General features: G+C 46.4%; 1 protein-coding gene and 1 pseudogene across 4 annotated transcripts in view; both read right to left on the bottom strand.

Annotated features, from left to right (window-relative positions):
- Positions 1–43,138, bottom strand: part of zfhx3b (zinc finger homeobox 3b) — a 594,034-nt gene extending 550,896 nt beyond the window's left edge. For 2 of the 4 annotated variants that reach the window (XM_072517942.1, XM_072517940.1), the window contains exon 1: positions 42,809–43,138. The gene's annotated coding sequence lies outside the window, so the exon portion shown is untranslated. Of the gene's footprint in view, positions 1–907; positions 1,076–39,993; positions 40,334–42,808 lie in introns of those variants that run through there. The other 2 variants (XM_072517941.1, XM_072517943.1) reach the window with 2 other exon arrangements.
- A 16,607-nt stretch (positions 43,139–59,745) lies between these two features.
- On the bottom strand, positions 59,746–134,154 carry LOC140384796 (toll-interacting protein-like; annotated as a pseudogene).
- Between the last annotated feature and the right edge of the window lie 10,025 nt (positions 134,155–144,179).

Here is a 144,179-nt window from a genome sequence, read left to right as displayed (position 1 = left end):
CAGGGCCTTCTCTGTGCTCCCTGACAGATACTAATGGCTGCTCTCCTCAGAGCCTGTAACCAAACTGCCTGCTCTGCATTCCTGACATTAATGAAGACTTGAACTGAGGCCTGTACCTCTGCTATGTAAACAAATCCTGTAATGTTACTTTAACACAATACTGTCCTGAAGTAAACAACTTTTGTAATGGTTGTACAACAGGGGCACATTCATATAATAAAGTACAAGAGATTAATATAACATATGCCCATCAAAACCATCCCACATCACAGCACATCAAGCAGGTTTTCAGGATAATTTTGCCATGAGCTGCTTTAGTAATATTCTTTCCATATGTTTCAAAACTGGATTACTGCTCAGCAATGCATTGCTTGAAAATAGTTGTATAATTTAAAACCTGTTGCTCTGCAATAATTAGTTAAGACATTTTGAGAATGTCTCTTGCTTTAATGACACAAGTGGGCAACCATTTTCTTCAGGAAATATTTTTCAACACAGCAATGTAAAAGCAGGAATACTGTTTCATCCCCAAATTTGCTGCATTGTAAATAGAATATCTTTCCTTTTTGGCCAGTGATAGGGGTATAAATACATGAAAGAACACGTATTACAAGCAGCAGAATTATCCTGTTTATTGATTTTAGCTCTGGGGTATTACAGAGAGCACTTGATTTATCTAGAGATTTTCCCAAAGCTTATTCCCGACTTTTAAACCTAAACGAGACTTTAAAGGCTTATCCACAGAAAAATCTATTAAATACAGCAACATTTGAACCTTTAGTATGAGCACTGAAAGATAGCATCTTCTTTTGTGATCTAACAGCACATTAACATGACTACTCCCACTTTCACTGAACAGAACCACTGCATACATTTACACACACACACACACGAAAATCAAACTTACCCCATTTTCTCATCCCATTAATTACACAGTTTGCCACCAGAGAAGATATTGTTTGCAACAGGCTGTGTCTGCTAAATTGGCACAGTGTGCCAGTGCCACTTCCATGCAGAATAAAAACTCATCAGTGCTGTAGATCAAATCTCTCCCTTCACTACTGCAATCTTATCTCTGCAAAGCAGTAAAAGATAGTAACCTTAGAACTCATTATAAACAGGAAAGATAGCCAGTATTTACCGGTAATATTTTTGACCTGAATTTCACTTAATACTCTGAAATGTTCATTACGGCAAACAACAGTAAGCATAAAGAGTTTCTCTTCTCCACTTCCTCACTTTCATTCCCAAGATCCCATTGATATCTGAAATGATGTTGCAGCAAATCAAGCACAGGTACTACTGATAGAGCATCAACCACATCCAGAATTGGAGTGGTAATGATTGGCACTCAGACAGATCTTCAGATGCCCATGTTGCTGTTGGTTGTGCATGTGCACATAGTTTAAATAAAGGGAGTATTTATTTGAAACTGTTCCATGCATTTGTCATATCGAAATTCTACGGGTTTGAATGTTATCCTGGCTGGCCTCACCATCCTCCACTCCTGATTAACTTCAGCTTAACCTTCCAGTTTCTCAATACCTCAAGTTTAACATTCTGACCAAACTTCTAATCATCACTTCCAAAATCATCTCCTTTAGCTCACTGAAAAATGTTGTCCGATTAACCTTCTGACAGGCACTCAGGGATACTTCCTTACTAAATATGTATATGAATCTGTTATTTTATTAAATAAAAGAAATGCCATGGATAATTATTCCATAAATATATCATTGATCATATTGGTTAGTTTCAAACGTTTCCATATTATCCTGCCAATTTTCAGTCAATCCAACTAAAAAGCATACTCGAGTGTGAAGGGAATGTTCCCCCTGTTTCACCTCTAACTCTTCTGACTTGGCAGAGGTTGCTGGACACACAACAGGGAAGGCTGCCTATAACTGGCTATTACTACTGAGATTTGAATTTGGATCTCTACAAGTGGAGCTCACACTTTCCAACATGTAATTCTTTGGGCTACCCCTTCTCTTGATTCCAAACCTTTATTGCTGATGGACACAATGCCAAACTGCTCAAATGTCTCTTGAGACAATGGCCTCAATATTACTTCCCCACGTTGGATGGAAGATTGTCAGGGAAGTTGGCAGCGTTAAATATGGGAACTATGATATTGGCATACTTGAGTGTCTCACCATGGAGAGGTGGGGCAGTTGAATTCACTGCTGAGGTGCAGGTTTCCAAGGTATTGGTAAATCGGGCAGAGAGAGGCAGAAATTGCCAGGCGCACAAAGTGTACCTTTCTCAGGAGTATATGTAGACCAGCAGGAACAGGAGAGCTCCCAGGGCCTCTGAGGGAAACCTTTGGATTCCCCTGCACCAATCGCCGCCCTTCATCCTCCAACCCTGATTGCAGACCTGTTCCTCCACTCATCCAACGTGCCTCATTCCTTCCTTAGCACAGGCTCTGTTCCCTCACTCCACACAAATGCAGGGTCTTGCCCTCCTCCCGGGCTATAAAGTGTTTGAGGTCCCAGTGTTACGAACCACATTGATTTTAAGTGCAAGGCTATCCCACAATCCAGACATCAGTGAACATCCGGGCATTAATAAATGTTCTGCCCAATGTATTTCACAGTTAACAGTGGAAGCTTATAAACAGGCAGAAAGCTATACTTTTGTTGGGTTATTTGCTACATAATATATACTATTAAAAGCAAGGAAGGTACCGTTGATGGTCAGTAACCGCCTGCCTAATTATGGCTTTTATTATCAATCAACACAATGAACAGGAAACATCACACCTTTGCCTTCTGTGCATTAACTGTCGGATTCATCTCATCTTGCCACACCAGAAATACCCAGTGAGTTCAATAATTTTGCTAATTGCACACAGGGCGCAAAACTGCCAATTTGGAAAGATGACACTTTACAGCATCAGATTTTCAATATTAATATATCTCAAGGAATGTTTATTCTCCTTCCCAGCATTTGAAAAGGTCACTTCAACAGGCGACAAAACGGTTACATAAAAGCATGTGACTCAAAGTAAAAGCTTCTTGAAAACTACACCGCAGAATTGCATCCCTCAATATCTTACTATGGGCAATAGAAACACAATTACAAATCAACATGCTTACGCATTTATTAAAATTGCAGCAAAAGTGTCAAGAATAGACCAACAGCAAAAGATCCATCTTGCTTTGCAACACTGTCTCTGTTCTGTGCGGAGACTCTTCTTGCTGCTTTTCAAATGTTCCAAATGACAGAAGTCTTGCAGGAATAAGTAGACTCTGAAGATTTCCCAAGTTTACAAGATTTCTTTGCACTCACACAGAAGGACCAGTAGGTGATTTAAAAGGGCCTGTGGGTATTACTTTGAAAAGTGGAAGGTGAGCTGCTGATTTAAAGGCCTGATGTTGCCATAATTCTCCCCTAAAAGTGTTGAAAGGCCTATTGATGTCAGAAGTTTAACTTAGGAAGGACTGTTCCAATCCAAAAAGCCTGATGGCAAAACAGTTTCAAACCAGAAAATTGAGATTGTTCTGAATAGGGAACCCTGCTGTAATTTCAGTAAATGTTTCAAAAACCGAGGGAGGGGCAGCATGGCGGTGCAGTGGTTAGCACTGTAGCCTCACGTCGCCGAGGTCCCAGGTTCGCTCCAGGCTCTGGGTCACTGTCCATGTGGAGTTTGCACATTCTCCCCATGTTTGCATGGGTTTCATCCCCACAACCCAAAGATGTGCAGGCTAGGTAGATTTACATCTTTACATCTTGGGCCACACATTCTTTTCTCCAATTAAAGGCAGTGGTGATGGTGGTCGGGGGGTTCATCGTGGACATAAATGGCCGAGTGCTACAATTTTACAAAGATTAGTGGTCGGTCAGAAGACTGGACAGAATTTTAAAAGAATGGCTTTTTAAAAAAATAGGATATGAGGGAAAGCTAGATATAAATATAAAAATAAACACAAAGAGTTTCTACAAGTATTTAAAAGGGGAAATAAATTTAAAGTGAGTGTTGGTCCTCTAGAGTCCAGAGATTAAGTCTGGGAATTAATGATGGAAAATAAGGAAATAGTGGAAGTGTTAGGACTGATTTTTTCAATTTAGATGATACAAATACATAGTCAAAAATTAATTTAATAATAATCTTTATTAGTGTCACAACTAGGCTTACATTAACACTGCAATGATGGGGCAGCACGGTGGCTCAGTGGGTTAGCCCTGTTGCCTCACGGCGCCGAGGTCCCAGGTTCAATCCCGGCTCTGGGTCACTGTCCGTGTGGCGTTTGCACATTCTCCCCTTGTTTGCATGGGTTTTGCCCCCACAACCCAAAGATGTACAGGCTAGGTAGATTGGCCACGCTAAATTGCCCCTTAATGGAAAAAATGAATTGGGTACTCTGAATTTATTTTAAAAATACACTGCAATGGTTACTGTTTAAATCAAAAGGAAAAGAGGGACTTCAAACAATTACAATGACCAGGGCAAGGATACTGTAAAAACTATTAGAAATAAAGGCTGACAAGTACCCAGGACCATGTTGGACTCCATCCAAGGATCCTAAAAGAAGTGGTTGCTGAGATAGTATGGTTGTTGAGATAGTAGATGCATGGGTTTTAATTTTCTAAAATTCCATAGTTTCTGCAAAGATCCCATCATGTTGGAAAGTAGCAAACGTATCTCTCATCAATTCAGGAAAGGAAGCAAACAGAAAGTAGGAAACTACAAACCAATTAACCCAACATCTGTCATAGGGAAAATGCTAGAATCTATTATTAAGGAGATAATGGCAGGGGACTTAGAAAATCTTAAAGCAATCAGACAGAGTCAACATTATTTTGTGAAAGGGAAATTGTGTTTAATCAGTTTATTAGCGTTCTTTGAGGATGCGAATTCGGGGGAGGCGGCATGGGGGCACAGTGATTAGCACTGCTGCCTCGCAGCGCCAGACACCTCGGTTTGATTCCGACCTTGGGTGGCGGTCTGTGTGGAGTTTCGACGTTCTCTCCGTGTCTGCATGTGTTTCCTCCCAGTGCTTTGGTTTCCTCCCAGTCCAAAGATGTACAGGTTAGGTGGATTGGCCATGCTAAATTGCCCCTTGGTGGGGTTATGGGGATAGGGTGGGGGATTGGGCCTAGGTGGGGTGCTCTTTCAGGGGGTCAGTGCAGACTCGATGGACCGAATGGGCTCCTTCTCCACTGTAGGGATTCTATGTGATAAGCAACAGAATCTTATTAGAACGTATAGGTGCGGAGCACTTAGATTTCTAAAATGTATTTAATAAGATGCAACATCAAAGGTTACTACACAAAATAAGAGCACATATTAGCATGGATAGAGGACTGGTTAGCTTGAAATTTCATGGATGAGATTACCTCTGGGATCCCACCCGCCCCTGACAAAATTGAATGGTGGGATGGGTAGGGCTTCGGAAACCCTTGCCCCAATTAAGACCCTTAAGTGACCACTTAATGGTATTTTCCCACCCAGCATCAATTTTTAGGCTGACAGGCTAAGGACAGCTGAGGGTGTGAAATAGAAACTTTTCCAAACTTTAATCTTGTGCAGGAAGGTAGGGCGGGCAGCGACTCCATCTGAAGCCGTTTTCTGACTCGGATGTCCTCCCCTTAAGTACCAGACACCTTCGGATCTGCCCCCACCGGCCTAGCCCCCGATAACCCAGCCACCCCACTTGTGACCCCCCCAGGAGTTCCCTCCCCTCCCTGGAACCTCTGCCACTTAACTGGCCTCCATGTCCCGACACATTGCTGCTGGCCATTGCAGCGCCTTGCCTGAATGTGCTGGAGAACTGTCAGCCAATCTGACTGGCCGGCAGCTCTCCAAGACAGGACTTCCTGTTGCCAATCAATGCTTATTAGAGTGTAAAATGGCAGCTAGCCTGTCAGAGTCAGCAGGGATGTGTTCCATGCTGGTTCTCCAGATGGCAGGGGATCCGAAAAATTCAGGTCTTTGGGTCAGTTGGTATAACTTAGACTTGCCTGCTCCGGATGACTGTGTTTCTATAGTCTATGGACTCCAATGACCTAAGCAGTTTGCCATCTCACTGAGGTACATGTGGGAGCTATAAGCCCAGCACAGAAATCTGAACATAACCAACTGTCTTGTCACCAAGTTGTTCAATTTCCATTAATGAAGATTGTTGGGTATTTCTGTTCAATATTTCCATACCATTTCATTTTTAAAGTATGGGTTTTTCACCAGAGCCTTAAAATACAACAGAAATTACCATATTCAGATTAGTAGTCTCTCTAAAATATGCACTCAAGTGTTAGATGATTGGCATTGCTTTCGACTTCAAAGTCAGTACCATGAACTGAAGATCTTATTCATTTCTTTGTGACTGGAGTAGTCCCTTGCAATTTGCTCAATCTAATTTACCTCCACTCAGGTACTTACACACTTTGAATGTAGAGATAAGCTTTATGGTGATATTGGATTAAAATCACATCTATTGCAGGTAAGCAATATGCAATATTATGACCTTGTGCCAAGAGCTCCACTATTTGTTGATGGCCGTTTACCAATTTAGCAGAAACCTGGAAATCATAAATGATCAAGTCTAGTTTGAAAAGAAAAAGTTAAACTTTAGACTCGGTCAATGCCGGTCACATTATAAAGCACATTATAACACATACATCTGAGTACAAGTCATCCTATCAAATGGTTATCAATAGCAGAGATATGATCAGCTAATATTCTGCTTCTTATGTAGTTACCTCATAGACTAACAACTGAACAGAGCACAGAATTATTCAGTGTAGATCAGCATATTTGTGCTTTCCTTTTCCATACTACTTCAATAATTCTAGTCCAGGAATGATAACATCGCCCGTGACATACACAAAATAAACTGTATTTATACCCAGGAACAAACGGCAACCATAGCTGCTGCAGATATGGTGTTATAGTTGAGCCAGGACGTCTGATTTATGACATCACGGAATCCACCCAAGACTCTGAATAACTTGTAGAAGTGTTTTTGACACAAACAGAGCAAGCAGAAGGATGTTATTTCAGCAATAACACTTCGCAAATCTTTTCACCTCTCCACCTCGACGACATTCCTTAAAACGTACTAATTTGACCAAGCTTTTAACTACCCATTGTAAAATCTACTCCTTTGGATCAGGTTCCGTCTGATCAGTCCTGTGAAGTGCCTCAAGGCATTTTCCTACATTCAATGTGCTATATATGTTGCTGTATTACAGTGCTCCTCAGCCACTCCACATATAGCAATACGTCGCTTGTCTGCTCCTCTGTTATCCTGTGATACACTGTAGTCTACCCATTCCCATGACACCTTCTAATGCAATGCGATGCTCCATTCCTAGAATACAGAGAAAGTAAAACTGTCTGAGGAAGGACAGCCATTCAACCCATAATCCATGCATCCGGAATAATGCTAATATTCCTTACCACAGCATCCAACTGATTCTTTATTTAAGGGTTTACTCCTCCAATACATCCAAGACTGTGTTTGTGTGGAAAATAACATCCTGATAGCAGTCATAAATTTGTAGTTTGTCTTACAAACTTGTGATCCCTGTTCTACCCTTGGGGTATAACTTAAAGGAATTGTTTGCATTTAACTTTATTGGACACAGTTATAAGATCACTGAGTACATTTTAAACTTCTGCACAGGAACCCAACCAATGAAGAGCAACTGCTTGCCACTTGTTTCAGATGTAAAGAGGCCCAAGCCATTTTGAGTCCTGGACCTCATTTAAATGAAACCGGCAAATAGGTGAACAGCAAATGATTGGCGTGATGCAACTCAACCGTTTCGGGCCTGAGGATATTTATGTATTTTACGCTGCCACAGCACACTGGTATGTCTACAAGTCCTAGAGTGCGTGAGGAGCCTGGACCAACTGTGCCCTTTATTTTCTTAATGGAGCCAGGAGGGACATTCCTGCTCCTTCTGGCTCTTCAAAAACATGCTAAAACTGTACTGGGGCTGTTTTTGGTGTGTTGACCTGGCAATCCAATATCAGGACACATGGGCAGAGTATGTGCGGTACATAGCCACCATCATGTCTCTTCAAATTGCATTTAGCATCCTAACTATATCACAGGACACAGATATTCACAGTCCAGAGACCTGTCACCCAATGTCAGTCAGGCAGTCATTGTTATTTTTAATGCCTTAATGCTCCTTCTTTGACTTGACCAAGATAATTTCACTTATAATTCTTGCATGTTATCCCGGCCGTGGTTCACTGTCTATTTGAAGTTTACACATTGTCCAAGTGTCTGTGTGGGTCTCACCCCCACAACCCAAATAGACTGGCAGCGTAGGTGAGTTGGCCATGCTAAATTGTCCCTTAATTGGGAAAAAAAGAATTGGGTACTCTAAATTTATTTATTTTTAAATTCCTGCATGTTTGCTTTTATTTGACTCATTTTCTCTAATTGTATTAACCATTGAAGACAACCCTTAAAACCTAAATGGGAAGATCCATTTCAAAATGACAGCAGCCGAAGCCTCAGCTTTACTGGGGCTGTAACCTAATGTCCCTATTTTAAGGCCACTTTATTGACATCAATGTTGACCAGTTCAAAATCATCCCATATCTCAAACACTTGCTTTCAAGACCATAACCTTTCTTCATAACCTTGACCTCGAATGAAAAGGTCAATCTAATGCACGCCCCCTCATGCTTGGATGTCTCACTTGTGCCTCTGAAATGGGTACAGTAGGAAAGGTATGGACTGACTGATGCACTGTACAGTTTAATCAGGACTTTCTCCTGACTTGTGCTCTACTAGCTGTCCCTCTATTCTACTGATCTTATTGATGGCCAGCATTAGTTGAAAAACCCCGAGTTCTGAGTCCACCGAAGTCAACAGTATTTCATCTGTTCTTACTAAATCTTTGCAATCAGAACTTCAACAAAACCGTTTGCAATTTAGTCAAGTATGGATTGCACATAACAAAAAATATGCAGAAATGTTGCATTTGTGCCCAGACATTAAATATCAGTGATATCATTTACTATGTGTGACCATTGTTGCAGGCAAATTGTCTACGAAACAACAGTGACTATATTTTAAAAGTGACCTTTTTTTTGTGAACTATTTGGGGTGCCACAGGAAGTAGAAGGTGCTAAATTAATGCAAGTCTCTTCTAAATTGGGAAAGCCAATCACAGATGGGGTGATCGCTTTACTGAGTACCTCTTGCGCTGTCTGCAAATTCAATCCTGAGCTAAATGTGGCTTGCCACTTTGTCCCCCTCTCATCCCACTTTAGCTTCTTTGTCATTGGAATCGTGCAGTGGCCTGAAGAACAGTATCTCATTTTTCTTCTCAATGTCCTACAATCCTCTTGTGTGCTCAGTATCAGCGTATAGCTATATCATCGTCAAAACTTTAAATTTCACACCTGCCTCTCCTGTACCTCCATTCCCTCACATTGGCTTCAGGTTGACACTTCCTTCACTGTCTACAAACCCTGTTTCTTTTAATGCCTTAATTCCACAATGTCCCAGATATAGGTTGAGAGGTGGTAGATTTAGAACTGAGAGGAGGAGGAACTACTTCGCGCAGAGGGTGGTGAATTTGTGGAACTCGCTGCCCCATAATGTGGTGGAATCTGAGTCATTAAATGGTTTCAAGAAGGAGATAGATATATTTCTGATTTTTAAAAATGGATTAAAAGGATATGGGCAAAAGGTGGGGAGGTGAATTTGAGACCAGGAAGAGATCAGCCATGATCCGTTTGAATGGCAGAGCACACTCAAAGGCTGAATTGCCTACTTCTGCTCCTAATTCCTCTGTTAATGCTCTTGCTTTGACTTAACCAAGGTCATTTCACTTGTAATTCCCGCATGTTGTTTTTATTACACTTTTGTTCTCCAATTGTATTGATCATTTCCTCCTGGAAGACAACCCTTAAAACCTAACACTTTGACCACCGGCCCCAGTATGATCTTACGTGGTTAGGTATCAGTGTTTGCATTATGATGTTTTGCTACAATTTGGCGCTATATGCATACAGGTATCATGTCTGTCTGCATCTTATTTCTGAGTCAAGTGTCCGTATCTGAGATGCAGACTTGCCTGTTCTTTCTGTAGATGCTGACTGACCTGTGGCATTTTTCCGGCATTTTCTGTATTTGTACATATTTCTTTTCCTTTGCTTGTCATCTGAACCTTGACTTCCTGATTGGTTGCAGCCTTGCAACATGCTCCTAAAAATCCCCTTTCATTCTCTGTGTTGTGTTTCACCCAGGCAACCTTGATACACTGCTTGACATTTACAATATCAGAACCTGGTTGCAACAGTGGCGATAAAGCTATGGATGTGTCACACATACATCACAAGATGATGGGGTGCTCTGTCGCCTACTATTGCACATATTCTGGGAAAGCAGCACAGTCACCAGTTCTAAATAGGTAAAACTTCCACTTCCACGAATGAATGATAGGCTTCGTAAGCTGACCATTCCAAATAAGGGGAAAGAAGATATTCAAAAGAAAATTTGTAGGATTTTTCAAAGCACTTCACTGCTGATCAATTATTTTAATTACTGTTGCAATGCAGGAGACGCAACAATCGATTTGTGCATAGCAAACTCCCAAAAGCAGCAACTGAATAAATGGCCAGGCCATCGGTTTTAGGGGGATAATATTTGTCCAAGACCCCAGGAAAATTTCCCTGCTCACTTTTGAATAGTGCTGCCACCTCTAATAGTCGAGAATTGCATCAGCACAAAGCCCCTGCCTGGAATACCTGCTCAAGACGCCAGGGTCGAGCTGGAACCAACAACCTTTTGACTGAGACATGAGTGCGACCACTGAGCTATGATTAATATATTACAACTGTTCTGCAGAATAGGTTCTGAGACACTCAGACAGGCATAATTTCTGTGCAGGACTTTACCAAAATTTCCTAAAGGAAAGGTGCCAGAGTTTGTAGTTCTGCCGATGTCTTAACACCAAAAGTAGTTAAAATATTATTTGTTTTTATTCTAAATCTATCTACACTCTTTAAACTATTCGTAATGATTCATTTTAAATTAAAAGGATAAGTGCTGATTACCTAACTTTAAACATGATTACTTTAATATTTAAGTCCTGATTTGAAGTTACATTTTCTTGGATCCACATCTAAGTCAAAACTTCAGTTTTGAACTTACTGGTGTCGGATATTTAAAAAGAAAAGCAGGGAAAAGATTTACAATAAAAATGATTCTATAGCTGCAGGCACAGAATACAATGTAGAGAATACCGTTTCAACTTGTTCCTCACATCAGCAATTTGTACTGGAAGTAGGCAAGGCTCCAAACACCTTGATGTGGGAGGGGGTGGGGCAGGAAAAGAAATCAAATCTGACAGAGTAGAAGACACTCAGAATATGATGAGGCTCGAAAGATGTCTCACAAGAGAAATTACTGGAAGTAGGAGGCATTTATGATAGAAATACCTAACCGAAAGCAAAACGATTGCAAGGCAGACAGGTAAACCAAGCTGAATTTTCATCTCGTTGAAGAGATGGATTTCAGAGCACTAAGGGAAACAGTTTGGTTTTTTGGGGAGGAAATCTGATTTTTCTCTGCATTCACAATCCCCTACCATTTTCCTCTGGCACTATTATGGGTTGATAATGCCGAAAGTGCAAAGCACACACCTGCCCCCACCGAGTCAGGTTTCTAACTTTAAGTGGGGGACACATAATTCGGATTTCCTCCCACACAACATTCTTATTTGTTTGCGGTGTGGGGTTTTGGAAGTCCCATTTATAAAAAGCACACCAGTTTTGAGAATTTGTGAAGAATCTACACTCGAAATAAAATGAACACTTAAAAGAAAAAAAAACACCAGGCACACTGTTTTGAAACTGAAATATGTGGGCCGGCACGGTGGCGCAACGGTTAGCACTGCTGCAACAGGACGCTGAGGACCCAGGTTCAATCCCAGGTCACTGTCCATGTGGAGTTTGCACATTCTCGCCATGTCTGCATGGTCTCACCCCCACAACTCAAAGATTTGCAGAGCCCCTTAGTTGGGAAAAAAAATTTGAGTAATCTAAAAAAAATGTTTAATTGAAATGCGCAACCGCTATACTTTCCTCCCCAGAGAGCAGTCTATTGTTTGGATAGCTGTGGCCATTCTCAATGCTTGGCTGAGTTTCAAGTGCTAATGGGCGTCAGCACTGTAGCATCTGAGAATGAATGACAGTTTCAAGAAATTATAACAAGTTGCCCTTTGTGTGTGGTTTCTGGTTTGGTGACAAGCTAATAGGATTACAAGTATTATAAGGTGTTTTTCACGTGGCAGAATGTATTTTTCTCAGCACCAATGATATGAAGACTTTTATTAGATGACAAGAGGTTTAGTTTCTTCCCCAAGGAATGTAAAATATTTTCCGTTGAAATTGCATAGAATCGGAGGATTCCACATAGTAGATACTAGGCAAGTAGTAATGGAGACTACATGGGATATAGAGATGCCAGCGGGGATCTGAAAGGGCATGAAGGATAGATGAGGGTCATTGAAATGGCATGAGAGGGTGGGGTGGTGAGGGAGGGGGAGGGTGAGGGGACCTTTAGACACTGTTGGGAGCTGAGATACTGTGCTGGAGGACTGAGGCAAGCCTTCTAACTGGTCCATCTCCGCAGCCACACTCCTTCCACAGTCCAGCACGACTTGCAAATTGCACTGCAAACAACAATCTCGGTGTGAAAAGAGCAAAATGGTGTGTGTAGTCACTGATGGGTCAAGTGTTCAGGTCGGGTTTTCCCCATCCCAGGTGAAGGTTTGTCCCGTAATGTTTGGAAATAACACAAAGCAGTTCATATGCAATGAATTACTTTGAGGTTCAATGAATGTTGTCAGCACTGAGAAAAAAATCCAACATAGTCTCTATCTGCCTCTCTTCCATATACCTTACATTACAATAAACTGAAGATATTGCATTAACTAATTACATCTTTGGCAATGTTATCTGGCTTCTTCCAATGTATCAAAAATCTTTTTATTCAGCAGTACATGTCAGGATGATGAGGCACTTCCTATAGGTTGCTCTATAGACCTCAGACTCTAAAACATAAAGCTGCCAGGCCAAATAAAATAAGCATTAAAACGTTGATTGTAGATTATAGTTCTATGGCTCACTATAAACTCAGTTTAGTTGGTGCAATTGGACATATTCCTCGAGAGCTCAACAGTTCTAACTAAAAGACACACAAATATGTAATTACTGCTCTTTCTTGCTTACATATGGTAGTAGCTCATATGGCATTTCTTAAAACATATCAGAATTAATTTTAAATTGACGGCACATAAGAGATATCAACGTGACTGCTGGGAAGGTAGCAGTGGTTAACACTGTTGCTTTACGGCGCCCGGGATCCGGGTTCAATTCTGGCCTTGGGTTACTGTGTGGAGTTTGCACGTTCTCCCCTTATCTGCGTGGATTTCCTCCGGGTGCTTTGGCTTCCACCCACAGTCCAAAGATGTGCAGGTTAGCTGGGATTACGGAGATATGGCAGGGGAGTTGACCGAGGTAAGGTGCACTTTCAGAGGGTTGGTGCAGACTCCTTCTGCACTGTAGGGATTCTATGTTCTGGAAAGGACAGACAATGTAATGAACAGGCCATCAAGTGCCCGACCAACCATCATGGGAAAGGATTCATGACATGGCTCACTGTGGAGGGGTTGGTAATGATTGTTCACTAAAGATCTACAAGTTGCCCACCCAGTTAAACAGTTGTGTAGAGACAAAATGATCATACCTCCCAGCATAATCTGATAATCTGCAAGGGTGGGTACATATGGCTGTATAAAATATAGAATCATAGAATCCCTAGAGTGAAGGAGGCCATTTGGTCCATTGAGTCGATACCAACCCTCCAAAAGAGTGCCCAACCTAGGCCCACTCCCCTGCCCTGTGACCGCAACCCTACCTAATCTTTTTTGGACTCTAAGGGGAAATGTAGTAATGCCAATCCAACTAACTTGCGCATCTTTGGACTGTGGGGGGAAACCGGAGCACCCGGAGGAAACCCAGACACAGGGAGAACGTGCAGTCACCCGAGGCCGGAACTGAACCCGGGTCCCTGGCGCTGTGAGGCAGCAGTGCTAACTACTGTGCCACCTTGCCGCCCTCATAAAAATATCATAAAATGTCATTAAAATATGGAATATATGATATACGTATTGGTAGCGCACACTCATATTTGAATCACAAGGTTTCGGATTCAAGTCCCACTTCAGGGCTTCAACGCAAACATTAAGGCTGACACTCCAAAGCAGTACTGCGGGAACACTGCACGTTCAGATCTTTCAGAGAGGCCCTCAACCAAGGCCCCATCTGCCAGCTCAGGTGAATTTAGAGATCCCATCGCAGTATTGTGAAGAGCAGGGGAGTTATTCCTGGTGCTCAGGCCAATATTTACCCCTCAATCAACAACACAATAGGGGCAGCACGGTGCCGCAGTGGTTAGCATTGCTGCCTCGCGGCGCCGAGGTCCCAGGATCGATCCTGGCTCTGGGTCACTGTTGTTGTGGAGTTTGCACATTCTCCCTGTTTCTGCGCTGGTTTCACCCCCACAACCCAAAGATGTGTAGGGCAGGTGGATTGGCCAGGCTAAGTTGCCCCTTAATTGGAAAAAATGAATTGGGTACTCTAACTTAAAAATAAAAATCTACAACGCAATAAACAGATGACCTGGTCATTATCATACTGCTGTTTGAGAGAGTTTGCTGAGTGCTAATTAGCTGCCGAGCTTCCTTCAATGGTGGTGACGATTCAAAAAGTGTTTACTGGCTGTAAAGTGCTTGGAGATGTCCGGTGGTCATGAAAAGCGCTATATAAATACAAGTCTTTTTTTTTTTTAATCAGGTTAGTTACATCAATGATATGCTTCTTTGAAGTACTGAATATAATTAAGAATAAGGGGCAGCACGGTGGCGCACTTGTTAGCATTGCTGCCTCACGGCACCAAGGTCCCAGGTTCGATCCCGGCTCTGGGTCACTGTCCGTGTGGAGTTTGCACATTCTCCCCGTGTTTGCGTGGGTTTCACCCCCACAACCCAAAGATGTGCAGGCGAGGTGGATTGGCCATGCTAGATTGCCCCTTAATTGGAAAAAATAAATTGGATACTCTAAATTTTTTTTTTAAAGAATAAGGTTGTTACAGATCAGGCCCTGTGATGATATTAAACAGTCCATTTCTATAGAATCATAGAATGTACAGTGCAGAAGGAGGCCATTCGGCCCATCGAGTCTGCACCGGCCCTTACAAGGAGCACCCTACTCAAGCCCACATCGCTACCCTATCCCTGTAACCCAGTAACCCCCACTTAACCTTTTTGGACACTTTAGCATGACCAATCCACCTAACCCGCACATCTTTGGACTGTGGAAGTAAACCAGAGCACCCGGAGGAACCCCACGCAGACACGGGGAAAACGTGCAGACTGAGGTTGCTATGAACTGAAACTTGTACTGTTATACATGCTGTAAATGGGAAATCATATCACAGCTTGAAAATCAAAAATGTCCATTCGCAGAATGCTACGTTGCCATGTCCCACTAGCACAATTCCTAGTTGACTCATCAGATCTCCAGGTGAAACCAGAAAAATATGAGCCAAGGGCATGCCGATTTATTTAATGGAATATTTCCACATGACAGCAAGACTTTCAAAAATCGGCTCGCTCTTTGTGAAGCAGTGTCTTAATGCCCAGGTATTTATCTTCCTGAAAACATCTCCTTTTAATAGTCATAGAATTTGAATTTGTCTGCTCCACACTCTGTCAGTCTGCATATATTAACTTTCCACTTAAGAAGCTCCAGCCACTGAACCCTTTGCTGTTGAATTAATTTCTGAACAAAGCCATAGACATAAACAAAAGAGAACCCATCAAGGGCCACCATCCTTTATTAAATATGCCAATAGACCTGACCAATTATGCATGTTGGTCATCAATGCAAAAGGAATACTGAGATTTCCATCGAGATACGGCTGGTTTTAGCCTCTCCTTTAAAAGGAAAACAGTAAAATAGAGCAATTTCTTTTCATTTTACAAAGGACACTCCTCCAAATCTAAACATCTCTTCCTACAAATAATCGTGGATAATTCAACGCTGATTCTTGACAAATTAAACTGGTTAACACTGCATTTTCAGCCAACGTATGGCATGCCCTGAGGACAACCCTTTTCCTGATCACATTCATTAGGTGCTGAATTCAGTAATAATTCTGAGTGACTTCATGCAATTGTGTGCTTACCTTTTTAACATGGCTGTTAATTGCAGAATTTGTAAGTATCTATTAGTTGTATTGTGCAGGTAGTTTTTCTCTCTCTGTGGTAAACCTAATGCAAATTGTTCAGTATAGATTTTAGATGACCTACTGCACAGTATAAAACACTGTTATAAAGTGAGATAAATTGCACTTGTTACTGATCACTGGAGGGTTTGATGAAATTCTATAGCTACACAGAGTATATGTGTTTTCCCAAGAAATAAATTGTGCTGCATTCACATTATATATTTGCAATTACAGTGGGCTCTGCCCATAGCCAGTCTACTTAACTGCTTCTAAAAATTCTATTGGGCTGAAATATTTGTAACCTTGTAGACTAGTGGACTTGAATTGACAGTGTGGACATTGAGATCATTTTAAATTATGGTTTTGTTCTGATCAATGTAACCACTGAAGTTATTTACAAAAAAAGGAAAAATGGCCCCATGTAGATTTATATAGGGTCTCCAGTAATAAAGGAGTTAGAAGTAATGTATATTTTTGAACAGTGACTTAGTGATGGGGGAGGGATCTACGGCAGTAAGCGCATACAGTTACAGTATAACCAGAATATGTAACCCCATCCTCAATATTCCAAAATACTACTTCCATTAGCAACCCAAATATAGTTCAGTCGTTTCCATTTTATCCACTTTGGAGTCTGCATAATGCTAGCAGTAAACTGAAGAGCTGGACAGCGATTGTTTGCCATTGTTTTCCAAACATCAAAACTAAACGGGAACTTCTAAATTAAACATTTTGGACTTTCAAAGGAGGCCTGTAGACTTTAATAAATAATGCTGACAATTTGATATCTAGCAGCTCAAGTTAAAGCATTTTTCTTTAAAATAATTTACTGTTGTCATAAAAATACACATAAGGTTGCGATAAGGTGGGCAACATATCTAGTTCTAACTGACTAGAAGAAAACCAGAGAGAAAATTAACAGCAACAGAGGGCAAAAAGGGGAATAAATGAAGCCAGTAAATGTCAAGGCCAAAATCTAACCAATATGTGACAAATGCACATAGTGTTGGTAAACTTACTCTGGCCATTTAAAGTAATATGGGTCATTTTAATCGCCATAGATTCAAAAGCCTACTTGAGAAAAATATAATGATTAATCACTGCTTTGAGAACAATGGCGTGAACCAGTGACCAAAACAGTGAAAAAAAAGGATGCACTGATCTTGGGCTGTGCTACCCAGATATGCATAACGCATTTCACAAACATACTGCACGGGTTCTCAAACCCACAAAGCTGGGTACAAGTTGAGAAATGTTTAGTTCATAACTTGCAAGATGTCTATTTTCAGTAGATGATGTGGGCTGCATTTTAGCACTATAAAAAGAGAATTTCAATCAAACGGTGTTGGGAGTTCGAGTCAGTGGGATTAATGCGATCTTAACTGGTTTAATTTAACCAACGTCACAAAATGGCTGGCTAAAGCAACACAACATATTTTGCGGGTTTGAGTTTTCTCCCCCTAAATGTAGCAAAAGCAGACCTTCGGTCTCTTTGACTGATTACGTGTCGTAAGCAATCGTTCTTTTCTTCATAATCAACGGCTTCCTAATAGAATTAAATGGAATCTTTAACTCAATTATGTAGATGATAAAATTTATAGGGTAGCAATATAAGCAAATGACGCCACTCTGAAATGCAGTCGCGATTACAATTTAATACAACCATTGATTAACAACCATTTCATGGTTTATTATATAAGCCAATAGCACCTGGAATGAACAGCCAGTTACCTTAAGAAACTGCTGTGTTTCAGTACCGAAGAGGACTGACTCAAATTTTACAAATTCTGATGTATTTATAAACAATCCTCGAGTTACAGCAAGGACATAATCTTGATGCCTGAAGAAGCAGAGAATGTACTTTAGGAGTTATTCGATCAATAGGTGTTGCCTTTGAATTAATTAAGGCATTTGTTCTAGCCCTGCAAACCTGCACAAAATCATGTTTAAAGTTCATGGCAACACTCTCATTAATAGCAGGATACACATTCTCTATACACATCAAATTTAGAATTTCCCCCAAGTTATTTAATTTCAGTTGGTAACATGTTATGCAGCAAGTCCAGTCTTCTTTTTTTGAGACCATTAATAATAAGAATCGTCCTCAGCGTTGTTGGCATAGCCAGGCAAATGCAGTACAAAAATCTGTTGAGAAGGATGGGAATTTAAAAAATTCTTTCAACATTCAAAAATCGAATTAAAAATTACACTATATTTTGTTTCTATCTAAAATAGCTGGTGCAGGTTTCAAACTTCAAGTAATCTCAGTGATGAAGAACACAAGCATGGAAAGTGAAAAGGCCAGCAGGAATTGCCAGTCTGTTCTTTCCACAGAGCACAAACAGTAAATCAGCAAAACCTTCATCTGATCTTACATTGCATGCCAGTTGCCTTCCTTGATTCGATACGTCATGATCCTAGTAGCTCAAAAACCATTGTTTCCCCAAGTGTTTAGACTATATGTACTTACGCACATAGCCCTCCATTTTATTCCTAAACAGATACTCACCCAGTGCTGTCTTAAATCTGTCAATTGGCATAGTAACTGTTTAGCTGTGAATCTGTTCCACATATCTGTGACATCGGGGAGAACATAAGTTCTTTAAGACTGCCAGCCCTGCTTGAGGTTTGTTCATGCTAAATGCATGCTCTCTAGCTCAGTGCTAATGGTTCAACTTGTACAATCTATGTGTATCAACATATTTCATTTTTCTGAGCATTAAAAACTGAATCTTGTTGATTCACTTTTTCTCTAATGAAAATGCATTCAGTCAACCTCTGTTCAGATCCTGAAGCTCCAACTCCTGTGGAAGTTACATGGGCAAATATAATGCCATCCAGATTTGCTGAGGCGTCACAAGGCAGACAGATGCAAAGAAGATTTCGGAATGTAAAAATACTAGAATGGGTCAGGCCCATTGGTTCATCTGTTTCTAGATCTTTCTGCTTGTAACTACAATGGAAGAGGGAACGCGAAAACATCATTGTTCCATCCCAATTAGCATAGCCATCTTGTCAGTACCACCACCTCTCAACAAACCTAACTGACTTCCATACTATAAAGCGCCTGCATCATTTAATAATGGCTGTTCCAAATCGTAACAGTCGTTAAAAAGAGCAGCAAGAGGTGGTGGTGGAGACACCAAGTGCTACTTTGAAATTCACAAAGTCTCCTTCGACAATACATTTCAAACCCATGACCTCTACCACCGAGAAAGACAAAAACAGCATGCAGACACCACCACCTGCAGATTCCCCAGCAAGTCACTCACCATCCTGACTTGGAAATACATCACCGTTCCTTCACTACTGGGTCAAAAACCTAAAACTCCCTCCCTAACAGCACTCTGGGTGTACGTACACCACATGGACTGCAGCGGTTCAAGAAACCAGCTCCTTCTTGTGGTGGTATGCATAGATGGATGGCATGTGGTCTCCAGCCAGCAGGTGGCAGTACAAACACCCCATGCGGTCCCTAGACCAAGGTCATGTGACCTGTGACTCCCATCTAAGGGAAGACATCCTGCCATCTGCAGAAGAAGCTTGAGAGGGTAATGAGACATACAGCACGGTAGCACAATGGTTAGCACTGTGACTTCACAGCGCCAGGGCCCCAGGTTCAATTCCCGGCTGGGTCACTGTCTGTGCAGAGTCTGCACATTCTCCCCGTGTCTGTGTGGGTTTCCTCCGGGTGCTCCGGTTTCCTCCCACTAGTCCCGAAAGATGTGCTGTTAGGTAATTTGGACATTCTGAATTCTCCCTCTGTGTACCCGAACAGGCACCGGAATGTGGCGGCAAGGGGCTTTTCACAGTAACTTCATTGCAATGTACGCCTACTTGTGACAATAAAGATTGTCACAAGTAGTCACCAATGCAAGGAGCAAGTTCCAGAGGAGTAGTTAGCAGACTCCATGATAACGTGCTCAGTATCAGATTGCTATCTTACCACACGAGACTCAATAAAAGATTCTGGGGCGGGATTCTCCGACCCCCCCCCCGCCGGGTCGGAGAATCGCCGGGGGCTGGTGTGAATCCTGCCCCCGCCGTGTCCCGAAGTCTCCGCCACCAGAATCGCGCCGTGCCGGTCGGCGGTGGCGGGAATCGCGCCGGTTGGCGGGCCCACCCCCGCCGATTCTCCGGCCCGCGATGGGCCGAAGTCCCGCTGCAGGAATGCGTGTCCCGCCAGCGTGGATTAAACCACCTTTTGAACGGCGGGACAAGGCGGTGCGGGCAGGCTCCAGGGTCCTGGGGGGGGGGGGGCGCGGGGCGATCTGGCCCCAGGGGGTGCCCCCACGGTGGCCTGGCCCGCTATCGGGGCCCACCGATCCGCGGGCGGGCCTGTGCCATGGGGGCACTCTTTTTCTTTCGCCTTCGACATGGTCTTCACTATGGCGGAGGCGGAAGAGACCCCCTCCCCTGCGCATGGATGACGTCAGCAGCCGCTGACGCTCCCACGCATGCGTCGCCCGCCGAAGACCTTTCGGCCCTGGCTGGCGTGGCACCAAAGGCCTTTCCCGCCAGCCGGCGGAGCGCAAACCACTCCGGCGCGGGCCTAGCCCCTCAAGGTGTGGGTTGGCCCCTAAAGGTGCGGAGACTTCCGCACCTTTGGGGCGGCCCGACGCCGGAGTGGTTCCCGCCACTCCATTACGCTGGAACCCCCCGCCCCGCCGGGTAGGGGAGAATCACGCCCCTGATTTGGACAAATCGAAGCGTTTGGTGGATTCCTTTGTAAGTTACAAAGGACCAAACACAACACTTCCCAAGGACAATTTTCCACGAAAATAAAAAAGCGTGACGAAACATATTTGTTGCTTTGCCCACTCTACATTGCAAACTAAGATTCCATTGGCCACCATTGTGCCATTGATGCTCCAGAAATAGAGGGGCAGCAATTAAAACACTCACAAAGTAGATGCTATCATTTTATGTGGTGAGCAGTGTGCAAGTTCAAGAAGTTCCATCCTGGCAAAAGTTTGAACATACACTCTTGAGCTAGAAAGCATTAAAAAATAATAATAGATTCCAACAATCCACCTTGAGGGTCCCTAGTTCCATTACTTCGCCCAGCTGCAGATTCCACAGCAGACACACAGGCCACTGAACTGCCAGTCACTGAACGATGGGACGGTTAAAGTTTGCCTCTTGTCAGTTTTAATAAATACACAATGAAATACAAGGCCTTCCCAGCAAACACAGTCAATATTTGGCAAACATAATCCTTGCAACAGCGCTGGACCCTGCTGTGGTGAAGTTCTAAGTAAGGTAAAGTCTTCTCACAACACAAAGGCAAGAACTAGATCCAGTGTCACTTGGTTTTAAGACACTTATGAATCCACCGAATCTTTGACTAACTTTTGTTCCAAATGTTTTTTTGTCGGATATTTGTGACCACAAGTGATTTCAATTGAGAACTGAATATGATTGCCTTTATTGGAAAAAATACACAAGCTGGGGTACCAGAAACTTAGCCCAGAAAACCAATAACCACTTTCATGGTACGTTCATTTTGTGATTCTTACAATAACTGGTAAAGGTGCCTTTAATCACCAGCCTGATGTCCCTTGCAGTCTACAGACAGAAGTAGGCAATCCAACAGTTGGTGCAATTCAGTTTATGCTATTCAATACTAAGATTCCCTTTAGAAGTTTCCTCTTTAATATTCACATGTTCCTTCTTCCAGAATTGTGATGTTAGAGTGGCTAATCCCATTATATACGTCATGCTTATCATTTCTGGTACAAAACATATCCAGATTGGCAATGTATGTGAAATATGTATTTCATTATTTAGTAAGTTAATGCTGGGCGATACTATCAGGAAAATATAGTACAGGTCTCCAGGGATTATACCGAAGCTGTACAATGCATTGGTCAGGCTCCACTTAGAGCACTGTGTTCAATTCTGCTCACTTTGTCACAGTAAATATATATCTGCATTACAAAGGCTGATTCCAAGGGTAAAGGGGATGAGCTACAAGGAAAGATTAGAGTAACGCGAGCAATATTGTTTATAGAGAAGGTATTTGTAATTAAAAGGAGCAGGGACATAACTAAGGAATATAAAATATTAACTAGAAATGATTAGTTGAAAAGGTAATATTAGTTTAAATAAAGCAGTAAAGTAGGTCTAAAGAATATAAAGCCAAATTAGTGAAAGGTATGCTAAGTTTAAAACAAGAACATTTAGTGGACTTGCAAAATGCAGCTGGATATGATAATGAGTCCGTCGAGGTACTGTAAAGAGCTTTGGGAGGGCGAATGGTTTTCTCCTTCTTCTTGATATTCATTATTTACAGGCCAGGACTTCCTCCACCTTCAAGTTCATTTCCTTCCTCTCATCATTTGGTCATATGCCGTTTGACTTCATGCTGGTGTGGGTAAAATTTCTTAGAGGTTTTCCCAGTGTCTCTTGGAAACCAGCTGCAATCCCTGTCACCACAGTAAGTTAAGTCGATCCTATATGATTCTGATAAGGAATTTGCAGGCTTGCAATTTCTATGGAAATACCACACTTGGAAAAAACCCCAGCAATTCCGTTACATCACAATGGACGTTATGGCTAACCTGTAGAAGAATCACAAACCTATCTACATCATAGCGCAGTCTCTTGTATTTGCACAAGGCTCTGCCCTTTATTTTCCTGTTTCTCCTAGTCTCCTCTTGGTCTTCCACCTCCGCTTTCACTTCCCCCCCCCCCAAACACACACCACCCAAACGCCATTGCACTGTCTGCCCGCATAAGTGTTAATCCATGCCCGAGAGTAACTTCAGGAAGACGTTTGTTCTGCTGCACCATTCCATTCTGGGGGAAGACCTGGCCTATTCTCAGCACCCCACACAGTGAAGCATCTGTAGCTGTGATGGCAGAGAGACCAATTGAGTCTGCAGCCTCCACGGATTGTGCTCCAAATAAATTCTACACAACTCTCTGGCTGCATGCTTATAATCTTGGCAACAGGGCAGTAACCCTTTAGTGAATACTACTCCCAACCCCACACCATACCACTACCACCCTCCCTAGCCCACAAACGAAAAGCTGAAGTTAAACAGTAACATAGTAGAAACCATCTGCTTTCAGTTCAGTTTGGTTCAATCTGACCATTTTACAATGACAATCAGTTTTGTCTTAACTTCCTTTACGCCACACCAAAATACACTGGTTAGAGACAGAAATCAGTGCATTGTTGGCTTTTAATACGAAGGGTAACTTAGGAGCCATTCATGTTTTCGAAAGAAGAGCAGCTATTTTAAATTAAAATGTCAGCATTATGCTCCACTTTCTCAGCTTGTGACTGAAGTAGAAGCATTTCAAATGTACTTAGTCAAATAGAAAGCTGCATGTTTTTTTTATATTTTAAAAAAATTGGTAACCATCCAACATAATTTGCTTTCAACAAATAACAGAAGTTGCTGACCAGGCAGCTAAATCAGATGTGGAAATGCAGCACAAATAATGCTCTGGGCTGTCCTGAAATATCAAGGACCAACGCAGGTCAAACTAAACACTTTGCTAAAGTTAGATATGTTTTAGGTTTATGAATCTGGATTTTGGCTCTTTAATTCCTCAGTTGCCTGAAGCTGCTAAACACGAAACTTAGCCTATTTTACTCTGCAGCTTGAGTCGATAGAATCTGCTGAAGGCAGCCAGTAGGCACTCGTGAGACTGACATTTGCACTTTGTGAACTCCTTCCCTTAACCCTTCCTTTCAGAAAACTGCTTTGACTTCCAATGAAAAACTACTTCTCATTATGTTAAATAGATGCTAACCCTGTCCTCCAGAGAGGGGAAAAAAAGGCCGCTGCAGATGTTTAAAGCCCTCTCAGCCCATCCTCAGTAGAACAATTACATCAATTTGCATTCCAGTTGAAGCTGGATTAGTAGTGGAATGCCTTTTCCACTGTGCGGGTGAAAAAAAAGGAGGTGGGGAGGGGGTGAAAGAGATTTTCTTTCTCTACTTCATTCCTAAATCTAAGACGCTACACTTTCATGAAACAATTGCCTATTGGAAACAATTTTCCAGTGCACTAAATACTTATCAAAGTTAAAAGGAGAAAACATTTCTAAAAAGCTAAGTGGACGTCAGGATCATGGTGCATTACCAAAGGAGCGACTCCTGTTGCTTTGATCCTTTCTGTTGCTACAGAAACAGACTCCGCTCCTTTTTTTAGTTAATCAAAACCAAATTATTTAGGAATGCGGCAAGACAGGTTGGAGTCTTGGACTTCTTTTGTCTTCACAGATTTTGAAAAAGAAAAGTACGGAAGAAAAGAATAAAAATGAAACAAATATTGTCTCCCGGACATGAAATGATAATGAGGAAAGAGGAATTGAAAACATACTTCTTACATTTAACCATCTGACTGTCCAAATATATATCTAGAAACAAAGGGAGTGAACAATTACGCATCTCTATTTAAACAGTGCCCTATTGCATGGCCTTCAATCTAAAGGCCACATTTGAATATCATTAAGTCAAACTCCTACTAAACTCATGTCTATTTCTGATAACTCAGCTGCTTCTGATAGTTCAATGTAGCCAAATCCTATGATAGTTGCACTGGCCTCCAAGTAGAAATAAATTAGGCTTTTATATATATGTGTATTTACACACACACATACAAAAAATAATAAAAATAGGTAAAGAAAGACAAATTGTCTAAAATAACGTGTAGTTCATTGCATATACATAACGACAAAATATAAAAGAATTGCAGCACTCACTTGTTTATTTTACGCTCTTATACACCTGAGCGCTACAAAAGCTCCCCCATGTTGGAGACAGAAGTGGGCGTTGGGGTGGTAATGGGGTTCCAGTCTACGATTCGATACACCCAGTCAACCTCTAATCTGACCCTCGGGAGACATGCAAGGAATAAAGGTCCTATCTTAGGAAATCCTGCTGGTTAGCAGCATCACTTTGAGCTAAGATCTGCTGACATGTTGCAAAATGTGCAAAGCCCCTTGTGCTCTTCATCGGGGTAGGTTTTCCTTTGGACAAGACAACATCTGCAGTAGTAGCCTAAATATTAGTCCATTGTTAGGCTAAATTCTACACAGAGTTTCTTTGGTCCATGATATTGACATGACCGAGTCGCACGGGTATGTACACCACCCACCAAGTACGTGGTACACACTTGTGCGACTCGGCCAATGTTGTCTACCTCATACGCTGCAGGAAAGGATGTCCCGAAGCGTGGTACATTGGCGAGACCATGCCGACGCTGCGACAACGAATGAACGGACATCGTGCGACAATCACCAGGCAGGAATGTTCCCTTCCAGTCGGGGAACACTTCAGCAGTCAAGGGCATTCAGCTACTGATCTAGGGTAAAGCGTTCTCCAAGGTGGCCTTCAGGACGCGCGACAACGCAGAATCGCTGAGCAGAAACTTATAGCCAAGTTCCGCACATATGAGTGCGGCTTCAACCGGGACCTGGGATTTATGTCGCATTACATTCATCCCCCACCATCTGGCCTGGGCTTGCAAAATCCTACCAACTGCCCTGGTTTGAGACAATTCACACCTCTTTAACCTGGGGTTACCCCTATCTCTGGATCTGGAAACACTTAATTAACTGCAAATGCTCGCATTCGAAGCATTGTCTTGCATCTTTGAATTTGTCGATATATATGCTTCTGGAACATACCTCTTCATTCACCTGAGGAAGGAGCAGTGCTCCGAAAGCTAGTGTTTGAAACAAACCTGTTGGACTTTAACCTGGTGTTGTATGACTTTTTACTGTAAACATTGTTACAGTCAAATGAACACAACTCACTGGGGTAAAACACCAATGGAAGTGGTCATACTGATGTGTGACTCTTTTAGGTATGCACTAATAGGTTGTCCCAATCACAAGGTTTTCTTTAAATTTCCAATTTATTACCAAGGACTGAAAGTACTTGGCAGGAAGATGCCCTCTGTTCACCTATCGAGGCACTGCAGTACATGCAATCTATCAAGTAACTTTCACATGACAAAGTATCAGCTTGAAAACGTGCCTCAGGACTTATAATACAAATGTAAATGTCTCATTTTGGCAGTTCTCGGTTGTTTCTTTATTTCTGTGTAAAATATAGTCCTGCAGCAGGGTTGGGAACAGCAGCCATTGCACTATGGCGGAAAGGGTAGTGAATGAGTTAACAGACAAGACTGTAAGCAGACAACCTGACTAGGTATAAAATGGGCAGTTTGACACAACATGGGAAAATGGTGCCGGAGCACAACCAAAGTGGCGTGCGCAAGAAAGGGAGCCTAGAACCACAGTCACATGGAATTAGAGTAAGAAGGAGCTTCATTTGTGCACCAAAAGTGGGAGGAAATGTGTAAATAAGACCCACGGTGATAGGCCATCCAAAGGGCTAACACTGTTCCTGCATGTTTGTAGTAGATGATTATTTTAAAATTCAAATCATTTCATACATTAAAAACATTTCACATGCAGTGTGCACTAAATGTAGATGAATACAACAAAGATCTAGCAAAGTAATGAAATCTTACATTCTGTTACCTCCACGAAGCTCCCCTCCTAAGTGGAGCACAACAGGTAAAAACAAAAGGGCATTTCTTCCTCATTTGCAGGCTGTTCTCCACCATTTATCCAGCTCTAGTGTGAAGGGCAAAGATTAACTGGCCTGTGAGGCCCACTGACACTACAATTGGCTGTCTCAATTCAGAAACATACTAGATAGAGAAGGTTTTCCTTAAACATGGAATCACTTTTCCATCACCTGCACCACTTGCAGCTTTGATGCTGGTAAACAAAATGGGATTATGCAGAACTGAAACAAAAGAACACTTGAGGTTAAGGATTGACACGAGAAACAGGATAGAATTTTGGTTTACCTTGATGAAACTGTTAGTTGACTGATCTACCAGAGGGGAGAAGCAGAAGTTGCCTCAAGGTATAGCAAGTGGCATCCCACTTGCAATTTTCACTTTCTTTCCACTGACAAGTCGTACAGAGAAGGTAAATATTATGCCAAGCAAATTGTAAATAGATAATCCTCTTTTATAGCCTCCATGTCAGAAGTCAGGGGACTCTGCAGCACTTATCCACAAAATACGAAAATAAGGTAACGGATAGACTCACCTATTACTCAATTATTACTGAACACCATGAAAAGGTCCTAAATAGTTAAGTATATACACGAGTAACCAGTTGCACGTAAGGTGTGCAAGAAATCGGAAATGGTTAGGTCCGTCCATATACATGCAAAGTAATGAAGGATTCAGATTTGTGAAAATCATGCCCTTCCCGCCCATATACTGAATATATGCAAGCCTCCGGTTCCCCTTCTTTTCCAACATGCAAAATGGCACTTCAGCTGGATATATTGCTCACAATGTTCTGTTATAGTGACAATGGATGGGAGGTGATTTTGGTACGAACATGATGGCTGGATGATGGTGTAGGCACAAGAGAGCAATGCCTGTGGAAGAGGAAACATACAAGATTTGTAGAGGTGCTGAAGTCAATTCTAAAAGCATGCCATTTGTCAGACGCAAGTGCATTTTACTAATTGCACTTTGGAACAACAAGCCACAGAACACTGTTTCAGGAAGTCAAGCCACTATCACTTGGAAAGTTCACTATGCTTCAGCTTGTAAGCTCTGGGTTGTACAGGCAAATATTTTAAAAATATTTTTTTAATGTTAATTTATTCAGAATTTGCTCCAAGCAGCAGCACTCCGCAAATGCATCCAACACATTGTGCCTTTCAATTAAAAACATAAGGTGGCACAAACTTAAAAGTCGAAGAACAATGATATGAAGGAAGATTTTTGAAAGATAGCAAAATGTATAAAAGAACCAACACAAATAACATATGTATGTTGTGGAGACTTCTTCAGAGCTAGCAGATCAAATCTGGATTGCTTGCAGGTGATCGGCAGTAAACTAGAAAGCATTTAAGTTTAAGTGGTGTATGCTGCATTATGCTCAAATGTATAGCCAACATCAATGGTGGCAGCTTTAAGCAAAACACTGATTTCTCTCTTACCAAGACTTCCCATAGTACAGCTACATATCTGGCACCACCACCAATGTAATTAATGACAAATAAACTACTTGTTTACTTTTAAAAGAAAATCTGCACTGGGAACATTTGTTGCTCAAATCTGGACTGCGCTTTCACAATGTACAAGTAATGAGACACCAGCTGGAGAAATTCTCCGTCTGACCACAGTGCCAACTCAAAGACAGAAGAAAAAGCAGCCCGCAATTGCACTTAAAAGTGCAAACTTTATAAACTTGGACTCTTTTACTCAGATTACAACCCAATTCTCAAAAAACAAAAGGGGAAAGAAATTACATCAACCTTTGAGCAGAAACCTCGGCACAGTTGAACCAGGAAGGTGCCCCTGCTTCACAGAACTGGCGACTTTGTAGCTCAAAACTATCTCAGAGACAGGTCTGTGGAAATCCTGAAGAACGCCAGGGGCTCCTTCCTTCAGAAAGGAAAATCTAAACACCACACACTTTTATTCTTAAACACGAGTCCTGGCACTTTTTCATCCATGTGTGCACAGTTACCCAAACATTAAACTTCTGATCGTTTCAGAATCCCACCCCCACCCTTTAAAAAAAAGTGCAGAGTCTCACGCTCACAAAGGTTTAAAAAAGCACTTTTAAAAATATATATATATATGTTTCCCAAAATGCTTTGAGGCTCGGGGCCAATCAGATAAAATGACAAAACGTAAAACATGGGCGACTGAAAAGTGTCAGTAAAACATAAAAGTTTCCAGCCTATCAAAACACAGCTTCAAACTCCATATTGGAATCAGCCAGTGCAGAGGTTAACATTCTAAAATATGAACAAAATGTATCCAGGAGTGTGGGAGGAACGAGCCCTTCTCGTATCTGAGGTACAAATATGCTCAGCTCACTAACTTGGCAGCATAACAATAGCCCAATGTAATTAAACCAGCTATCAGTTGTTAACATTTGCATATAAATGCATGCACAAATCACTGTAAAACAAGCCACAGCAAGTCAGTCTATTAGCATACGCAAATGCACCCCGCACAGCCCTGTAGGTAGGTCACAGCATCGCTCAGTTTGAGTGAGTGAGCTGACAAGCTTCATGCAGGGTCAAAGCTCCATCTGTCAGGAACTTGAAATACAAATATTAATGTTCTACCTGGAAACTGGTGCAGGCCACGGCTGGCTCCTTACAGGGCATAAAACATACTTCCTTTCCTCTCTCCTGTCAAGTGACATCACACTTGCAATTAAAAAAAAAGAGAATCTTGAGGCAGATATGGTAAACTGTAACACCCACTCCTCCTCACATTGGGTGTCTGCAAACATCATTGGTTGCAGCTTAAAAAGAGAGACGCAGATTCTGCATTACCACCCAATAACACCATGGCTTTGAAAGGGAATGCAGGCGATTCTTAAGGAGTTTTCATCTCTTATCGCTGATTTCAGGCCATATTGGATTTTTTCCAAAAATGAGCTACTTTGGTTGTTTTGTGGATGACCCCACTCCGAAAGGAGGTGAAATTAATCTTTAGGAAATGACAAAACAAAATGCTGAAAGACTGCCCTCAAAATACTGCAACAAAATTGGCAATGCATAATGTACAGTGGTAAACAAGGATTCTAAATACATTTAGGAAAGTACATTCTTCTCTGAAAAGCTAAGGAAAAGAGGAACGAAAAATCAGCAGTTGTATAGAATATGCCGTTCTCCTCTCCATAATTCCCCCAAGTTTCAAATATTGTGTGGAAGTCAGTAAGAGAATGTGAAGTAGCTTCGCAGAGTGCAGAGTCCTTTAGATTCTTGAACAACTCACAACTTTCTACATACTGACAGAGGCAGCCTTCCTGCCCACCTTACGGACAACTCACTGGTGGGGACATAAAATGGAGGGATGGAATAAATAATCAGTACACACTTAAACATTTCTATATTTTCACATGTGGGAATACAAATCTTGACGGTGGTGTTTCTTGTACCTATTGAGCTTTTCATCCATTCTGTAACTGTCGTACAACTTTCCTCTTTCCTGCTGGTCATGGATCTTTCCCTCATAAGTTAAATTTGCTTTTCTCCTTTATAATCGGTTGCTTTCTGCTTTATTCAATTGTCAAGCTTCTCTCCATATTCCACTTTCTCCCAAATTCACTGTCTAGAAAGGAAATGCCATTACACCCTCAAAACAAAACTACCCAAATCAAATTCCTCCAATAAATTTACATCCACTTGTCACTTCCTTGCTTCTCAATACGCTGTCAAACAAACAGAAATAAAAACAAATTGTGAACGTACCCACAGGCACAGGACCAGATTTTGAATAGACTGAGTTGGGAAATTTTGAGCCACCTTAATAAAAAGTATTCCGAAATTAGCAATTTTCTCTGGCCACAGGGTAGGCAAGTGCCAAGGTGGGCTGGGTGGAAGGCCCCTCCCGGTTCTCTACCGCTTCAAGCCGGTTGTTTTTGAGGTTAGGCCATTGAGCCCTCACGCACAGCTCCTCATACCGTCCCTGCCAACTCAATTACAACGTATGCTCTGCATCCACCTCCCAATGGCCTCTCATACCCTCCATGCAACCACTATGATCATTCACCCAGTCTCCTGAGCTGCAATATGAAGTTGAAAATAATAAATGTCTAAGAATCTAATACAACTCCCATTCATAAAGTCCATTCAAATTAATCTATTATAAAAACAAACAAACTTCTATTCAGCACCCATATTAAAGAAAGATAATCCTTTCATAGATTCTTCAAACTGAAAACTGTGAACTCAGAACCCCCTGCTGAGACAATTATTGTTTGTGAAATTTAGCCAAGCATTTATGACATATTGCTAGCCCTTTGGTAAATACCAACAAAGGCCTCTATTGAAACTGCATGATCAGAGGCCAATTTTTCGGAGCATAAGTCAGTCAATCAAAATAGTCCAGCATTTTTTTAAAAAAAGTCTCAGATAGCAGTGGCTTTTTTTTAAAGTTTATAGAGCGGAGCATTTAAAAATCTTCAGATCATGAGCCCTTAAATTGAATGTACCTATCCTTGAAGAGTATTTACATCTACTCCATCAATTTGTAATTCCCATACGGCGAGTTAAGGCCCTTGCAACAGGAAAAAGGGATCTGTTTGAATTTAGCAGTAAGCTCAAATGGACCTGAATGTGAGTGTCCATCCTGTGAATCACTCTCTGCTTCATTTCCCCTACCATCAAAAATTGGATCTGCAGGGGGCGGGGGGGGGGGGCATGTGGCACAGTGGTTAGCACTGGGACTACGGTGCTGAGGATCCGGGTTCGACTCCCGGCCCTGGGTCACTGTTTGCACATTCTCCCTGTGTCTGCATGGGTTTCACCCCCACAACCCAAAGATGTGCAGGTTAGGTGGATAGGCCATGCTAAATTGCCCGTTAATTTGAAAAATAATAATTGGGTACTCTAAATTTAAAAAGAAAAATTGGATCTGTCAGAAATGATGAGGCAGGATTTCCTTATCTGTGTCCTGCCCACCGTTTTTAAAGGACGCAGTGTCTTTCCGACTTCACAAAAATCTGGCCCATTGTTTCAATTTACTCACAAAAAACACAACAACTCCATTGTGTTATTTGTACATTATCTGGGTGATTAATTGTTGTCAGGTGGTGGACATTAACTGGAGCTTCACCTGTGCTTGATACATATATATAATATAATAATCTTTATTAGTGTCATAAGTCGTCTTACATTAACACTGCAATGAAGTTACTGTGAAAATCCCCTAATCACGACACTCCGGCGCCTGTTTGGGTACTCGGAGGGAGAATTCAGAATGTCCAATTCACCTAACACGCACGTCTTTCGGGACTTAAGGGAGGAAACCGGAGACCCCGGGGGAAACCCACGCAGACATGGGGAGAACGTGCAAACTCCTCACAGGCAGTGACCCACGTCTGGAATTGAACCCGGGTCTCTGACGCTGTGAGGCAGAAGCACTAACCACTGTGCCGCCGTGCTGCCCTATAATATACTCGCCTTTTCTATAAAAAAGCAGACTATAACTGTGGTAGTTACACCTGGAGGTACAAATGTGTGTCACTGTAAATAAAAGCTTAAAGAATTGCAAAAGGATCAGAGGTCCCCTACCATTACCCTTCATGATCTAGCTATGTGGAAAAGAACACACTCATCCTCTGACTATCCTGGCACTGAGTTTGCTTCTTTCCCACTCTCACACATTTTCCATTCTCACCCAGTCAACAGTCACCATGCACAAGAAAGCATGTTACAAATCAGGATAACACACATGCAGAGGAGTCCACTGCTAATGCAAGTGATGCAAACTTCCAGGAACCACTGCACAGCTAGAGCCACAGTGCATGCACAAAAGAACAGTCTGCTGAGTACATGGAGGGGGGGAAGAATGAAAAAGTGGAGGAAAATTCTACTACTGAGCGAATGGTCGAAAATCACAGACTCTGCTGGGAGCAAGACAAATAGTTCCTGAAAAGTTTATGGGCCTACAAATTCCAACATAACACCAACAATGGAAATTAATTTAAAAATATGTTTTAATCCACTAGTCACCCCATGTCATAAAATGCGCAGGTACACAATACTATAACTGGCTGAGCTATACCTTCCTCATGTCACAATTGATCATGACACTGAACATTAATCTGAAAGCTACATACCATTTTACCTTAACCGTGTGAGACACAAGTTACTGATCAAGTACAATTGGACTTTTCAAATGCAAAACTGCAGTTATCAGCTGTGCACCCATCTCTGGGTTTCTAACCGATCCAAAATGTGTACTTCTGGGTTATTTTTTTTAAACGAGGAGAAAGGTGAGCCGGGGGTTTCCATCTGATCAAGAGGCACGGGGGGGAAGGGGGAGGGGGACAAAAGGTGAGGAGGGGGCTGGGAGAGCAAAAGCCGAGTATGACGTCTGGGGGAGAAAAAGGAGAGGCGGCTAGGGGGGAAAAGGCGAGGAGGGTGCTGGGGGAGCAAAAGGTGAGGAGGCTAGGGGAGAAAAGGCGAGAAATGGGCTGGGGAAACAGAAAGTGAGGAGGGGGCTGGGGGAGCAAAAGTTGAGGAGGCTGGGGGAGCAAAAAGGAGAGGAGGGGCTATGGGAGCAAAAGGCGAGGAGGTGGCTGGAGGAGCAAACAGCGAGGTGGGCTGAGGGAGGAAAAGGCGAGGATGGGGGCTGAGGGAGGAAAAGGCGAGGAAGGGGCTGGAGGCGCAAAAGGCGAGGAGGTGGCTGGGGAGCAAAAGGCGAGGTGGAGAGCTAGAGGAGCAAGCAGTGAGGTGGAGGGCGAGGGAGGACAAGGCGAGGTGGAGGGCTGGAGGAGCAAACAGTGAGGTGGGGGCTGGAGGAGCAAACAGCGAGGTGGAGGGCTGAGGGAGGAAAATGTGAGGTGGAGGGCTGAGGGAGGAAAATGCGAGGTGGAGGGTTGGAGGAGGAAAAGGCGAGGTGGAGGGCTGAGGAAGGAAAAGGCAACGGTGAGGACTGAGGGAAGAAAATGCGAGATGGAGGGCTGAGGGAAGAAAAGGCGAGGTGGAGGGCTGAGGGAAGAAAAGGCAAGGTGGAGGGCTGAGGGAGGAAAAGGCGAGGTGGAGGGCTGAGGGAGGAAAAGGTGAGGCGGAGGGCTGAGGGAAGAACAGGCGAGGTGGAGGGCTGAGGGAAGAAACGGTGAGGTGGAGGGCTGAGGGAAGAAAAGGCAAGGTGGCGGGCTGAGGGAGGAAAAGGCAACGTAGAGGGCTGAGGGAGGAAAAGGCAACGTGGAGGGCTGAGGGAAGAAAAGGCGAGGTGGAGGGCTGAGGGAGGAAAAGGCGAGGTGGAGGGCTGAGGGAGGAAAAGGTGAGGCGGTGGGCTGAGGGAAGAACAGGCGAGGTGGAGGGCTGAGGGAAGAAACGGTGAGGTGGAGGGCTGAGGGAAGAAAAGGCAAGGTGGCGGGCTGAGGGAGGAAAAGGCAACGTAGAGGGCTGAGGGAGGAAAAGGCAACGTGGAGGGCTGAGGGAAGAAAAGGCGAGGTGGAGGGCTGAGGGAGGAAAAGGCGAGGTGGAGGGCTGAGGGAGGAAAAGGTGAGGCGGTGGGCTGAGGGAAGAACAGGCGAGGTGGAGGGCTGAGGGAAGAAACGATGAGGTGGAGGGCTGAGGGAAGAAAAGGCAACGTAGAGGGCTGAGGGAGGAAAAGGCAAGGTGGAGGGCTGAGGGAGGAAAAGGTGAGGTGGAGGGCTGCGGGAGGAAAAGGTGAGGTGGAGGGCTGAGGGAGGAAAAGGTGAGGTGGAGGGCTGAGGGAGGAAAAGGTGAGGCGGTGGGCTGAGGGACGAACAGGCGAGGTGGAGGGCTGAGGGAAGAAACGGTGAGGTGGAGGGCTGAGGGAAGAAAAGGCAACGTAGAGGGCTGAGGGAGGAAATGGGATGGTGGAGGGCTGAGGGAGGAAAAGGTGAGGTGGAGGGCTGAGGGAGGAAAAGGTGAGGCGGAGGGCTGAGGGAAGAACAGGCGAGGTGGAGGGCTCAGGGAAGAAACAGTGAGGTGGAGGGCTGAGGGAAGAAAAGACAACGTAGAGGGCTGAGGGAGGAAAAGGCAAGGTGGAGGGCTGGGGAGGAAAAGGTGAGGTGGAGGGCTGAGGGAGGAAAAGGTGAGGTGGAGGGCTGAGGGAGAAAAAGGTGAGGTGGAGGGCTGGAGGTGGAAACAGAGAGGTGTAGGACTGGAGGAAGAAAAGGCGAGGTAGAGGCCGAGGGAGGAAACTGCGAGGTGGAGGGCTGGGGAGGAAAAGGTGAGGTGGAGGGCTGAGGGAGAAAACAGCAAATTGGAGGGCTGGGGGAGCAAACAGTGAGGTGGAGGGCTGAAGGAGCATACAGCGACATGGAGGGCTGGAGGAAGAAAAGGTTAGATGGGGGGCTGAGGGCGGAAAACGTGAGGTGGAGGGCTGAGGGAGGAAAACGCGAGGTGGAGGGCTGGGGGAGCAAACAGCGATGTGAAGGGCTGGAGGAGCAAAGAGCAAGGTGGAGGGCTGAGGGAGGAAAACGTGAGGTGGAGGGCTGGGGATGAAAAGGCGAGGTGGAGAGCTGGACGAGCAAACAATGAGGTGGAGAGCTGGAGGAGCAAAGAGCAAGGTGGAGGGCTGAGTGAGGAAAAGGTGAGGTGGAGGGCTGAGGGAGTAAAAGGCGAGATGGAGGGCTTAGGGAGGAAAAGGTGAGGTGGAGTGCTGGGGAGGAAAAGGCGAGGTGGAGGGCTGGGGAGGAAAAGGCGAGTTGGAGGGCTGGGGGAGCAAATGCGAGGTGGAAGACAAAAGGTGGAGGGATAAAAATGGACAAACACTTTCCAAGGGGTAACTCATCACTTCTGATTTCCATTAAACTGAAATACACTTAGAAACGCAGAGCAAAAGACTATATCTTAATTGGCCAAGCAGGATAATCGACAGCAAGCCAAAATTTCTGGTTTATGGGTACCCAAGGGGACAATGTCATGATAGATACTTCCCTAATTATCTACATGTCAATTCCATCTCAAACCCAGATAGTACACCCAATATGTTTTATATAGTCAACGCCAAGATAGACAGGCCCTGATGATAGCTTATTTTAATATTGTTCATTGCAGGAATATTAAAACGGTTTTAATATTGGTGCTTCATTAACTGAGATTTCAGGAGTCTGGCATCAAGACTTTCATCCTGATATTTATGATACTAAATCCAACTTCTTTATCCTGATTAGAGACTCTAGGTCCAGTTTTTAAGGGTCAATAAATCTTCTGGCCAGAATAGGTGAGCTCAATTCCTGGAATCTCAATTAAAAGTACCAATATGAAAACAACTTTGCAGACGAGCTAAAATTCAATATTAATAAGTCATAACATTGTATCCAGGGATTAAGAATACAAATTGAAAGTGCCACTGTTAAAACAACACCAGTGGTATGTAACAATGGATTTCAATTCTCAATATGTCAGTGTTAATTTGTAAGAGTGTGGGGAATAACACAGTGACATATGCCAGTCCACTTCAAGTACTCATCATATTTTATGCATTAGCATTTTATTAGTTCTTTTATAAACAGAAGAAAGACAAAAGATCATATCTATGCTGCATGTTTCATTTTTGTTTCTTCACCTTCATTTACTAAAGCTACCTTATGAGCCTCCCTACCTTTTCACCTCTGAATCCCCTCTGTGGCCCAGATCTTCAAATATCAATGTGACGGGTAGAATACGAGTGGGTGCCATGCCACCAATACCAGACACAAGAAAATGACAAAGAGCAGCCTGGGACAATCATCTATCTTTCTGTCGCTTTTGGGAGAGGCTGCCTCTGCTCAGTACCTCTCTAAAATAGCACAGCTGAGATACGGAATTCACCAAGCAGAGAAACAGAGCTGATGAATGCATTTTCTGCAATGTGTTGCACCATGATTACATGTGTCATTCCTATTTTGGGTCGTTTTTTTTTAATAAAGGGAGAAAAACTTGTCTATAATAGCTTTTATTTGAAAGCTTTTAATATATCGATGCACCACAGTTTAATGACTGTATTTGAATCCAGGAGAAGTGAGAATGCGGCTAAGGAAGCATAATCATGACCGGAGAGGGGAAAAAAGAACTGGAGCCTATAACAATGCTGCAAACTGGCCACGTGAACATTAGAGCCACTTTAAATGCTGAAAAAGGTATCTAAGTGTTGTCAGAGACCAGTCAGAAACTACATAGGTCCTTTGAGACTATGGTAAATACTTCTGTACCAAGGTCAAAAAGCAAGAACGGGTTTTAGTGTTTATTCAGGAAACACGGAGTCTTGAGAAAGTCGGTTGTTCCATTATCTATAAGTGCTTCACAGCATCCAGAATTAAACTGGTACAAAAGTAATTTGTGCAAATATTAAACAAATAGCAGTGCATAGCGTTTTGGACACTACAATGTAAATTTGGTACACAGAGAGTTAAAGAGGAATCTTTTAACTCAGTATTTTTTTTAACGTCTCATTCCTACAAAACAATTAGACCAGCTACAATTAACTTTATAGAATCATTGTTATATCTGATACACTATGGCATACACGCTCCCAAAGTGTTGGTCAAGTTACTTCCCCTTTCCCTATATGGCAGTTACATACTGAAATGCAAATCGAGCTGAAACAAACCTTGTTTGAACTAGCCTCTGTTCTCAGCCAGTACCTGGTTTGTTTTAGGTGTACACGTACAGTTCAAAACCTGTTCAACTTAGCTTCTCCCCCCATACTAGCTCAGTTACACTAAAGATCATTCTTCCAGCAGAATGCCTGCTCTGAATCTAAGCAGATGTAAGCTTTACGTGAACTACGGCCGCTTCAGCCTCTGCTTGTTCCCACCCATTCTTGGCCTACATTACTCATTCTTTCCCAGCACATTTCAAACAAAAATGGACTGCGGACAAGGCTTTAATAATTTCAGCTCTTTATCTTCTACTGTTTAGTTTCTGTTCAGCTCTTTAGGAAATGACATAGAAAGGAGGCAATGAGTGACTTCACTCATCAACAAAGGATTAGTACTACACTGCTTACCTTCTTCCCAGTTGCATACTATGTATCGTTAAGTTGAACTATTCCTATTGACTCAGTTTGTCAATATATTCATTAATTTTCACATACTCATACCGTCTTACACAGATAAGAGAATGAAAAAAATACTTTTTCTATTTACAATAATGAGTACATTGTGTTGTGGAGGATTTAGATTTGATAAATGGAAGGGAAGACTAAATCGAGAACATAATTCCATGTCCCCTACAGCAACGACCATAGCTACAATACCAAACACAATTATTGTACCCAGCTTCGAAGCTTATGCAAATTTACACAAACATACATAATGTGCCAGCAAGCATTTCATTCAAAGCCTTGTGTTAAACAATGTTCAAGCGAAGGTTAATCTGAATCATTCTGCCTTGCTGCTCAATTCGGCTTGCCGTGCAAAGCCTGACATCTACAGTTCTGTCTGGCATCGTCAAGGGCTGCATCATTTCCCACACTGCTATGGAGCAAGCTTTCGCTTTGCAGCACAGGTACCTGAACACACTCACGGCCCTTTATTCCTGGCCTCGGCAATTCATTTTAGGCCTTGACTCAATCAATCTACCACCAACACAGGACAACCTGCTTCTTTGACTCATCTAAGTAAGATGAAACTCCATTTGTTCAAGCTGAGCACCAGACGGCCAAGAAAGTACAAATAATTAGGAATTCTGATCAATGGAAGTACCCTATCTATTTACTATAATATTAATGCTCGATACATAAAAGATGGAGTTTGATTTCCATTTACTCCAAGTTTAGATAGCACGGAATTTAAGTACTAAATTTTATTAGTAGGGTGAAATCAAAATACATTTTTGTAGCACTGTTCAACAGCTATGAAAAAATTAATAGGAATAGGCTTTTTGTTCTAATATTCTCTAAGCAAATTTAAAACTCCAACTTGCTGCATTTCTGAATGCAAGCCGGAAATATTAAAAGCACCGCCAATTTAAAATACTTAAAATTAGCAAATGCAAAAATATCACATTTGCAGACCCATAAATGCCCCGGGACACATTTTAAATGATTTTATTACAATACTGAACATTTACTATAAGCAGTGTGCATATAAGTTCCAATAGCACATCTAAATATAGCCTGGGTTTTGCCCAAAAAAATTAAACCAAGCTGTTTCCGCAAGGATTTAATATTAACTGTTGCCGCACAAATACACACAATACAAAACATTCCATCAATGAGCCACTTTGGACTGTTTTCACTTGGTGCCCTTCTCTTTTTTGGTGGGAGAAGGCATCAAGCAAAGAGTGACTGGCTCAGTTCTGTCAAATGACAAATAGCCTCTGAAGGCATTAAAGGCTTGCATAGGTTTCTGACACCACTGTGCTTTCAAAATACCAAACATTAAGGAGCCCCTCCCCACACACATAGACAAGCCTTGCCAATTTAGAATTACAAGCAATTTATTGGTAAACACTATTGTTCTTAATGCCTGTAGATAAGCTTTTTTTTAACTATTGTGCTTGGAATAGACGAAAGCCTGGCTTATATTAGTTTTTAATTTCTGAGGGGCCCCAATTATCATTTAAAGGCATACGTTAGAGGGATAAAATGGTTACATCTCGCTATCGACACCACAGGTCAATTGATGAAAAAAGGCAAAACATCTCCCTTCTTTTTGTAGTGGCTGCTCCACTGAGGTCGTCCACATCTTTTCAAGTGAACTATCTTACTGTAGATGAGTTTAGTGGTTTAAAGGCACCAGCTCTGGTGCATTTAAAAAGAGTCCTGAAGATGAATTAACATACAATACATACACTGAATGGCCACTGATCTAATCGGCCAGTGCATACCCTAACACTAAATTCCAGTCTTGGGAGACACCTAAATGACAAATGGAAACTATCAAGCTTAGAGGGAAGAAAAGATCCTGGTCAGTTACAATTCGTCAATCATTTGTGTGTATTAAAATGAATATAATTTATAAAAGCAAGTGTCAACACAACTGCAAAACACCATGCCCCAATGAAGCAGTATTAACAGCAACTTGTAGTCTTTAATTTTTAATGTCATTTACTTTCAGGTTACACAATGAAATAAAAGCTGAAAATGGACTGTATATTTCGTTTGGATGGAAATGCATAATTTAAGTTTGCGGTCCTTTTGTATTGTTTATGAAGAATATTACCTGTATACATTTCTATCCCATTTCTTATCATGTAAATGGATATACTGTACGGATCACTTACATTGGCTTGGAGATGCTTGTGATCAAACTGCACTTAAGAAGCATTTGAGTCCAATTTCTAAATGTGGTAGCTCCAATTAAAAACGCGTCAAACAAAATTTCTACCGTGCTGTAGTGTCTGGGCCGGCGACTCTCAATCTGGGACCTTCACTTGTAAGTGTTACAGGGTTAGAGGCACACGCACCAACTGTGCTGATTTAAAAATAGGTCTGGCTAGGCAATCTGCAACAGACCTGAATGTGGACGTGTCAAGAAGCAGCACCACACACACACAAAATGTCCCGCAATTAGAGTACAGCATTATTATAGTTTGAGAAATATAAATAAATAATTGCTGATCACGACCCTGACACCTCCCCTTTGTGCTCTCTCCCCCCCCCCCCCCCCCCCCGCACCACTCCTCCTCCTCCAAGCTCCCCTCCCCTGTAGTTAACTGGAATAACTGGTCCGATGTGCGGTGCCTTTGCACAGTCAAAATGCAGTGAAATCGGATCCTCGGCGGTGACCATGTTTCTGCCAGAACTTCCGAGCGATGTGTCTCTGCAGGCAAACACCTGGCGGGAGGCTGGCTGGGCGACAGGCGGCGTGGATCAGCTCCTGACCCTGCTCGGCGCATCCTCTCTCTTCCCCTCCGCCGCCATGCACGCACCTCCCGTCCGCCGTACGAACTCGGGCTGACCCGGGCGGGAGGGGGCGGGGAGGGAGTGCAGCCTGGGGAAGCGGGGGGGGGGGGGGGGGGGGAGGAGATCCTGCCCCAATCTCCAACCTAATCATTCAAATATAACATTTGGTTGCCACAAGAATTCGAATTCGGCATCTACATCATCTATATTCGCGTCGAAAATTTGAAATATATATATTTTTTTCTTTTTTCCAAAACAAAATACCCAATTGCAAGGGAATCTCGTCGGATCTGTGTACTGAATAAACTTTGCGATCTCCATTGATTTTTGTGTGTGTGTGTACAAAAGTCATAAAAATCGCCTTCGATCTGATATCAGATGCCCCGAAATGGTGTGTTGGCGGCACAAATGATCTCAATGACTGACTGATGTGTCCTCGTTCCCTATTGAGCCTCGATTATCCGTTCATCTCATCTCGCATCTCCCCTCCACTTCACTTCTGCTCTCCTGTTACTCCACTTGATTTTTTTTTTTACTTCTCTCTCTCTCTCTACCTTTCTCCGTCTCAAGTCTCTTCAGCGAGTCCACCTCATTTTTTGTTGTTGTTATTGTTGCCCCCGATCGACCCCTTCCTTCCCTGCCGTCTGGCTCTCCTGATCAAATCTCCCAGTCTCCCTGATGAGAGTCGATCCCATCCCCTTTTCTTTTTAATTTCTCTGCCTTGTCTCGTCCCAATCTGGCTTCTTCTCACTCCCCCCCCCCCCCCCCTCACACTCCTGGATCTGCCAACAACACAGCATCTCTCCCTCCTCGCCGATCCGCTCTCCCCCTGCATTCTCCCTTGTTTTCATCTTCTCCGTCCCCTCTATCGCCCTTTGCCCTTTTTCCTTCCTCCCTCCCTGCCTTTCATCTTGCCGTTTTCACTCTCTGCCCCGTCCGTTCTCTCCTCTCTTATCTTCCAGCCCTCGACCCCCTTCCTCTGACCCCCCAATCTCTCTATCTATCTCTTCCCCTTCCTCCTCTCCACCCCCCCCCCCTTCCTTTCGCTCTGACCCGCTTATCTCTCCCCTTGCCCTTTCTGTCACTCTCATTCTGAACGATTTCCCCTTTCCTTCGCTCTTTCTTTCATTCGCTACATCTCTCTCTCTCTCTCTCTCTCCCTGTCTACCTCCGGGATTTCTCCTCCGATCTGAGTGCCGCTCGCTGACTCTCCGGCTCTTTTTAAACACATTCTCCAAAACCGATCGATCACATGTGACTCTGAGTATCCGAAAATAAAGTCAACACGGGATCAAGGCTTTCCTACATTCAGCTTGCCCCCCCACCACCACCCCTCCCCTCCTTCCCCTCCCCTCAACATCCCAGGAACTGAGAAAAGAATGAAAACAAAATCCTGAAAAAGAAATGTTTTAAAATACAAGAGAGAGAGAGAGAGAAAACTCTCTAACCCCGCCGTCTTCCGATCCCGGGACTCGAGGAGGAGGAGGGAGAGAGAGAGAGAGAAAATCAAAATGAAGAACTTGGAAATCCAACCTCTTTTAGTCAACTGCATCCCAACTAACACATCCAGGGACAGAGAGAGACCAAACAGGACGGAGAAAGAAAGCCCCGAGCCCGGCCACAGAAGCAAAGCGAAATCCCCCTCGCTCCCTTTCCCTCGGAGAAAGACGGACCCTCACGCCGAGCTCCAAGCTTCATCTCCCGGCTACGACCCCAAGGCAGCTGCCGGCACTTCCAGCCCTCAGTCCCGCGCTCGCATCGTGGCGTCTCCGGCAGCCCCAGCTCTCATCCTCTCTATCACCACTAAATAGATAGCCATTTACTTCAACAGGGACCGCTTGCAACCCTTAAAACATTGCATTAAAAAAATGACCATAAGGGGGGTCGAGACTCTGTTGACGGCTGGTCAAGATCAGGTTGGTGCGGATGTAAACATAACAGGTAAAAAAATAATAATAATAAACTTCAGTATTCAAAGTTCTGCTCGGATGCGGTTGTATTTATCATGACCATTTGCAAATGATAATATTTTTTTTAAAGTACAAGTGGGGAGGGGGGGGGGGGTTGAAGCTTCAGGCTGGCGGAGGAAGAGAAAGAGAGGGGCGCTGGCGATTGACTATAATTAACACATCCACAAAGAAGCAAAGTGGCAAGAGAGAGCGAGAGAGAGAGAGAGAAAAAGTTGAAACTTACGATTTTCCACCGTCTGCTGTTTGTAAAAAGAGAATGGTGTAATCCAGATCAGCTCGTAAAGATCCCATACAAAGAATCCTCAGGGCCCGGCGACACTCGCATTAGGACAGGCAGGACATTCCAGGAGCAAAAATTTCAGCGATCGCGGTGGAAAAGAGGGCGAAACTCGCAATGAAAAAAGTCGATGGATCTTTATTCTGCTAATTAGTTTCCGTGCAAAAATGGCTGTGATTAATTCAGTGCGCATGTGCTTCATTACGAAGGCACGACGGGAAGGGCTAATTAGCAACCTCGGATCAATATTCAAGTGACGCTTTTCGGAGTCAGCCACAAAGTCAAGAATATAGAGAGATATATTTATAAAATGAAAAATACTGACTGCCACACAAATGCAAGCGGGAGGAGGAGGAGGGGGGGCAGAGGAAATAAAGAATCTACTGTATATGTATAATAATAAGGCGATCTGCTTAAAACTCCAACCCCTCTGCATAGATTTATTAATTCCAGCCCTGATTAACAGGGGTCCCTGCTAGCTCTTCCCAAGACGTCGTGGGTTTTTTTTCACTCTCTCTCTCTCTTTTACCCCCTCCAACTATTAAGCGATCGTTTTATGGACAGATTGTCTTTAATTTCTCAATCCTCCCTTTACACACATACATAAAACACAAGCATTAGCTGCAAGACAATATCACCATGCGAGCATTCCTGGAAGATTATGATTTTTATTTTGGGGGGGGGGGGGGGATTTTGCCACAATGTTGCACACGCGAAGTGCTGATTTTCTCAGATCGTTAAGCTTCTAAGATTTTTTTTCTTTTTTAGGCAGAAAAACCTTACCAGCCAACATTTTGGGATTAATTCATTTTTCTGACAGTGGGCAGATTTCCCCCCAGGATCAAGCCTTTTAAACTGTCTTTTAAAAATTTTAAATAAAACACACACTTTACATTACTTTTCAATTGACGAATAAACTCAATTCTCTTAAATTTCTCAGAACTTTACGTTTGAATGCATAGAGCTGGGAAACACACTTTTGAGAAACTTGCGCTCGGAAAGGTAAATTCCTTTCCCTGTTTCGCGATTTCAAATACAGTATTTCATTTCACAAAGAATTACATTAAGAGACGAAGTGCAGTATTTCCGCCTTTTTCTAAATGCATTAATACTAATTTATCATCACGTTTAAAAATGCCAATTTCCCTATTTTTGCTGTTGGATATTATTGAGAATCCACATTTCTTAGGCACCGGTGTTGGTTTTTTTTTGTTCATTCACCTTTCCCATGTATTGCAGACAGCATCTACATTGTCAAAATAAATAAGGTTATAAAACGGTTCAAGTGCAATTTAAACTGAAATGGTAGAATATTTTAGATTACATCTGCTTCTCCCAACTTTCCCGCTGTCCGCATTGTCTTGAGAGAGTTGATGATTTGAGGAGGGGGGAGAGAAGAAAGGAGAACCTCATTGTCAGGACCACATTTCAGAAATAAACATATCAGACAAATTTACTGGTAGCAGAGTCAGGGAAATCTGGGAAAACACACACTTGCTTGTGCGGGTTATCGTCAGAGTTTCCTAGTGCTACAATCGCTCGAATTGGAATTGAAAGTGTTTCAGTCACTGTATTGAGCGGATGTAACGGAATTTGCTGTGATCGATCGGCGATCTTTCGAACTGTTTTCAGGCTTGTTTGGGAGTTAATAAAATGAAATAAACCAACTACACAAATAAAACCCAAGAGTTTGAACACAGTGTCGAATGCCACAGGAATAGCCAATATCAACAATTATCAACACTGCTCTATAATTATTTAACCGCTGGATCAATAGCAACTATATCTGCATTAAATATATAGTTTTCTACGTGTCCTCAAATTAAAAAAACGAGACAGGAAGCAAGCTACTGCGGCGCAAACCCTGGTGAATATACTTTGCATTTCATTTTTTTTGTTGCTATTTCTCCATCTTTTTCTCCCAAATCTGCCCTGCTAAGTTCCTGATAAATCTTTTTTCGGCGCTTACATCATTTTTTAAAAAAACAGCAACATCTACTGTTGTACATGTTCATCTCGATCCCTTAAGAGAAAACGCGTCGAGGAGGAATATTTCCTTATGTGCCCTATTTACAATGCATTATTATCCGCGGAAATATCCCGAGCTTGTCCTAATCAAGCTCTATCGAGAGTAGGAAAATCAGCCTGAAATACATGTCAAAATTACCAATTGTTATCTTCCTGCAAGCTTCCTATTCCTGTTTCTATATATGTAATATATTTCAATGTATGTATAATATGCCTTGATGAATAAAACATGGATTGCTAAGGCAGAGATTGTGTACAACAATTAGATATTTGGAGAATTGTAGTTGCTCTTAAAGCGACATGGTGCTGGTGCCTGGGCAGTCCAGTGCTGGGATTTCATGATACCGCGGTGCTTGTTTGGGGTAGATCAGCGGGGTCTGGGGTCTCTCTCTCTCTCTCTCTACCTCTCCCTGTGTTTTCTTTCTGGATGAAATGATAGTGGAATTGAATGAATGAATGAAGGATGGGTTGACGGTAGTTGTGTCTGGCTGGGTTTTTTTTTGCAGGTGCAATGGCAGCGCCCTCTGATGTTCAACACTGACCGCCCTAAGCACTTCTCATCTCTCCTTCCCAACCTCCTCCACACCCCCAGCTGTAAATACGTACATGCAGCAAACAACAAATCTAACATCTTCTCATAAATGCGCCCGACTAGCCGAGCTATTACACGGGCTTAGATTGAAACGGGGGAGTGGGGTGGGTAGAGAGAGAAGATACATTTGATTACCGAAAGGGAATATCAAAAATGGAAAAACAAATCTGTGTCGAAATAATTTGCAATATATTTCCCGTTAAAATAATAGTTAACGCCTTCCCTTGTTCAGTGTGACCTTTGTGTACCTTTCTACCTGCTGAAAGGTTCAGATTAACAAATGTTACCGTAACTTTCTTTTTAAAAATCGTTTCCAATTAAGACATGCGTTTTTAATCATTTTCAGACAATTCACGTTGCGACTTAAAAACTATGTTCGACTTTATGAAACTAAAGTTCAAATTCTTGCCCCGTGCGGATTCTTCACCCACCGCAATACTGATTCAGAGCCACGTAGTTTTGCGCGTCCAAGGGAGGGGTGCTTAATTAATAATGGATCATGATTTTATTAATTAGTATCGCCTCAGGTTCAGTGTGAAAGTGCATGTTTTGGATCAAGTTAACGAATATTTCAGCGCAAACGGGGCAATTGCGTTATCTTCGCGCCAAGGATTAAGCAGTTTGCTCAAGTTTAAATGTCATCTAACAGTTTCAGGGATTGGACTTTGATGTTTTGAATTAGTTACATCGAATACCAACGCTGAAAATTACCGTTTACATTTTGCACAGCGAGGTGCGGGAGCCAAGTGTTACACTAAAGGGTATTTGTAAATTGCAGGTGCTCGGTTATTGTATGTGTGTGTTTGTGTATATATGTGTATATATACAAAGCTGAGCACAGTAATAAATATTGGTGAAATCATCTCAAAAGAAAAGTCGACTGAGCTCTTTTTTTCAAACTGATTGTTTTAGGCTTTGATGTCTGCTAAACAATTTTGGCAATAAGATTACAATGGAAATAAATCGGCGGTGTAGAGCGCTGATTCCCATTAACAACATGATGTATGAAGCACATTTTAGCATTTCTGTCAAAAACGACTCTTCATTCCACAAATGAAAAAGGATACATCTCATAAAACGTTTACCTCGAAATAATTAATGCAAATCAAGTTCAACAATTTTATCATGGAAAAAGGCACGCGCATCTGCTGGCTTTTGCCCAAAAAGAAAGGTGCTAGACGAAAATAAAACTTTGATGGATGACAAAGTACTGTGTTTATTTCTCACTTTGAACGCGGGCAATGTACTTTAACTAATGCATAGAAGTCGTCTTTATTGCAAGGCACAGCTTCTATATGCTGATTCCATAGACTGTGTGCATATTTTAAGGTTCAAGAAACAATTGCATACCGGGGTCTAATTACAAGCAAATATCTTAAATGGTTCCAACAAAAACTAATGTACGAATACATGCAAAACTGTATCATCCTATTCGGTTTAAAATGATACTCGTTCAATCGCTGGCCAGTAAAACGCGTGTCCAGTCCTGGTTTATATATCCTTTTAATATGAATTGACTGAATTCTTTCAAAGGGGTTGACCTGCGTTGTAACGCTTTTTTATTAATAGTGGACAGTGGAACTCCGACAGATATAACGGAGATTGGATTCGCTACAGGTCCCGAAGGTTGCTCTGAGTTTCCTTAGTGATGCAAATACATCGCAGTTTAATGCCCTGCATGATAACCTTCCATAACACGGTACTTGCAGTGTGGCTTTTTGGGGGGTTTGTTTTTGGAATGGGCGAATGTTGGAAAGCAAAACCAACTGTCTTATGGGTGATAGGGAATAGCTGTTCAGTCGAAAGGATTAGACACTTAAAAAAAAGGATAGGTGTTTGGCTCAGATTCCACTCTCATGGCCACAGGCAGAGGCAACGCTTTTTCCACAAGAAACAGCCAGCCGTGCACACGGGCGCAGACTGATACACACACACACTGAGAGACCTTAACAGAGCCATGTGATACATGTCTAAAATCCCTGCATCCAATTCACAGATAGATTTATCCACAAGCATCGTGTACACACGTACGTATATGGTATACTGTATCATGCATTCACACGTGTGTACAGAGTGCATATAAGTTACCAGAGAGCTGCATAATTCATTTTTAATGAAGGCAATATATATCCCAACAACCTTTTTTAGTAGTCTTATTGGGTCTTTTTAATATAGCTGATGTTACCTACAGCAATACCAAAACAAAAATCCCCTATTTTCTTGCTGTCAATGGGATACAATGAGGAGATCCTTCGACTGTGCCTTGCTGAAACTGTTCCCTCCACACAGTATGCTATGGTTGGGCAGGTTATCAGCCGCAAGTTCCCAATCGAGGACAGCGTAAAACTTTTATCTGGACACAACGCATCTCGTTCAGGCTTGACAACCCAGTGATGCAAGGTTTTACGTACAATTTGTTACATTGCTGATTTTAATATTGTCTCCATCAATTGTTAACATTGTTGCAACGTTATTTCTCGATATATAACATTATCAAATTAGTTTGAAACACTTGCATTGTTTCCAATTATGGAAGCTTCGCTATTTGGTCACCGGGTTGAATAGCTGGAAGAAAATGACATAAATAGGAATTTCCTATCATTCACATTTTAACATTGAGCAGTCGTCATTTTATTTGACGCAGCGTACATTTACTTATCCAAACGTATAGTTTCGATGCATTATGTTTTTCAAACAGCCAAACTAATTCTCTCACATATATACATAATCTTATACGCAGAATACACCATTCACCACATTTATTGATCAAATATAATTAGGCATATTTGCATATATTTAGTATCAAACAGGGATGCTATGCATTAAGTGCAAAATTCATAAATCGACAGTGCATTTAATATAACAATATATTCGTTTTCCTTTTGCATTTCTAAGTAATATCAGGCTGCACTGATCTGTTATCCAATGGCTTAGTCTTATTTATTCAAATCAGATGTACACATCCAACCTGTTTCTTCCAATCCGCAATATAAGTGGAACTACAAGATAATTTCGAACTAAGCCAGTGCAACTTGAGTTCTGATTGCAAAATATTTGTCTAAAGATAACTGGCAACGGTTTTACATATTGCAGTTTTGCAAAGCACTGACTGGAGTTTGCTGACCTGTTGCCCTAAAGGTCTATGGCGTCGGTGGTTTCACTGCAGCGACTGAGAGGCTCAGAGTAGGGAATTTCCCTTCGCATCGACCTTGCAGCCAACCACCACCTCACCTGAACGCATCACGTGGTCTCGCAGGGCCGGGGGAGGGGGGGAGGGCCTGTGACGTCTTCCACTGACAGGTGACGTGCTTTCGATTGGAAAGGTTGTCAAAAGGTACAGTTTGCAAAGGTTTGTGGGGATTGTAGTCCAGCGCCTTGCTTTCGTCCGAGCTGACCTCACAGCACTTGGTCCCAAACAAACTACAGAGGACAAGGCACCTCAGCGCTTGGCCGGAGAGAGAGAGATGGGCATGTTTCCATCATCAGTACCTCATCTCCATCTGGAACCAAGTCGCACTTTGTTTTGGTTACTTGCTCCTGTGCGCTGGCCGTTCGCTCACTGCTCGTTCATTGCCTCCTTCTCTCTGCAGTTCTCATTTTATCACCTGCACGTACATTTTGTCGTTTGCGGCACCGCGGTTTGGCAGCCAGCACACCACCGAGCCACAGTCAAGTTCAATTAAACTACTTCGATTGACACATTCAAAGCATCCTATCGATGAAAATACGACTTGTTAAGCACTGAATATTTAACACCGAGAATAAATTATTGATACGGCTCATCAAAAATACAGATCTAAATGTCAGGAAGTAACGGGACAATTCGGTGCGTGGAACTCTGAAAAGGCATAAAAAAAAATATATATAAGCAAATCATTGTCAAGTTTGATCCCGGCTCGCCATTTCTAGGCGATTTTGAAAACAGCTTCAAGCGGAATTTCCAGCGTCCGTTATCTAATTGCACCTCGCAGCGTCCCAATGCACTGGAAGATTTCGAAACTAAAGTACGAGTAATTCTTCCAGTTGATTAACCATCAATGGTACCATCCTGCTTGTGTGCACCGCCATGTCACGTTTTACGAAACATACTATGCCCCTGACCCTTCAACCGAAATGCTGAACCTGATTTATGGAACAGTCAACATGTTAGAGAGCAGTTTTTCCAATGACTTGCTAATTGACATCAACACGCAACAGCCACCGGTGACTGACATGTAAAGACTTTGAAAACAAAGGGTATTGCAGACTGACATCACAAAGGACAAGGCACCTGATTCCCGCTTAGAAATATCTTCAGTTATTATGCGACTCCCCATCAACCTTGATATATATTTGCACAGTAAAAAAAAAGCAAGCGAAATACTTACAATTTCTAGGGTTATAACAATTGTAATCCATAGGTGTGATTGAACAAAGAATGATTATTTTCATGCTTTTATTCCTCAGGTTACAGAAGTGACTCTGCTCCCAGTTTGATCTTGACTATGGTCTCCTTAATCTGGACAGGAGCTGCATTTGTGTAACAATAAAAACAACGCATCCTGCTGGAGTCTGGGAAGGGTCTCGTTTCCCTCTTTCCTCTTAATTCAAAGTCACTTATTTTGATCATTCAAAAATATTTCAGGCACCGAATTCAGCCCCGGCTACATTTTTCTATTGACTGATTTGAATTACTGGATAATTCAACTCTTCTCAATCCAAATGATCAAGGCAGAACGCTGTTGCCATTTCTAATTAAGATTTGTCCTTTTTTTGTTGGAATTTGTTACATCAAAACGGCAAGACGAACAGTGAAGGAATAGTATCCAGCTCATGGGGTTACAATTGTTCCTGTGTTGAATTAAATTCATAGCTGACCTGTCCATATTGAGGAATGCCCCCACAACCACATGACCCTGATTGCGTTCTGCAGTGGCTTATCATGTCATATAACCCATTTTGTGCTTTATATGTCACACTCCTCTGCTAAAACTTACATCATAATATGACAGCTCGGCCCGAGGCAGAAAGTTTTGCGGGTGAGGATTTGCATATATGACCTAAATTGACTCAAGGGTGGCGCGAAAGGAGAATATCATTGGTCGCAGGTGACAACTTTTGGATGAAATGTTAAAGTGAGGCCCCATCCACCTACTAAGATGAATATAGACAGCCCTATGATACTATTTGCAGAAGAGCAAACGTGCTCCCCTGGCCAACATTCATCCCTCAACCAGCCGAATGAAAAATGGTCGCTTATCTCATTGTGGTGTGTGGGACCTTGCTGAGGGCAAACTGGGTTAAGATTTGTCTGACAAACAACACTTCAAAGGTATGTCCACTACCTTGGAAGAACACAGGGACATCGCAAGGACATGAATACACGTTCTCCTTCAGTTTCATTCATTGTCGCATTTTTGAAAGAAAGAATTTGCATTTATGGTGACCTCATGACCTCAAAGCACCCTAAATATTTCGCAGCCAGTGGTCAAAACCAGGAAAATGCTGGAAACTCTCAGACCGGGTCTGTGGGGAGGACAGGCAATTTAATGTTTCAGGGGTGTGGCTCCATTATCAAGACTGGAGGAGCAGGTTTAAAAAAGGGGGCAGGAACAAGGGAGAAATGGGGGCGCTACTGTTTGAAGTGTCGGAACTTATGCGTGAGGGCGATGCGAAGGCAGCATTTCTGAGGGGATTCTTCCGATTTCAGACGTCGGAGGCAATTTCCGCCGCTGCTGTTTCGCTGGAGTTTTCACCAATCTTACACCGAAGTTGCAATGGAAGACTTGGAATCTCGCCGCAGAAATTACTTGTAGAGAAAGATCCAATTAAGAAATCCAGTTGCATTTAAAAAAATACTTTGAAAGACGTACAACATTTATTTGAATAGGTATTTGCGTTATTAAACATTACTTAAAATCGGTCTTAACTTCATCAAAACCTCTCGGCAAATCGTTCACTTATTTAGATGCCCGTAGCACGACAGCGTCAACTAGATCAAACTGCATTACCCTGCCACCTGCGAAATTGTTGTGATGAAAAAAAGACAAATTAATTCCCACCATCTAAACACAAATGCTACACACATTTGTATGGAGTTGCAACATTATACAGAGCGTAAATGTGTGCTTTAACAAACGTTTTACTTAAGAGTCAACTTATTACTTAAAGGTAAACTTATCTGCTAAAGGCGCTGCTATGTCTCTCACCGATCACGGTGACCTGTCAGCATTGTTTTGAATCAAGAATTAAATTACCTGCTAAAGATTGAATTTATGGGAAAGATCAAAATTTCAGATGCGCTTTCAGATAAGCGCTTTGTTCTGTAGGTTATAACTTAACGGTTTCAGTCATTCTTAATTTACATATTTTTATATGGGGCATTAAATAATAATAATATTAAATAATGATAGCATGCTTAAAAACGTACTTTTACATAAAACAAGCTTAATTTTAAGCCCGGACATTTTTTTAAATTTTTGCTAAACTACAGTGAATACCATAAATGTTGGCCTTTCCAACAAGACAACGAGTCTCCAGTTTCGAGGCATCCTTAGTAGCATTTTCCCACAGGAAAGCAGCTGCTGCTAGTCTGGTCTGGAAAGGGTCTATTAATATAATGGTATGCAGTTATATGTGTTAACAATTGGACTTACACATCAAGATGAAAAACAATTTCAGTGATCGTACATTTGCTCACTGGCTTTGAAATTGTTTTTTTTCCGCCATGATGGAGAAATCAGATTTTTAGCATGCGATTCCACAGACCATTATAGTATTAGAAACCTTTCACTCAAGACTCGGCAGGATCCTCAGAGACAGTGAGCTGCCTTTCATTTTTGCCAATATGGTTCAGTGAGGAGGGGGGGGGGATCTTTTAAGGAGACCAATATCAGCTGTAGGCCCCCCAACAGTACAATTCTCCAGAGATTCCTTTTTTAGGTGAAAGCAGCAGGGATACACTCCCACTGAATCGGTCTCTGGAAAGAGTCAACAAGAATCTGGAATAACTTGGCAGGGATTCCGTGATGATCACTGAGTGTTTGTTTAAACCCTCCAGTTTTCTTCGTTCAGAATAATGTTTGAGGTTACAGCCTGTATTCTGGAACACAGAGGACGAGAAGGCTGTCAGCTTTCCAGAGCCTTATTTGGAATACAAATTAGGTCATATTCCAATCCGGTGCTGCACTTAAATAGGATCTCACTCCAGGACATCTTTCATACTTTCCCTGCCTAACTAGGGTTACAAAAGCATCAAAATCACAATGGAAAAGTAAAACAGCAAAACATATTTAATTTACACCTTGCATCATAATCATCTGATTCAAAACTAAGTCCAAACACTCCCAATAATTTGATCCCAGTTTATCCCACTCTCTGCAGTGGATCATACTGTTCTGCCACTTGTTATCAACAGGTGAATCGCCACAGTTCACCCGCTTTTTAACTTGTACACGGTGCTATTTTCCGTTTTCAATTCTTCCTTCCAAAAATGTGTCGCTCACATTTTGCTAATCTTCCTCGGTTAGACTGGCACACTTGCCACACAGTAAGCATGCCCACTTCTTGGTTCCGGTTCTGAGAGGCATTACGGTGGTTTGAAAGGACCCACTCCATCTCGTCTCTGCGCAATGAATCAATCAAAACTTGCAGTTTGAAATAGACTGGAATGTCTTACGGGACTAGAATCAGGACTTCTGGCCAGGGTTCTGGTCCCGTTGCTAAGCGCGTCAACACAACTCACAATTGAAGCCCATTAAATCAACAACGACTTACACTTAGATAGCGCCGTTAACATTGAAAAACATCCCACGTCAAATTGCAGGGGAAAATCAGAAGATAACCTGCAAATCATAGCTCAGTGAGCTGTCAATAACCCTGAGACTAATACACAGTAGAAATGTGAACACACTGGTACTTGACGACCTAGAGTTCAGAGTTTATCAATTTAACATGTTTGGCAACTTATCTACATTTCTTCCCTTTTCACTTTCCTGTTTCCTTATAGCACACATTTAAAAATATATATTTCATTGTGTTTGTTTTTATTTCAGACTCGTGTCAGTTTTTAAAAATAAATTTAGAGTACCCAATTCATTTTTTCCAATTAAGCTGCAATTTAGCCTGGCCAATCCACCTGCCCTGCATATCTTTGGGTTGTGGGGCGGAACCCACGCAAACACGGGGAGAATGTGCAAACTTCACACGAACAGTGACCCAGAGCCGGAATCGAACCTGGGACCTTGGTGCCATGAGGCAGCAGTGCTAACCACTACGCCACCGTGCTGCCCGTTTTCTTGTGTCAGCTTTAGCTCAGAGGTGGGACTCACCTCTCCATCGGAGGGTAGGCTAAGGGTTCAAATCTCACTCCAGAGACTTGAACACCTCACCTAAGTTGCCAGTTCAGAGCAGTGCTGATAGAATGCTGCATTGTTGGAGATGCTTTCTTTCAGAAAAGATGCTTAACAGTAGCCTCATCTGAACCTTTTAAGTGGATGTAAAAGGAGATGTAAAAGGGCTATTCGGAGAACACAAGGGAGGTACTTCTGGTGTCAGTGCCAACATTATTCCTGAAACCACTACCACTACCCTTCAAGAACATTTATCTTCTTGTTATTAGTGGGGTTAAACTGTGCATGAATTAACTGTCCCATTTCCTGCAATAGTGACCACGATTCAAAGTTATTTCATTGGTTGCAAAGTATTTTGAGATGCCTTGAGGCTTTTTGAAAGGTGCTTTGGAAATATAAGTAGTTTCTTTTGATTCTCACTGGTAAAGCGAAACTGAGGTTGGGGAGGGGAATATGAGCAAGGTATTAAGACCATAAGACATAGGAGCAGAATTAGGCCACTCGGCCCATCGAGTCCACCATTCAATCATGATTTCTCATCCCCATTCTCCTGTCTTCTCCCCATAACACCATAACATGGGGCGGCACAGTGGGTAACACTGCTGCCTCACAGCTCCAGAGATCGGGTTCAATTCCGGCCTCGGGTGACTGTCTATGTCGAATTTGCACTTTCTCCCCGTGTCTACGTGGGATTCCTCCGGGTGCTCCGGTTTCGTCCCACAATGCAAAGATGTGCAGGTTAGGTGGTCATGCTAAATTGCCCCTTAGTGTCAAAATGTTAGGTCGGGTTACTGGGCTTACGGGGATAGGTGGAGGTATGGGCTGAAGTAGGGTGCTTTTTCCAAGGGCTGGTGCAGACTTGATGGACCAAGTGGTCTCCTTCTGCCCTGTAAATTCTATGATTCTATGAACCCTTGATCCCCTTATTAATCAAGAATCCAGGCCTCTCAGTATCCTGTAAGTTTTAATAAGTTCCCCCATCATCCTTCTAAACTCCAATGAGTACAGAGCCAGAGTCCTGAACGGTTCCTCATACAACAAGCTCTTCATTCCAGGGATCATTCTTATGAACCTCCTCTCGACCCTATCCAAGGCCAGCACATCCTTCCTTAAATACAGGGCCCAAAACTGCTCACAATATTTCAAATGGGGTCTGACCAGAGCCTTATACAGCCTCAGTAGTACATCCCTGCTGTTGTATTTTAGCCCTCTCGACATGAATGCTAACATTGCATTTACCTTCTGGTCGCAGATGCTGTAAATGCCCAAGCTGTCCAGCACAGCTCAGGGATGCAATATTGGAAAGAGTTGAATGACCTCATCCACTCCACCAAGGTAAGTGAAACTGCTCACACCAACTACAATGAAACCTATGAATGTCAGGGTACATGGGCCTCCATAGCAATAGCAGAAGGTTGCATGCCATAGCCCCAGTGCAGTAGCTATGGGATGCTGCAGTGGAGTGACCACTGTGCCTCCTTCACCCTTTCTTATTGAGAAATCAATGTTGCATGGAAGGGGGCAAATGGGCTGAGGTGCAGAGGGCACCAGCAAATAATATGCCACTTAGAGCCTGTATGTGGATGGGCTTAATGCTCTGGAGAGAGCTGGCACACAGCCCTTCTGTACAACCTGCAGAGCACTAATACCATGCTGCACAACCCAGTAGGTTATGTCTAAGTGTGGAAGTATGAGAAATGAACATAAAATTGCTATGTGCAGATGGATGCAACACACAATCTCTCAAACCCATCTATTTTGTCTTTGAGCAGTATTAGTCGAAGCACAACCAACAAGAATATGAGAAGACTAGGGCAGAGGGCAGCACATTTAAATATTCTCATGGAGTTCGCGGAGAGGGTGGCTCAGCCAGCAGGTGTGGAGCAGGACTGGGCAATGGGCAATGGGTAACTTGGATTTGGGCCTCCACCCAGTAAGGATCAATGCATGGTATAGCAACCTGAGGGGCCAAGTATGCCTTCATATTGGACGAAACTCATGGTGTCACCCGCTCTCTCCTCTCTCACTTACAGGTGCCACAGGAAGAGGCCAAGACTCGAGGATGAGAACTCTCTCTGGCCTCAACAGAAGTCCTCGTCCAGAGAGGATCCAGGAGAGTGGGGCAAAGGAGACATGTTCACCTTGAGAGGCATCACACCAGATACCTGTACCATCCACCATCCCAGAGATACATACCTCGGTGGGTATGTGCTCTTTTGTAGGAAGGGTGTCACATTCTGGTGGTCACCGCACGCACATGTGTCCCAGCAGGAGGAGATAGGATCAGCCAAGCTCACCAGCACTTGGAAGAGTGCTGGGGAAGAGGCATCTGTGAGGTCCAAGTCCGAGGACAGGCCTCAGAAATTGGCCTTGCAGTGGAGAGTCAGCAAGAGGTGGAGGAACTCCAGGAGATCCTCAACAAGGTGGCATGAGATCAGAGGAGTTTGTCCGCCTGCTGGCTGATGAAGTGGTGCTGACCTATGCGCAAATCAAGGTCTCCATGGGGAGGGTAGTCGACTCCATTATGATCCTCGTCCAGTAAATTCTGCCAGGAATGTGCACAGAACTACACTACACTGCAGTAGCCATGAGGGAGCTGCTGCTGTTGGCATGTGACAGGTTGATGATCCCTTCAACTTCATCCTCCATCACCACAGAGGGAGTAGCTGGTCCATAGCAAGACAGTCAAAGGAAGCCAGGGCCCTCCAGCCTCACCTCTCTAGAGGATGGCTGCTAAAGTCATCCAATACAACAGGGCCAACTAGCCAGCAGATTGCCTCCATCCCTGCTACGCATATCAGAGAAGCACCTAAAAGTAGTAGTAGGCCAAGAAAAATCAAGAAATATTGATCACAACTGGTTGGACAGATGAACAATTAATTGTCACAATTAAGGACCTAGTTAAATATAGTCACTTTCACTTCAATAATGTCTACTGTCTTGTTTCAGCATGGTCCTTATGACTTACTGAACACTCTCCTGCTTCTTTCTTGAGGACACCCGATGCCCCAAGTGAATCTGCAGGGAGGCAAGGCTCTATGCCAGGCCCCTTGTGAGCCATGTGCAAGCACTCTCTTGCACATGCTGAGTACATCAAAGTCTCATGTCCCAGGTACCTAGCATTTTCAGTAGGGCCTGCTGGAATTCCTTTTCAGTTGCCCAGTTGAGATGACCTGCATATCCATTCTGCCACTGAGCCTACTCCTATGCAGCATCCTGTGATTTCCAACACAAGGCTCTGCTTAGTCTCGACTAGACCAGCAATGATGGCTGTTCCATTCTATATGAGCTCTGTAACCATATTCCAGTCCCTATTTACGCATGTTGTTTCTCCAGTACTTCCCTGGCATTACATTTGACCTCCCCAACTTACCCTCAAACCCTCTCCTTTCTCCTTTGACAATGTGTGAGGCAATGTTCACGTACACTTGCTCTCCAAGAATCCCAGCCCTGTATTCCCAATCCCATTGGCAATCCTGCCCTCTTTCTGCCCAGCATTTGGCTTTCATCACCCCACCAACACCTCTTCTGCCCTCTCCTAATCTACCTCAACCACCCATCCCGCCCCCAAACAGAACCTTGTTGCCCCACAGTACCTCCTGTTCCTTTTCACCTGCAGCGCAACGGTCCAAATGCATGGCAAAGTCCCTGGATGAATGTCCGATCCCATGGCAAAGTCCCTTGAAGAAGGTCCGATCCCATGACAAAGTCCCTGGAAGAAGGTTCGACCCCATGGCAAAGTCCCTGGAAGAAGGTTCGATCCCATGGTAAAGCACCCGGAAGAAGGTCCGATCCCATGACAAAGTCCCTGGAAGAAGGTTCGATCCCATGGCAAAGACCCTGGAAGAAGGTTCGATCCCATGGCAAAGTCCCTGGAAGAAGGTCCAAAAGCAAAGTTGCTGGGTGGAGAACTCCCACCTTCTGGAAATTGCTTTGTGGAGAACCCACGAGGATGAAGTTCTAACCACCCTGTGCTGCTCGCTTTTAAAAATTCACTTAATGGGATGTGGACATCACCGGTTCGGCCAGCATTTTCCTCCCATCCTTTCCCTCCATTTTAGAGGGCATTTGAGAGTCAACCACATTGCTGAGGATCGAAAGTCACATGTAGGCCAGACCAGGTAAGGATGGCAGATTTCCTTTCCTAAAGGACATTAGTGAGCCAGATGGATTTTTATGACAACCAGCAATGGTTTCATGGTTATCATTAGACTTTTAATTTAATTAAAATTGACTTCTTATTTCACCATCTGCCATGGTGGGATTTGAACCCCTGGTGCTCCAGGACTCAGTAGTTGGAGGAGTCCAACTTCTCCTCAGTTGTCTGTGAGGTTCTTCAAGTAAGTCCTGACTTTTGCACGCCACATTAGTTCCACTGATAGGGTCATGGGAGAATTCCAACCTTCATCTGCCACATGTCTGCCCATTCCTCAAGCTTGTGTCTTCTCAAATTCTTATCACTATCCTTCTCACAATTCACAATACTTTTGTATCATCTTCAAATTTTGAAATCGTGCCCTCTGCACCCAAATCTAGGTTACTCATGTATGTCAAGGAAAGTAGTGAGGCGGGATTCTCTCATCCCGCGGCAGAGGGTCCATGCTCTCGTAAACGCCGTCGTGTTTTACGATGGCGTGAATGGGCCGCTCCCAGGACTAATTCTGGCCCCAAGAGGGGGCCAGCACGGTGCTGGAGCGGTTCACGCCGCTCCAGCTGCCGATCCCGGTGCGAACTGGGCGGCGCGGGATCCGCGCATGCATATCGGTGCCGGCGCCAATGTGCATATGCGCATTGGCTTCCTTCAACGCGCCAGCCCCAACACAACATGGCACAGGACTACAGGGATTGGCGCGTCGGAAATGAGTCCCCCAGCCAGAGAGGCTGGCCCGCCGATCGGTGGGCCCCGATCACAGGCAAGGCCGCATCGGAGGCACCCCCCCGGGGTCGGAGCCCCCCTCACAGGCCGCCACCTGACCTTTCCACGCTGAGTTCCCGCCGGCTGAGAGCAGGTGTGGACAGCGCTGACGGGACTCAGCATTTCCACGACGGCCGCTAAGCCTATCCCGGCCCGAGAATCGCCGGGCCGGCCATGTAAAGCGGCCCGCGACTGGCGCTGCGCCAACTATGCCAGCGCCAATGGCGCCCATTCTCCGCTCTGCGGAGAATCACGTGCCAGCGTCGGGGCATCGTGGCTTGGTCGCAGGGATTCTCCGGCCCGGCCCAGGGCTGGGAGCATCCCGCCCATGGTTCTAGTACTTATGCATGAGGAACCCCACTGTGTACCTTCCTCTAATTTGGAAAATATCCATTCACCACTACTCTGTTTCCTGTCACTCAGTCAATGTTGCATCCATACTGAACTCTTCCTTTCATTCCAGGGGCTTTAACTCTGCTGTCAAGGTTATTTTGTGGCATTTTATCAAAAGACTTTAAGATTTTCATGTACACCACATCAACCGTCTTACCCCCATCAACCCTCTGCCACCTCGTCAAAGCTCAATCAGGTTGTCTTAATTGCCTGTGCTGGTTTTCCTTAATTTTTTATGCAATCAATATACATTTTTAATAAACTCTGAGAAATAAGAAAATTCTCAAAGCACTTGACAGGTGGACCATCAGCATTAAATGCTGCCGAATGCACAATAGAATTACTTCAAAGACACAAGCATCAAGTTTAACCAAGCTCACTGGGGCAACTCTTGGTTTACAATAACCATGAGATTTAGCCTTTCTGAACTTAAGCATCTGCACTTAGGTTATGGAATGCTCATTTATGTTTAATGCAGTTACAAACTTTGTATAATGTTCTGTTTACCGGACACATGCATTCATAAACAAAAAAGATCGGCAGAGAGAAAGCTCAAAGTTTTTGATGCAGAGATACACTGGTTATTATGGGGCCTTCGCAGTATTGACAGTGACTGCACATATTCCTAGGATTCTTCATTGATCTGGTGCAAATAATTAATTGCTGCATTCTTGTTGCCCCTCTGTGCTTCCAGCGCTGAGCGGATCACTTCTCTGTACATGTCAGGGAACATATCCTGAATGGATTTGAGATCTTCCTCGCTGTACAGATTTTGTGGAGCAGATACATGTGTTGGTGCTGCAATTGGAACCATTCCTTGTGTGTCGACAGTTGCACTCCTGTAATAGGCACATATCCTAGTCCCTGTTGGTAAACAGTGGGCATTAGCACCACTGGCTGTGGCTGCACCAACATGTTTGGCGGCAGTGTTGCATAGGACATAACAAGGTTGATCATTCCTTCCTTATCATCACCCTGCCTCCCACTAAGGCTGTACCATTCATCCATGACTTTGCCCTCTTTTAGTAATTCCGGGATAGTGATGTGAGTCCAAGCAATTCTATCGTCCATGGAAAATGTTCGTTCAGCAAATATCTCCAAGTAAAATGAATCAACACAAGGTGGCACAGTGCATTAAATAACTTTGTTCCATCGTGGGTTTTTTGCCCCATTGTGTGCTGTAGGTGTCTCATATACTGCATATCCAAGACGTATTCTGCAGTACGGGTCTATACGTGTCATTCTCTAGTTTTTTGCCAGTTTAGCCTGTACCACATTGATGCTCAGTCTACCCATAGTAGCCATGCCTGTTCAAAACTGTTGAGCTGCCATGCATCAAGTTGCACTTGCTGCTGTTGCTGAGTTGGTACAATGCGAAGGATGTCCTGTGGTAATTCTCCAATGAACATCACATAGCGGCCACCGGAAGCCGTCATCCATTTTCTTGATGTACTGGCGAGCAAGCATAAAACCAGGCTTGCTTACATTCAGTCAAACAACTCCAAAGCTGAAATATGCGGACCCCTCTGGGTGGCGATGGTGACGGCCGCCACATCCGATCCGGCCGACCTGCGCTCGTCTCCCTCCTGCTGGGCCTATTTTTCCTTAATTAATTCACTCAATGGACTGTTAACTTTGCTCTAGATATTGTTACACCACTGTTACTTCTCGCCTCAGCATCCTTGGACATATTTCATCTGCTCCTGGTGCTTTATCAACTTTAAGTACAGCAAACTTAAAATCTCCTTTTTATCAATTTTTCGTCTATCCAGAATCTCACTGTGACTTTGCCAACAACTTCTTCCTTTATAAAAACAGATGCAAAGCATAATTTAGTACCTCAATCCTGTTCTTTCCTGCCATGCATACATCGATTTTTTGATCTAAATCAGCCTCACCCCTCTTCCTTCGACCTGTTACTATTTGTATGCCTCCAGAAGATTTTTGAATTCCTTTTATTTTAGCTGCCAGTCTCTTGTCATACTCTCTCCTTGCCTCTATTCCATTTTTCACTTTCTATTTCTTTATTGTAAATTTCTGTGGTAACTTGCTGAGTAACCACTTACCAAATTAAGTTATTAATCTATAGCTTGGACTGTGACCTAGTTCAGTGATAAAATACTCAGAAAAGGATTAACATTTTTGTTTGTCGGTATTTGTTTCCTTATTTTGTCCTTGTGGTACACCAGATCATTTTTTTTGTTGTTTGTTTTTTAATAAATTTAGAGTACCCAATTATTTATTTATTTTCCAATTAAGGAGCAATTTAGCATGGCCAATCCACCTGACTTGCACATCTTTGGGTTGTGGGTGTGAAACCCACGCAGACATGGGGAGAATGTGCAAACTCCACACGGACAGTGACCCAGGGCCGGGATTCGAACGCGGGTCCTCAGCACCGCAGCCCAAATCCCATCCACTGCGCCACATGCTGCCCTCCAGATTATTTGTTATTGAGAATGTGGGCTGGTAAGTGACCAACTCTCTCACTTCTAACAATACTGATGCAATCTAACTCCTGGCAGCAAGCTGCTGGGGAATGATTCGTCTTCTAATCTTGCCTGTGAGCATGTGGCGCTCTCTCAACACCTCCTTATAGTGATGAAACTGAGATGAAGAATTCAGTGGTGAGGGCAGGTGTGGGAGAGAGACAGGAGGGAACAGGGTGGAAATCTGTTTCTAAGACCACAATGTTAATCATTGGGTTCTCCAATGCAGCATGGTACTGGGCATTGAAGGAGGCAGGTTCATGATTTTAAATGGACTACAATGTAACGTGCCAAGGAAGGAGTCAGGTGGAAATATTTTGCCTGGGTTGTATGAAGTTCAGACAATGAAGTGAGTTGAATAGGTTGAACAGATTCCTGTAATTAAATTAACGTCTTGATTCATTTTCAGGTATCAGCTTGGCTGACTAGGAAGCACTCTCATCTCTGGATGGGGAAGGGTGGCACGGTGGTGCAGTGGTTAGCACTGGGACTACGGCACTGAGGACCCGGGTTCAAATCCCGGCCCTGGGTAGCTGTCCATGTGGAGTTTGCACATTCTCCCCGTGTCTCCGTGGGTGTGAAAGATGTGCAGAGTAGGTGGATTGGTCATGCTAAATTGCCCCTTAATTGGAAAAAAAAATAATAATTGGGTACTCTAAATTTATAATGATGTGAAGTTGATGGGTACAAACCCCACAGTACAGTCTTGACCAGAAAATCTAGCCTGATAATTCAGTGCTGTGGTGGTGGTGTATTTCATTGTCAGAAGTGCTGTCTTTTGGATGAGATATTAAATTAATTCATCAAATACCTTACAGATGGATATAAAAATTCCATGGTATTATATTACAAGCAGAGAAAGAGTTTATTTAATTTACTGCCCACCATGTTTCCCTTAAATGTACTGCCTGGAACCTTGCAATATGCAAAGTAGAGTACCCCTCATATTTGCCTATATAACAATGGTTGGACTTCAATAACACTCCAGTATTTGCAAAGCACTTTGGGGTGGCTTGATATGTAAGAAGGTACAATATGAATATAAGGGGCTGGATTCTCCATTTCAGGGATTATGTCCGCACACCATTGTGAAAATTGTGGTCTTTTACTCCAGAAAAACTGGCGTCAAAAGGCCACAGATTCACTGCCTTGCAGGGAGCTAGCAGGCAGCTGTCGTGGAGCACACAGCTCCATCTGCCGATACGGCCCCCCGCACCTCCAGGTCAGAGGCTGCGCATGCACACGGTGGTGGCCACAGGGCTGCGCCATGCTCCATGGCGGACTCAGACCGCGGACCAGGACCGCAAAAATAGTGCCCCGATCGGCCGCCGGCTCGCCAGCCCGCCAGCCGGGAGCACCAGGTCAAAAATACCCCAGTTCCGAATGAGGCCCCCCACCCCCCCCCCATCCCCCCCCCCCCGATCGGCCCGCCCCAACTGTGGAGGCCGCGGACTGAGTTCCCGGCCGCCTCACGAGTATCCCGAATGGCAGGACCATGAGTGGTCCACGCTGTCAGATATGTGGCTGGCCAGGAGAGAAGAATAGCGGGGCGGGGCTCAGGCAATGGCCTCAGGCGGTGGATAATGGGTGCGGCTTACTCCCTGAGTACGTCGCTTTTCGGGGGGGGGGGGGGGCGGAGAATCGCTGAACCGGCGCCAGTCCCGATTTCATGCAAGAAACTGGATTCTCCACCTCATCGGCAAACTCGATTTCAGCGTCGGGGTGCGGAGAATCCAGCACAAGTTCTTTCATTTGTTTTCCCCCAAGTCCTCTAAATATAATAATAAAACAAAACACCCATATGACTGGCAAGGATGGTTGAAACATGATTTCAAAGAAACCATTTTCGGATATAGGCCTCGCTGGTAAGGCAGGCATTTATTGTCCATCACTTTCCTTGGGAAAGTGGGTGGTCAACCTTCTTCTTGAGCCACTGCTGTCTATGTGTTAAAGGCACACCGACGATGCTGCAAGGTAGGGTTCCAGGATTTTGACCCAGCGACAATGAGAAAGAAACAAACCAGGAAACATTATAAATCAGCATAGTTAATAGTTTTTTAATATCTTTTGGAGAGATATTACTCTTTTTATGATTACACATAATTCTCACCGGTGCCTCATTGACTCTTCCTACGTTGCTCTCTAATTAAAGTCGAGGAGCTTCCTGTGTGAGTTCAATCACCCCATTAGTGTCTCTTTCTGGGGGAAACGTGGAGGAATAGAGTCATAGGACTGTTAATTAGTTTTAACAACAAGAAATAAAACATTTTTTAAACATGAAAGGTTGGATTATAATACAATACTCCTGGGAGGCAGCCGCACATTGGAGGGCTCCCATTCAGGAACGGCATTTTCGGGGTTTAACGCCCGGTCCCAGGGGCAAAGAAGGCGGCAAAAACAGGGAGAAGGCAATGTGAAGGGAAATGTCGAAAATAAGTTAAAAAAGGGCCGTGAAAAAAGCGGCTGAAAGTCTGTCGGGGAGTGGAAAGGCCACCGCGGGGACGGCAAGAAAAGTGGAGGCTGGGGCACCAGGGGAGGCCGCATTGCCCACGGCTGAAGAAATGACTAAGGTGGTGGTCGTGGAACTTGAAAGGCAGTTCACAAAACACACAGAGGCGATGAGGAAGGAGATGGGGGCGGTATTGAAAGTACTGGTGGAGGAGGCGATTGCCCCGGTGAGGGCGGCAGTATTGAGCGCAGTGGCAGAGGTGCGGGAGCAAGGTGAGGCACTGAAGGACGTGGAAGAGACATTATCGCAGCACAGCGATCAACTTACCTCGATGGGGAAGGAGATGCGGAAGGTGATAGAGATCAACAAGGGTCTTTTGGCGAGCCAAAATGGATGACTTGGAAAACAGTTCCAGGCGACAGAATCTGAGGATTGTGGGTCTTCCCGAAGGAGTGGAAGGCCTGAGGCCGACTGAGTATTTTGCCACGATGTTGGCGAAGCTATTGGGGGAGGGGGATGATCCCTTCCGATATGAACTGGATCGGGCTCATCGGCCGTGGAGGCCTGTACCAAAGGAGAGCGAGCCGCCAAGAGTAGTGACGCTGTGTTTTCATAGGTAGTGTGAAAGAGAAGGTCCTGTGCTGGGCCAAGCAGAAGCGGGTGGTGCAGTGGGCTGGAGCTGGTATACGCTTATATCAGGACTTTACGGTGGAGCTGGCGAGGAGGTGGCCTGCCTTCAGCCGGGTGCAGAAGGCGCTGTACATCAGTAAGGTGCAGTGCAGCATAGTATATCCAGCTACGTTGAGGGTGACCTACAAATCCAAGGACTTTTATTTTGGGACAGCAGAAGCAGCGGAGGAGTTTGTGAAGGAAGAAGGACTGTGGCTGAATTGAGAAATGGTCATGTCCCGATGTAGCCTCATGTAACTGTATTTTTCACTGCGTGCTGGTATATGTGCTAAATAAATCAACGTTGTATATATTTGGATGAGGAAAGAGATGGGACTTTCACTTGCAATGATGGTTCTTTGGGGCTTGGGTGTGTATGCGGGGTTTGTGTGTGAAAGGGGATTTCTTGGTTTTCCTGGGGCCAGGCAAGGGGGAAAGAGACCCAGGCGGGGGGCCTCCATGCTGGCCGGTTTAAGCCGGCCAGTGAACGGGAGTGAGGTGGGGGAGGGGCTGCGGCCATCAGACCCTGGCAGAACAGGGTCCGATGAGTCTAGCCGGGGTGGAAAGTTGGGGGGAAGGAACAGAGGTTGGGGGGAGGAGTTTTATAAGGGGAAGTGGAGGGGAGGAGTCGGGGAGGGGGAGGGTTTACAATTCATGGGTGTCATTTACGGTACTCTTTCGGGGATTGGATGGCATTGAATGTTTGGGGGGAGGTGGACTCTATAGGTCAATGGTGACCATAGGCGATTCCTGATCCCTTTTTCTTTTTTTTTCCCTTTGCTTTTCCCACCATGGGAGGATTTGTTTTATTTAATGCTTATATTGTCAGGTGGGCCGTTGTTTGGGGTGGTGGGAGGATGGGATCGTTGTTGTTGATAAGGGGATTGACTTTGTGCTTGTTACCGTTTACTGCTTGTTGGTGGGGTGTAAATTCTGAAGAAAATGTGAAAATGGAGAATAAAAATATTTTACAAAAAAAAATACAATACTCCTTTACTCCCCCTTAGCTTGACAAATGCACGTGGGGCACCGTGGCGCAGTGCTTAGCACTGCTGCCTACGGCACTGAGGACCCGGGTTCACAATCCTGGGCCTGGATCACTGTCCGTGTGGAGTTTGCGCATTCTCCCCGTGTCTGCATGGGTTTCACCCCCTCAAACCAAAGATGTGTAGGGTAGGTGGATTGGGTACGCTAACTTGCTCCTTAATTGGAAAAACATTATTGGGTACTCTAACTTTATTTTTAAAAAGCTTGACAAATACACATAAAACATAACAAATACATACAAATTTTAAGATTAACACGGATTACAAAGTACATCTTAAACTACAATGGTTTCATTCACATAAAGTCCCTTAAAGGTCACAGATTGGCTGTCATCAAATACCCTCCCCACTCTGAACCCAAGTTAGTGACTGTAGATTTCTCCTCAGAAACCACCTAAATGATTGTCACGTCAGAGCTTCCAAACTCCACTCCAAAAACAGACTTTGAAATCTTCTCTCATAAAGATGCTTTCCCTTGGTGGTTTGCATTCCAAAATCCAGTCCAGGCTTTACAAATGGCTCTTTTAAGTAAAGGTTCCACTCCATTTTTAACAGTGAATCCAGTCCAGGATTTACACCACCCCCTTTAGGACTCAGTTTGTCTTCAAGGTTTTCAGATAAACTATGAGGTCCAGCCACCGATTTCCACAATTATTTCAATAATGTCTCCCAAACTGTAGTAATTTCTCACAAAGGTATCTGCAGCACGACTGCAGATATCTTTCTGGCCTCGCATGCTCCAATGCTTTTTCAACTCTCTGTGACTTTACTGAACAGTAATCTGGTTTGTTTCCCAGTTGCCTCTGTTCTGTTAATTCCAGACTTCTTGGAAACCTCTATTCATTTCTCTAGTTTCCATAACTAGCTGCACTTTAGATTTTTGGCATCTGTTTTCTTGTTTTTTTAAAATTTAGTGTACCCAATTAATTTTTTCCAATTAAGGAGCCATTTAACATGGCCAATTCCCCTACCCTGCACATCTTTGGGTTGTGGGGGCGAAACCCACGCAAACGCGGGGAGAATGTGCAAACTCCACACGGACAGCGATCCGGAGCCGGGATCGAACCTGGGACCTCGGTGCCGTGAGGCAGCAGCGTTAACCACTGCACCACCATGCTGCCCTGGCATCTGTTTTCTGAACCATTACTCCATAGTACGGATTTTCTTCTCGCAATGCTGAGAGAGATGTTCTCTCTTTCGTGTTTTAAAACCAACTGTTTCCAACTGCTTCTAGGAGAGCTGTGAGAGCTGCTTTCTCACTACCGATCTCAAACTGCAATCAAATTAGGTAAACTAAAACTTAAAAGTTTCTCTATCATACAAGGCCCCAGTTGCTAAGCAACCACTGCTGGTTTATTTACTCTTTACGCCATAGTCCTCTCTAAGCACAATAGAATCATAGTTGGAATTGAAACCCAATACCCACACATACAAAGACCTTTGTCCAGCATGTAGCTAACTTTAGATTTTACCCTTCCAGGCACAGTCACATTAAATTAAACCCATTTAAAACTATACCTCATTTCTAATGTTTAAGTTTTAATGGGCAGCATGGTAGCATGGTGGTTAGCACAATTGCTTCACAGCTCCAGGGTCCCAGGTTTGATTTCCAGCTGGGTCACTGTCTGCGCGGAGTCTGGAGGTCCTCCCCGTGTGTGCGTGGATTTCCTCCGGGTGCTCCGGTTTCCTCCCACAGTCTAAAGATGTGCAGGTTAGGTGGATTGGCCATGCAAAATTGCCCTTAGTGTCCAAAAAAGGTTAAGTGGGGGTTCCTGGGTTATGAGGATAGGGTAGATACGTGGGCTTGAGTAGGGTGCTCTTTGTAAGGGCCAGTGCAGACTCGGAGGGCTGAATGGCCTCCTTCTGCACTGTAAATTTGATGATTCTATGATTCAATACAATTATAAATCCCTTAAAACTGTATTTGTTTTCCCAACACCAAAAGCTGCAACTTTGCCTCTGACCACTCCATATTTTGATTACGGAAAAATAGTTGTCCTGATTTTCAAGCTTTTGGTTCTTCTCCCATTTTTATAGGTTGCGCCAAACCCATATTCTGGCTGATAGAACAGGAAAACGATCTGCTGCCAGATTAATTATATTAATCCCACTCCAAACAAATGCACAACGACAAGCTGGGATGAATCCCTGCTCATACAAGCTGCCCCTCAGCTATTTTACGCCTGGTGGGGTATTAATTGGCTGAGAGTGAGAGTTCTGCCACCATCTGGGGAGGAAGTCCCAGGTATTCGGATGGCTGATAGCTCTGCAGTCCCAGCAGGTTTGAATATTAGCCATTGTTGGGACTGTTGCCGGTCCACAAAGAAGGTAAACACGGGCTATCAGGAGCGAGTGAAAGGGATCAGGGGTAGAGGTTGGGGTGGGAGAGGGTTAAAGGTGGGTCTGACCTTGGGGCAGGGTGCATCCCATAGGCATAGCAGGGACCCCCAAAGGAAGCTGCACCCCCCCACCCTTTGCCTGACAGCCCATGCAGCCAGAGCTGCTGTGCCTTCCATATGGCGCCACAGACAAAATAACGGCAGAGACAGGATGAGGCACGTAACTGGCAATTAATTGGCTCTATATTGATTTAATAGGCTCAACGGTGGCGGGCAACCCAATGCCTCCACCATCTCCCTTAAAATGGGGGACTGGTTGGAGCTGGTGGGTAAGCAGTGGCAGGCCACACACTGCATTTCATGAGCACCCCTGCCTTCAAATAAAATTCCACTCATAGACTATTAAATAAGTAATGCTAAACAATAGAAACCAGTGGTTATGCTGCAGTTGTGTCCAGTTTTGGGGGCCCTACCTCACCTCAAGAAGGATGCCAAAGCCATGGAAACTTTGTGAAAGAGATTTATTACAATTCCATCAGGGATGAGAGGCTTTCATTCTGAAGATAAACCAGGGAAACTGAAATTCTTTTCCGTAGAACAAAAAAGATGTGTTTGTGGTTAAAATGATGCGAGGTTTTGTTCAGGTATTTTTTTCTCTTTGCACTATCTTTTATTTTCCTTTTTATTTATAATGTTCTGATGCTAGGGGCTGGTTTAGCTCACTGGGCTAAATCGCTGGCTTTTAAAGCAGACCAAGGCAGGCCAGCAGCACGGTTCAATTCCCGTACCAGCCTCCCCGAACATGCGCCAGAATGTGGCGACTAGGGGCTTTTCACAGTAACTTCATTGAAGCCTACTCGTGACAATAAGCGATTTTCATTTCATTTCATGCTTTCACTATAGGAGTTTGGAGGTTTGAAGATGAGAAGAAAATAGGACCAAATGACAGTGGGGAATTTGCTATAAGGAGTGTGACTGTATTCAGGAGTTATAAAGAACATGCTGATGACTGCTACAAATGAGAACAGAGAAGCTTTTCCTCCCTGGAGAAAATTACTGATACTTAGCAATCTCTGTCGCACATCACCACCCTCTTGAATATTCAATATCTTACATTGAATATGTGACTTAAAACATTAACAACTGTATTAGTGGCTGACAATTTTCATCATTTTATGATCAACCCTCTTGATAGTCGAAGAATCTTCTTGGTGTTTGGCTAAAAACTTGACATCAAATCTCCTTTTGGCCCTATCCTCCTCACTTGCTGTATTTGATTCTTACAGGGATAAAAATGCTATAGAGCAGGGTTTACCATATGCAAGTGCTCGACTAAGGGGAGATGCTGGCATAGTGGTAATATCACTGGACTAGTGGTCCAGAGGCTCAGGCTAATGCTCTGAAGACACGGGTTCAAATCCCACCATGGTGCTGGTACAATTTAAATTTAATCAATACATTGATTAGCCAGCAAGGTGGCATCGTGGTTAGCACTACTGCCTGACAGCACCAGGGACCCGGGTTCAATTCCGGCCTTGGGTGCCTGTCTGTGTGGTGTTTGAACATTCTCTGCGTGTGTTTCCTCCAGGTGCTCCAGTTTCCTCCCACAGTCCAAAGTTGTGCAGGTTAGGTGGATTGGCCATGATAAATTTCCCCATTGTGCCCAGGGATGTGCAGATTAGGTGGATCTGCACATCCCTGAGGTGGGGGGGTGGGCCTGGTTAAGGTGCTCTTTGAGAGGGATGGTGCGGACCCGATGGGCCAAAAGGCCTCCTTCTGCAATGTCGGGATTCTATGATTCTATGAAATTTAGACGATAAGACTAGTCTCAGTTCAATAATGGTGACCGTGACAACTACCATTGATTGCTGCAAAAACCCATCTGGTTTACTTCCTTTAGGGGAAGGGAATTTGCTGCCCTTACCCGGTCTGGCCTACATGTGACTCCAGAACAACAGTAATGAGTTGACTCTTTTAAAAAAATTTAGAGTACCCAATTCATTTTATCCAATTAAGGGGCAATTTAGCGTGGCTAATCCACCTACCCTGCACGTTTTTGGGTTGTGAGGGAGAAACCCACCCAAACACGGGGAGAATGTGCAAACTCCACATGGACAGTGACCCAGAGCTGGGATCGAACCTGGGACGTGGGCGCCCTGAGGCAACAGCGCTAACCACTGCACCACCATGCTGCCCTAATGAGTTGACTCTTAACTGCCCTCTGAAATGGCCTGGGAAGCCTTGCTTTTCAAGGGCAATTAGGGATGGGCAATAAATGCTGGCTTGCCAGTGACACCCACATCCCATGAAAGAATAAAAACTGGTGACCTTTCATAACATTACTTGGGTTTTTAACACACCCAAGAGCACCTGAACAACTCCAACCAGACGTTTCAATTTTCCTTCAGTGGTTGTCACCATGACCGTATTGAGTCAGACTGTCAATTTAATGTTAATCAGTATAAAAGAGTGTTGTGTTCCCACTCCCATCAGAAAGTGAGTTGAGGCCACTCAGTCGCAATTCACATCAGTCTACCACATTCTTTGAAGTGAGAAAAAGATCTTTCGCATTAGTCTAGGCCAGCGTTGTCCAAATATTTTTCCGGGACCCACTTTTGCCAACTGGCCATCTTCGTGTCCCACACCAGCATACCTTGTGACACACACTGGTTGACTTTCGTGGCATACGTCATGTTCACTTACCTTTAATGCAAAAGCCTGCTTGGTCCTCATGATCTCACTCCAACCAGGTTCACAGGAGGAGAGGACAATGCGCATATCAGGTGCAGATTTCAGCCAGCTCCTTTGTGCCATCTTCAACTTTATGAAAACATCATGAAGGGCAAAGCAACAAAATACATTTTTTTTAACTCAGCACTAGGTACTCCTGGGAGATGCTACTCTAGAATGCTGACAGCCTCATGGACTTTTGGTGTGTTTTTAATGTGATATCACAGGTCAGCTACAGCAGCATAGTCTTTTAATTTGGAGTCAACCCTAAGTTAATAACTGACTCTAGGGTCTCAACGTCAAAAGAATTTTTCACCCACCACTTCTCTTTCAAAATTTGAAACTTCTCTCATTTGTCAGTATTTCCCTGCATTTAACACACGTGGGTTTTGCATGCTTATTTGCATTGGCACAATTGACAAAGCCATACCCCAAGAGATCATCTTTATACTGCTTTGTTCCTGAGTTAAGTTTCTTCTTTGTTGACTTTTAACCAGAGACCCTGGAGCTCTGCACAGAGATAACACAAGCACTGCTCTGTCCTGCCCTGGACTCTCCTGAGCAGCTGTCTTCAGCAGATTCTGTTGTGAGATCCTGTCTAATAGAGTCTCTTTCAATCTCTGGCTGTCTATTACTTTTAAGAAAGTTATCTACATTCATAGTCCTTTGCCAGTAGTGAGAAAATGGAAGCAACTCCATTCTGTGATTTGGAGCCAAAAGCACGTACAAGGTGCTTAATGTCAAATGTACATGCAGGGTGCGTGACCTGCTCTCTGCTGCCGCTTCTGGCTGGAAGACTACGCACAGCCTCATTTATTTTCATTTCAAAGGCGGCAGCGGCCGCCATTCTCAATGTAAAATCCGGTAGCGGCTGTTGGGCGCTCCTTCCAAGATTGGGACCACCGCCAGAACGGCGCGACCAATCACGCCGCGACCCTCCTGACACCCGCCCACGACTCACCCGCTGGGTCGGGACCTGCAGTTTGAGAAACCCTCTTCTAGGTGGACCCAAATGTAGTTTCCAAGGATTGGCGGGCAACACTCTAACTCACTGCACTGCTCAGCTACATTCCACAACAACAATGGCAACTGTGCATTTATATAGCACCTTTATCATAGTAAAACATCCCAATGGACTTCACGGGAGTGTTATCAAATAAAATGTTGACTCTGAGTCACATATGGAGATAGTTGGGTAGATGACCAAAAAGCTTGGTCAAGGAGGTAGATTTTAAGAAGCGTCCTAAAGGAGGGGAGAGAGGAGAGGTTTAGGGAGGGAATTCCAGAGCTGAGGGCCCAGGCAGCTGAAAGCATAGTTGCAATGGTTATCAGGTATGTTGAAGAGTGAAACCGTAGTTCTCAGCTACTAGTTTGCTTCTTTTTGATTTTTCCCCCCTCTTACCCACTCTCATGAAACACTTTTTTTTAATGCTGAGAGTTATTTTTGCATCACTGCCTTGGATGGCTGAACAGCTGAAGAAAGGTGATCAACAGCAGCCTGAAGGACCAGCAGCTTAGCCTTCTGGAACATAGCCGGTGAGGAAACGGCGCCGTCCACACCCCATTCTGCCCAGAACACATAGAGATCACAACTTTCTTTACTTATTTCAGAGGAACGATATATGAGGAGGCTGCACTTCGCCAGGTGAGCTATTTCTGATCATTGCAGCAGGACATGATGCCCACTGGACTGAGAGTGGGGGTAGGAAGTGCAGCAAGCTTTTCCTGTGGCTGTCAAAGTCATCAGCATTCTTAATTTTCTTGCCATAGGCTCCTGCTACAGGCTTGCACTCTGCAGTGGACCGTTGCATCAAACAGGTCATTAATGCCTTCCTTGCCAGAGTAAGCCAGCACAAGACTCTCTTGATGGATGTCAGTGGCCAGAATGAGAGAGTTTGAGATTCGCAGCAGTGACTGTCTGGTCTTGTGATCAGGGCTGCACACGTGTAGCTATCAAGGTGCCAGCTGCTTATATTGACAGAAAGGTTTTCACTCTATTACTGTTGAATCTAGTGGTCACCACCACTAGAGACTGTAAACTGCAAAACTTCAACAGCTGCTGGGGAACTCTGACCCAGCTAGCAGCCTGGCACTACGGATGATATTGGTTGAGGGATCGGACATACTGACAATCTGATTGGGGCCGGCACTTGCTGCGCGTGTTGTGCTACTGTCATGCACACAGGTCTGGCACTCAGCACTACTATTGATATATGGGAAAATTAGATGGAACAAAGATGAGTGATGTCTTGGAAACATCTATGCATTTGCTCAATTGGTCTGTCTCAGGTGGATGTCAGCCATTCTAAAATAGAGAATAAAGTTATGCCCAGCATCTCCATGGCAGCCATTTGAGCTCCCACAAAATCTGTGAACATTGACTCCTGTTCTGTGGGCCCAATTGCAGCATCCTAGAGGTTACCACACTCTCCAAGGTAAACTGCAGAATTCTGATGCCAAGCATGATAACAATAACACAGGTTGGAAGTGGATTAATCTATACTTTCAACCATGGTGATTAAACTCCTTGTCAGGCCTTCCAGTATCTGATTTAATGGCTTGTGTGAAGCAGGCAGTTTTCGTCTTATAGTTAGAAACATAGAATTCCTACAGTGCAGAAAGAGGCCATTCGACTCATCGGGTCTGCACCGACTCTCCGACAGAACACCCCACTTAGGCCCGCACCCACGCCCCCATCCCCGTAACCCCACCTAAGCTGCACATCTTTGGATGATAAGGTGCAATTTATCATGATCAAACCAACTAACCTGCACATCTTTGGACTGGGAGGAAACTGGAGCACCCAGAGGAAACGCACACAGACATGAGGAGAAAATGCAATCTCAACACAGTTACCCAAGGCCAGAATTGAACCCGGGTCCCTGGCGCTGTGAGGCAGCAATGCTAACCACTGGGCCACTGACGTCCACATCTCGGTCCTGCTCAGCAGGCCTTGAACAGGAAATGGGTATACAATGAGCTGCCTCTGCCACCAGTATCGCTGCTGCTCACTGGCATTGGCTGCTCTTTTACCTTAATATATAGCCCAGCTGGGTGCCAACCTCTATTCTGGTGCTTGGGAGTGATGGACTGTGCAGTGTTGCCTCTCAGAAAGTTTCTTCTCTGAGACATTTTCTTCAGGGGGTTGAGAACTAACTACAAGAAAGAGAAAATGCTCAAATGTTAGAATGGCACTGAGGGACTGGACAGCAGCAGACACCAAGCATCACTATACAGCTTGGGTATAATCAGGAAAAATAACTGCAGAGCTATTCAAATGGGGCTCCCTTATACAGAAGCATCTGGCTTCAAAAAGTCCTATCTTGATAGCTCTCGCTTTCTGCTGCATCTCAAAAAGTCTTAAAATGTTGGGTGTTTCTGTAAACATTGACTTTTGTTCTAAATGCCCCCCTTATTCTTACTCTTTCCCTTGTTGATATGCTTGACCTGCAGAGAGAAAAGATGAGAATTTTTGAGTGTCTTGTACAAAGAAATGTGCATCTTTGCAGGCCTGTTGCTTATTGTACAAGTGCTGGGAGGGTAAAAAAAGCAATTGGATTGACAAGATGTGAAACCGAGAGCGGGTGTGTGGAGTGTGAAGCGAGGAAGGAGGCATGGGAAAAATTGCTGACTGTGCAAAGCCCAGGAAGCTTGTAGAGACTGGCTGGGCTGTGAGAGGAGAGGAGCAAGGAAGATGTGAAAGTATTTTTTGCAATGAGATTAAGAAGCATTATAGCCTTGTGGGAGGTGGTCAATAATGTGGTGAAGTTACGGGAAAATAACTGTTACCATGGGGACGATTCTCTGAGCCCTGTGCTGGGCCGGAGAATCGGTGCAACCGCGCCACGACGCCGGCGCGCGATTCTCCGAGATGCCGAGACTTGGCGTCATTTGCGCCGGCGCATTTGGCCACGGGCCGCTGGAATCGGTGGGGCTGCCGATTCTACGGCCCGGATGAGCCGAGCGGCCACGGCGATACGACAGAGTCCCGCCAGCGCCGTTCACCCCTGGTCGCTGCCGGCGGGAACTCTGTGAGAACGGTCGGGAGGCGGCCTGTGGGGGGCTCCTTCACCGGAGGGGGCCTTCGATGAGGTCTGGCCCGCGATCGGGGCCCACCGATCGGCGGGCCGGCCTCTCCCCGCCCCGGGCCTACTTTCTGGCGCGGCCGGCCTCTGAACAACGACACCATGTTGGTTGGGGCTAGCGTGCTAAAGATGTCCCCCATGCATGCGCAGGTTGGTGTGGCGCCCATTTGGTGCCGCGAAAGGAGGCTGGAGCAGCATTCACAACGGCATTCACGACGGCGCGAACACTTGGGCTCCATATTGGAGAATCGCCCCCCATGTGTTTTGGGGGGAATTGAAGAAAGCAAGGGCTACACTCACCGTTGCTACTCTTGTGGGGTTATTGAAATCCTTCCTACAGTGAATTCTGGTCCTGGGGCCAATGAATCTTTGTTGGTAATTATAGCAATGTAATAACAAACAGCAAAGTAATAAATAATACATATATGTAGTTAATGCCTGAATATATATTAATGATTTAGATGAGGGAACTAAATGTAATATCTCCAAATTTGCAGATGACGCAAAGCTGGTTAGGAGAGTTCGCTGTGAGGAGAATGCAGAGTTCCTTCAGTGGGATTTGGACAAGTTGAGTGAGTGGGGAAATGCATGGTAGATGCAGAAAAATTTGGATAAATGTGAGGTTATCCACTTTTGGTAGCAAAAACGGGAAGGCAGATTATTATCTGAATGGCCATAAATTAAGAGAACGAATTGTGCAATGAGACCTGGGTGTCTTTGAACACCAGTCGCTGAAGATAAGCATGCAGGTGCAGCAGGTGGTAAAGAAGTAAAATGGTATGTTGTCCTTCATAGCGAGAGAGTTTGAGTACAGAAGCAGGGATGCGTTGCTGCAATTATACAGGGCCTTGATGAGGCCACACCTGGAATATTGTGTGCGGTTTTGGTCTCCTTATCTAAGGGAGGATGTTCTTTCTATGGAGGGAGGACAGCGAAGGTTTACCAGGCTGATTCTTGTGATGGCGTATAAGGAGAGATTGAATTGGTTAGGATTGTATTCGCTGGAGTTCAGAAGAATGAGATGAGGGTGGGTAGGGGCTGGTTTAGCACAATGGGCTAAACCGCTGGCTTGTAATGCAGAACAAGGCCAGCAGCTTGGGTTAAATTCCCATACCGGCCTCCCCGAACAGGTGCCGGAATGTGGCGACTAGGGGCTTTTCAAAGTAACTTCATTGAAGCCTACTTGTGTCAATAAGCGATTATTATTATTATAATTTTATTATTATTATCGCATAGAAACGTATAAAATTCTAACAGGTCTGGACAGGGTAGATGGAAGAAGGTTGTTCCCGATGGTGGGGAAGTTCAAAAAAGTCACAGTCTGAGGATACGATGTGGACCATTTAGGACTGAGATGAGGAGAAATGTCTTCACCTAGAGAGTCGTTGGTCTGAGGAATTCATTACCACAGAAAGCAGTTGAGGCCAAAACATTGTATGTTTTCAAGAAGCAGTTAGCTGTAGCTCTTGGGGTGAAGGGGATCAAAGGATATGGGGGGAAGGTGCGATCTGGCTATGGAGTTGGATGATTAGCCATGATCATAATGAATAGCGGAGCAGGCTCAAAGGCCCTGCTCCTATTTCCTATGTTTCTGTGGACTTAATTTCTGGGGACCTTCCTGGCACTGTCTCAAAGAGAACTTCCCTCCTCTTCCTTCTCACTTCCAGCAGAACCTCTGGGGGCCCCTCAGAGAACCGAGAAGCTTGCCTGAGCATCCTGTGGCCTCCGTTTCTTGCTGCACCACCACGGCAGTGAAATATGACAGACAAGCAAACTTTTCTTTCAGAGATGTATTCCCATTTTAAATAGGACTCTGCTTTATCCACCAGAAATTGCTCCAGGAGTGGGATGGTTTGCTGTTGGGTCAGAGAACTAGGTGGGAAACCCATTTGTGAGATTATAGTGAGCAAACAGGTTCTGCATCTGTTTTTAGCTTCAGTGTCTGCAAGTTGAATTGTGGCTCATTGAAAATGAGCCCAGTGTTAAAATCAGGCTCTGCCATTTTCCTTTCCATGGGTCCAAACTAAAAATATATTAAACTGTCGATGATAGGCACCTTGTCACAATGATAGTGTTCATTATTTAATTGTGCACACAAACACAGGAATTTTCTCTCTGCCTGGCTGATGCTTGTTCAGAGCCAAATAGCAAATACATGGCCAGACAGCACAGCAAAGGGACGTCTGAGTTTATCAGTTGGTTTGGTGCAAACTAACTCCAACAGTAAGAATGAAGGTGTTCAGATATCTGCAATATTAGTTCTTCAACAGCCTTTTTGTCACCTGGGTGTAGCATGGTGCAGAAGCAACCCTGAAGAGATAAAATCATTTTTTTTTTTCATTCTTCAATGCTTAACTGAATCCCTAACACAGTAATAGCAAACAGCAAATTGCTAAATAATATATATGCAGTTAATGAATTGCTCGTCCTGTCTGACTAGATGTTATTGCAGCCTTGTAATTCATAATTAGATTTGCTCTCCAATATTTGAAGCTACTCACCATAGAGGTAAATTTTGAATAAGTTGTTTGCAACTGAATGATGAGCCCCCATGTACAGAATGCACCAAGACATGTTTCAATCAAGTTCACCCAAGCAATATTATTTCATAGAATTTCTATGTCTTTCAAAAGTAGATTGCTTCAAACTCATCTACTCAATAAGAAGTCTTAAAACACCAGGTTAAAGTCCAACAGGTTTGTTTCAAACACTAGCTTTCGGAGCACTGCTCCTTCCTCACCTGAGGAAGGAGCAGTGCTCCGAAAGCTAGTGTTTGAAACAAACCTGTTGGACTTTAACCTGGTGTTGTAAGACTTTTTACTGTGCTCACCCCAGTCCAACGCCGGCATTTCCACAACATCATCTACTCAACACACTTTAGTTTTCAAGGGTTCACCTTCTGTCACTTCAGTGTTAAGTGCTGTTTTTTAATGCGTGCTCTTGTTATGTTCACTGCAGTTAGGGATACCACAATCACTTTGTAACTAACTACAGCATCAAACAGTCATAATTTAGGCGCAGCAGGAACCAGGTGAAATGTAAAGCTCCTCCCACACAGCTTCAATAAACATGGCTGGATGCCAAATTCAAACGAGACTCCAACAAAATATACATTAACTAATTAGCAGCTCATCAGACAGAGGCGGCTTCACTGGCTCAGATACATTGGCAGGATGGAAGGCGGTTGCATACCCAGAGACTTTCTGTGTAGTGAGGTAGCTGGGGCCAGCCAACCAGCAGGATGCCCAAAGATCTACTCAAAAATGCACACAAGCATGCCATGAAGGCTCTCAGCTTTTTTTTTTAATTAAATATTTTATTGAAAATTTTTGGTCAACCAACACAGTACATTGTGCATCCTTTACACAATATTATAACAACACAAATAACAATGACCTATTTTATAAACAAAAAATGAATAAATAATAAATAACAAAAATGAAAACTAGCCCTAATTGGCAACTGCCTTGTCACAAGTAACACTCTCCAAAAATATAATTTAACAGTCCAATATATAATTATCTGTAGCAACGACCTATACATACTATACAGTATATATTAACAACCCTGAGAGTCCTTCTGGTTCCTCCCTCCCACCCCTCCCCCCCCCGCCCCCCCCCCCCCCCCCCCCGATCCTGGGCTGCTGCTGCTGCCTTCTCTTTCCCATTCCGTCTATCTTTCTGCGAGGTATTCGACGAACGGTTGCCACCGCCTGGTGAACCCTTGAGCCGACCCCCTTAGGACGAACTTAATCCGCTCTAGCTTTATAAACCCCGCCATGTCATTTATCCAGGTCTCCACCCCCGGGGGCTTGGCTTCTTTCCACATTAGCAATATCCTGCGCCGGGCTACTAGGGACGCAAAAGCCAAAACATCGGCCTCTCTCGCCTCCTGCACTCCCGGCTCTTGTGCAACCCCAAATATAGCCAACCCCCAGCTTGGTTCGACCTGGACTCCTACTACTTTTGAAAGCACCTTTGTCACCCCCATCCAAAACCCCTGTAGTGCCGGGCATGACCAAAACATATGGGAATGATTCGCTGGGCTTCTCGAGCACCTCGCACACCTATCCTCCATCCCAAAAAATTTACTGAGCCGTGCTCCAGTCATATGTGCCCTGTGTAATACCTTAAACTGAATCAGGCTTAGCCTGGCACACGAGGACGACGAGTTTACCCTGCTTAGGGCATCTGCCCACAGCCCCTCCTCGATCTCCTCCCCCAGCTCTTCTTCCCATTTCCCTTTTAGTTCATCTACCATAGTCTCCCCTTCGTCCCTCATTTCCCTATATATATCTGACACCTTACCATCCCCCACCCATGTCTTTGAGATCACTCTGTCCTGCACCTCTTGTGTCGGGAGCTGCGGGAATTCCCTCACCTGTTGCCTCGCAAAAGCCCTCAGTTGCATATACCTGAATGCATTCCCTTGGGGCAACCCATATTTCTCGGTCAGCGCTCCCAGACTCGCGAACTTCCCATCCACAAACAGATCTTTCAGTTGCGTTATTCCTGCTCTTTGCCACATTCCGTATCCCCCATCCATTCCCCCCGGGGCAAACCTATGGTTGTTTCTTATCGGGGACCCCCCCAAGGCTCCAGTCTTTCCCCTATGCCGTCTCCACTGTCCCCAAATCTTCAGTGTAGCCACCACCACCGGGCTTGTGGTGTAGTTCCTCGGTGAGAACGGCAATGGGGCTGTCACCATGGCCTGTAGGCTAGTCCCCCTACAGGACGCCCTCTCTAATCTCTTCCACGCCGCTCCCTCCTCCTCTCCCATCCACTTACTCACCATTGAAATATTAGCGGCCCAATAATACTCACTTAGGCTCGGTAGTGCCAGCCCCCCCCTATCCCTGCTACGCTGTAAGAATCCCTTCCTCACTCTCGGGGTCTTCCTGGCCCACACAAAACCCATGATGCTCTTTTCAATCCTTTTAAAAAAAGCCTTCGTGATCACCACCAGGAGGCACTGAAACACAAAGAGGAATCTCGGGAGGACCACCATCTTAACCGCCTGCACCCTCCCTGCCATTGACAGGGATACCATATCCCATCTCTTGAAATCCTCCTCCATCTGTTCCACCAACCGCGTTAAATTTAACCTATGCAATGTGCCCCAATTCTTAGCTATCTGGATCCCCAGGTAACGAAAGTCCCTTGTTACCTTCCTCAACGGTAGGTCCTCTATTTCTCTACTCTGCTCCCCTGGATGCACCACAAACAACTCACTTTCCCCCATGTTCAATTTATACCCTGAAAACTCCCCAAACTCCCCAAGTATCCGCATTATTTCTGGCATCCCCTCCGCCGGGTCCGCCACGTATAGTAGCAAATCGTCCGCATACAAAGATACCCGGTGCTCTTCTCCTCCCCTAAGTACTCCAAGGCTCTCAGCTTTGATTATTGCACGTTGGAGTCAATAACTGATGAGAGAGGAGAATTACGACTCTTCCTGTGGGCTGGCACGTACGGCCGTGATTACCAGTGGCTCCTGCAACCTGGCAAGATATATCAATGTTGAAAAAAAACAACCCAGAGCGACACTTGATAGCCTTATGTTTGGCACTTATGGCAGAGGGATTGGCCTCTTCAGCTATCAGCCATATGAAGATACCCCATCCAAAATTGATTTTTTTGCTGAATGTCCATCTTTCGTAGATGGAAGGATGCTGGAATTATCAGCCAACAGCAGTTGCATTTCAAATATGGTTGCTAGCTAATAGGTAGCATACTGCATTGGATCATCATCCTGTAACCTGTGCAATCACATTGTACGTATGACTTTAACATTCCTGCATTTATTGACGAAAAATTGCTGGTGAAAACTATGTTAAATATGAAGGCATCTTTTAGTGTTCAATGTCCACAGCTGATTTGAAGTTCAGTACAGAGGGAGTGCTACACTGTTGAAGTGACCATCTCATAGTAAATTTTTCTTTATTGAACATAATAGGCCTCTATTCTGGGAGCTTAGAAGAATGAAAGGTCATCTCACTGTAACATACGTGATTCTTAAACGACTTGACCGCATTCAAGGAGGTGACTCACAACCTCCTGCTAAAGGACAATTAGAGATGGGCAATGAATTTTATTCACGTGAATGAATAAAATAAAAGGATACCAGGAGGCTGTTTTGGGTCACCTCCTGAGTTACCTAAGCCTTTCCATCAAGGCACAAGTCAGGAGTGTAATGGAATCCTCTCCACTTGCCTGGATGGGTGCAGCTTCCACAACACTCAAGAAGTTCAACACCACTCAGAACAAAACAACCCATCAACATCTTAAATATTCTCTCCCTCCATCACTGGTGCACGGTAGCTGCTGTTGGGATTATCTACAAGATGCACTGCAGCATTTCATCAAGTTTTCTTTGATAGCATCTCCCAAGCTTGTGACCTCAACCACCCGAAGGACAAGTGCAACAGACACATGGGAACCACCACCGCCTTGGTGTTCGCCACCAAGTCAGACATCATCCAGTCTTGGAAATAGATTGCTGATCCTTCTTTGTTGCAGGGTCAAAATCCATGAAATACTTCCCTGAAAGTACTGTGGGAGTGTCTTCACCACATGGACTTCAGAGTTCAAGAAAGTTGCTCATCACCATCTTCTCAAGGGCAGTTTGGGATGGGCAACAAATGCTGGCCTTGTAAGTGATGCTCACATCTCATGAATAATTTTTAAAAATTGAAGAGAAATTTAATCTCCCAGAGGACTGTGAATCTCTGGAATATTCACCTTCAGAATGGTATGGATGCTCAGTCAATTAGTACATTCAAGATGAAGATCAGTAGCTGTTGAACACTAAGGCTGGTATTTCCTAGTCCAGCCTGCTGTAGGAACCATTCCGGGTGGAACGGAAAATTTGACAGACTGGCAAAAAGTCCGTTGACTTTGGTGGGAATTCCAGGTCCCATGGCAGGCAGGACCAGAAAATCCCACCCCAAAGGAATTCAAGCAGAATGGGGATACGGGCGAAAAGTGAAGTTGAGCTAGAAGATCAAGCAGAGTTCTTATGAAATCATGGAGCTCCCCCAGGGGGCCAGAGTAGAATTGAAATGTACCCTCCAACTTGTTTCACTGAGCAACTGGGTAATAGTCAGAGAGATAAAGCATTCCTTCCACCAGTTTGGTTGAGATTTGCTGAAAGAGAATTGGACTGGGCTCTTCAGAGTAAAGGTTCACATAACAACCCTAAATCTTTGATGGCGAAGTTAACAGGCCATGGTTGAGATGTCCTCAGATCTCCCTCTTCTCTTTATGTTTAAGTTGTGTCAAGCACTGTAAACTGGATGATTGAAAGATTCATTTCTGCTGAATGCGGTTTACCTAGGTTTGGTAACTTTATATATGCAAATACGTCAATTTGTTGTCGAAAAGAGTATCACCTCAAATCTAAAAATCTGTGCAAAGAAGTCCTTGCTTCCTGAACAAGTTTCACTTCATCTGAATCATAGCTTCACTTCATTTTGGCTATTTATGTTAGTTTACAGTGAGGAAAAACAATATATTTCACTACACTTCTTGATTCCCTCATCAACACACCACAAACAATTTAGAACAATGTCTGTGGTTTTGTTTCTGAGGTAGATGACTCAGACTAAGAAACATTTAGGGTTGTGCAAGTAACCAAAGCACCCTTTGGTTTCTTGAGAAGGAAAGTGAGGCGTCCTGCTGTAAATCATCATCTAATTACCCCACCCAGCAAGTTTGATTTTTAAAAATTGTCTTTAGAAATTGAGTGACACAGATTAAGGCCATCTTTGTTATCCACTCCTAGCTAAGCAAAGGAAATGGTGCTAGGCCTTCTCCTCAATCTACTGCAGCCCTTATGGTGAAGTTGCTCCCTCAATCGTGCTAGTTTGAGGCTTCCAGGATTTCACCTAGCAATGATAAAAGAACAGAAATTTTTATATCCAAATCAGGATGGTATGTGACATGGAAGTGAACTTGAAGGTGGCAGTGTTCCCACAACATTGCTGCTTTTGTGTTTCTTTGTGGTAGAGTGAGATGCTTGACAAAATAATCTTGTGCAGTGAGTTCTGTATATAACAGTAACTGTGTGGGGATGGCCGAGGACGTCAATATTGAATCATGGAACCACAGAATTTACAGTGCAGAATGAGGCCATTCGGCCCATCAAGTCTGCCCTTGAAAAGAGCACCCCACTTAAGCCCACACCTCCACCCTATCCCCGCAACCCAGCAACTCCACCCAACACTTTTGGACACTAAGGGCAATTTAGCATGACCAATCCACCTAACCTGCACATCTTTGGTATCAATGGTAGGGACACCAATCAAAGTAAATTGGATTGGATTTAATTATTGTCAAGTGTACCGAGGTACAGTGAAAAGTATTTTTCTGTGAGCAGCTCAAACAGATCATTTAGTACATGAAAATAAAAGAAAATGAAAGGACCTCCGGTTGCGGCAGGGATGAGCTAGCCGCACGTTTCGGCGGCTCCAGCTCCGACGGAACTTCGGGCTCTTTTAAGAGCCCCAACGGGGACTCGGACGGCCGTAAAACCCGGTGCGAGGCGCGAGGGAAGGGAGTCCCCCCCGAACGACGGAGGGAAAAACCGGTGGCGGCGGCTGCAGCCCGAAGAATCTGCAGCCAGAAGGTCAGAGGGAGTGGAACAAAATGGCGGCGGAGAAACCACAGGTGACATGGGGGCCTGAGCAGGACGAGGTGGTGAGACGGTGCGTGGACCTGCTGAAGAAGGAGGTAATGACCCCGTTGTTACAGGCAATTGAGGGGCTTAAGGAGACTTTAAAGACCCAGGAGACTGAACTTCGCGTGGTGGAGCAGAAGGTATCAGGTATTGAGGACGAGGTCCTGGGCCTGGCGGTCAAGACTCAGACGCACGAGGCACTTCATAAAAAGTGTGCTGATAGGATTGAGGCCCATGAAAATGGAGCGCGAAGGAAGAACCTTAGGATACTAGGTCTCCCGGAGGGTGTGGAAGGAGTGGACTGTGGAGCGTACGCAAGTAAGATGCTGAGCTCACTGATGGGTGCTGAGGCCCCTGCGGGCCCCATGGAGGTGGAGTGGGCAAATCGGATCCCGGCGAGAAGACCAAAAGCGGGAGAACCACCGAGGGCGATAATCGTGCGATTCTTCCGCCTTAAGGACAGAGAAGAGGTCCTGAGATGGGCTAAAAAGGTGCGGAGTAGCAGATGGGAGAATGCGGTGGTAAGGATCTACCAGGATTGGAGTGCGGAGGTGGCGAGAAGGAGGGCGAGCTTCAACTGAGCCAAAGAGGTTTTGCACAAAAGAAAGGTGAAGTTTGGGATGCTGCAGCCGGCAAGACTATGGGTCACGCATCAGGAGAGACACTACTATTTCGAGACGGCGGAGGAAGCATGGTCCTTCATCAATGAAGAGAAACTGGACCGGAACTGAGGGACTGACGCTGCAGGGAACTGTTATTGTTGTTATTATTGTTTTTGTTAATGGGATGGTGAAAGTTAATCGAGAAGTAAACAGGGAAGGGGGGGGGACACTGGGGAAATGTGGGCGCCGGTGAGGGGGGAGAGGCGGGACATAGTCAGAGAATGGGAAGGAGAGGGGGAGGGGAAAGGGAGCTGCGCCATAAGAGGCGGATCAGGTAAAGGGATGTTCCCGCGCCAGAAAGAATAAGGCGGGAAAACAGGCGCAAGGCGGATGGGAGTTCCCTCACACCGGGGGGGCCGAGGAGCGAGCAGGAGTAGCCGGGGTCAGTTGAAGTCAGCTGACTTACGGAAGTGATATGGGGGGAGCAATCAAGCTAGATAGGGATCTAGCGGGGGGGGTGGGGGGGGGAGGGGGGAAGGGGACAACTGGGTTGCTGCTGCGGAAATCCAAAAGGAAATGGCTAAAGAGAGGGTGGTCGGGGGCGGAATGCGACGCTGGGGGAGCGAGCGGGAGCGCGGAGGCGGGATATGGGACTGGCCTAGAGAAGGTAATGGCTAGTCGACACGGGAGGGGGGCAGGTAGCCCCCCAGTGAGGCTGATCACGTGGAACGTGAGAGGCCTGAATGGACCGATAAAAAGGGCCCGAGCGCTCGCGCATTTGAAAGGACTAAGGGCAGACGTGGTTATGCTCCAAGAGACGCACCTAAAGGTGGCGGACCAAGTTAGGCTAAGGAAAGGATGGGTGGGACAGGTGTTCCACTCAGGACTGGACACAAAGAACAGAGGGGTGGCCATTTTGGTGGGGAAACGGGTAGCATTTGAAGCAAAGAACATCGTAGCAGATAGTGGAGGTAGATATGTAATGGTGAGTGGTAGGCTGGAGGGAATGGAGGTCGTGTTGGTTAATGTGTATGCCCCAAATTGGGACGATGCGGGGTTCATGAGACGGATGCTGGGGCGTATTCCGGACCTGGAGGCAGGAAATTTGATTTTAGGAGGGGACTTCAATACGGTGCTGGACCCGGGGCTAGATAGATCCAGCTCAAGGACTGGAAGAAGGCCGGCAGCGGCCAAGGTACTTAAGGGGTTTATGGACCAAATGGGGGGAGTGGATCCATGGTGATTTCTTAGACCCAGGGCTAGGGAGTATTCCTTCTTCTCCCACGTCCATAAAGTGTACTCCCGGATAGATTTTTTTGTTTTAGGAAGGTCGTTGATCTCTAGGGTGGAAGAAGCTGAATACTCAGCCATAGCGGTTTCGGATCATGCCCCACATTGGGTGGACCTGGAAGTAGGAGAGGACAGGGAGCAGAGAACACTCTGGCGATTAGATGTGGGACTGATGGCGGATGAGGGAGTGTGTGCAAGAGTGAGGGGGTGTATCGAGAGATACCTGGAGGTCAATGACGACGGCGAGGTCCCTGTGGGAGTGGTCTGGGAAGCACTAAAAGCGGTGGTCAGAGGAGAGCTGATTTCTATTGGGGCCCACAAAAGGAAAACAGAGGCCAAGGAAAGGGATAGATTACTGGGGGAGATTTTAAGGGTGGACAGGGAATTTGCAGAGACCCCGGAGGAGGAGCTGTACAGGGAGAGGAGACGACTCCAGACCGAGTTTGACCTTCTGACCACCAGAAAGGCGGAGGTACTGTGGAGGAAGGCACAGGGGAGGAGGTATGAATATGGGGAAAAGGCTAGTCGCCTGTTGGCGCACCAACTGCGAAAGAGGGCAGCAGCGAGGGAGATAGGAGGAATTAGGGATGAAAGGGGAGACACTGTGCGAAGGGCAGGAAAGATAAATGAGGTGTTTAAGACCTTTTATGAAGAACTGTATAGGTCTCAGCCCCCAGAGGGAGAGGAGGGGATGCGGCAGTTCCTGGACCAGTTGAGGTTCCCGAAAGTGGAGGAGCAGGCGGTGGCAGGCCTGGGGGCGCCGATTGAGGTGGACGCGGTTATTAAGGGACTGGGAAGCATGCAAGCAGGGAAGGCCCCGGGGCCGGACGGGTTCCCGGTGGAATTCTACAGAAAATATGTGGACTTGTTGGCCCCGTTGTTGGCGAGGACGTTCAATGAGGCCAGGGAAGTGGGGACACTACCCCCGACAATGTCGGAGGCGACGATATCACTAATTTTGAAGAGGGACAAAGATCCGATGCAGTGTGGGTCCTATAGACCTATTTCACTATTGAACGTGGACGCCAAACTGCTAGCAAAGGTGCTGGCATCGAGGATAGAGGTCTGTGTCCCAGGGGTGGTGCACGAAGACCAGACAGGGTTCATAAAAGGGAGACAATTGAATGTTAACGTGCGACGGCTATTAGGGGTGATAATGATGCCCTCAGTGGAGGGGGAGGCAGAGATAGTCGCGGCAGTGGACGCAGAGAAGGCATTTGATAGGGTGGAGTGGGAGTATTTATGGGAAGTGTTAAGGAGGTTTGGGTTTGGGAACGGATTTATTTAGTTACAAGTCGACATGGATCGGAGTATTTCCGATTATATAGGGGAACAAGACAGGGATGCCCGCTGTCTCCATTGTTGTTTGCGCTGGCAATTGAACCTCTGGCCATGGCGCTGAGAGACTCCAGGAAATGGAGAGGGGTGACTAGAGGGGGAGAAGAACACCGAGTCTCGTTATACGCGGATGACCTATTGCTATACGTGTCGGACCCAGCGGGGGGGATGATAGAGGTTATGCGAATCTTGAGGAGGTTCGGGGAATTTTCGGGGTATAGGTTAAACATGGGGAAGAGTGAATTATATGTGATACATCCAGGGGACCAGAGTAGAGAGATAGAAGGCTTACCGCTAAGGAAAGTGGAAAGAAACTTCCGATACTTGGGGATTCAGATCGCTAGGAGCTGGGGAACCTTGCACAGACTTAATCTGACACGGCTGGTAGAACAAATGGAGGAGGACTTTAAGAGGTGGGACATGCAGCCTTTATCGCTGGCGGGCAGGGTGCAAGCAATTAAGATGATGGTCCTCCCGAGGTTCTTATTTGTATTTCAATGTCTCCCTATTTTAATCACCAGGACCTTTTTTAATAAAATAGATAGGAGCATTACGAGCTTTGTGTGGGCAGGGAAAGTTCCGAGAGTAAGGAGGGGGTTGCTTCAGCGCAGTAGGGACAGAGGAGGACTGGCACTACCGAACTTGGGAGATTATTATTGGGCCGCCAATGTGGCAATGATACGTAGATGGATGATGGAGGGTGAGGGAGCGGCGTGGAAAAGGCTGGAGAGAAGGTCCTGTAAAGGGACGAGTCTAGAGGCGCTGGTGACGGCGCCGCTACCGTTCTCACCGAAAAAGTACACCACGAACCCGGTGGTGGCGGCAACACTGAACATATGGGGACAGTGGAGGCGACAGAGAGGGGTGCGGGGAGCCCTGGTGGGGTCCCCTATCAGGAACAACCATAGGTTCGCCCCAGGAAGAATGGATGGAGGATTTCAAAGCTGGTACCAGTTGGGAATTAGGAAGGTGGGAGATTTATTCATAGATGGGACTTTTGCGAGCTTGGGAGCACTGGAGGAAATGTATAAGTTACCCCGGGGGAATTTCTTGAGATGTATGCAGGTGAGGGCGTTTACTAGACAACAGGTGAGGGAATTTCCGCGGCTCCCGACACAGGGGATACAGGACAGGGTGCTTTCAGGGGTGTGGGTCGGAGAGGGCAAGGTGTCAGAGATTTATAGTGAGATGAGGGAAGAGGGGGAGGAGTCGGTGGGCGAACTAAAAAGAAAGTGGGAAGAAGAATTAGGGGAGGAGATAGAGGAGGGTATGTGGGCTGATGCCCTAAGCAGGGTAAATTCCTCTTCCTCATGCGCCAGGCTTAGCCTGATTCAATTTAAGGTGCTACACAGAGCACACATAACGGGGGCAAGATTGAGCAGGTTCTTTGGAGTGGAGGACAAATGTGGGAGGTGTGGCGTGAGCCCGGCAAACCACGCACATATGTTTTGGGCGTGCCCGGCACTGGAAGGGTATTGGAAGGGAGTGACCGGAGTGATTTCGCAGGTGGTGAAGGCCCGGGTCAAACCAGGCTGGGGGTTAGCTCTATTTGGAGTTGCGGAAGAGCCGGGAGTGCAGGAGGCGAAAGAGGCCGATGTCGTGGCCTTTGCGTCCCTCGTAGCCCGGCGCAGGATCCTACTCATGTGGAAGGAGGCGAAACCCCCCGGACTGGAGGCCTGGGTAAACGATATGGCGGGGTTTATTAAACTGGAGCAGATAAAGTTTGCCCTGAGAGGATCGGCTCAAGGGTTCACCAGGCGGTGGCAGCCATTTCTCGACTACCTAGGGGAACGTTAGAGGGAAGACGGATGACGAGCAGCAGCAACCCAGGGGGGAGGGGGGGGGAGGGGGGGAGGAGGCTCAGTTGAGTATAGGTCAATAGAGTACGAGGTTTTGTTACTTGTATATTATTATTATTATTGTTAAAAAGTTAAAAAATTTCTGTTTTGTTACTGTTATCGTTTCGCTTGTTTTGTAAGCGGGAAAAATGTTGCTCAGGGAAAAAAATTTTCAATAAAATATATTTAAAAAAAAAAGAAAATGAAAAGAAAAAACATAAAAGGGCAACACATGGTCCACAATGTAAATACATCGGACACCGGCATCGGGTGAAGCATACAGGAGTGTAATATTAATCAGGTCAGTCCATAAGAGGGTCGTTTAGGAGTCTGGTAACAGCAGGGAAGAAACTGTTTTTGAATCTGTTCGTGCGTGTTCTCAGGCTTCTGTATCTCCTGCCCGATGGAAGTTGGAAGAGTGAGCAAGCTGGGTGGGAGAGGTCTTTGATTATGCTGCCCGCTTTCTCCAGGCAGCGTGAGGTGTAGATAGAGTCAATGGATGGGAGGAGGTTTGTGTGTTGGACTGGGCTGTGTTCACGACACTCTGAAGTTTCTTGCGGTCTTGGGCTGAGCCGTTGCCATACCAGGCTGTGATGCAGCCAGATACGATGCTTTCTGTGGTGCATCTGTAAAAGTAAATGATTTGGCCTATATGCTGTCACATTTCTTGGTTGTTTTCGGGCTGCATTCCTGCCAGGTGAAAGGTACGTATTCTATCATATCTTGTAGATTATGGAGAGGTTTTGAAGGGTCAATAGGTGAGCCGGTTATCACAGATTACGAGCTCTCTGTCTTGCTTTTGTAGCCATAGTGTTGATATGGATTATCCAGTTCAGTTTTGGCCAATGGTAGATTGATGGTGGCGTCAGTGGAGGTCCAGGACAATTGGTTGGGCTTTCCCTTAAGAATGAACAGACCTTTCAAACCTGTTCTTCCACAATTCAATCAGATTGTGGTTGATCTGCACCTCAATTCCCATTACCTGCCATTGATTTATATCTTCTTTACTCAGCCTTGTAAATTTCAATTAACCCAAAGTTCCACAACCCTTTAAGAGGGGGAATTTCAGATTTTCGCCACCTTTTATGTGAAAAGTGCTTCTAGATTTTCCTCCTGAATGGCCTGGCGTAGTGGTATTGTCACTGGATTAGTAATCCAGAGGCCCAGGCTAATGCTCTCGGGGCATGAGTTCAAATCTCACCACAGCAGCTGGTGGAATTAGAATTCAATTAATGTGATAAAAAATCTGGAATCGAAAGCTGGCCTCAGTAATGGTGACCACGAAACTATCATTGATTGTCATAACAACCCATCTGGTTCACTAATGTACTTTGGGAAGGAAATCTACCGCCCTTACCTGGTTTGGCTTACAGGCGACTTCAGACTCGCAGCAATGTGACTGACTCTTCACTGCTCAAGGGAAATTAGGGAAGGGCGACAAGTGCTCACATTCCACAAAAGAATAAATAAATCATTTAAAATTGTGCCCTTTTGTTCTGGGTTCTCCAGAGTGTTGTGTATTCATGTTTGTTGCTAGTTGAAACAAGGTAATTTTAAGAGTTCGATCACATGATGCACTGATGACAGCATCGGCAGTTTGGATGGGCTAACAGTCAGTTTACACTAGCAGCCTGTGTGACAGCACCTTGCCGATAAAGCTCTTGTTTGTTTTGTACCTTCATGGTCTGCAAGCCACTCTTTTAAGATACAAAATAGAGGAAATGGTGTCTCTGCATCTACCCTATCAAATCCCTTTATAATTTTAAATACCACAATTAGATGCGGCCTCAACTTTTTTAACTCTTGGCAATGCAAGCTAAGTTTATGCAACTTGTCCTCATAATTTAACCCTTTTTGTCCTGCTGTACCTTTGGTGATTCTGTACTGTACCCATTCCAAGACCGATCTGTCCTTCCTGAGGTGAGTACCCAAATCTGAACACAGTACTTGAGATGGGTTTGTGATTAAGGCTCCATAAAATGAGGCAGAACATTTTACCCTTTGTATTGTGGTCCCTTTTTGATAAAGGCCAACATTCCATCAGCAGTTTTCATTACATATTTATCGATACACTAACTTGTAGCGATTAGTGTATACATAAATCCTATTGCTTCTTCACATTTCCTAGCCTTTGCCATTAAGGAAATATCCCAATTTGTATTTCTGGAATCCAAATCGGATGACCGTACACTTCCTCATATTGAACTCAAACTACCACAGTTCTACACATGTAATTAGCTTGAATACTGCTCTTGAAACTTCTTTATCCACTCAGCTTTGACCCAGGGTTCACATGTTTCCTGGTTTGATGGTGACCAAGGAGTAAAGGATATGCCAGGTCAGGAGGTTTAAGATTGTAGTGGCATCCAATTTTGCTGTTGTTGATAGCCCACAGCACTTTATGAATGGCCTGATTTAGGCAGCTCGACCTTTTCTTAGTCTTCTCTTACAGCAAATGAGCTTAGATTGGCAGCAGGCGAGAATTCTGTCCTCACTTGGATGGAAGTCTCGCCTTGTCGAGCTGCCGGCCAATCAGATTGGATTAAGGATCTCACGCAGCCTCATTTTTTTAGGCTGGTGGGGAGTCGGATACGTTGCTTGGGAGTGTGGGGGGAATAGAACTTTTTAAAGCCTACATTAGAAACCCCCTTCTGATTGTGGGCACCCTCCCATCAAGGACCAGACACCACCCCCAGATCTTCCTTCCCCCTCTCTCCAGGCCCTCTAGGCACAGTGCTGCAGTGGCCAGAAGAGGATTCAGTGTTGGGACAGAGGGTAGGTAAGTGGCTGGGGTCCTGGGAAGGGGAGGGTAGGGGTAGGGGGGTACAAAATGGGGTATGGGTGGATAGGCTGGTTGGGGGAGGGGGAAGGAAGATCTGGGGGTGGTGTCTGGTCCTTGATGGGAGGGTGCCCACAATCAGAAGGGGGTTTCTAATGTAGGCTTTAAAAAGTTCTATTCCCCCCACACTCCCAAGCAACGTATCCGACTCCCCACCAGCCTAAAAAAATGAGGCTGCGTGAGATCCTTAATTGGCCATTAAGTGGCTACTTAAGACCTTTAATTGGGGCAAAGTTTGGCTTCCAACTTCACATGAAATTGTGGGTGGGCTGTGGACATCCCACCCATGTAAAATTGCTTCCAGGTCAGGGTGTGCTGGATCCCAGAGGGGAGTCCCATCCGTACAATTTTACACTCCCCTCCCTGCCACCACACCTGCTGGTGCGGGGGTCAGGTAGGTTAGTATGGATGAAGTTTAAGATTTGCCCAGGTATGTCCTGTACACAAGAAACAGGGCAAATCCGATCTGGCCAATTACCACCCTATCAGTCTACTCTCAATCATCAGTAAAGTGATGGAAGGGGTCATTAACAATGCTATCAAGTGGCACTTACTTAACAATTACCTGCTAACTGACGCTCAGTTTTGGTTCCGCCAGGGTCACTCAGCTCCTGACCTCATTACAGCCTTGATTCAAACATGGACAAAGGAGCTGAACTCCAGAGGTGAGGTGAGAGTGATGCCAAAGCAGCATTTGATCGAGTATGATGTCAAGGAGCCACAGCAATAATGGAGTCAATGGGAATCATGCGGAAAACTCTCTACTGGTTGGAATCACACCTAACACAAAGGGAGGTGATTGTGGTTGTTGGATGTCAGTCATATCAGTCCCGGGACATCACTATAAAGTTACTCAGGGTAGAGTCCTAGGCCCAACCATCTTCAGCTACTTCATCAATAACCTTTCTTCCAACATAAGGTCAGCACCATTTGCAACTCCCCAGACACTGAGCAGTCCACGTGAAAATGCAACAAGACCTGGACAATATCCAGGCTTGGGCTGACAAGTGGCACACAAATGCTAGGCAATTACTATCTCGAACAAGAGAGAATCAAACCATTGACATTCAAACCCCGTGACATTCAATGGCATTATCATCATTGAATCCCCCACTCTAAATATCCTTGGGGTTACCATTGACCAGAAACTGAACTGAGCTAGCCATATAAATACTGCAGCTACAAAAGCAGGTCAGATATTAGGAATCCTGTGGTGACCAGGTCAGAGGCTAGGAATTCTGTGGCGAGTAATTCATCCCCAAAGCCTGCCCACCATCTACAAGGCACAAGTCAGGAGTGTGATGGAATACTCCCCACTTGCCTGGACGAGTGCAGCTCCAACAACACTCAAGAAGCTTGACAATACACAGGACAAAGCAACCCGCTTGATTGCTCCTCCTTCCACAAATATTCAAACCCTCTACCATGACAAACAGTGATGTGGAGATGCCGGCGTTGGACTGGGGTGAGCACAGTAAGAAGTCTTACAACACCAGGTTAAAGTCCAACAGGTTCGTTTCGATGTCACTAGCTTTCGGAGCGCTGCTCCTTCCTCACCTGAGGAAGGAGCAGCGCTCTGAAAGCTAGTGACATTGAAACAAACCTGTTGGACTTTAACCTGGTGTTGTAAGACTTCTTACTATGACAAACAGTGGCAGCCTTGTGTACCATCTACAGGATGCACTGCAGTAACTCACCAAGGTTCCTTTGGTAGCAGCTTTTCTTAAATTCGTTCATGGGATGTGGGCGTCGCTGGCTGTGCCAGCATTTATTGCCCATCCTTGAGGGCATTTAAGAGTCAACCATATTGCTGTGGATCTGGAGTCACATGTAGGTCAGACATGGTAAGGACAACAGATTTCCTGCCCTAAAGGACATTAGTCAACCAGATGCGCTTTTATGACAATCGTCAATGGTTTCATGGTCACCTTTTAGACTTTTAATTCCAGATTTTTGTTGAATTCAAATTTCACCATCTACCATGGTGGGATTCGATCCCAGGTCCCCAGACTTTGGGGTCTCTGGATTACTAGTGATAATACCAGGCCTCCCCCAAACCAGTCCAAAGATGTGCAGGTTAGGTGGATTGGCCATGATAAATTGCCCTTAGTGTCCAAAATTGCCCTTAGTGTTGGGTGGGGTTACTGGGTTGTGGGGATAGGGTGGCGGTGTTGACCTTGGGTAGGGTGCTCTTTCCAAGAGCCGGTGCAGACTCGATGGGCCGAATGGCCTCCTTCTGCACTGTAAATTCTATGATATGATATGATATGAAACCCATGACCAGCACCCATCTCGAAGTACAAGGCAGCAGATACACGGGATTACATTTCCCAGTAACTCATCATGCTGACTTGGAAATATATTGCCGTTCCTTCACGGTCGCTGGCTCAAAATCCTGGAACTCCCTCCCTAATACCACAGCGGGTGTACCTACACCACATGGACTGCAGCGGTTCAAGAAGGCAGTTCACCACCACTTTCTCAAGAACAATTAGGGATGGACAACAAATGTTGGCCTAGCTCGTGAAGCCCACATCCCGTAAAAATGAGTTAAAAATAAGTTCAATATGTTCCCTCCTCTTAGTGGTTCCCTCACCACCTGATGCAGGGCCTGTCTTTATCCTTCAGTTATATCCCTCCGGACTCTGCTAGCTTGGTCAGTGGCACCACAACTGAATCCCATGGTGAACATTGTATTCCCTCACATCAGGAACATTCTTGGTACATGCTGCAATCAGAGTTCTTCTCAGTGATTTTCCGTATGGAAATATTGACTTATCGGTTGTATTTGCGGGCAGATGAGAATTAGTGAGAGATTTCCTTGATCTTGTTTGACCTAAAGCCATGAGACATCATGGGGTCTGGGGTCAATGTTGAAGACTATCAGGCTCACTCCTCTGTGACTGCACCAAACTATGCTCTAACCTATCCTTCTGGCAGGACAGGACAAATTAATTGATGGTGATGGAGGAATCTCGGGTGTTATCTGATTGACGTGGATTTGAGTAGGACTGTGCCAGGCTGTTGCTTAAATAGTTTGTGAGATAGCTCTCCCAAATTGGATACCAGTGTCCAAATGTTAATGAGGAGGATTTTGCAGGATTGATCTGATTGAGATTATCTTATCCTTAAAATGTATGTGTCATTGCTGTTGGGACTGGTTGATTTTTTTCTTTCTATTAAACTTCAACATTAGTGAAGGCCCCACTCGGACAGAATTAGTTTTATGCTTTAATCAAATAGGTGGTTGACAATCATTGTCTAAGCTCACACGTTAAAAAGCTGTTTGGGCCAAGATATGTGAGGGATGCAAATACCCTTAGTGTACATATACCTGTACTGTACATAAATCCTCTGTACACGAAAACAGTGAATGCTTAAGGAATGAAGGGGAGAAAAATTAAATAAAAGGAAAATAATTCAATCAGTATTTAACAATCAGTTAACATTCAACATTTTATCGCATCCTTTTGGGTTTTATCCAAAAAGCTTCAATGAATCTTGCCGAATTGTAGACTTTTAAAGAAAATATTTGATCTGTTTCAATGCAAAGTTCATGGCTTTATGATTCAGACTGAATACCAATCTGGCATTTTAAGTGATTTAATTTTTATACATGCCTTCTCCCCTTTGTGAGGTCTCTCATGTCACACAACAGTCTCCTAAAGAGGGCAGCCAGGCAAAATGATTCCAGTCCTGTGCCAACTCCATTATGTAATTGAATTTTGAAAACCACAGGTTGATATGTCCTGGGATTTTCCCCTTCTGTAGAAGAGCTGTGCCTGCACTTGGCATCTCTTCAAACAGACCAGCTGAGATTGGGAATGCACAGTCTAAGGAACATTATGCCGCACCACATGTCTGTACACCAACACATGGTGCCATCAGGCCAGTGCCCTGTCGGAAAATTAATGTTGAAACATGGCATTCAACAAATATCTCATTTCAAATGCAACATTTCGGGGACCAGCTGGTTGTTAGTGATGATCACAGCCCTCCGCGGCATGTTCGACTGGTACTGATCTCCACTGTGCCAATCAGAGACACAAGCAGGGGCGGGGAACAGACATTAGGACCCAAAACCGTCAGACACGGAGTTCATTAAATACAATAGAGATGGAAACCTGAGCAGGGGTGTTTTGTGTCTAATATTTAATCTGTGACATACTTTATTAAACTTTAAAAACAGAAGCTGTGACTGACATCCTCTGCAATGTTTATGTGCACCATACTGGCTGTGGTTTAGAGTTCAGATGGATGTATGTAAAGGAGAACGGATTCCTGTTAAGTCATTGCAGGTCGGCAGATACTAAGGAGAAGTTGAACATAGGCACTTTAACTCTAAAAACTACTCATAGCAAAAATATATCATTTAAACTTCTAACAATACATATGATGAAACAGAAAATGTACACGTTAAACAAGTGCATGCTTGGGTGATTAAAATAAGAATTAAATCTCTGTGATGTACACCAGAAGAAAGTTAATAATAAGATACCTTGGAGTGATTGCAAAGCAGTAATTTAATCGTGGGGTTCAGATGACAGTTGTAAACCACTTGAGCTTCATTCCTACAATTTATGATATCATTTGAACCCCTCCATCAGATTACAGCCGGGGACCATGCCATCCATATTTTCAACTCTATCACCTTTGCAGATGACGAAGACAAGACGAAGTTCAAGATGGTTCTCCTTAAATTTGACACTCACTGCAGCGTAGAGATGAATGGAAGTTTCGAACGCTACGTGTTCCAGCAGCGTTTGCAGGGTAAGGACGAACCTTTCCAATCCTTTTTAACGCACCTCCGTATCCTTGCGCAATCTTGCAGCTACGGGCCCACCTCCGACTCCATGATACGCGACCAGATCGTTTTCGGTGTTCAGTTGGACCCCCTACGTCAGCAGCTCCTCAAAGTAAAGCAACTCACCTAGCGAACCCCATCGAGACCTGTGTCCTACATGAAAATGCCACCAGTCGCTACTCCCATATACAAGCGGCTGGAACGGCGCGGCAAGGTCCCCACGAGGCGGAACGGGTCCAAGTGACTGAACACCTCCAGGGCCTCAGCCTGGATGAGGGCGGCCATTTCGCGCGCTTTTCGCGGACGCCCGTGCTTGTACGCACCAAACGAGGGGACGGCGACATGGAGGAATGTAATGCGCAGGTGGGCACCACGCAGGACCGCATCGCGCATGCGCGGTGGCGCAGCGAACGTGCTGACATCATGACCTGCGGCAAATGTGGCTCCACCCATTTAGTGCGGCAATGCCCCGCAAAATCTCGACAATGCCTACGATGTGGAAGACTTGGCCACGATGCTGCCTGCTGTCGAGCAGCTCAGCCTTCCAATTCATATCGCATCAGCCAGCATCGCAGGAATGTTCGGGCAATTCCACCCATGGTCACCGAGTCCGATTCCGACCTCCCACACAGCAGTGACACCGAGGACCCGAAGGCGCCTTTTCGAGTCAGTGTCGTAACGAAAAACAGGGTGTCCCTGAAGCAAAGACACCAGCCGCTGTCGGTATACAACATTGATCCAGACGATGAGTGGTGTGCCACCCTGACGGTCAACCAGTCCCAATACGATTCCGCCTGGATACTGGTGCCTCCGCCAATCTCATGGCGTGGTCTGCTTTCCAAAGCCTTCGTGTCAAACCAACCATTCTCCCATCGGCCTGCCAGCTATTGGACTACAATGGCAACATCATTCCTGCTACCGGCTCATGCCAACTCGAAGTGACGCACAAGTCACGAAAAGCCATCCTTCCTTTCGAGATCGTGGGCTCCTCGAAGGACTCTCTGCTTGGCGCACAGGCATGCAAATTGCTAAACCTCGTTCAAAGAGTTCACTCTCTCTCTCTTGATGACACGTCTGCCTTCCAGGATGCTGACTTCAGGGCGCAACTCAACGCCATCATCGACCAGCACCGCGACGTCTTCAAAGGCATGGGCACGCTCCCATATACTTACAAGATCATACTCAAACAGAACACCACGCCTGTGGTGCATGCACCTTGCAGAGTCCCAGCACCCCTCAAGAACCGCCTCAAGCAGCAGCTGCAGGACCTCCAAGACCAGGGACTGATCTCCAGAGTTACGGGACCAACCGACTGGGTCAGTTCCATGGTGTGCGTAAAGAAGCCTTCCGGCGAGCTCAGAATCTGCATTGATCCAAAGGATCTGAATCGCAACATAATGAGGGAGCATTACCCAATCCCCAAGCGCGAAGAGATCACATGCGAGATGGCTCGCGCCAAGCTCTTCACCAAACTTGATGGCCCGAAAGGATTCTGGCAAATTTAACTAGACAGATCCAGCAGGAAACTGTGTACCTTTAACACACCTTTTGGCAGATATTGTTACAACAGGATGACGTTTGGGATCATATCAGCATCAGAAGTATTCCACAGGATCATGGAACAAATGATGGAAGGCATTGAAGGTGTTCGCGTCTATGTTGACGACATAATCATTTTGTCCACCAACCCGCAGGAGCATATCAGTCGCCTCCAGCGTGTGTTCAAACACATACGGGAGCAGGGCCTACGCCTCAACAGAGCCAAATGCTCCTTCGGCCAGACGGAACTCAAGTTCCTCGGGGACCACATCTCCCAATTGGGTGTGCGGCCGGATGCAGACAAGGTGGCTGCCATCACAGCCATGAAAAAGCCAGAGGACAAGAAGGCGGTCCTCCGATTTCTGGGCATGGTCAACTTCCGAGGGAAGTTCATCCCTAACCTCGCCTGTCATACCACAGCTCTCAGGAACCTGGTCAGGAAGACGACAGACTTCCAATGGCTTCCTGCCCACGAGAGCGAATGGACAGAACTTAAAACCAAACTTACCACGGCCCCGGTATTGGCCTTTTTTGATCCAGCAAAAGAGACAAATATTTCGACTAATGCCAGCCAATCTGGCATTGGGGCAGTGCTCCTGCAACGCAATGAGGCCTCATCATGGGCCCCCGCTGCATATGCTTCACGCGCCATGACTCCCACGGAACAGCGCTACGCGCAGATAGAAAAGGAGTGCCTGGGCCTGTTGACCGGTGTCGTCAAATTTCATGATTATGTGTACGGCCTTCCCCAATTCACCATTGAGACCGACCATCGCACGCTGGTCAATATAATACAAAAAGACTTGAACGACATGACGCCTCGCCCCCAGCGCATTCTGCTCAGACTCCGGCGATACGACTTCCAGCTCGTATACACCCCGGGCAAAGACCTGATCATAGCCGACGCTCTGTCCAGGGCAGTCAACACCCCGTGTGACCCAGCGGGATTCGTCTACCAGGTTGACGCCCATGTGGCCTTCGTGGCCTCCAATCTACCGGCCACGGATGAACGCCTCGTCCAAATTCGCCGCGAGACTGCGGCTGACCCCCTGCTACAGCGTGTCATGCGCCACCTAACAGACGAGTGGTTCAAGGGCCAATGCCCGCAGTTCTACAACATCAGAGACGATCTGGCGATAGTCGATGGTGTCCTCCTGAAGCTGGACCGCATTGTTATCCCGCACAGCATGCGCCAGCTTGTCATGGAACAGCTACATCTTGGCGTGGAGAAGTGCCGCCGACGGGCCCGCGAGGCGGTGTACTGGCCCGGCATCAATGACGACATCGCCAACACGGTGCTCAACTGCCCCACCTGTCAGCGGTTCCAGCCGGCCCAACCACGTGAGACCCTACAGCCCCATGAGTTTGTCACGTCCCCTTGGTCCAAGGTCGGCATCGACCTGTTCCACGCGTTGGGCAGGGACTATGTTCTGATTGTAGACTATTTTTCAAACTACCCGGAGGTGGTAAGTTTGCACGACATCACATCGTCTGCAGTCATCTGTGCCTGTAAGGACACCTTTGCTCGTCACGGCATCCCACTCACTGTGATGTCGGACAATGGCCCCTGCTTCGCAAGCCAGGAATGGTCCAACTTTGCCAGGAGGTACAACTTTGTGCATGTGACATCCATTCCCCTGTACCCCCAATCCAACGGCAAAGCGGAGAAGGGCATCCACATAGTTAAACGGCTCCTCTGCAAGGCTGCCGATGCGGGATCCGACTTCTACCTCACCCTGCTGGCCTATCGCTCAGCCCCACTGTCCACTGGCCTGTCGCCAGCCCAGCTGCTCATGGGTCGCACCCTGAGGACGACGGTGCCGTCCATTCATGTCCCAGACCTCGACCACGTTCCGGTCCTTCAACTAATGCAACTGTCTCGTGCACAGCACAAGGCGGCTCATGATGTCCATGCAGCTGATCTCCGTGCTCTGGCTCCAGATGACAATGTCCGCATCCATCTTCCGGATGGTGTCTGGACTGCAACTGCTGTGGTTCTTCGGCAGGTGGCTCCCCGCTCGTTCCTGGTTCGAGTACCGGGTGGCTCCATTCTGCGCCGTAATCGGCGTGCCCTTCGTCTCGTTCCGCGCTTGCTACGTGATCCTCCGCCAGTGCCACGCCCTCCTGTTGTCCCTGACCTGGACTATGCCGAGATTCCGGTTACTCTGCATCCTCCTCACTCTGACGCAGTCCAGTCCGCTCTTCAGCTGCTGGCTCCTGACCCACCCTTGAGGCGGTCAACCAGAATTCGTCGCCCACCTCAGAGACGTAATTTGTGAACTTTGCACTAATGGATCCTGTGGTCTGTTCTGTTCTTCCGTTTAATCGTTCAAGTGGTTTGAATATAGTGTTCATCCCGTTATTTGTGTGACACACTGTTTTTTTCTGCACCAGGCACCTTCCCATGGAAATAGCTTAGTTTTATGTACATAGTCCTGTAAATAATTCGCACACACATGGTCAGGAACATTCACCACACACTATTTATTGCAACGCAGGCACATTTTTTTATATAACAGGTGGGATGTCATAATATACACCAGTATATCATGGTGCAGACACACACTGATGGACACACAGTGGGACCAATCAACATACACAACACCGCAGCCAATCACCAGTTAGAGCACACGCACTATAAAGACAGGGGGCATCAGAGTTCCTGCTCATTCGAGCTGCAGCTAGCTTGGAGGACAGAGCTCACAGCCTGCAGCACAGACATTCACCATGTGCTGAGTGCATCGACTGGTTAGGACTAGGCAAAGGTCTTTAGTTAAAGGTGGTATCGTATTTACCCACAGTTCAAGTATGTTTAAATAGTTAACCTTTTTATAAAATAGTGTTGCACTGCTTCAAGAGTTAGTGACCTGTATGTGATCCAGAACACCCAACACATCACTGGGTAAGCAGAAACAGAATGTTTCACATCAGTTTACTACACAGGTCACACTGTCCTTCACCATAGCCCCATCCTGACTGTTCACTCCCCCTCCAGACACAGCTGACCCACTCCCCACACTGCTCACCCAATCCTCTGACACTGCTCACCCCCTCCCCACACTGACCATCCACTCCCCCTGACACTGCTCACACCTCCCCACACTAACCACCCACTCCCCCTGACACTGCTCACCCCTCCCCACACTGACCACCCACTCCCCCTGACACTGCTCACCCCTCCCCACACTAACCACCCACTCCCCCTGACACTGCTCACCCCTCCCCACACTGACCACCCCCTCCCCCTGACACTGCTCACCCCCTCCCCTCACTGACCACCCCCTCTCCACACAGCCGACCCCCTCCCCTGACACTGCTCACCCCCTCCCCACACTGCCGACCCCCTCCCCTGACAATGCTCACCCCCTCCCCACACTGACCACCCCCTCCCCCTGACACTGCTCACCCCCCCTCACTGCCCACCCCCTCCCCCTGACACTGCTCACTCCCCTCACTGCCCACCCCCTCCCCCTGACACTGCTCACCCCCTCCCCACAGTGACCACCCCCTCCTCTCACTGCCCACCCCCTCCACCTGACACTGTTCACCCTCTCCCCTCACTGCCCACCCCCTCCCCACACTGCCGACCCCCTCCCCTGACACTGCTCGCCCCCTCCCCGACACTGCTCACCCCCTCCCAACGCTGACCACCCTCTCCCCCTGACACTGCTCACCCCCCTCACTGCCCACCCCCTCCGCCTGACACTGCTCACCCCCTCCCCTCACTGCCCACCCCCTCCCCACACAGCTCACCCCCTCCCCTCACTGCCCACCCCCTCCTCACACTGCCGACCCCCTCCCCTGACACTGCCCACCCCCTCCCGAACACTGCTCACCCCCTCCCCACACAGACCACCCCCTCCCCCTGACACTGCTCACCCCCCCTCACTGCCCACCCCCTCCCCCTGACACTGCTCATCCCCTCCCTCACTGCACACCCCCTCCTCACACTGCCGACCCCCTCCCCTGACACTGCTCACCCCCTCCCCGACACTGCTCACCCCCTCCCCACACTGACCACCCCCTCCCCCTGACACTGCTCACCCCCTCCCCCTGACACTGCTCACCCCCTCACCCTGACACTGCTCACCCCCTCCCCACACTGCTCACCCCCTCCACCTGACACTGCTCACCCCCTCCCCACACTGACCACCCCCTCCCCCTGACACTGCTCACCCCCCCTCACTGCCCACCCCCTCCCCCTGGCACTGCTCACCCCCTCCCCTCACTGCCCACCCCCTCCACCTGACACTGCTCACCCCCTCCCCACACTGACCATCCCCTCCCCACGCTGCCGACCCCCTCCATCTGACACTGCCCACCCCCTCCCCTCACTGCTCACCCCCTCCCCACACTGACCATCCCCTCCCCCTGACACTGCTCACCCCCTCCCCACACTGACCATCCCCTCCCCCTGACACTGCTCACCCCCTCCCCACACTGCCGACCCCCTCCCTACACTGCCCACCCCCTCCCCACACTGCCCACCCCCTCCCCACACTGACCACCCACTCCCCCTGACACTGCCCACCCCCTCCCCCTGACACTGCTCACCCCCTGCCCACACTGCCCACCCCCTCCCCACGCAGCCGACCACCTCCCCTGACACTGCTCACCCCCTCCCCACACTGCCCACCCCCTCCCCTGACACTGCTCACCCCCTCCCCACACTGACCATCCCCTCCCCCTGATAATGCTCACCCCCTCCCCTCACTGCCCACCCCCTCCACCGACACTGCTCACAGCCTCCCCACACTGACCACCCCCTGCCCCTGACACTGCTCACCCCCTCCCCACACTGACCACCCCCTCCACCTGACAATGCTCACCCCCTCCCCACACTGACCATCCCCTCCCCATGACACTGCTCACCCCTTCCCCTAACACTGCTCACCACCTCCCCACACTGACCACCCACTCCCCCTGACACTGCTCACCCCCTCCCCTGACACTGCTCACCCCCTCCCCAAACTGACCACACCCTCCCCCTGACACTGCTCACCCCCTCCCCTGACACTGCTCACCCACTCCCCCTGACACTGCTCACCCCCTCCCCCAGACACTGCCCACCCCCTCCCCACGCTGCCGACCCCCTCCCCTGACACTGCTCACCCCCTCCCCTGACACTGCTCACCCACTCCCCACACTGACCACACCCTCCCCCTGACACTGCTCACCCCCTCCCCTGACACTGCTCACCCCCTGCCCCTGACACTGCTCACCCCCTCCCCCTGACACTGCTCACACCCTCCCCACAATGCCCAACCCTTCCCTCGACACTGCTCACCCGCTCCCCACAATGCCCAACACTTCCCCCGACACTGCTCACCCCCTCCCCACAATGCTCAACCCTTCCCCCGACACTGCTCACCCCCTCCCCACACTGCTCAGCCCCTCCCCCAAACACTGCTCACCCCCGACCCACACTGCTCACCCCCTCCACCGACACTGCTCACCTTCTCTCCACACTGCTCACCCCCTCCCCACACTGTTCACCCCCTCCCCACACTGTTCACCCCCTCCCCACACTGTTCACTCCCTCCACCGACACTGCTCACCCCCTCTCCACACTGCTCACCCCCGACCCACACTGGTCACCCCCTCCCCACACTGTTCACCCCCTCCCCACACTGCTCACCCCCTCCACCGACACTGCTCACCCCCTCCCCACACTGCTCACCCCCTCCCCACACTGTTCACCCCCTCCCCACACTGCTCACCCCCTCCCCACACTGCTCACCCCCTCCCCCGACACTGCTCACCCCCTCCCCACACTGTTCACCCCCTCCCCACACTGCTCACCCCCTCCACCGACACTGCTCACCCCCTCCCCACACTGCTCACCCCCTCCCCACACTGCTCACCCCCTCCCCACACTGGTCACCCCCTCCCCACACTGGTCACCCCCTCTCCACACTGCTCACCCCCACCCCACACTGATCAGCCCCTCCCCCGACACTGCTCACTCCCTCCCCACACTGCTCACCCCCACCCCACACTGCTCAGCCCCACACCCCAACACTGCTCACTCCCTCCCCACACTGCTCACCCCCACCCCACACTGCTCAGCCCCACCCCCCAACACTGCTCACTCCCTCCCCACACTGTTCACCCCCTCCCCCTGACACTGCTCACCCCCTCCCCCTGACACTGGTCACCCCCTCCCCGACACTGCTCACCCCCTCCCCGACACTGCTCACCCCCTCCCCCGATGCTGCTCACCCTCTCCCCACACTGCCCAACCCCTCCCCGACACTGCTCACCCTCTCCCCCTGACACTGCTCACCCCCTCCCCTGACACTGCCAACCCCTCCCCGACACTGCTCACCCCCTCCCCACACTGCTCACCCCCTCCCCACACTGCTCACCCCCTCCCCACATTGCTCACCCCCCCCCCTGACACTGCTCACCCCCTCCCCACACTGCTCACCCCCTCCCCTGACACTGCTCACCCCGTCCCCTGACACTGCTCACCCCCAACCCACACTGCTCAACCGCTCCCCACACTACTCACCCCCTCCCCCTAACACTGCTCACCCCCTCCCCTGACACTGCTCACACCCACCCCACACTGCTCACACCCTCCCCCTGACACTGCCCACCCCTCCCCACACTGCTCACCACCTCCCCCTGACACTGCTCACCCCCACCCCACACTGCTCACCTCCTCCCCCGACACTGCTCACCCCCTCCCCTGACACTGCTCAGCCCCCCCCTGACACTGCTCACCCCACCCCACACTGCTCACCCCCTCCCCACACTGCTCACCCCATCCCCCTAACACTGCTCACCCCCTCCCCTGATACTGCTCACCCCAACCCCACACTGCTCACACCCTCCCCCTGACACTGCCCACCCCCTCCCCACACTGTTCACCCCTCCCCCTGATACGGCTCACCCCCTCCCCACACTGCTCACCCCCTCCCCCTGACACTGTTCACCCCCACCCCACACTGCTCACCCCCTCCCCCGACACTGCTCACCCCCTCCCCAGACTGCCCACCCGCTCCCCACAATGCTCACCCCTTCCCCACACTGCTCACCCCCTCCCCACACTGCTCACCCCCTCCCCATGCTGCTCAGCCCCTCCCCTGGCACTGCCCAACCCCTCCCCACAGTGCCCACCCCCTCTCCACACTGCCCATCCCCTCCCCCCAACACTGCTCACCCCCTTCCCTGACACTGCTCACCCCCTCCCCACACTGCTCACCCCCTCCCCACACTGCTCACCCCTTCCCCCGACAATGCTCACCCCCCCCCGCTGACACTGCTCACCCCCTTCCCACAATGCCCAACCCTTCCCCCGACACTGCTCAGCCGCTCCCCACAATGCCCAACACTTCCCCCGACACAGCTCACCCCCTCCCCACAATGCTCAACCCCTCCCCGACACTGCTCACCCCCTCCCCACACTGCTCAGCCCCTCCCCCAAACACTGCTCACCCCCGACCCACACTGCTCACCCCCTCCACCGACACTGCTCACCTCCTCTCCACACTGCTCACCCCCTCCCCACACTGTTCACCCCCTCCCCACACTGTTCACCCCCCCCCCACACTGCTCACCCCCTCCCCCTGCCATTGCTCACCCCCTCTCCACACTGCTCACCCCCTCCCCACACTGCTCAGCCCCTCCCCCAAACACTGCTCACCCCCGACCCACACTGCTCACCCCCTCCACCGACACTGCTCACCTCCTCTCCACACTGCTCACCCCCTCCCCACACTGTTCACCCCCTCCCCACACTGTTCACCCCCCCCCCCACACTGCTCACCCCCTCCCCCTGCCATTGCTCACCCCCTCCCCACACTGCTCACCCCCTCCCCACACTGTTCACCCCCTCCCCCTGACACTGCTCACCCCCTCCCCCTGACACTGTTCATCCCCACCCCACACTGCTCACCCCCTCCCCACACTGCTCACCCCCTCCACCGACACTGCTCACCCCCTCCCCACACTGCTCACCCCCCTCCCCCTGACACTGCTCACCCCCTCCCCCTGACACTGCTCACACCCTGCCCACACTGCTCACCCCTCCCCACACTGCCCACCCCCTCCCCCCAACACTGCTCACCCTCTCCCCACACTGCTCACCCCCTCCCCGCACTGCTCAACCCCTCCCCATGCTGCTCACCACCTCCCCCTGACACTGCCCACGCCCTTCCCACAGGGCCCACCCCTTCTCCACACTGCTCACTCCCTCTCCCCGACACAGCTCACCCCCTCCCCACACTGCTCACCCCCTCCCCATGCTGCTCAGCCCCTCCCCCGACACTGCTCATCCTCCCCGACACTGCCCACCCCCTCTCCACACTGCTGATCCCCTCCCACTAACACTGCTCCCTCCCTCCCCTGACACTGCTCTCCCCCTCGCCACACTGCCCATCCCCTCCCCACAGTGCCAACACCCTCTCCACGCTGCTCATCTCCTCCCCTTAACACTGCTCCCCCTCCCCTGACACGGCTCTCCCCCTCGCCACACTGCTCACCCACTCCCCACACTGCTCACCCCCTCCCCCTGACACTGCTCACCCCCTCCCCACACTGCTCACGCCCTCCCCCCAACACTGCCCACTCCCTCCCCTTGACACTGCTCTCCCCCTCCCCACACTGCTCACCCCATCCGCACACTGCCCACCCCCTCCCCACACTGCTCACCCCCCCCCCCCAACACTGCCAACCCCCTCCCCTGACACCAGAGAATCGGCGGGGGTTGGCGTGAACACGCCCCCGCCGGTTAAGTTCTCCGGCACCGGATATCCTGCGGGGGCGGGAATTGCGCCGCGCCGGTTGGCGGGCCCCCCCCCCCGCGATTTTCCGGCCCGGATGTGCCGAAGTCCTGCTGCTAAAATGCCTGTCCCGCCGGCGTAGATTAAACCACCGACCTTACCGGCGGGACAAGGCGGCGCAGGCGGGCTCCGGGGTCCAGGGGGCGGTGCGGGGCGATCTGGCCCCGAGGCATGCCCCCACGGTGGCCTGGCCCGCGATCGGGGCCCATCGATCCGCGGGTGGGCCTGTGCCGTGGGGGCACTCTTTGCTTTCCACCTTCGCCACGTTCTCCACCATGGCGGAGGCGGAAGATTCTCCCTCCACTGCGCATTCGCGGGAATGCCGTCAGCGGCCGCTAACGCTCCCGCACATGCGCCGCCCGGAGATGTCATTTCCGTGCCAGCTGGCGGGGCACCAAAGGCCTTTTCCGCCAGCAGGCGGGGCAGAAATTAGTCCGGCGCGGGCCTAGCCCCTTAAGGTAGGGGCTCGGCCCCGCAAGATGCGGAGCAATCCGCACCTTTGGGACGGCGCGATGCCCGACTGATTTGCGCCGTTTTGGGCGCCAGTCGGCGGACATCGCGCCAATACCGGAGAATTTCGCCCCTCATCTGAGGTGATGGTGCGCGATTTTCTGAACCCCCACCGGGTCGGAGAATCGCCGGGGGCTGGCGTGAATCCTGCCCCCGCCGTGTCCCGTATTCTCCGCCACCAGAGATTCGGCGGGGGCAGGAATCGTGCCGCGCCGGTCGGCGGGCCCACCCCTGGCGATTCTCCGGTCCGCGATCTGCCGAAGTCATGCCGCTGTCAACGCTCGCCAGCCGGCGTGGATTAAACCTCCTTTTCAACGGTGGGATAAGGTGGCGCGGGCAGGCTCCGGGGTCCTGGGGGGTGTGCGTGGCGATCTGGCCCCAGGGCGTGCCCCCACGGTGGCCTGGCCCGCGATCGGGGCCCACCGATCCGCGGGCAGGCCTGTGCCATGGGGGCACTCTTTTTCTTCCGCCTTCGCCATGGTCTTCATGATGGCGGAGGCGGAAGAGACCCCCTCCCCTGCGCATGCGCGGGGATGCCATGAGCGTCCGCTGATGCTCCCGCGCATGCGTCGCCCAGCGAAGTCCTTTCGGCGCCGGCTGGCGGAGCGGAAACCGCTCCGGCGCGGGCCTAGCCCCTCAAGGTGAGGGCTTGGCCCCTAAAGGTGCGGAGAATTCCGCACCTTTGGGGTGGCCCGACGCCGGACTGATCCGTGCCGCTTTTGGCGCCGGGTCGCGGACATCACACCGTTTGCGGAGGATCCCGCCCAAGGTATTTTTCTCTCACAGTTGGATCGTTAAAAAAGAGTAATAGTACTGTTATCACTAAGGAGGTAGTGATGGGCAAGCTAATGGGGCTAAAGGTAGACAGGTCTCCTGGCCCTGATGGAATGCATCCCAGAGTGCTAAAAGAGATGGCTAGGGAAATTGCAAATGCACTAGTGATAATTTACCAAAATTCACTCTGGGGTGGTCCCGGCGGATTGGAAATGAGCAAACGTGACACCACTGTTTAAAAAAGGAGGTAGGCAGAAAGCGGGTAATTATAGCTTAACTAGCTAGCTTAACTTCGGTAGTAGGGAAGATGCTGGAATCTATCATCAAGGAAGAAATAGCGAGGCATCTGGATGGAAATTGTCCCATTGGGCAGACGCAGCATGGGTTCATAAAGGGCAGGTCGTGCCTAACTAATTTAGTGGAATTTTTTGAGGACATTACCAGTGCGGTAGATAACAGGGAGCCAATGGATGTGGTATATCTAGATTTCCAGATAGCCTTTGACAAGGTGCCACACAAAAGATTGCTGCATAAGATAAAGATGCATGGCATTAAGGGGAAAGTAGTAGCATGGATAGAGGATTGGTTAATTAATAGAAAGCAAAGAGTGGGGATTAATGGGTGTTTCTCTGGTTGGCAATCAGTAGCTAGTGGTGTTGGGCCCACAATTGTTCACAATTTACATAGATGATTTGGAGTTGGGGACCAAGGGCAATGTGTCCAAGTTTGCAGATGGCACTAAGATGAGTGGTAAAGCAAAAAGTGCAGAGGATACTGGAAGTCTGCAGAGGGATTTGGATAGGCTAAATGAATGGGCAAGGGTCTGGCAGATGGAATACAATGTTGACAAATGTGAGGTTATCCATTTTCGGAGGAAAAACAGCAAAAGGGATTATTATTTAAATGATAAAATATTAAAACATGCTGTTGTGCAGAGAGACCTGGGTGTGCTAGTGCAAGAGTCGCAATAGGTTGGTTTACAGGTACAACAGGTGATTAAGGAGACAAATGGAATTTTGTCCTTCATTGCTAGAGGGATGGAGTTTAAGACTAGTGAGGTTATGCTGCAATTGTATAAGGTGTCAGTGAGGCCACACCTGGAGTATTGTGTTCAGTTTTGGTCTTCTTACTTTAGAAAGGACGTACTGGCACTGGAGGGTGTGCAGAGGAGATTCACTAGGTTAATCCCACAGCTGAAGGGGTTGGATTACGAGGAGAGGTTGAGTAGACTGGGACTGTACTCGTTGGAATTTAGAAGGATGAGGGGGGATCTTATAGAAACATATAAAATAATGAAGGGAATAGATAGGATAGATGTGGGCAGGTTGTTTCCACTGGCGGGTGAAAGCAGAACTAGGGGGCATAGCCTCAAAATAAGGGGAATTGGATTTAGGACTGAGTTTAGGAGGAACTTCTTCACCCAAAGGGTTGTGAATCTATGGAATTCCTTGCTCAGTGAAGCAGTAGAGGCTCCTTCATTAAATGTTTTTAAGATAAAGATAGATAGTTTTTTGAAGAATAAAGGGATTAAGGGTTATGGTGTTCGGGCCGGAAAGTGGAGCTGAGTCCACAAAAGATCAGCCATGATCTCATTGAATGGTGGAGCAGGCTCGAGGGGCCAGATGGCCTACTCCTGCTCCTAGTTCTTATGTTCTTATGTTATTATTTGAAGCAGTGCAGACTTATATTAGGACAAGGGGGAAGCTGAAACAAACCAGTTGAAACATCTTATGAAAACATCCAACCAGAGTCTGGAGGGTTTCTAACAATAGCCAAATCTGTTCTGGAAAGCAAGTCTTATTCTGTGACATTAATCTGCAGGATGGATTGAGAACTGTTTTTTTTTCTCTCTTGTTGTTTAATTGGGAATACAGATAGTAATTAATGTTATTGTATTTACTGTATTGAGTAGTACTGTTTAAGGCGGCATTGTAAGCTATTTTCGGGGGTGTTGTTAAAGAATTTAATATTGCGCTAATAATAAAATTTTGTTTTAAAATACTAAATCCCTATTTCTTCATGCAATCACTCCTAGACGTAATCTTTCCACACAGTCTTACAAAATAGACTAAAATATATTTTGGTTTCTTCCAGTATCCTGATCACTGTTGGGGCCTGGTATAGGATCGTAATACTAGTGAGATCATTATGGATAATGGTCCACAAGTTATTGGTCATTTCAGGATATGTGTGAGAAGTGGAATATCAATTACACTACTTCTTCTCCTCATTCCTCTAGATCTAGTGACCTAGCTGAATGAAGGATTCACTTGATGAAATCCCTGATCGTCAAATGTAGATAGGCCGAGCAAGATGTACATATTGTATCTAAGAGTGGCACCTGTAAATACAACTATTCGATCACCAGCAGAGCTCATGTTTGGCGTACTAAGTTACCAACTCTGATCATCCTGCTCCCTCTGAAACTAGCAACTTTTAAAACTACAAAAGAAGATGACCAACGTCATGATAAAACACAGGTACAGAATTGCCAAGTTTTTTTTGGAAAATATTTTTATTGGTATTTCATGTAACGGTTACAGAATAAACAAGAAAAGAAAGAAAAAAGGTGAGTTTCACCTGTAGTGTATCATACAATGACAAAGGAGAAAAGTGTACAGCTGAACAACAGCCTCGGGCCCCTCCTTGTCACCATAGCTGTGATTGGGGCTCAAACACTGGATAATATTTACATTTGTACAACAATGTTTGATTTTAAGAATAGTTTGTCGGGTTCCGCTGGGACCACTGCCGCTTGGTGGTAGGCATTGTTTCCCATTTCCCCTCTCACTCGTCTGCAGCCTTCATTCTGCTGGTGGGGTGGGGGGGAATTCTCACTCACCCTTGGTCTTTAGGCCTTCAAGAGGGGTGTGTCTGCTTGTTACTCGGTTTCTCCCTGTAATGGGGAAGCCTGTGCTCCCTCCAGTAGGTGGCCAATCTCCGCATTCTTTCTCTGTTCCTCTCAAGCTCTTCTCTCCCTGGGCGGCTATCCCTATCCCCCCTTTTCTGTTCCCCCTCCTCTCCCTCCCTTCCCCTCTCCCCTCTCCCCCCAAGCTAGCCCCCAACCCCCACCCCCCCCCTCCCCCCCCCTGGCTGGCTCAGAATTGTCAAGTTTACAGTTGGGACAAGTTTGTATCCAGAATCCTGCAGAAGCTACATGGCAACCAGCCGGGATGACAAGAATTTGTCCGGAACCAAGGTCCTTTGACGTTATTACACACAAAGTTGCAACAGTGAGGAGTGAACAATGATGAATTGGATACATTCCAGCTCCTCAACCAGGAGTCTATTGCATCTGGGACAAAATCCTAAATGCAACCAGAACCAACATCCAAGAATGACAACCATACAGATCACTATGAGCAATTAAAGAAACTTCCAGACTGCGTTACCATTACAAAATCGAGGTGGACCAGCAGATTACCTCAACACTGCAGAGACTCATAGATTCATCAGCCCCATACGCTAATGCAATGGTAATTGAACATGAACATTTATTGTAACTAGTTATTCTTACTTGAAAGTGGGAAAAGCATCTTTAAAAAGAAAGGAGGATGCTGTGATATGGTTCAATGGGATAGGAGCAGAGAAATGTGTCGTGCGATTGTGTCATAGTTTCACTTCTGCTTTGAGCAATGCAACACTCAAGAATCTCGACACCGTCCAGGACAAAGCAGCCCGCTTAATTGCTACCCCTTCCACAAACATTCAAACCCTCCACCACCGACGAACAGTGGCAGCCATGTGTTCTATTTACAAGATGCACTGCAGTAATTCACCAAGGTTCTTTAGAAAACACTTTCCAAACCCACGAATACTACCATCTAGAAGGACAAGAGCAGCAGATACCTGGGAACCCCACCGCCTGGAGGTTCCCCTTCAAGTCACCACCCTGACTTGCAAATATTTTTCTTTTTTCTTTTTATAAATTTAGAGTACCCAATTATTATTTTCCCAATTAATGGGCAATTTAGTGTGGCCAATCCACCTATCCAGCACATTTTTTTGTTGTGGGGGTGAAACCCATGCAAACACGGGGAGAATGTGTAAACTCCACATGAACAGTGACCCAGGGCCGGGATTCGAACCCGGGTCCTCAGTGCCGTAGGCAGCAATGCTAATCACTGTGCCACCGTGCTGCCCTGACTTGCAAATGTATCGCCGCTCCTTCACTGTCGCTGGGGCAATATCCTGGAACTCCCTCCCTAATATCACAGTGGGTGTACCTACACCTCAAGGACTGCAGCAGTTCAAAAGGCAACTCACCACCACCTCCTGAAGGGCAACTAGGGATGGGCAATAAATGCTGGCCTAACCAGCAACGCCCACATCCTGTAAATTAATTTTAAAAACCCACAGAACTCTGGGGCTGGATTCTCCGTTTTTGGGACTATGTTCCCATGCAGTCGTGAAAACTGTGGTCTTTTACGCTAGGTCAACTGGCGTCAAATAGCACAGATTCCCCGACTTGCAGGGGGCTAGCAGGCAGCTGTCACGGAACGCGTAGCTCCAGCTGCCGATACGGCCCCCCACATTTCCGGGTCAGAGGCCGCGCTTGCGCATGGCAGCAGCCTCCAGCGGCCGCGCCGTGCTCCATGCTGGACTCAGCCTGAGGACCTGGACCGCTGAAATAGTGCCCCGCATCGGCTGCTCGCCCGACCCGGACTGGCCGCACACATAGCCCCCAGTCCGGAACGAAGCCTCCCCTGCCCTCCGATCGGCCCTCCCCCGACTGCGGCGGCCCTGGACTGAGTCCGCAGCTGCCACGCAAACGGCAAGGACAAGATTAGAACCACGCCGTCAGGAATTCAGCCGGTCGGGGACGGAGAATAGTGGGGCGGGCCTCAGGCAATGGCCTGAGGCGGTCGATACTCCCCGAGTACGGCGCTTTGCGGGGGAGTGGAGAATAGCAGAACCGGCGCCGGTTCTGATTTTGTGCGGGAAAACGGATTCTCCGCCCCATCGCCGAACACAATTTTGCCGTCGGGGTGCGGAGAATCCAGCCCATGGTGTCTTTAAGCTTTGTACCTGTTCTCATGTGCCTCGCCTGCACCAATGATTAAGGAGAGGCAGTGGTGTAGTGGTATTGTCGCTGGACTAGTAATCCGGAGACCCAGGATGATGCTCTGGGGATCCAGGTTCAAATCTCGCCATGGCAGATGATGACATTTGAATTCAATAAAAATCTGATGGTGACTATGAATCCATTATCGACCGTCCTAAAAAAACACCTGGCTCACTAATGTCCTTTAGGGAAGGAAATCTGTTGTCCTTATCTGGTCTGGTCTACACGTGACACCAAATCCACAGCAATGTGGTTAATTCTTAAATGCCCTCAGGGATGGGCAATAAATGCTGGCTCAGACAGTGACTTCCACATCGCATGGACAAATTTAAAAAAAAGAAAAAGAATCCACAATTTGTTTACCAAATCCCTTAGGTGACTGGTGGTTCATAGCATTCTAAAAGCATGACATTAAGCTTCCCCCACACCACTCACTCTGCGAAGGTATTCACTCACCGACATTGCTCACCCTCTCCCGACACTTCTCACCTCCTCTCAATACTGCAAACCCCTCCTGAAATTGCACACCCAATCCCGACATTGCTGACAAAGTGCCGACAGTTCTCACTCCTGTCCCAGCACTGGCAGTAGAGGGTGAGCAGTGTCATGGGTGGGAGCAGTATTGGGGGTGGTGGGTGATGGGGTTGACACGGGTGGGGCAGCAGTCTTTGAATTCAAGGTGGTCAACAAGCATACTTAAAATCAGTGGCGTCACTGAACTGGAGACTAAATGCAAGGGGCATGTCTTCGGTTCATGGCATGAAAGATGGTGTGGTGTTGCAGTAATTGCTGCTCTCCACTTGGCCTCTCAACTCAACTCAGCAATCGATCCACAATGCTGTTCGGCCAGGCTGGTCCTCAGCTTCCAAAGTCCAATTGTCAGTCTGCTGTTTGGACTGAGGTCAATGAACTTCGCTCCGCTTCGGCACTGACTCAAAGACCTAGATCTGATGTAAACCAATTGAGATTCCACTTCCCAAATGCATACCCCTTGTGTCCACAACACATTGGGAGAAACCATGTTCATATGCATATTCATCTCTCCAGGAGCTCAGCTGAGATTCAGACTGCCGACCTGGCACTGGGAATATGTTTAAATAATACAAATATTATTTAAAAAATAAATATAAATAAATAAATAAAAAAAATTTTTAATTAAAGGTTTTCATAAAATATCAATAACAAAATGAGAAAGTAAAAAGAACCCAACAGGGTTAAGTCCAAAACACAATCTAAAAAAGCAACCCCCCCAAACCCCTCCCCCCCCGTACATAAATAATAAATTAACATTAACACCCCGACTTAACACAACAGGTGTATACACCCCCTCAAACCCTCCAGTGTAAATAACATAAACAAAAATAAAGTAAACCATCCCCCCCCCCGAGCTGCTGCTGCCATTGACCAATGTCTAAACTCTAAGAACGGTTGCCACCGCCTATAGAACCCTTGTACTGACCCTCTCAAAGCGAATTTCACCCTCTCCAATTTAATGAACCCTGCCATATCGCTGATCCAGGATTCCACGCTTGGGGGCCTCGCATCTTTCCACTGAAGGAGAATCCTTCGCCGGGCTACCAGGGACGCAAAGGCCAGAATTCCGGTCTCTTTCACCTCCTGCACTCCCGGCTCCTCTGCCACCCCAAATATTACGAGCCCCCAGCCCGGTCTGACCCTGGATCCTACCACCCTCGACACTGTCCTCGCTACGCCCTTCCAAAATTCCTCCAGCGCTGGGCTTGCCCAGAACATATGGGTGTGATTTGCTGGGCTCCCTGAGCACCTAACACACCTGTCCTCACCCCCAAAGAACCGGCTCATCTTTGTCCCGGTCATGTGTGCCCTGTACAGCACCTTAAACCGTATGAGGCTGAGCCTCGCGCATGAAGAGGAAGAATTCACCCTCCCTAGGGCATCTGCCCACGTCCCCGCTTCGATCTCCTCTCCCAACTCCTCCTCCCACTTACCTTTCAACTCCATCACCGAGGCCTCCTCCTCCTGCATCACCTGGTAAGTTTCCGAGATCTTCCCTACTCCCACCCACCCCCCCGAGAGCACCCTGTCCTGTACTGTGTGTGGCAGTAGCCGCGGGAATTCCACCACCTGCCGTCTGGCAAACACCCTTACCTGTAAGTACCTGAAGGTGTTCCCCGGGGTGAGCCCGTACTTCTCCTCCAGCTCACCCAAGCTCGCGAACTTCCCGTCCGCAAACAGGTCCCCCAACTTTCGTATCCCTGCCCTGTGCCACCCCAAAAACCCTCCACCTGTTCTTCCTGGGGCGAACCGGTGGTTCCCCCATAATGGGGTCCACGCCGAGGCCCCAACTTCCCCCCTATGCCGCCTCCACTGCCCCCAGATTTTGAGGGCCACCACCACCACCGGGCTCGTGGTATACCTCCTTGGAGGGAGCGGCAGCAGCACCGTTGCCAGCGCCCCCAGATTCATACCCACACAGGACGCCGTCTCCAGCCTCTTCCATGCAGCCCCCTCCCCCTCCATCACCCACTTGCGCACCATCGTCGCATTGGCGGCCCAGTAGTACCCACAGAGGTTGGGCAGCACCAGCCCCCCCCTATCTCTACTCCGCTCCAGGAACACCCTTCTCACCCTCGGAGTCCCTCGCGCCCACACAAACCCCATTATACTCCTGTTAACCCGCCTGAAAAAAGCCTTCGGGATAAACACGGGGAGGCACTGGAACAGGAGCAAAAACCTTGGGCGCACCGTCATTTTGATTGACTGCACCCTACCCGCCAAGGACAGCGGCAACGCGTTCCACCTCTTGAACTCCTCCTCCATTTGCTCCACCAGCCTTGTAAAGTTAAGCCTATGCAGGGCCCCCCAGCTCCTGGCCACCTGGACCCCCAAATATCTGAAGCTCCTCTCCGCCCTTTTTAATGGGAGCTCGCCAATCCCCGTCTCCTGGTCCCCTAGCTGAACTATGAACAGCTCGCTCTTCCCCATACTGAGCTTGTATCCCGAAAAGTCCCCGAATTCACTAAGGATCCTCATTACCTCTGGCATTCCTCCCACCGGGTCCGCCACATACAGCAGCAGGTCGTCCGCATAAAGCGGGACCCTATGCTCCTCCCCACCCCGCACCAACCCCCTCCAGTTCCTCGACTCTCTCAGTGCCATAGCCAGGGGTTCAATCGCCAGTGCGAAGAGCAGGGGGGACAGGGGACACCCCTGTCTCGTCCCTCGGTACAACCGAAAGTACTTGGCGGGACCTCCTCCTATTTGTGGCCACACTCGCCATCGGGACATCATACAACAGCATAGCCCACCTGACAAACCCCTCCCCAAACCCAAACCTCTTCAGCACCTCCCACAGGTACCCCCACTCTACCCTATCGAAGGCTTTCTCGGCGTCCACGCCACCACTATCTCTCCCTCCCTCACCGGCATCATGATAACGTTCAAAAGCCTCCGCATTTGCGTCTGTCTCCCCACAACTGTCTCCCCTTCACAAACCCAGTCTGGTCTTCATGGATGATCTGCGGCACACAATCCTCAATCCTCGTGGCTAAGACCTTCGCCAGCACCTTGGCATCTACATTTAGCAAGGAAATCGGTCTATAAGACCCACATTGCAGGGGATCCTTGTCCCGCTTCAGGATCAAGGAGATCAGTGCCCGGGACATCGTCGGGGGTAAAGCCCCCCCCTCCTTTGCCTCATTAAAGGTCCTAACTAACAGCGGGCCCAACAGGTCCATATATTTTTTATAGAACTCGACCGGGAAACCGTCCGGCCCCGGTGCCTTCCCCTCCTGCATGCTTCCTATCCCTTTGATCAGCTCCTCCAGCCCAATCGGGGCCCCCAGTCCTGCCACCAGTCCCTCTTCCACCTTTGGAAACCTCAATTGGTCCAGGAAATGGCCCAACCCTCCCTCCTCCCGTGGGGGCTCGGATCAGTACAATTCCTCGTAGAAGTCCCTGAAGACCCCATTGATGCCAACCCCACTCCGCACCACGCTCCCTCCCCTGTCCTTAACTCCCCCGATCACCCTAGCTGCGTCCCGCTTCCGAAGCTGATGCGCCAGCATCCGGCTTGCCTTTTCCCCATACCCTTAGACCGCCCCCTGGGCCTTCCTCCACTGCACCTCCGCCTTCCTTGTGGTCACCAGGTCGAATTCGGCCTGGAGGCTGTGCCTCTCCCTCAACAATCCTTCCTCAGGCTCTTCCGCATACCTCCTGTCTACCCTCACCATCTCCCCCATCAGCCTCTCCCTCTCCCCCCGCTCCCTCCGCCCCTTGTGGGCCCTAATGGAGATCAGCTCTCCCCTCACCACTGCCTTCAGTGCCTCCCATACCATCCCCACTCGGACCTCCCCATTGTCGTTGGTCTCCAAGTACCTCTCTATACTTCCTCGGACCCGCTCGCTCACCTCCTCGTCCGCCAACAGCCCCACCTCCAAGCGCCACAGCGGGTGCTGGTCCCTCTCCTCCAACATCTCCAAGTCCACCCAATGCGGGGCATGGTCCGAAATGGCTTTTGCCGAATACTCGGTATCCTCTACTCTCGCTATCAGCGCCCTACTCAAAATGAAAAAGTCGATTCGAGAATAAGCGTTATGGACATGTGAGAAGAATGAAAATTCCCTAGCCCCCGGCCTTGCAAATCTCCAAGGGTCCACCCCTCCCATTTGGTCCATAAATCCCCTCAACACTCTAGCCGCCGCCGGCTTCCTACCCGTCCTAGACCTGGAGCGATCCAGTGCTGGATCCAACACCGTGTTAAAGTCTCCCCCCATTATCAGGCCCCCCACTTCCAAGTCTGGGATCCGACCCAACATGCCGCATAAAACCCGCATCGTCCCAGTTCGGAGCATACACATTGACCAGTACCACCCTCTCTCCCTTCAACTTACCACTTACCATTATGTACCTACCGCCATTATCTGCCACAATGCTCGACGCCTCGAATGACACCTTCTTTCCCACCAAGATCGCCACCCCTCGATTTTTGGCATCTAGCCCCGAGTGAAACACCTGACCTACCCACCCTTTCCTCAGTCTTACCTGGTCTGCCAGCTTCAGGTGTGTCTCCTGGAGCATAACCACATCCGCCTTGAGCCCCTTCAGGTGCGCGAACACGCGGGCTCGCTTAACCGGCCAATTCAGTCCCCTTACATTCCAGGTTATCAGCCGGATCAGGGGGCTACCCGCCCCCATCCCCCGCCGACTAGCCATGACCCCTCCTCGGCCAGCCACGCGCCCGCACCCCACAGCCGGCCGTTCCCCACAGCGGCATACCCCAGTCTTGACCCCCCCCCCCACTTGCTCCAGCTCCTCCTTGACCTTAGCAGCAGCAACTCGACCCCCCCCCCCCCCACCCCCCAGGCTAGGACCCATCCTAGCTGGTTTACTCCCCCCATTGCACTTCCGCAAGTCAGCTGACTCCTGCTGACCCCGGCCACTCGCGCCTCCCCTTCGTCTCCTCCCATTGAGTGGCACACCCTCCTCTCCCGCTCCCCATCCACAGGCTCCCCCCCCCTCTCCGTTCTAAGCGCGGGAAACAATCCTTGCTTCCCCGCCCCGGCCCCGTGCCTCCCCCAGTCTTCGGCGCAGGAAAAATGCCCGCGCTCTCCACCTACCAGGCCCTGCCACCAACCAAAACAGTGCCCAACCCGCCCCATCCATCCTCCCCAACCCGAAAGAGAAAAACACAGAGAAAAAGAAACCCGAAACAATGTAAAGGCCCCCCCCAAACCAAAAATAGGCATAACATATCCACCGCAGTCCCCAATCGCCCATCCCGACCCTCAGTCTGTGTCCAGATTCTCGGCCTGAGCAAAGGCCCACGCCTCCTCCGGAGACTCAAAATAATGGTGCTGGTCCTTGTAGGTGACCCACAGTTGCGCCGGCTGCAACATGCCAAACTTCACCCCCTTCCTGTGCAGCACCGCCTTCGCTTGATTGTACCCGGCCCTCCTCTTCGCCACCTCCGCACTCCAGTCCTGATATATCCGAACCTCCGCGTTCTCCCACCTGCTGCTCCTCTCCTTCTTGGCCCACCTGAGCACACACTCCCGATCGACGAACCGATGGAACCGCACCAGCACCACCCGCGGAGCCTCGTTAGCCTTGGGCCTCCTCGCCAACACTCTATGTGCCCCTTCCAGCTCCAGGGGCCCCTGGAAGGACCCCGCTCCCATCAGCGAGTTCAACATGGTGACCACATAGGCCCCGACGTCCGGCCCTTCCAGCCCCTCCGGGAGGCCCAGATTCCACAGATTCTTCCGCCTCGACCGATTCTCCATCTCCTCGAACTGCTCCTGCCATCTCTTGTGGAGCGCCTCGTGCGCCTCCACCTTTACCGCCAGGCCTAAGATCTTGTCTTCATTGTCAGAGATCTTTTGTCGAGCCTCTCGGATCGCCACCCCCTGGGCCGTCTGTGTCTCCAGCAGCTTATCAATAGAAGCCTTCATCGGCTCTAGCAGGTCCGTTTTAATCTCTCTGAGGCAGCGCTGGATACCTTCCTGTTGCTCCTCCGCCCACTGCCTCCACGCTGCCTGGTCTCCGCCCGCCGCTATTTTGTCCTTCTTCCCTTCCTTCTTCTGGTCCACCACCACCTTTTTTGTCGCCCCGCTCCTTGTTAAAGCCATATACTAATGGAGAGCTATTATTAACTCCTTCCCACACCGGGAAATGTTGAAAAAGTGCCCTTGGGGGCCCTGAAAAGAGCCCAAAAGTCCGTTTTTGCGGGAGCCGCCGAATGTGCGACTTAGCTCCGCATAGCTGCAACCGGAAATCTCGAGAGGGAATCCTTTTGGCAGTGTTCGCTTCACCAATCTGCCCCAAAAAGTCTGTGGAAACTCCTGAAAAAGGTCTGAGAGTCCATTCCAGACGGGAGCTGCCGAATACGCGACCTACTCCTCTATGGCAACCACCGGAAGCCTCGTCCCCGCTTCTTCAATGGCCTTGGTAGATTTTTTCACAGTTGTTCCCTCTGCTGCTAGAATTCACCTTTAATAAAGGCCCTCAAGTCAGCTTGCAGCTTTAAGCTTGCCCTTCCCCCGCCTGCAGTTACAGCCAAATCTTTTACTGTTTCTGCCGGGTCTGGTAACCAAGAGACATACCATTCCTGGGGGACACTGTCAGGGGAATGCTGCAGTCTTCTTCCCACACCGGGAAATGTCAAACAAATGCCGTGGGGGCCCTGTAAAGAGCCCAAAAGTCCGTTCCAAGCGGGAGCTATCGAATATGCGACCTAGCTCTGCATAGCCGCACCCGGAAGTGCTCTGGTTCTCTTTAATGAGCCAATCAGAACTTGAGTGACAACATATTAGTACCGGAGCAGTTGATTTATTGTCTAATCACAACCTTCAAACTTTCGTAGGCTCAGTCACTTTCTTACTTTCTACTGAAGCAAAAATACTAATGATAGCGTGCAGCTCTGAATGCCATTAAAGACTGGGAATACGCCAGCTTTACACATCTGAAGTTGTTCGTAAGCCATATACAATATATTTCATAGGGTTATGTTTTGCTTAAATGCTGCACACATCAGAAACTAGTCTATACATGATCAATTCACTCAATATTTATGAAGAAAAAGAATCCCAGGGGATAAGCCACATTATTGAAGTGAGAATTCCTTACTCTTACCTGATGTTGTCTTCTAACAGTGGGAGAGAGAGCTGTGTCCTTTCCCTTTTAACTGGCTCTTTTGATAAGAAAAGTGAAAAGGTCCAAGACTTCAAAGAGTGGAGGTCAAACGTGTGTGGAGCAGCAGGATGGGCCTTATGTTGACTTCTCTTGAGTTCCTTTCTATCCTTTCAGCAAACACCCTCTGTGTTTTGTATTTTGGTGCAGGGGAATACCACCAGTTCACAGGCAGTGTCTGTATGTAAGCAGTAAAGGGAATCAAAATCCTCCAGTTTAGCAGTCGCTTTCAAACTCCTCTTGCTTGAAGCAAGATATTCATTCCCTTGAATAAGAACAAGAGAGAAGGAGAATGAGTAACCTCTCTTTTATCCAATTCAGATATAAACAAATGTCAATTCACACGTGAGCATTAATATTTTAACATGTAATCAGCAAGCACAAACAGAAAATAGACAGTAATGTCAACGCTGTTATTTTGTATTTTTGTGAGCTTCTGTTCTTCTCTTTATGCCCCCCACAGATGGACATTGCACCTGGCATCCATATTGCCTTTCACCAAACAGGGCACTGGGTGCAGAGGCAACAGTTATCAGGGGGATTTCATCAAAACATACAAAATTCTACCAGGACTAGACAGGGTAGATGCAGGAAGAATGTTCCTGATGGTGAACAAGTCCAGAACCACGGGTCACAGTCTGAGGATATGGGGTAAACTATTTAGGGCTGAGATGAGGAGAAGTTTCTTCACCCAGAGAGTGGTCAGCCTGTGGAATTCTCTACCACAGAAATCAATTGAGGCCAAAATATTGTCGGCGGAATTCTCCGTTCCTGAGGCTAAGTGTTGTTGTCGGGTCAGTATTTGTGGACTTCTACGATAGCAAAACTGACGTGGCACCTGGACCGATTCAGCGACCATTGAGGGGCTAGCACATGGAACACAATTGATTTCATTCATTTCATTTCATTCCAATGAGCAACGGTGCAGGATTTACCGGGTCCATGATTGGCACTCAGGAGGCTGACAAGCTGCAACTGCATAGACACAGTTCACTCCCCACACACACTCATCCCAGCAAACAAGATGGCACTGGTTGTGCTGGATGGTGCCCATCCTGCTGATTGGTTGGTTGGGGCCAGAGGGAACCCAGGGGGTGTCCTGGGGCGGGGGGTCACCTATATGACCCGTGGCCCTGAGTTCACAGTGGACAGTTAGCGGCTGTCATGATATGCGGACACACACATAATGATATACAGACACGCAGCTAATGGACACAGAGAACAAGACATGACCAATAAGCAGGCAGGACACTCAGGGGTGGGATCTGACTATAAAAGACACGAGACACTCACACTCCGCCTCTTTCCACTGATGAACATCTAGAGAGTCAGTCAAGGATGTTGTTACAATCTCACACCCCCACCATGTGGCTAAGACCTAGTCTGGTTCAGTCAGACAGAGTAACCACACTTAAGTTAGCAGAGAGTCGAACTCACAGAGAACTGTGCTAATTGTGCTATTAGTTCAATAAACCTGATTGAACTAACTTCAAGGTCTGGAGTATCTTTCTGATCTAAGCTGCATCCAGTTGCAGCCAGTGTTAGACCAGTGCACCTAACACGGCAGCGGCGTGCACAGCTGCATGGATACCTTGCAGATCTCAGCAGTGGTGTTCCATGCCCGTCCACCTCAACCCCACTACTCCACCCGGCCCTGGCAGATGCCCCCCGGCCAGCGGCACAACTGTCAGCAAACTAGGGCGATGTTGAACACTTTCTGTGCCCCCTCTCTCTCCCTCAGTAGCCATGGTGCCTGTTTCACGATTTATCAAAGCACAAGTGAACCTCGCCGCCGGTAATTCCCCGCAGTGGAGGCGGAGAATCGCGGAGGCCCCGGAGAAAACCGGGGCAAGCCCGCTAATGGTATGCAAATGTAGTTTACTGTACGTGCGGAGTGGAACACATTGATGCCGCTGTCGAGGCACTGGAAAATTGTGATTTGGCGTGAGACTGGTGCCGGCCACGATTTTGGTGCCAAAGCCGATTCTTTGCCCAATCACGTTTCCCGATTCCGGCAGCAGTCGACGGAGAATGTGGCCATGGATGTTTTCAAGAAGGAGTTAGAAAAAGCTCTTAGGGGCAGCACGGTGGTGCTGTGGGTTAGCCCTGTTGCCTCATGGAGGTCCCAGGTTCGATCCCGGCTCTGGGTCACTGTCTGTGTGGAATTTGCACATTCTCCCCGTCTTTGCGTGGGTTTTGCTCCCACAACCCAAAGATATGCCGGCTAGGTGGATTGGCCACGCTAAATTGCCCCTTAATTGGAAAAAATGAATCGGGTACTCTAAATTTATATAAAAAAAGAAAAAGCTCTTCGTGTTATAGGGATCAAAGGATATAGGGGGAAAGCGAGAACAGGTTACTGAGTTGGATGGTCAGCCATGATCATAATGAATGGTGGAGCAGGCTCGAGGGGCCGAATGGCCTCCTCCTGCTCCTATTTTCCATGTTTCTTTGTTTCTATCTCAGTGGATCCTTGCATTAGTGACCCATTTGGAGCCAGCAGGAAAATAAACCTGCTTCCGAGGGATGAGCTGGGGCAAGTAGCACAGTCTGTCACCACTGTGACATGTTGTACAACCACCATGGAGCAAAACTGAAAGGGTTTCTCACACTTAAACATCAACCAGAATTTGCAGAAGGGGAAGAAAGACACTTTATTAGAGCAACGCTGTTGAGCCTTTCCAGCTTGTTAAACCCTTGAAACTAAAAGTCACGGTTAACTTGTTTACCATTGTTTGAATCACTTTTTGCCAAAGCTGTGCGAGCATCCTTTACAAAAGTTCCTGTAGTCCCATTGTCTTCAAACAATATGCTTCGACTTACTATTTTTGACAAAAATAATTAGAAATATAAATGAAACTGTGCTTGCAGTATTATTACTATTTATTTATTTTTATTTATATACCAAGCAAGAGATAATACATTTCAATGATGGATTTCACAGGTGGCCCCTTGGATAATAAAATATTTACGCCCAACATTTAAATTTGCTTCATTGAATGCTTTTGATTTCTTGCTGCGGTTATTTAGAGTTTCGACGGTGCTGCATTTCTGTCGTTGCGCACACTGGTGTAATCAGGCAGTGATAGAGATTTTGCAGCGACGAACTTATCATATTATAAGCATTACTAAATGTTTATTACAATGGTGTGCACTGTATAATACTGCACTACATCGGCAGGGATAAAATCCAACCCAAAACGTTGGGATCATGCAGTCTCACAATGCAACAATTTTAACAGCATGATTTAAAGATTACTGCACCACCTTCATTCCTCAGAAAATATTGACAGATGTACTGCATTCCTAACCATTTCCTACAATGCAGGAATCATATTCTGTAACTAACATCAGGCTTCTTGCCTTATTCTTTTCCATTTATAAATCCTGATGACGTACCCAATTGTGTTCCCATTAAATACAAAAACATATTCCCACAATAAATGAGGTCCTGATCTCAAGCTGGGCTCTGTAGGGATGTGGAAACAAAGCATCGCACCACAGGGAAAGATTAATATCTGACAGCAGACTGACCCAGACTGGGCTGAGCTCTGGCACCTTAAAATGCCTGGCAGAAGAACAATACTTCAAAATAGAGAGTCTTGAGGGCAGGTAACCAGCCAACCTCTTTAGTGGGCAGCTTTGCAAAGGAATTTAAATATAATCCAAAGCATAGGTGAATTTGTCTTCTGAAATCAATCCAGAACTAAGATTCAGAAATAAAAGCTGGTGTCATGGAAATTAAAGGCCGCGATGTAGAATTGGTTTTCTGAATCCTGGCTGGTTGTTTTCCATTATCTCCTACCAATAGGATTACCCCAGGGGCCCTGGTGCTTTGCTCCTCATTTCCGTTATTTCTCTGGCAACACCTACAATCAAGAGGGCAGGGCAGTGTGCTTGCTTTCTGCCAACACCTGTTACAAATGCCCATCAGGATGCACATTAGTGATCCATAGTTGAATCCCCATCTTGAGAGACATTTGGCCTCCTCCCAAGGATGTGGGTGAAACTTGAAAGGTGGGGGAGGAGACTGAATTGTATGGTGTGCCAATGTACGGTGTCTCCAATCCTGCTAACTTTGGCTAATGTGCATGGTATCAATAAATCAAAATGCACCAGCCAGTTTTAGATTATTCTTTCGCTGCCTAATAAATAAGATTGTATCGCTTTAAGTATTTACATTTTGTTCCCCCAAATCTTTCTTTCCTTAGCCTTGTGGGAGCACTTAAAAATAATACTCATTCAAATTAGATTGTTTTAATCACTGAAGAGTTACCGAAAATACTGGCAACTATTTTTAAAACAGTTCATGTAAAATCGTTGATTTTTTGACATTACTGACACATGGCTGTTATCTAATGAAGAGTTGTAGAATGGATCTGATTCTTATTACTTTTCAGTACAGAATAACTTCATTAAAATGTAACATAATTCATTTCTATCCCACTAATGGGAATATATCTGTGCTGTATTCTTTGTGCTGAGGGTTTGGACCAAGGGTGATATGAAAATGAAATGAAAATCACTTATTGTCACGAGTAGGCTTCAATGAAGTTACTGTGAAAAGCCCCTAGTCGCCACATTCCGGCGCCTGTTCGGGGAGGCTGGTACGGGAATCGAACCGTGCTGCTGGCCTGTTTTAAAAGCCAGCGATTTAGCCCAGTGTGCTAAACCAGCCCCTGCCGGTATCATGACCGGTGTAGGTTTGGAGGGCCGAACGGGCCTGTTCCTGTGCTGTATTGTTCTTTGTTCTTTGTATCCTATACAGTGATCAACTTATTCAAGATGTAAACAGTTTTAAAAAGATCATTAAGATATTTTATCGCTGCAAGTTGACCAGGGAGAACGAAAAAAGGGATTAATTTTCATATGAGCACACAGATTTGAGCACAAGTATCAAAGTGGGCACGCTGGTGCTGAGGGAGTGCTGCGCTGTCTGAGGTGCCATTTTTAAAATAAGATACTAAATTAAGTTCCTGAGAGCTCTCAGTAAAAGATCCCATGGCACTATTTCAGAGAAATCGAAGTGAGCTACCCTCAGTGTCCAGGCCAATGTCTCTCCCTCAATTAACATCACAAAAAGAGTTTATTGGCTCATGATCACATTGCCTTTTGTGCAAGCTTGCTGTGCACAAGTTGGCAGAAACGACTATTCTGGAACATACCTCTTCATTCACCTGAGGAAGGAGCAGTGCTCCGAAAGCTAGTGATTTGAAACAAACCTGTTGGACGTTAACCTGGTGTTGTAAGACTTCTTGCTGTGCTCACTGGGTGAGGCTTCAGTGATTATCCATTTGGGCTATCGGTTGATTTATATTGAGTGTCGTTTAAAGGGGTGACAGCATGTTTTCAAGCAGCAGACTGACCAGTCTTGACATTTTAATCTCATCGACGTTTTTTCCCCCTTTTACTCACATAAATTCAATGTAGCAGCACCTCATTCTGTTTGTGTTAACACTTTTAAACCTTGAATTGTTTCAGGTGCTTTCTTTCAATATATTTAAGTTCAGTGATTTTGCAAAAGTAATTAATATATGGTCTGTTGCATGTTCGCTATGGCTCCTGCTTAAGAATTGTTAAGGTCCTGTAATTATGAGACAATTTATCAGTGAAAGTAATTTACAATGTACATAATCCTTTTACAATGAAAGTACCGGTATCTTTTATTGGGCATCACATGCAACTGTTACACAGTTGATAAAGCACCTTGCCTGATAACAGATCCCCTGCAGAAAAGAAGATACCAAAATACTTAAGATGAATCATGTAAAGTTCCAATTGTTGAAAGAATATTCTGATTGCATTTTACTGACTGCAATGATATTCAAAGTAAAGATACATTATGACACTGCAGATAAGACCATATGACGCAGGAGCAGAAATAGGCCATTCGCCCGTCGAGTCTGCTCCACCATTCACTGAGATCATGAAAGATCTGTAAAATTCCACCATCTGCTATGATAGGGTTCAAACCTGGATCCCCAGAGCATTACAAGGTCCAGCCACAATACACTACACCACTGTCTCCCCAGCCTTTGGTCATGCATTAGGGTCAGAGTAATTTCAGTTGTTTTGCTATTCTTGAGAAATTGAAAATTTGGGTCAGCACCTCATGAAAATTCATGCAATCTTAGATCTCTACAGTGCAGGAGTAGGTCATTCGGCCCATCGGGTCCTCACTGACCCTTCAAATGAGCACTCTACCAATGTTCACTCCCCCGCCCACCCCACCCTATCCCTGTAACCTCATTACCTAACCTGCACACCCCTGGACACTAAGGGGCAATTTATCATGGCCAATCCACCAAACCCTACCACGTCTTTAGATTGTGGGAGGAAATCGGAGCACCCGGAGGAAACCCACGCAGACACAAAAAGAATTTGCAAACTCCACGCAGACAGTGACCCAAGGCTGGAATCGAACCCAGGTCCCTGATGCTGTGAGACAGCAATGCTAACCACTGTGTCACTGTGCCGCACTATTTAAAATTATTAATTTCACTCCTAGGTGGAGGGCTGTACTGGAATCAAATCTGATGTATAGAAAGTTAATACATGCCACATCAATTTACAATGATTTCTGTACAAACCTACAAGCTAGTATTGGTCTTCTTTTAAATGCTATTGCTAATCGATCATTCCTTTTAGTTTAACTCTAAACTTTGTGAAAAATTTGTCTATGGCTCTATTATTATACTAGCACCAGGAGAAAACTCTTTCAAAGTCAAACTAAGTTTTCATTTTATTAACCTCACTCTTTGTGGCAAATTTCATTCATGTCAACGAAAACGTTATCGCTATTATGAATCTCATTTGTACACGTGCTCATTTTGAGGAATATACACACACACACAAACAGGAAAGCTGACAACATTCTTCTTGAATTATTCCAACCTTTTCAAACTTGTCAAGTTTTTGTCCATGAACCCGGTCAGAGGGGGTTCAACATGCATTTACTCTGAATGCTGAAGTGGGGATTGAAGCACTTTTATACTTACATTCGGTCTTGTTAATCGACCTGCTTCACTGAATGTTGGGAGAACAGTCCACTAGAGAATGGATGTCAGTAATAGGCCAACCTCATTAATCTCTTTATCATGTTCAATTACCAGAATGCATAATGAGCTTCATGATAGAGGGAAGAAACAATGGCAGACAAACGTTTCCTGAAAAATATGGGAAAGCATTTGTCCATCAACCAACACGGTGATCACATAATCTCCAAATTGTAGTTGATGGCATGGTGGGGGCGGGGAGAAAGAAAGTTATAAAGCTTCTGCTTGTGAAACAAGCTTATTTTTTCAGTAAAGCCCATTCCCACTTGTAGGGAGTTTGTCAGTTTATCTCATAAATCTGTGAGGCATCAAGGACAAAATCTGAATGATTCCCCGTGACCCAAGGTTGTATGATGTCCCCGAAAAACATCTCGGTGATAAATATTTTGTAAAATAGCAGTAAATAGCAGGGCGGCCAGTTTCCATGAACTACTGAGAGGTTTTGGACAAGCTCAGAAGAGAATGCGGGGAGGGAAAATAACAATGGGAAAGTTGGTGCTGGAGTGGGGGCTCGGGGAAAAGGGAATTATATTCATGCATGCAAATCGAAGACTGCTTGTTGAAGATACAGGGACATTTTCTTTGTTTATTTATTACTAATGCTTTTAAATTTCACACTTAAAATAAAGCTTTTGGGCCACGCCTAGACAATCTCCAAGTGCAGATGGCGACAATATTTAAACTTAGCAAAACAAAATGCTTTGAAGAAATTAAACCTTTTTACTAGTGGGACTGCCAAGGTCAAGGTGGGCTGCAGGTAAATGACGGAGAAGTAGGTTTTAAAGTTATTACCTTAATCAACCAAATAAAAGATTGGTTTCTCTTTAAGATGGAGAACTGCTCTGACTGAAATCCCTTTGATGAATGTTAACAGTGAAAACTGAACAGATTTACTCTACAAAGTGGGAACAAACTTTGAATGCTTCAACAATTTCTGCTCGTTAACACAAGCTACTGACATAACACTACATCTTTGGGTAATATTGATGTTAAATCTTTTCCTGGCATTACCATCTGTCACCACAAAGCATTTAGAAGTCCACAGAGTAAACTTTTGGCGTATAAATTTAGCACTAACAAACCTGCGATTATTTTTGGCTGCTTCTGCTTACAGTGTAGTTCCTAAAACCATCAGGGCACACTAAGGTTCTGGCTGTTAGTCACTTGTTTTACCAAAAATGGTAATAATCTGTGATTGAAGACTAATGCAGTTAGACTGCGAAGAATATGGATATCAGATCTGCATACTCACTGACCCCTTTCCCACTCTTATGCTTTAATAGCCCATTTGCTTCACTGGATACAGAACCTGAAAAGTTTCTGTTTACACACACACGCTCACACACTTGAATGGACAACAAACTTTGAAACTCTTTCATGTTGTTTTATCTTGTCTACTTTCTTCCAGTTAAAAACCAGTTACAAATCTAATGGTCAAAGCCCTTCCCATAATCTTTCAACTAGTTTAATTAGATTCCTTTGGGAACAGCACTTGAAGAATTACGGGACTAATAAACACGTTACCCTTTCTCTGAAACACAAATAAAAATAAATCCCTTATTATCCTGGTGAGCATGAATGCTTTATTGTCTAACGCATATTTTTTGCCACCCAGTGTCTGTTAGCAAATATTCAGTGGTGGTTGAGTTTCCTACTTTTGGGTTGTGATTGTTTCAGGAATGATTTTGCTTTGAGTTTCCAAAAATAATGTAGTGGAGCATTAGGAATATTTCTGTTATTTTCCTTCTAACCTAATGGGATAGGAATCTTTCAGACATTTTGCTACTATGCAAAGTGTCTTGCGCACAAAATCACACTTAATACGGTAGAAATTAATCGTAGCTCATCTAAGAGCATTATCATTGATATGCCGTTACATTATTTGGGCGAGTTGTCAGCATCTGTTGCGTTTCCACAGGCGGCTCACCCACTCTAAGTAGATAAATATTGAGTTGCTGCCTTGCCAGCAGTGCTGAGTTGGGAAGGAAGGGTACTGATGGATGGTGGGTCAAGGTGAGGGAGTGGGGTAAATCGCTGGTACTGTGGATTTGTGGGGTCCACCTCTGCTCTTCATGATTCCATTGCAAGAGGCATCAGGCTGTTCCAGACACCGTCAGAGACACCTAGAAAATGCCCCAAACCAATCAGGTGGCGCACGGAAGTAGCCCTTAAAAACAGGCATTCAGAAGCCCAATTTCTTTTCCTATTCATTCTTGGGAAATGGGTCTCATTATTAAGGGCAGCATTTATTGCCCATTCCTAGTTACCCTTGAGAAGATGGTAGTTTGCATTCCTCTTTAGCAGCAGCCGTTCATGTGGTGAAGGCGCTGCTACAGCGCTGTTTAATAGGAAGGTCCAGGGTTTTAACCCAGTAGTCATGACAAAATAGTGGCAATGCAACTGATGTCCAAATTGGGATGGTCTGCAACTTGAAGATGCTGATGTTCCCATGCACCTGCTGCCCTTGTCTTTCTAGATGGTGGATATCACTGTTGTGCGGGGTGCTGCCAAACAAGCCTTAGCGAGTAGCTGCAGTGCATCGCATAGATATTTCTACCGCAATAATCCTTCATTTCAAATCACCGTGAGCCCTTGCAAAATACTATGAAGTGCTAAAGGGGTGTTGCCCATTTTAGAAAAGCTCTACTTTAAGTGTGAATCCACAAAGTAAAATCCAAAATTATAGGCAGCATAAAATTAGTTTTATGATGAACATCAAGTTACCTTTCTGTAAAATTACAGCATCTGTTATTTGAAAAATGTGTTTTCAGTCTTTGACATCCTGAGTAATTAAATTTTACATGGAAAAAATTTCCATCTGTACTGTTTTTATGAGACCAACAAAGGACAGCATCTGCACGGCATTCCCAGCATGTGGAACAGGTGCAATACAATAAAAACTGGAACAAAATGTTCACTATTTACAAGTCTGATAAACAAATGTCATATTTAAATATACATTCCGAATGATCACAGCCTTACGCTGCTTTAAAATCTTTTTGCACAAAGCTGCTGCAAGTTTAGGTGGGGGAGCTGACAAGTACCCACCACGCTGTAAAACAGTCTTTAAGAAATAACATTGCACACTCCAAAAAAGTCTTCTTTGCCTCTCAACAGGTGCGGCTGCTTTCTTATTCAGAGTGAATTATGTTAAAGTAGTTGCAAGTTAAGACGCCACCTCAAACACGTGTGGATTGACTGGCATGTCGAGGATGAGTAAATCTATATAATCAGATAGCCTGCCCCTGCTCCCTGTTAGTCTCTCTGCACTTGTGTGAGCAAACATCGACTGCATGCTTGTGGGCAGTTTGCCGTCTAAACCATCTGCAATAAATTAGCCATAAATAAAGCGGGTGTTATCTCGATTCATTGCCTCAAATGCTTCCCTACCTGTTGGGACAATGGGCTGATCAATAACAAGTAGAGCAGCTGTGCATGAGATTGTGGGGCTTTACAGAGTATTTAGTATCGATTAGGTTGCCCTCTGCCAACAGAAATGTGGTGTGAATGACAAGTAATGGAAGGAAGGAAATCAGTAGCCAGTGGCAGCCTCAGAGCAGCTTGGAGATATTGAATGGCTGAACAGAACCAAGTAAAACAGTAATTCCCATACATTACAGGACTATAATCTGCTTATAAAACTGAGTTTAGCCATGGCTGTCACAACATTTAGGTTTGCCATTGATGTTCTTGACCTTCATTTAATATTATTAAAGCAGCTGCTGTTAAAAATGTGAATTTTCATTGAAAATCCCACAACTTGTGGACTCTGCATGAATGCTTTGAAAAGAGAAGATCCTTCTTGACATTAATTTTAACTGTGTCCTAACTGTATCTCTATACTGTCCAGCTGACTGAGATACTGGTTTTCCTCTGATGAATATCTTTGTTTGATTTGGTCTTCTCGATAATTCTACCTCAGAATTTAGTCCAGTGAAACCTCTATTGTCTGCACATTAAAGTTCTGCTGTCCCAGTTAACCCCTGGAATGTATACAAGACGGAGCATTAGATGGGATATGACCTCATTGTGCAGATTCTTTTGTTATTTTCTTTTAAATAAAACCATGCATTTATTACTTGTATCCTACTTTATTTTCAGTGCAGCTGATTGGCATGAGTAAAACCAAAATTTAGGGATTCTTGATTATCTGCCAGTTTCCATGACCCTTGAGGACAGTCATTGCTTTTATGGCAGATAATGAAAGTTGCATTGTATATGTAAAAAAAACATTAAAGCTGGAGCTTACTGATTATTGAGAGATTTCCTATTAATGAGATAGCGCGAAATGTTATTTGTCACATCGCAGGTTGTGATGCATCACAGTGTTACAATAAAGGACTATAAAACAGACAATGCTTTTTCTAACGATTGTACTTAACAGAGCAGCCCTAACAATTGTCGCAATTTAGTACATCAGTAAATTTCTGACTGTCTTTATCTGTAAATGGTTTGACAGTTCTGGTTTGAAAGATCAATGGACATTTAAGTTCAGTAGACGTTATTAATGCACCATAACACGCTGTGTTTCTCAGTTGTAGCAATTTTTAAATAAAAAATATTTGTATATGACTGCTTTCGAGTTGCTACCGTTCAACAATGATCTCAGCACCTTTAAATACAGAGAAAAGTTCCCCAAAATGCTAATGTGCATTCAGTGATATTTTTCATTATACTATAACCCGAAACTCAAATGATCTTCCCACTGTGCATACCCTCTTTTAGTTGATAAGATGAGGGCAGGAACAGACTCTTATTTTTGAAGGTTTGCATAGAATATAAAGAATTTCAACAATTATTGATTGATATCATAATGTCTGAAGCATTGAAGTGCGTGTTTGTCTGTCTTTCGCGGTTAGGTGTTGACAGCACTCTGAACAAACTACAGCTCACTCAGAGATGACATGTTTCAGTCAATACATCTGAAAACCCTTTGAGCGGAGAAAACTCTTAACTTTCAAAGGGCAGGTACCTTCTATAATGTAACATTTGCCCAAATTATCTTGGGTAATGTTCTTAAATGGAGAATAAGGGGAGCCTGCCTGTTCTGGTGATTAGGAGCTGAGTGAGGACCCAGGCAGCTTGCTCTCAGTTGAGTCTTTCAATCTGCCTGTTAGCTGCTGTTCCCTGGTAATGGACAGCTGGACTCCTTCAGTGGTATACAAATCAGCCTTGCCTACTGCTCGGTTCAAAACATTGGTTTGTCTGGTCCTTTCCAGCCTACTGAACTAACTGACCGGACTAAACCAGGAGCAGGGAACTCTCCATTGTCAGACAGTCACATTTCATCAGGACATCCATGGTTCCTGACTGTCCAGCTGAGTCTGAACAATTGAGCCAGTTCGGCTAGTCGAGCCTGCTTCACCATTCAATAAGATGATGGCCGGGATTTTCAGGCCCTTCGCGTTGATGGGATCTTCCGGTCTCACCAAATGTGACTGACCCCACCCCAGCTGTAGCGTATTCCCCCTTGCTGTGGCAGGTAAGCATTGCAAATTTCCACTGACTTCTGTGGGAACAGAAAACCCACCACAGGGCCCACCATGGGCGGGGGCAGGGCAAAAACCCTGGTTCATGGCTGATCTGAGTGTAGCTTTTAACCCCACTGTGATGCCTGACACTCATAACACTTGACTCTTTTGCAGATCAAACATCTGTCCAACTGAGCATTGAATACATTCAGAGACACAGCCTCCACTGCTCTTTGGGACAGAGGATTCAAAATATTAGCAGTCCTCTGAGAGAAGAAATTTTTCCTCATCTCCGTCTAAAATGGGAGGCTCCTCATTCTGAAACTGTGCTGCCTAGATTAAAGTTTCCCCGAAACATTGGGCAAGATTCTTCATTTTGGAGACTGTCGGCACAATTCTCCCAAAAGGGAACAAAGTCCCCGAGTGAGCGGGTTTAGCCAGGTGGTTCCCGGCACTCGAAGTACCGAGAAACACGTGGCTATTCAACGCGACTCGCATTGTATAAGGGACCTGAACGGGGAATGCGCGGCTGAGGCTGCACATGTCTGCTTGCCGGAACTCCCCAGTGTAGTGAGAGGTCGGGATGCCATTTAAAAATGGCAACCCAAACTCTGAGGCCCCCAAAGTGATCCCCAACCTCCCCCCCCCCCCCCAGCCCAAACAGCCCCTGCACCGAAAATCAGCCCTGAACCCCAACTCCATAGCTTCTTACCTCCCGGATTGCCGGGGTGCCCCTAACCCAAGTGCACTCTGTGGGGAGTCCCTTTAAGCAGTGGGTCCCTGTGGGGGTCTCCCTATTTCAGGGGTCATTATGGGGGGTCTCCCAATTGCAGGGACCCCTTTCCAATGTGACCCCCACACAGAACCCCTCTCCCCACAGAAAAGAAACCCCTGTCTGGAAGCTAGAGGGCAGTCCAGATAGGGGCATTGAGACAGCTTGCAGCCATAACACTTACCTTGCAGCTCCATGTGACCTTTCCTGGAAGGAGAGCAGCTGTGACTCGCGTCCGCGTCCCACAGATCCATTAGCTGCAAGCCAATCATAGAATTCTTATAGTGTGCTGTGATTGACAACTTTTCCAAACCATCTGCAGCTTTGATTCATTCAACTCCCTTCATGGTTCAATGGCCTAAGTGGTGAAACCCAATGTTTGTAAACATTGACCACATCAAAGAGATGTCAGTGCATTCCAAGTACTGAGTGCATTCCAATCAATCAAGCATGAGACCCCCTATTAAAGAGACCAGCACCAGACACCCCCGAATTAAAGAGATGCTCACCAGAGACCCCCAGAAGAGAGACCCCTGTCTGGAAACCAGCGAGCAGTCCCAACAGAGACAGTGAAAAAGATCACTGCTTTAAAACTCACCTGTGCGATACACCTGCTGGCTCAGGCACAGGGAGCAGCACCTGTCGATTTCTGGAAAGAGAAAACTGTCAGCTAGGTTTAAACCCCTCAGATCTTTGATCTGCAAACCATTCATTCATTTCTCTGTGATTCTGATTTTACTGGGCTGTAATTGACACCTTCCACACAAACACCCAGCTGTCAGCATTGTTTAATTCATCTGCCTTCAGGCTTGAGTGACACTGGAGTAGTCAGCTGTGAAACTAACAGAAAACGCTTAACACATGGTCCATGAGTCTGGGGAAAACGAAAAGCTAAAAAACAAAGAAAACTAAAAATACCTTAAAATACTTAGCTAATTACAGTAACCATGGTCCTAATCAATATTGGATGGATGGGATATTTTAATGAGTGACAAGTAGCAAACTATTTAAAACATGGACAAGATTCACTGATAAAATAGATTCTCTCTCACCATTAAAATAACCCCTTGGGACTAATTATTTAAGTCCTGATTCTACTTATCTATTCTTTGACTGAAGACTATCTCGCACACTGTCTTTAAACAGTGGCATCAAAATTTATTACCTGCTCAAAGATTTTTATTTTTATTTTCCTATCTTTCAGATAGAGAACAGGAAAATGCCTCAGTCTACAATCACAGTTTCACTTTATTGACTGTTGCGTCCTTGTACAAATGATCGTTTCCTCACTGAAAGGTCACATTAAACTGTTTTAAGAGATTAGTAATATTTCTGGAATCACTAGAGCAACACATTAATTTCACTTTCCATCAAATGGCGAAGTTGTTTATATACAGTGTGTATCGCCTCCATACTTCAACCAGTAAAAGGACATCTGTACTCCAGCCAAGCACAACAGGTTGACTACCTGTCAATGCCTCGGAAACAGGATATTTATCAAGTTAAAAAGCCGCCCCTGATCAATTCCATCACAAATCAGTATCGGAAAATCAGTCCCCAAAGGGTTAATCCTTATTGGGCAAACAAAATAAGTCAGCTGCTTGGCAGCTATTGTTTTTATGTGGGCTTATAGCATTATCATACACATTGTAGATTTACTGGAGAGGCTGGTAGCCAGAGGTAGTGTATTGGCAAATTACACTTACAACCAAATCATTGACCATCGTATCAGTGGCACATTTAGGTCAATGTCAGGGTTAAAGGTCACAGAGGAGCAGACTGATAATAGAGTGCTTGTGGACATTGTCAGATTGCTCCTGTGAAGTACTGGGGCAGCTTGGGCCTCGGGGTATTCCTTTTTATCGAAAGACTGCTTGTCTCATAGGTGATGCAAGTCTGATAGAACCTAAATACCTTTTGATTGTAACTGTGAAATCAGTTCAGTGGTCACTAACAATTTGAAAGGCAGTTTATTGACTGGCTCAACAGAGGCAGTTATTGACTGCTGTGTTTTCCCAGCCGTGGAAGCACATGTTGTATAGCAGGTAGCTGAGGCATTGCTAAATGTAACAAAGCTTTATTTAAAGCTTTATTTATTTAAAGGAAAACTTCAACATAAGCGTTATCAGCTCTTGCACAGGTATTATACAACTGCCTCACATATATCAATTAAATGTAACAGGAACAATGGGTGGTTTGTGTGCCAGCCTTCAGACTTATAGAGGTTTCACTCAGTTCAAATCAGTGCATATGCAGGGCTGCCACAATTAAACTACTTGCTCAAATGTTATCCAGAGGTTTAGTTCTTTTGTTACAATCCATGTAGAAACTGATAGCTTTTAAAAAGAAGTTCGAACTTCGAGTTAATAGTTTGAAAGAATGGTATGCCAAGGTTTAAGGGACGTGATTCAGCAACCCCATTGTGACTGGCGCTGGGTGAGATCCAGTTCTGAATATTTAAATGAGCCTTATGGCTCCCTTAAATACCTGGCCGCCGGATTCACCAGACGCTTGGGACTCACCGGGGAAGACCTCGGCAGGGGTCCGCTTAGTACTAGTCCACACAAAAGGGAACCAGTCGTGACGGCACCTTGGGGGCGGGGTGGGTCTCCCAGACCATTGGAGATCCCCGGGCAGGTTGGCACCATGCCACTCCTCATGATACCTGGGCACCTTTGCACTGCCACTGGCACCCTGGCAGTGCCACCTGGACACCCTGGCAGTGCCACCCTGGCAGTGGCAGGGTGCCCAGGTGCCAGGTTGGCACTGTTGGGTCAGGCCCAGGGGGGGATCTTGCCAGGTAGAGGGGGTGAGGGAGGTTCCCAGGGGTCTACCCAAGGATGGGGGGGTGATGTCAAAGAAGCTTTGCGGGTGGGGGGGCGGGGGGGGGGGGGGCAGGCCTGAAAGGAGAGGGGAATCAGGGCAACCAGAGAAAATGGCGCCCCGATCGGCAAGGAACCTTTTCTGCTGGGCCGCCGGCAGGAAATGACTCAAGTGTGGCCTCGGCGGGAGAAACACCCAAGGTCCAAAATAAACGTCAAAGTACCGTTGGATAGCGGGATGTTTCTTGCTACTGCTGACGCTGAGAAACACACCGCTAAACGCGTTGTTCAGCGGACTTCAACTTGAGTTCACTGAATTGCGCCTTGATGTTTACAGTAACAAATCAGTAAAAATCCTATTAACTAAACACTGTAGGCAACTTAGGCTTGAATTTACACCATGACAGAGAGCCTGTCCATCATGGTGAAAATGGTAGGTGTGTGAAAATCAAAAGCCCCACCCCCAAACAGAGCACTGCCCATTCTCAGGAGGGCAGGGTTTCGTCAGTTCGCGTTGCGTGCATGTGCAGTTTATGGAGGTAGCTGGCCTTTTTGACTCATCGATTGTCTCCACTCAGGTGGGAGTTTGGTCGCCCAGGAGTGTAAAACCAAAAATAGACCTGTTCAGAGCAGGTCGGAACTTTGTGAATTTGTTTGGAAAGCCAAGTTCCACTTTGGATGTGGTTCTGGGACTTCTTTTGGGGAGGTCAGGTGCACTTCTTTGGAGGTAACGTCCCCCTGGAGAGGCCAGCTGTCCTTTGGGAGAGTTCAGGTGCCCTTTGGAAGTGCTAAAATTTGGCATGATTGTGCATAAAAAGTGCATAAACTCAGTAACTCATCAAGCTCATTAGAACGGTCAACCGACCTGTCAAAATCAACCATCAAATCTGTCAAAAGTGCCTGTCAAGCGAAGCCGTCAAAAGTGTCAAAGAGGAACTGCCAAAAGCATCTGTCAAGGCATGCAAAAGACCTTTAAATTTTGATTAAAAATATTTGGAGTGTTAAAAAAAATAGTTGCTTGCTTTTCATTCTGTCTGTGACATAAACCTGAAGGTTTCCATTACTGGATTAGTGCCGCATAACCAATTTCACACCCATTCATTATCATTGTAGGGCTCCACCATTTTGCAGTTTGATTGACAGCTACAAGTTGGTTATAGACTCTTTGGCGTGTGAATATGAAGTCCAGTGTTGATTGTTTTAAGGGATAGTGCACCTGAATGAAATGTTTGTTATATGTAGTTGAAGGAAAGTGAATGTAGTTTTTTTTAATGAATGAGTTTTTTTTTTCTTTACAGTGAAGTCTGCAATAGACACTTAGAACTTTATTTTATCTCTACATGGGTCCTGAGTTCCACCCACGGTAGACAGTGGGTCAGTTATCATGGTAGGCATAAGGACAGAGGGTGGTGGGTGAGGGGGTATGGATTGACATGAGTTGGCATGAAGTTAGCCTGGCGCTACATAAGGCTTTGCGGGTGAGTCTGGGGCATAAATTGGCATGGAGGGGTTGAGGGGCTATGGGGTGGTTACCGGGTATAATGTGGCATAGGCTGACATGGTTGGGTATTAGGAGAGTGTAGGGGAGGGGGTTGCACATGTTGAGGGCTAGATGGATGTTTTATGTTTTATTATTTTAAAAAACGTTTGGACACAGTGCCAGAGCCCTGAGGCAGACTTTCCGCCCACTCCACTCTGTACCTGGCATCCTCCTCATTACTTCTAGGGTTGTCTTTGCCGACTTCAAATCTAACCCGCCCCCTTGGACTGAAAATCAGAAGTTCAGACAGCCACTGTCAAAGGTTCGACTCACGGAGCCAGAAATCCTCCTGACTCTGTGCACCCAACTCACGGATAGAAACCAGGTTATACTCTAAACCACAGAATGGAAAACTCTCCAGTCTTATTTTTAGCCCAACCAAAGAAACCCCCAGTTTTCGCAGCTATATGTTACTGTCCTTAACATAGACATTCAATTTTTCCAGAATCAGTCCAAAAGTCATTCATAGCTCCTAAGAATTTTTTAATGTTCTTTTCTTTTCTCATCCTGGTAACTTGCAATCTTAGAATTGTCTTTCACAGTGAAGTTTGTTTTCCTGGAGACCTTCTCTCTGGCCCAAGCTAGACAACTCTTCCAGCCTTATTTTAAATCGCCACAATTTTGGTCTTTTCAATCCAAGCCTGGACTTCCGCCCGCATGATGAACCAAAGACACATTTATGCCTCTAGCTGCTCTCTCCCAGATCTAGGCAGGATCAAAGCACTGTCTGTGATATTCAGTGATATTCTAGGAAAGTTTGAAACTCGATCTACACAATATCTTCCTTTACATCCTTCTCTGTGGCAATGTGAAATACTAGGTAGAATTGCTAATTAGTTGTCCTTGCAAGCCCAGTTCTCATTCATCTTGGAACTCAATCGACTGTTTTAAGCGCAACTGTTTACAACCCAACATTCTCAACACTTTTCAGGGATTTTGTGACTTTACAATCTCCACTGTTAATGTACAAGCTGCTGCCATTATTTACAAGCATAAATAGTTTGCACCTTCTCCCCAGTAAAATAGTCTAAGCATTCCTTTGATCTCTAGCAAACAAACTTTACTTCAGAACAAGTCACATGACCCCTTTATTTTACCTTAAATTTAAGAAACATTCCCAAAACATAACCGCAGATATCTTATAAACCTCATAACTGTAACACCTGGCAGAAGATGATAGGTATCAGCTTACCACTGCAAAACAATTCCAAATCTAAATGATTGCTAAGTGAACTAAAAGCAACCAAATTGCTCTTTGATATGTACACTCTCTGATGGGAAGCATTGGTTTAACAGGATAGATTGTCCGACTGTGGGTGAGTTAGGCTATGACATGCAAGACTTATTCCTGTAAATCACTCTTCCTCATAGTGTATCATATTTGTACAACAAGGACCCTCACCTTCTGTTAACCAAAAGTATTTGTTCTAAACATCTTTCCTCCTGGCAACTGTAATGAGATAGGACCTTCCAGCTAACGTTCTCTTCACCTGGAGTCTTGATCTCTTGCTGAGATGCAGGTCCACTGGTGTATACTACAAGATAATCATTATTTTTCTATGACCCTAAACATTATCTGCAAGTTGTGAGCACAGAGGGCACTACCCCTGTCAACAGATGAGTGAACCTTTCAGCACATAACTCTGGGTAATGATTGTGAATGGCAGCTTAATGAGAAAGGACCTTCCAGCTAACTTTCCCTTCACCTGGAGTCTGGATCTCTTGCTGCGATACAGGTTCACTGTTACATACTACAAGATGACCATTATTTTCTATGACCCTGAACATTATTTGAAGTTGTGAGCACAGAGGGCACTATCCCTGTCAACAGATGAGTGAACCTTCTAGCACATAACATTGGGTAATGACTGTGAACGGGAAACCTGTTCCACTTTCCCAGTCTCTGATTGTCGCATGTAGATGCTGATCTGGCTGAGATCAACTAACTGAGAATAAAGCAAGAATCAAAACTTCTAATCCCGAAGGCTTAGGCCCTGAAAAGGTAGTGCAATCACTCTTGGAACTATTGATACAGTTGGAACGATGAGTTGTAAAAACAAGACCAAGTGATTTCAATTGTTGGTGCATATTGATGTATGTCGATTTTGACAAGCTAAGGAAGGTTGTAAAGACATAGCCATGTCTAAACAATAACTGGTTCAGTGCATCTGAACAGTGATGTTCAGATTATACATGACGACAGGTATTACTCAGTCTAAGCCATGAGCTTTCTCCTGCTCGTCTCTTAGTCATGCAATTCTCCCTTGCATCAACCTGTGGGCAGCACGAGTTCTCCAGTCCCACACATTTAACCCTTTCAACCTTGATCCCTCTAATACTAGGCATTTCAGGTTGATCTACATTAACAGGTATATATGGGCAAGGTAGTTACATCTGGAGCTCTGGCAGTCAGAAGGGGCAAGGGGTAATCAACTAACTATTTCATTGGAGGCAACAGGTTTTAGGGAAGTATTGCAGAGATTGACATATTTACCAGTTGTTGCAAGAAGGAATGTCTCTGATGACACCAGTAGCGACCAGGTTTTTACTTGTAAAGCACATGGCAATGACAGAGTACTCACAGTTATGAAAGCAGTGGCAGAATAAAACTAAAATAATTGACTGGGTAAGTATTGGCCCAAATTTGCAATACAAAATAATTTCTTTGTCTTCGGCGATCACTCGCTAATGTGTATGATTGTCCACCTGAAGACCTCTGTGTTACTGGTCATGGGCTCTGTGGATCCCTGCATGGCTGATGTGCCCAATCCTAGAGCTGCATCTTCGACTGTCACTGTCCTGCAAGAGACCCGAAGGGCAGCTAAGGGAAGATGGTGGTGGTTATAACGTCTTCCGGAGAAGAAAACCTGAGGATCAGACCAGGATGCATGAAATTGGTTTCACCATCGTGAAGAAACTTGACTGGAGCGGTACGGTGGCACAGTGGTTAGCACTGCTGCCTACGGGACTGACGGCCCGGGTTCGATTCCAGCCCTGTCACTGTCTGTGTGGAGTTTGTGCATTCTCCCCATGTTTGTGTGGGTTTCACCCCCACAATCCGAAGATGTGTAGGTTGGGTGCATTAGCCAGGCTAAATTGTCCCTTAATTGGAAACAAAAATTATTGGGTACTCTAAATTTTCAATAAAAAAAAAGAACAAACTTGTCAACTAAATTCTGGAGCTCCCCGTCGGCATCAATGAGCACCTCATCATACTCTGTCAACAACTGGTCAAGAAACACGGGCAACAGTCGTGAGTGCCTATGCCCCAACCGCGATGCCAATGATGAGTCCAAAGAAGGTTTCTACTCCGCCCTGGACATCATACTCTCCAACATTCCTAAGGAAGATAAGAGTCATTCTCCTTGGGTGTTTCAATGCTATGGTAGGAAAAGACTCCCACCTCTGGAAATGAACCATTGGAAAGGAAAAAGTTGGAAATTGCAACTCCAACGGGGTTCTCCTGCTCATCAAATGTGTGAAACATCAACTTTTCATCACCAATACAGTGTTCCGCCAAAAAGATAAGTTCAGATCTTCCTGGACACATCCACGATCCAAGCACTGGCACATGATCATCTTCGTCATCGTCCGACCCTGAGACCAAAAGGTTGCCCTCATCACCAAAGCAATGACCAGTGAAGATGGCTGCTGGACAGATCACTGGCTCATCTGCTCCTCTATGTCCATCAAACTCCATCAGAAGCAGCGGAAGATGAAGAAACAGCTCAGAAAAAAAATCAGCGTTGAGTGGCTTCAAGAGTCAAGCATGCTCGTGAACTTCCAACAATGTGTTCCCCAAAACCTCCGAAGTGCTCATTCTCATGGAGTGGATGGAAACTGGAAAGTGTTGAAAACAGACGTCCTCTCAAGCTGTGAAGAAACTATTGGCTGCAAGACCAGGAAACACCAAGACTGGTTCCATGAGAGTGACCACACCATCCAAGACCTCATAGGCAAGAAGAGGAAATCTCTCTGCGCGTGGAGAAAGGTACAAAGAAGAACTAAGGAAACCAATAATCAATGCTGGACTGAGAAAGCTAAGGAGCTGCAACTCTTCACCGACAAGCATGACAACCGGGGTTTCCTCAGTGCCTCCAAGGCAATATATGGATCCAACACCCTAGGCCTCAAACCGGTGAGGAGTAAGGACAGAACTCACTTGAGAGACAGAGAAAACATTAGCCTTCGATGGGGAGAACACTTCAAAGGAATCCTAAACCAGGATCCAATCATGGATGAGGATGTTTTTGAAGAAATCCCCCAACTTCCGATCAAAGATGATCTTGGACTCCCATCAGGTGTGGACGATGTCAAAGCCGCCATTAAACACATGGAGCATGGGAAAGGCACCGGAGTGGACGGGATTCCAGTGGAGGTTTTCAAACTTGGATGAGAAGAGATCACCCAACATCTTCATCAGCTGTCCCTGAAAATCTGCGATAGAGAGGAAATTCCTGCCGACCTCAGAGATGCCGTCATCGCCACCATCTTCAAAAAATGAGACAAAGCAGACTGTGGGAACTACCGAGGAATCTCCGTACTCTCCATCTCTGGGAAGATCATCGCATGATTTCACTGAAATGCCAGGAGCAACATCAACCACTCTACATGGCCTTCATCGATATGACCAAGGTTTTTGACTCAGTCAATCGGGAACTGCAATCGAAGACCCTGCAAAGGTTGGCTGTCCAGAGAAATTCATCAACATCCTTCGACTCCTCCAAACAAGGTGTTGGCAACAGTCTGACCGACAGAAATAAGACAAAAATCTTTGAGGTCAAGACTGGAGTCAAGCAGGTATATGTCATTGCCCCCACCCTTTCCTCCATCTTTATCGCCACCATCCTTCACCGTGAAGAACAAGCTTCCCAATGGAGTGGGTATCATCTACAGGAAGGACGGAGAATATTTAAGCCTCAACTGGTTGAAACCCAAGAAGAAATCAACACTGTCATTGCTCTTGGAACATCAGAATGCGGATGACATCACCATCTCAATTCTCTCAGATGGGAATCTCCAAGCCATGGAAGCACACCAAAGTGTCAGTCTCAGCCTCAACCTTAAGAAGACCCAAGTCCTTTACCAACGCACGCCAGGGCAAGTTCCGGTCTCTTCCTCCATCAAGATCAATGGAGAAACTTGACCAAATGTGAATATTTCCTCTAGCTGGGGAATGAATTCTCATCTAAGGCTGACATCGATTTGGAGATCCAACATTGTACCTAAGCCACAAGTGCCTCCTTCAGACATCTAAGGACAAGAGTCTTTGACGACCCAGACACTCGTGCTGACATCAAGATCCTCGTATACAAGGCAGTTGTCCTCCCAACTCTTCTATATGGCTCAGAAACTTGGACTATATACAAACACCACCTGAAGGCCCTGGAGAGTGACATTCAATGCTGTCTGAGATGGATTTTCCATATCAGTTGGGAGGACAGACGTACTAATATCAGCCTCCTTGAAGGAGGCAAGAGCAACAGCATCAAGGCTATGATGATCTGAAACCAACTCCACTGGGCCAACCATGTACTGAAGATGTAAGAGTCCTGACTGCCAAAGCAAATCTTCTTCACCCTGCTCAAGGAAAGCTCCCGAATAAGAGGAGCACAAAGGAAGTGCTTAAAAATTACCACGAAAGCTTACCTCAAGAAATGCCAGCGTTGCCTACGACCAAACCGTCAATGCCTGGGAGACCTTTGCTCAGAAGAGACGTAGTTGAAGGAACCTACTGATTGGAGGGACACAATTCTTCAAGGACACCCAACGGCAAGAGGAGGCCCCAAAAAGGAGCCTGAGAAAGGAATACCACCAATATAGAGTCCAAGGACCGATCCCACTTTCCCGAAACACCTGC

Source organism: Scyliorhinus torazame, chromosome 10, assembly GCF_047496885.1.
Source record: "Scyliorhinus torazame isolate Kashiwa2021f chromosome 10, sScyTor2.1, whole genome shotgun sequence".
NCBI lineage: Eukaryota > Metazoa > Chordata > Chondrichthyes > Carcharhiniformes > Scyliorhinidae > Scyliorhinus > Scyliorhinus torazame.
The sequence above is the reverse complement of the archived record's forward strand: the minus strand, read 5'-3'. Positions and strand labels throughout refer to the sequence as shown.